The sequence below is a fragment of the Ptychodera flava genome, chromosome 3, assembly GCF_041260155.1.
Source record: "Ptychodera flava strain L36383 chromosome 3, AS_Pfla_20210202, whole genome shotgun sequence".
Classification (NCBI taxonomy): Eukaryota; Metazoa; Hemichordata; class Enteropneusta; family Ptychoderidae; genus Ptychodera; species Ptychodera flava.
In genome coordinates, this window is record NC_091930.1 from 36,022,453 (window position 1) to 36,142,650 (window position 120,198).

The following is a 120,198-nucleotide window of genomic DNA, read 5'->3' on the forward strand; positions in this document are numbered from 1 at the left end:
TCCGAATGCTGCAACAGACAAAATAATAAAACGTGAGATTTGGAGCAAACAAACATACTTTCTTAAGAAAAGAACACCAAAATATACACTTGGTCACATCATCATCGATCGATCACTGCAAATCATAAATCAGTTACTTGCCTATGTACTCACTGAACCTTTCATCACATAAGTTGCTCGCATCCGGCCGGACAAAATCTCGTGTGTTGGGATTATGTCAAGGCCGAAGGGGAGGGCAATGCAGCTGGTTTGACGTGCCCTGACTAAGGTGTCAACAGGTTCGCAATATTTGAATGATGTCATACAGACGAACCTTTCACCGCATGATATTTTTTGTCAGACAAGAAAAAAATCTACCTGCCACTATTCATCACATTTTGCTGCAATTAAATTTCAAAAAAAAAAAAAATGTGTAAATTCAATCGTTTATTATCCAGCTCTTACCTGCTATATTTTCTTGAACCCACTTCAAAGCTTCAATCTGATCTAAGAATCCATAATTACCAGTGGCGTGCTCGTCACCTAGAGTGCAAGTAAATTGCAGTAGTTGTTACGTTAATTTTGAAAACTGGAAAGAAACTTACCTAGTTCGTTCAGAGTCAAATAGTATGGTTTGTTGTTGTTGTTTCTTATTTTTGTCCGTATTAACACACAAAGTCTACTGATTTCATGTTTTTTTTAAATTCTTAGTCGTTACACATCCTCGCAAATCAATTATACGGGGTGAAAGGGATTATAGTATGCGAAAAAAAATAAGGCCCATATGCATTGTGCGGCGAGACGCGCAGTGTTAACTTTCATGTGTTTCCGACTGTGGCTCATCGCATCAGTTATCTGTATTCCGTTTGTGTGTTGAAAGTGCGAATGCCCTATGTAAATAGTGTTAAAAATGCTTCAATAAAAAGCTCGAACACACTAATTTTGTCCTTTGTGCGTCTCATCATAGAAGCACAGTGAGCGGTGATGTAGGTGCAAAGTTCGCGGTTAGGTTAAACACATTAAGCTTCATTTTCTTGATAACCGCCGCTGACTAAACTTAACCTAGCTCAAACATCTACGAGCAAAGAAAGCATTACTCACCGGTGACGAAGAACCCAAATGCGCCTATTCGATAATTGAACGTCACTATGATGACGTCACCGATAGCTGCCAGCGCCGTGCCGTCGTAGAAGTGCTCCGAACCAGCTCCCACGTAGAAAGCGCCACCATAAATCCATACCATAACAGGCAAAAGATCGCCCTGTCACAGAATAGAATCATACGTTTACATAGAGTTGAAGTTCAATGTAGGATGTAGTATTAAACGGCAGGAAAAAACTCATAAAAAATTAGTAATATTTTGTTTTTACGTCTTATAAAATAGAAAACCATCATACGCCAATGACGTGTATCGCTTTTCTGAAAATTATTAACTTTTAGAGCCCAACATGAAAACTATTGGCATTGTACGATTACACATTGTCAAAGGCAGCAGTCGTCAAAACAGCTTTAAATCATCAGCTAGGTTTCAGAAAGAACGCAGCTCAGGTACAAATTTTAGTACCCAAATATAGTCATATTCTTTGACGATGTGAATTAGCCCTGAAAGTAAAATTCACGGAGTCTAGTTGTAGTTGTGTTAGAATAAAATGGTCGATTTAATAGTTGTTTTTACAGAAAATGGCAGCATTTTCGTATTTCTGGTACTGAGATTGAAGGTCAAATATTTTTGTCGCATACCCAAATCAACGGTGGCACTTGACTCCATTGCGATGAGAAGACTCGGCCAATAGTTGAAAGTTTGTTTGATCAAAATTTGAGAAATAGTTTAGAATTTTACATTTTTGACCAGAGCATATCGATGCAAAATTGCAGCTGTGATGGGAACTACAAACTACAAATAATTAAAATAGTCACACCAAAGTGCCTCTTGTTCGCTGTCTTATTGTCATTCCAAATTAAGGAAGATAATGAAGTCTCCCTTAAATGGATTTCAAAAAAGCTGAGAATGTAAACTATTAACGTCTTGCATCATTTCGATCTCATACTTTTTTTCAGAATTACATCTAGTTAACAGTAGAAAGTTGAAAAAGCGTTATCATTGTGGGTTATAGTGATCTAAGGTTGTAAATACGCTGAGTGATCGGTGGCTTCAAAGAACAGTTAGGTTTGATTTGCCTCCGAGTTGAACTTTTGAGGTTGCAGCGTGTCGTCCTGCAGCCATTGGCGTCATATCGTGATTCATAGCCCAAGTCAATGAATGAAGCCTGCACAATAGTAAATGCAGGAATTCGAGAAACTGACAAGTGACTCATAGAAAGGTAAATATATGCCTGTATAACTGTAGACCAGTCGATAATCTCAGATTACACCAGAAAAAAAGGGCGTCCATTCAACCACAGCACATGAAAGGTCTGAGTGCCAATTTGTAATAATTAATTGATTTTCCACAGTGTCAGCAGTCACCGTATTTGGAAACGCTATCACCGTTGTGAATGGAGTGTTTGTTCGCTATGTCGAGTCAGCGACCGGTAAAAACCTGTTTACACCGAAGTGGCAATAGTTGACCAACACACTAATTCCCGAGGCAGTGTGTCGTGGGGATGACGTCATCTTTAACATTGCCTCTCGGTGTAAATGCAATGTAAGGGCGCACGCAAGACCTGTTCGTAGGGCGGCGCGGTAATCCTTCAACTGGACGACGCCCAGGCCTATCTTCATGCAAATAATCGCAATCATACCAATCCATAAACCGATAACACTAGGTCAGAATTCGTAAGACAATAGTTGTAAACATAGACACAAAACAGCACAGAAAATGCTATGACATATGCAAATAAGATGACCCAGGCCAATCCTCAATACAAAAACAGGTACATATCTGCTGCTGCTGAGAATTGAAGATGACCCAGGCCTTTCGTCAATACAAATACAAGTATGCTATTAAATGCGACCCAGGCCTACCGTCTATACAAATACATGTACACAGTATTTACGATGGCTCAGGCCTATCCTCAATACAAGTACATGTACAAACTATTGAAGATGACCAAGGCCTGTCCTCAAATATTTTTCCTCTCATACCCAAACCAATGGTAGCACCACAGGCCACCCAATAAGTATTACCATGGAGGTAGTAGTGAGTTTTCTCTGTCATTTTCTCTTCTTTCTTCATGCTCTGAATGATCGGAATAAATAAAATAAATGGTTTACATAACCTAACCTAGCCTCTGTGACTCTTTATTTATTTTACACTCCATTACAAGGACGTATATCTCTCATACACACATGTGGTAATTAATTAGTCAACACAAATAATTATGCTAATGCATGGACTTATCAGAGGTTGGTCAACATCGGAAAGATAGTGATATTTACATTCCTATCTTTTGCGATGTTGAACAACCCGTAAAATCCCTGTTAAGTCCACGGATTAGCATAATTAGTTGTGTTGACTAATTAATTACAGCATGTGTGTATGAGAGATATACGTCCTTGTAATGGAGTGTAAAATAAATAAAGAGTCACAGAGGCTAGGTTAGGTTATGTAAACCATTTATTTTATTTATTCCGATCATTCAGAGCATGAAGAAAGAAGAGAAAATGACAGAGAAAACTCAGTAATACTTATTGGGTGGCCTGTGGTGCACCTGACTCAATTGCGATGTGGAAAGCCAATTGTTGAATGTTCGTTTGATAAATGTTTGAGAAAAAGTTTAGAATTTTACATTTTTGACCAGAGCATTTTCTTTATCGTAAGACACTGCATCTGTACATGTGATTGAACCATAAATTAAAATAATTTATGTAGTCACATTAAATTGCCGTTTGTTCTCCGTCTTTAATTGTCATTCCAAATTCAAGCAGACGTTGAAGGTCCCCTTCAATGAATTTCAAAAAAAAAAATGCTGAAATTGAAAAATACTATCGTCTTGCATTTTCGATCGCATATTTGTTTTCAAAATTAGATCTAGTTGACAGTGCAAAGTTGAAAAAACCCCTTATCATTGTGGGTTATAGTGACCCAGGGTGGTAAATATGCTTAGTGTTCGGTGGCTTCAAATTATGATTTGCCACTGAGTTGAACTGTTGAGAAGCAGCGTGTCGTCCTGGAGCCAGTGACGTCATATTGTGACTCACAGCTCTAGTCAATGAATGAAGCCTGCACAATAGTAAATGCAGGAATTCGAGAAACTGACAGGTGAGTCATAGAAAGGCAAACATATGCCTGTATAGCTGTCGACCTGCCGATAATCTCAGATTACACGAGAAAAAAGGGCGTCCATTCAACCAAAGCACTTGAAAGGTCTGAGTGCCAATTTGTAATAATTTATTGATTTTCGACAGTGTCAGCAGTCACCATATTTGGCAACGCTATCATCGTTGTGAATGGAGTGTTTGTTCGCAATGTCAAGTCAGCGACCGGTAAAAACTTGTTGACGCCGAAGTGGCAATAGTTGATCAACACACTCATTCCCATGGCAGCGTGTCATGGGGATGACGTCACCTTCAACATTGCCTCTCGCCGTAGGTATAATGTGAGGGCGCACGCAAGACCTGTTGGTGGGGCAGCGCCGTAAATCTTCAACTGGACGATATCCCAGGTCTATCTTCATGCAAATGTTGTGACCCATGCAAATAAGATGACCCAGGCCAATCCTCAATACAAATACAGGTACACATCTGCTGCGCCTGAGTATTGAAGATGACCGTGACCCAGGCCTATCCAGAATACAAATACAAGTACAAACTATTAAAGATAACCAAGGCCTATCATCTATACAAATACATTTACATAATATTGAAAAAGACTGAAGCCTATCCTCAAATATGTTTCCTCTCATATGTTTCCTCTCATACCCGAGCCAAAAGTGGCACCTTACTCAATTGCGATGTGGAAAGCCAGTTGTTGAAAGTTCGTTTCGTCAATTTTTGAGAAATAGTTTAGAATTTTACATTTTCGGCCACGGCATTTTCTTTATCGATGCGACACTGCAGTTGTGATGAGAACTACAAATAGTCACATTAAATTACTACAAGTTCGCCGTCTTATTGTCATTCCAAATCAAAGAAGACAATGAAGGACCCCCTTCGATGAATTTCAAACAAAAAAAGCTGAGAATGTAAAACATTACTGTCTTGCATTTTCGATCGCATAATTTTTCTTCGAAAACAGATATAGTTGACAGTGCAAAGTTGAAAAAACATTATCATTGTAGATTATAGTGATCCAAGGTTGTAAATATGTTTATTGTTCGGTGACTTCAAAATACAGTTAGGTTTGGTTTGCCTCCGAGTTGAACTTTTTGAAGTTGCGGAGAGTCGTCCTCGATCGAGTGACGTCATGTGGTGATTCACAGCCCCGGTCAATGAATGAAATTTAAGATCACTGCACAATAGTTAATGCAGGAATTCGAGAAACTGACAGGTGACTCATAGAAAGGCAAATATATGCCTATATAACTGTCGACCAGTCGATAATATCAGATTACACGAGAAAAAAGGGCGTCCATTCAACCAAAGCACTTGAAAGGTCTGAATGCCAATTTGTAATAATTTATTGATTTTCCACGGTGTCAGTAGTCACAATATTTGGCAACGCTATCACCGTTGTGAATGGAGTGTTTGTTCGCGATATCAAGTCAGCGACCGCTAAAAACTTGCTGACGCCGAAGTGGCAATAGCTGAATAGTTGACCAACACAATCATTCCCGTGGCAGCGTGTCATGACGATGACGTCACCTTCAACATTGTCTCTTCGTGTAGATGTAATGTGAGGGCGCACGCAAGACCCATTTGTGGGGCAGCCCGGCAGACCTTCAACTGGACTACGTCCCGGGCCTATCTTCATGTAAATGTTGTGACCAACGCAAATAAGATGATCCAGGATTATCCCCATACAAATACATGTACAAACTATGGAAGATGGCGAAGGCCTATCCTCAAATATTTTTTCCTCTCATACCCAAAACCAAGGTGGCACCAGACTCAATTGCGATGAGGGGAGCTAAAAATTGAAAGTTCGTTTGATCGATGTTTGAGAAAAAGTTTAGAATTTTACATCTCCGACAAGAGCATTTTTTCGATTCAACATGCTGCTGTAATGAGAAGTATAAACTATAAATGCTTAAACTGTCACATTAAATTGCTGCTAGTTCGCCGTCTTATTGTCATTCCAAATCAAAGAAGACAATGAAGGACCCCCTTCGATGAATTTCAAACAAAAAAAGCTGAGAATGTAAAACATTACTGTCTTGCATTTTCGATCGCATAATTTTTTTTCGAAAACAGATATAGTTGACAGTGCAAAGTTGAAAAAACATTATCATTGTAGATTATAGTGATCCAAGGGAGAGGCTTAGTATTCGGTGGCTTCAAAGTACAGTTAGGTTTGATTTGCCTCCGAGTTGAACTTTTGAGGTTGCAGCGTATCGTCCTGCAGCCACTGACGTCATATCGTGATTCACAGCCCCGGTCAATGAATGAACTTTAAGATCGCTACACAATGGTAAATGCAGGAATTCGAGAAACTGACAAGTGACTCATAGAAAGGTAAATATATGCCTGTATAACTGTCGACCAGTCGATAATCTCAGATTACACGAGAAAAAAAGTTCGTTCATTCAACCAAAAAGACATGAGAGGTCTGAATGCCAATTTGTAATAATTTATTGATTTCCCACAGTGTCAGCAGTCACCATATTTGGCAACACTGTCACCGATGTGAATGGAGTGTTTGTTCGCGATGTCAAGTCAGCGACCGGTAAAAACGTGTTTTACGCCGACGTGGCCATAGTTGACTAACACAGTGTCGTAAGGATGACGTCACCTTTAACATTGCCCCTCGGTGTCGATGTAATGTGACGGCGCAAGCAAGACTGGTTCCTTGGAGTCGATGGCGGACACACGTAAAAAGTTCAAAAGCTTTAACTTTTGATGGTATGATGGTATACCCTATCGCTTTCGAGTTCTTGTTCTACTCTCAAAATCATATTTAAACAGCCACAAATTAGCTTGTTAACTTAGTTCTAATCCCGACCATGCAGTCTACACATGGACAGGCTTGGATGACAATCTGAATTCCGTGTATCTTAGAGTACTTTTGGGGGTTGAACAAAAAACTGGAGTTACTATTGAAACAAAAAATCAAACTGAAAATAACCGTCAAAAGTTACACCTAACGGCCCTTTCAAATTGGCTGTAGTAAGGCAGCAAAGCAGCATTCGGTATAATATAATACCCCTTCCAAATATATCGATATGATGGGATTGTAGATGTTATGTCTCACAATAGGCCTTGCTTTGCACAATATGATGTTGTTAACCGCATCATGAACTTTTCTTGTTCAAGTCTGATCTTACATCCTCCTATGGCTGTGGGGGCGCCATTTTACATGTATGAGTGCAGCATCCGTTTTGTCCAAATCAGAGAGCAGTGATACTTCTATACATGTCCTTCAGTTAGCACATTTACACAAACAAACTTTGGTGAAAATAACATCATAAAAATAATGCATACAATGTGCAGCTTTTCTTCAAGAGTGCCAGAGGAATACCGACTTGAGCTAATTATTTCGTCACATATTACTCAATAGGTTTTAATAAGTCATCGATTTTCATGCTAAGTCCCCTACCTCCTTGATCGATCGCTGTGCACTTCACTTTTGACCAATGGAGGCCGCGGGCACCTCCATGTTTCAACATGCAGTGGAGTTCGCTCAATTGGTACGATCATGCGTGAGGTACGATGGTGTTTCGCATACAGTGGACGGGATATTGTTAATGCGCAGGTCAATACGTCAATTGTAATCTGTGAGTGCAGGCCCACTTTGCGTACCACGACACCTATTAGGGCCGTTCACATCAGCCAAAAAAGACTAGGCCCTTGTCCTAGCCAGGTTCGTGGCCGACCAAAAAAACAGGTGTGAACGGTTCTGGCCGGCCACTGTCCGGACAATTTCTGTCCTAGTCGAGAGGGGTGGTTTGTGGCCGACCCAGGTCTCTGGCCGAGCAGTAAACAGCGTATGTGAACGCGTTTTGTCCGACTCAGGTCCCAGTTGACGCCCTCTGTAGTTGACATGCAGTGTAGTCTTTGACCTATTCGACGATTCAGTATCATTTTAGACATGGCGAGTCGAGGAGTCAACTGGGCTACGGAAGAAATCAAGTGTCTTTTAGGCATTTGGAACGAAGATATGGTGAAAAATCTGATGGACGGCACGTCAAGGGATCGAATCGCCTACAATATCATCTCACAGCGTTTGTAATAAAGGGAAAGCGGCTGCACACATCGCCTACACTATTTTTTCGTTCTCTGTGTTTGTGTTTGATTTTGTGTGTTTGGCTATTGGTGTAGCCATGGCGAGACGTAGCCGTAATCTGGCTGTCGAATGACAGGGTGATCCTTTGACCCCGGCCTTTGACGCTACGTTTCGAAACCAGTGTGTGGTTTCTTCCTCAGTCGCTTTTCTTTGGAGATTGCTCTCCTTAGATTTATGTTTCACTGTTCGTGGTTCGTGGTTCGCGATAATTGTTGGTACACCCAAGCCCCAATATACTTAGGGAAACCGCTGGGAATATACCTACATCGCAAAGAGATTAGCTGGCAGCACTATCGCTATGTGCATGAAGTTTGGCAGATCATCTTTCAGTTAGTTTATCAAAACACCGTTGGGCATCTCATAAAGTAGAGGCCGTTCATTTTGCATGACCGATAAATTACTGAAGTAAAGCATTGACTTTCTATGAAGTTAAATTGCTTTTGCCTACATGTATGTGTATCACCACGTCTGCGGTAAATGTCATTGATTTCCTATTTTCCTGAAGTTTTCTTGACCGTTTTGTACGAATGACAATTAACTCGCACTTTCTCCAACTTGAACAGCCAAGAATCAACTCGCCCGAAACCAATTCGCCCGTTGTTTGAGATTTACACGTTCTACCGCGTACCTATGCACCCTCCGTTGTCGATTTAGTCTAGTAGAGGGTAGAATCGAGACTGATTTTATTGGAACAAAAATATTTCGCTTGATTGACTAACACAGCCAAATTTTAAGCATTTTCTTCAATTTTAGAAAATAAGTCATCGCCTTTCCTTGACATTTCCGTTTCGTTTGAAAATGCTCTGTCCCATAGTCGGTGTGAACCCCGGGTGTGAACGCTAAGGTTTGGCCGTACTGACTGAGATATGGCTCCTTCTTTAGCTATATTTTCAGAGTTTCGAAAAGATGTCGCCAACTATTCCTTTCAGTGCACACTGCAGGTCTGTCTACGTTTGCAGGAAAAGCTATCGTTGCCTTCCCAACAAATTGAATTCGGGCCGGTTGTATCGGGCCAGTTGGAATGAGTTGGTTCTGAGGTACCAGTTTTGCACTGGGTAGATCAGAAGCGAAAGGAAGGTTATCAACAGCATCGATGAAATGCCTTTTTTCTCACCGTGTTTTCTCATTTCTCTGTATTTTTTCAGTGATGACAATTTGAAAATAGTAATTTCGTGTCCGCTGATCGTGACGATTTGATAGCTCTCAGAATTCGAAGTACGAAACGTCAGTGCCTCCGGGCCATGCCAGGCCGCGGGAGACAAGACAACACATTTTCAAACTTTGAGTCATGCCAAGTTTACTTTCTCGATTGGATACGTTGAGGTCAAAAATACGAACTTTGCCATCGATTAACGATTAAAAACTATGGCATTTCAGCATTCTTTGAAATTTATGATATGACTGTCCTTTTCCGTTTTATATTTCTTGAGAAAACTCTACTATGTGCCCACTTTAGTCCGATACCCCCCCTGAATAATGATATTATCCGTATGACGCATCCAAATAAATGTGACTGAACAGTGACGTATGTCTGCTTGTGTCATGTCAAGGCCGAGACTCGCACAGGGTGTACTACGAGACGACATCGACTTTGCCTCTAAGCCGAGGTTGTCAGAAATATATCCGAGAAAAAAAGGTCTTCTTCGAAACCACGAAAGCCGTCGATGAAAACTGGAGAGGTTTATATGGCTGACAGTTGAATAATGTTTGTACGTGACAAATTCCCGCCACGCCGCAGACCAGCAGCAACGACTATCCACACAGTCAATAATTTCAACTTGATAATCAGCTCATACATGGAACCGTCAGAAACCCAAACTTTTGTCTGTATTACTTGTAGTTCTCACAGAATTTCGCTACGACATGTCGGATAACAGAACCTCGAAGCCTGGAAGTTTTACAAGTAGTAACTTTTTAGAAACTACATCGGTGCACGGCCGATAAAATACGGGTTACTTACACAACTGTCTATTCTCACTGTCACTCTAAGAATACGCATCTACTTTAAAGCGGTCGGTCGGCAAATCGGTTTCTTCGAAACGAGATTATAAATTTCACTCAGGGAAGCCGTCCGTTTGATGGAAAATTGTCGAAGTACATGCTTGAGGTAAGATGACATATCGCTCGATGGGTGTTAAACGTGAAAAGGTTCATGTTGTACATCATATAGAAAAACTACGCACATTGTAAACCTCGACGTAAACTGATCACTTTATGAAAATAAAAGTTAAAAATACGGATTTCACCTCAATGCCGGACGCAAATTACAGTTTTTGTGAGACAGTGGTAATGACGGCATTTATGATGACAACGCCTGTACAACGAAACGAAGTCAAAGTCATGACAGTACCTACCGTTTTCTCTCTTGCACTTTTTCTTCAGGGAAAGTCTGTCGAATTTGGTTGCTTCAACATGTTCCCTAGGCAATGGAATTTACCACAGCAATTCAACAAAAACTGGCAAAAGCAATGTAACTTTACTTGTGAACGGCTTCTGCAATAGTGTTTTGTCTAGGGGACACCGCATACGCACCCCGCAGTGTTTTTCGATAAACAAACTGCAAGATGATCTGGTGCACTAGCAATACTGTTGCTAATTAATTTGCGATATAGGGATATTCGCAGCGGTTTCCTTAGTTATTGTCAGTGTTTTGTTCGTCTAGCAAGGAGGCTAGAATACTTATGTTTTGGTCAGTTTGTTGTGTTGCATTTTGTTCGGTCGTTCTCTAAGAGTGTTTACTTGTGCATTTATGAGTGTGTCGCCAATGTTTGGATTTCTTTTGTAAGCGATGATCGGTTTCATCGTGAATAAATTATTTAGTGTTTGGTCTTTTTCTATTTCTTCCCAGTTCTTAAAGAGGGCTTGTTTGATGTCATTTGTTTTGATGTGTGGAGTATATTTGTTAGCAAATATCAATTTATTTGTGTTGTTGTTGTGCGTTTGTTTGTGATTTAAATGTGTTCTTCGTGTAGCGTAATTTGTTTCCGCATTGATGTAAATATTTGATAATTCTTGTTGTGGATATTTTCGCAGTAATAGCTTTTCATTGAATGTTTTGACTTTGTTGTTGAAGTCTTCTTCATTGTTACATGTCCTCATGTACCTTAATGTTTCGCCTTTGATTAGGCCCTTGAAGGTTGATTTTGGATGACATGATTTTCTATGTAGGAACTGGAATGTATCTGATGAATGTATTTTGACCTGTATAAGGTCAACGGTCGGCTAGACGCTACCAAATGATCTAGGCTAGGACAGCGTTGAACGTAATGTGAACGCGGACAAAAGATTAGCTTATCTTCTCACATTCTGCCGGATTAGTTCTGGCCGGCCCTGGGCCTAGATGTGAACCCCATAATTGTCTACTTGTATTACCTCCATAGTACATGTATACTTACAGCCGTCTCGGGTGCATAGATATTCAGAAACAAACAGTCTTCGCTCTGAGCCCCTCCGATGTCCACAAACTGGTCTGGGGGCTGGATGCAATTGCCCCGAATTCCGTGGCATCGTGCACACCCTCCCAGGGGGCTTTAGACTGAGGCGGTCGGAATCGGAGATCGCCGACTGGGGGTTCGGCGTAGGGTATCCCTTTGAAGACGTGGAGGGTCCGCGTAACGTCGACGTCCTTGTGTGAAAAGTCTACCGATTTCCCGACCAGTTTCCCGGACTTGATTTCTACCGTCGGGTCGAGCGCGGTGACGCAGCCAAGTATAGCCATGCACCAGGTGATCTGAGCCGATCGCATGTTTCTGGTTATCGGACTTGGCGCCCCTTCTTTCGTAAAGCTCGAATCAGCCTTCTTCGTCCCTCAGAGTATGAAACAAAGCGTCATGACGTCACGTTCAAGTGATCGATATCCCAATACTCCGTTACGTCACAGTAAACTCGCTTTGATTTGCCCTTTTGCAATGCATGCGATTGGAAGAGACGTGCCGTTGATCATATCTGTCGGGTCAAGGGTCACCTACATCAGTCAAAGTTCATATTTTTTGTCTGGACAGGCGGCCAAATTATGAAAAAGGATGCAGTATGCAGAATGATTTCTTCTCCTTAGGCCTACAGGGCGAATTCAGTGACTGATATTCTGCTCAAAGTGACCACATGACGACGCTGAATCTAGCCACGGTCCCTCCACAAAAGGGACCGTGATCTGGCCATGTCTTCATATGACACTTCTATACATGCTAAACTTGAGCTTGTTGCCTACGTTTAAGCTCTCAATAATCTGTCTTATATAGCAGTCACCGTTCAATACCGACCACCTGTTTTGAGGTGGGTTTACACGTGTATTTTTTTAAACCTGAGGGAATCTGATTAGTCGCTCTGTAAATATTCCTTATCAGCGATCTAAGCGATCTCACGTTTACACGTCATACATAAGGTAAAAATTTAGTTCGGGTCAAGCGAAAGAAATAACGCCACCAACAATACAGTAGTCTTCATAACAACGTATAGCCCGTACATCGAAACGACAAAATCAAGCAAGCCCTGACAGAAAACTGGAGTGAACTTGAAAAAGACGAAACACTAAAAAACTGTTCCAAAACCAACAATAATCGCATATAGAAGGACCAGAAATATAGGCGACACACTTATAAGCGCCAGACTTCACAAAAACTACAATAGCTCAAACCCAGGTTCACACGAACCTACACAAACACAACAAGACCAAACAGTAGACATTCTAGCTTCCCTTTCAAACATAAGTGGAACAACATATTATTAAATAAAAACAATCAACCATTCAACACGTCTCACCAATCAAAAAGAATTTTAAGCGACTGACAAAGAAAACTCTGTTTTCGAAAGGTATGGCCAAGGAACACAGTGCCAGTATATAGTCTCTCCGCGACACGTAGATTACGGGTACGTCTCGCCATGGCCAAGCAACATTTTACATAAAACAGTTAAATATGATATACACTTATATTATACACAATATCATACACAAACGCAAACAACCCACGACACGTAGATTACGGGTACGTCTCGCCATGGCCAAGCAACATTTTACATAAAACAGTTAAACATGATATACACTTATATTATACACAATATCATACACAAAACGCAAACAACCCAAATATGAACGATGTGTGGAGTTGCTTTCCCTTTACTACCAGTTGCTTTCCCTTTACTACCTACAACTCATCGTAAAATGGCATCGTTTTTCTAGCTCTGCCACTACGATGGTTGTTGTCGGACACGGACTTGAACTGAGCTCGCAACCGTTTGATTTTGTTGTGGCATTGTTCCGCTGTCCTCTCAAGTCCCTTCTCCCTGGCCTTGGCAGCGACGACTTCATACACTTGCCGATCCCTCGACGTGCCGTCCATCATACGGATGACATTTTTGTCTCTCCAGATTGACATTAGTAGCCTGATCTCTTCCTGCGGCCAATTGTTGCCGCGATCGCGAGAGCTTACTTGAACACCGTCCATTGTGGTAATGACCGCAAGCCCGAAGACAGGATATAGTTCGGCGTTTAGTTCGGTGTTCTGGTCACACGTGTAAATAGGCCATTGTTTAGTACGGAGCACCGGACCTGGACCAGCCCTCCGACACCGAATTGATTCAGTTCTTTGTTAGTTCGGTGTTGTCTGTTCACACGTCCAACTGACACAGGTTTAAATTTATTCCGGTGTCAACTTCGGACTTAACTCACACGTGTAACCCCCCTTTGTTTTACGGTATAGTATGCGCCTTGAAAGTGAAAGACTTAAACTTTTGCTCAAACCTTCCTAAATGAAACTTTCAGCCATTCTCTTAAAAAAACCAACGATAAAAATCGGGGATCACCGTGCAAAGTTTGGAACAAGCGAAACAAATTACCAAATATGTCGCGATATTTATAATTCAAAATGGCCGCCATCACTGTGTTAACTTTACGGGGGACACAAAATTTAGATTTTCCAAAAACTAAGACGCTGAAAGTTTTCCTTTCATCTCCAAGAGCTTTAAAATGAGGCCCCGGGCCACAACTGGTAGAACAGAAAAGAATTGTAGAAATCTGAGACTCCGAACGTCTGTCCCCGAGGCGCGTTTCTAATGTTGAAATGTGTACTAGTGTCATAATCTTCCAAATTGGCGCACAGAATAGTAATATTTCACGCTCAAAATACATTAGCGTTCTTGGACGCGAGTGATCAAGCTGATGTTTCTTTGTTTGGACTCTAACAATGCTGGCGCCACGAAATACCAGCACAGTATCGACGACATGATCTCACTCATTTACACATTTACAAGAATTACCCAGTAACTTATTTTCTCATGGAGGTATTCTGCGTACTACCCTCATGTTCTATTGTGTTTCAAGCAATCGTAATATTGAGCCGTTGTTATCATTTTAATTTATTCATAGCGTGGGTTTGAAACAAAAGAATTGTAGCAAGCCACGCACGGGCAAGTGATAATTTCTACTTTTGTAATCTTTTCTAATGTCGGTAAATCAAAGCATTTTCTTATTATATTCTTTATGGCGTCGGCATCCGACATAGCCAAGATATTGTATAAATTGACACACTAACTCAGAGAAAAACGGAGGAAAACTGGAGGACCGATAACCACGGTCACTCTCCTGTGGAGTGACCGAGACAGGACATTCACTCAGAAAAGAGGAACTCAAGGACCGATAACCACGGTCACTCTCTTGTGGAGTGACCGAGACAGGACATTCACTCAAAAAGGAGAACTCAAGGACCGATAACCACGGTCACTCTCTTGTGGAGTGACCGAGACAGGACATTCACTCAGAAACTAGTAGAACTTTGGACCACGATCACTCTCTAGTGGAGTGACCGATACGAGGACCGATAACCACGGTCACTCTCTTGTGGAGTGACCGAGACAGGACATTCACAGTTATGGTTCCGTATTCAATAAATAAGTTCCAGTTGTACATCAGCACTCGTCGTCAGATCCAGCTTCTTCCCCTTTACGTTATGACATGGTGGCGAATCAGAGGTAAAACCTTACGGACAAAAACGTAAAGACATTTTCTTTGTGCGCTAAGAACAAACAACCATGAGAATAAAATAACTGACTAAAGAAACTAGGACTCAAAATGAACGAACAAAAAATACAAAAACATACCGTTTTTTTTAAAGAACGTACTTTACAAAACGTTTTTACCTGCATTTTTCTTATAACTGTGACGATAACCACGGTCACTCTCTTGTGGAGTGACCGAGACAGGACATTCACTCAGAAACTAGTAGGACTTGGACCACGGTCACTCTCTAGTGGAGTGACCGACACGAGGACCGATAACCACGGTCACTCTCTTGTGGAGTGACCGAGACAGGACATTCACTCAGAAAAGAGGAACTCAAGGACCGACAACCACGGTCACTCTCTTGTGGAGTGACCGAGACAGGCCCGGACATTCACTCAGAAACTAGAACTTTGACCGAAACGAGGAGAACTCAAGGATCGATAACCCCGGTCACTCTCTTGTGGAGTGACCGAGACAGGACATTCACTCAGAAACTAGTTGGACTTGGACCACGGTTACTCTCTAGTGGAGTGACCGACACGAGGACCGATGACCACGGTCACTCTCTTGTGGAGTGACCGAGACAGGACATTCACAGTTATGGTTCCGTATTCAATAAATAAGTTCCAGTTGTACATCAGCACTCGTCGTCAGATCCAGCTTCTTTTCCTTTATGTTATGACATGGTGGAGATACCAAACCCGGTGCGAAGACTGACTTTGGGTCGTCAGTCACCTCTCGTCGCCAAGCGAGAAGCTCTACGATCAATTCCCGAAGCACGAAAGTCACCATTGCCAGCGCCGAACACTTTGCCGACGAGCGAGTTCCCCGTGTGAGTAAATCCTCTACGATCCGCTCTCAAGAAACTATGAACTTGAAGATTCACATCGAGCAATTCCCCGAAGAAGGACATCTTGAAGACGAAGAATCCACTCTTCCTGTGACGAGGAAACGGGCCACCCATAATCAACGATGAACAATCTCCATGCAGTGATTCTATGATGCGATCAGTAAGTTTGAAATTTAGAATGATAGGTTTGTTTAAATGATTGTATTTTCGATTTATAGGAAAAACAAGGACATGCTCTCTGGTTTCTTTTTTTTATTTTTTAAAAGGCTCGTTAATCGCATATCTACGACAAAGTAACACATAGCAAATCTTCGAGCCTACTACACACGCGGGATGGAATACTTAAATATTATAACGCAATTCAAGCGGGTTGGGAAAGAAGGAAATTTTTGAGTACGATTCTTGGCTTTCAATTTTTCGATTATATTGTCATTTCGAAACTTGCGTTTGTATGTAATCACTGTGAGAAAATTTTCAAACGACGAGATCGCTGACTAGAATTACTGAAAGGAAATTAACCAACCTCGGTAACTCTACAAACCAAACAGTTTTGACAGAACAACGACCAATTGAAACGAACTATACAAGCGCCAGGAAAAGAAACTGAACTCAAGCTACCCAAAGAAGTAAAAGATTACCTTATGGACAAAAACGTAAAGACATTTTCTTGGTGCGCTAAGAAATAATTAACCATGAGAGGAAAGTAACCAACTAAAGAAATATGGACTGAACAAGAAAAAACAAACATTACAAATCCATTTTTACTTGTATTTTTGTTATAACTGTGTTTTTATCAGCTGTTGAGTGACACATTGACATTTGCTATGATTTTATTGTGTGAGATCTCGTAGTGTGCGGGGTAACGGCAGGCTCCGTCATACTGCCTGATGTCACACCCTCAGAAGCAGAATTCTTTGTTTCACGATTCAGTATGCTATTGCAATGTGAATTTTATCTACATCATGTATTGTATATTTTTTCTTTAATTTTTTAGTTACCGTTGTGTATTTTTACGTTGCCTCTCATTGTCAACTCGTGCTCTCAGTTATGCAAATTACCCTTTGTATGAAATTCAATTGTTTTACTTTCGCTGAATGCCCAAATCTGAAAACGTTCTTTTTTGCTTCTCTCAAAACTTTAACAGTGTTTAGTCCAACAAAATATCATTTCATACACTCTAAATCACACGTTTCCGTACGACTGAGGATCTATTTAAAAGCCATTTTTGCAAAGATTTTTGGAACACCAATGCTTGGTCTCTATTTCCGTTTTACGCTACGCCAGCGTGTTTTTCTTGCTAGTAAGATTTACGAACAGGCTTTATTTATTATAATGCTGACGGCAAACCAAGAGATGGTCACAAGAAGACGCACAAAGTCCGCCATCCGAATGCCTACACGCTCTTTACTATTATTCTTCGAGGCCAGACGAGCCCAATTATTACCCGCCAAAGACGCGAGGATTATTTTTAAGGTTAATAGCGATCATGCATTTTATGATTATAAATCACACGTGTTTCAGACTTTCTTTTAAAGAAATGTACTTTGTCATATTCTCAACTCAGAGGGAACGGACGTATTATTTTGAAAATGAGGTCATTTTCTATTTCGAAATTGGCCCATGTCATAATCTTCCAAATTGGCGCACAGAATAGTAATATTTCACGCTCAAATACATTAGCGTTCTTGGACGCGAGTGATCAAGCTGATGTTTCTTTGTTTGGACTCTAACAATGCTGGCGCCACGAAATACCAGCACAGTATCGACGACATGATCTCACTCATTTACACATTTACAAGAATTACCAGTAACTTATTTTCTCATGGAGGTATTCTGCGTATACCCTCATGTTTTATTGTGTTTCAAGCAATCGTAATATTGAGCCGTTGTTATCATTCTAATTTATTCATAGCGTGGGTTTGAAACAAAAGAATTGTAGCAAGCCTCTTTTCCTTTATGTTATGACACTAGTGACGAACTAGTGCATTTTTGGGGAAAAGATATTCATTAACATCAAACAATGAATTTAAACGTTAGACTTTGTCTGGCACTTCATCATAGGTTATATCCCAGCTTGCCGAAGAGACATGTGTTACTCCCGTCCCCTTCATATCTAAAGGAAATTGATCCAAAATAGAATGTATTTCAAAACAATGACGGAATTGATTTTGCAAAGTTTTGGCTGTTTTACGTTACCGGGGGGGGGGGGAATATGACTTTCGTTTGTCTATTTTAAACTCGCAGCAATCTCAATATTCTTGCATTACGGCTTGTTGGGAACAAAGCAATTATGCGAATATTTGTCATGTACAACCAGACAAAGAGCTTCGTATAGTATACCTAGTGGTAGACGTGGTATTTTTGCCAGGCGGACTGTGCATAGATCGTGTTAAATAAGGGACTGGACATAAATTACAGGGGGGGTGGGCCGATGTTTTTCGAAACACCGCTGTGACCCTTCAAAAGTTCATGCACAAAAATTAGTGACCCTCCCCCTTATCCGTGCATGAAAATAAGTGACCCTCCCCTGTTACTCAATACCCCCCCAACAAACCTGCAATGTGTTCAAGACCTCCTTCTGACTTGCTATACTTTTGAAGTCCCCTCCCAAAAGGAAGGCAAAATGCGGCCGATATAACGCTTTGTCCAACAAATATCAAATCATATGTGTGTGATAATTCATGTAAATGTACTTTGCTTGAAGTGGCAGGTAAAAAGTGCATGCATGTACAAAAATGTAATTTTTAGATTTCATCAATAATGTCGATTCACTATGCATGGCAGCCTATGATGAAACTATGAATATTTTTTTCCCAATACAAAACTATAGGTAAATCTGTGCATTTATGTACACCTAATTATTAGTATTAATGTTCATGACTAGACTACAGTGGTTTCAAGTCTATGGTTGTGCAAGAAATTTGATTTTGGAATTTCACCGAATGTTGATTCATTATACATACAAACTACAAATAACTCATAGGTTATCTGATCCTAAATTGTTATTCAAAAGTTGTTCGACCTGAAGCTTCCAGTTGTTATTGATGACATTTTGCACTATTCTGAATAGTTTGTATTCTGTCAATGTCCTCAAAAAATGAAAAATGTACATACAGCTTCATGAACATTTGACACCGACCTATACCCAATGTATTGTCAATGGGAGAATGATATCAAATAAGTGATCTCCCAAATTGTTATTGAAAGCATCATTATAGGGGACAGTTTATATGCACAATAGAGGAGTTGGATAAGTAGAAATCATGACAACTTAAATCAATGTGGCTGCTTGGATCATGAGTACAGAAAATGAAAGTGCCAGGAGGTATTTTTTTCTTTTTTCAGTATTCCATATTCTTCAATACGTGCACATGCAATTTCAGCTTTGATGCATCAAAAAGGTGACCCTCCCCCATAGGCTTGCACAAAATTTTATGACCCTTCAAAAATGCTTGCGCGAAAAATGGCGACCCACCCCAAAAAACACCTGCCACTCCCCCCTGTAAGTTTTGTCCAGTCCCTAAGAGATTGCATAGATAACTCAGATTTTTATGTCTTAATAGAAAACAAATGAGGCGTCTGCTCAAAGTCTGTCGTCATAGAAACGGGAACGGTAAATTAGACGATTTGAATGCGATCAACATAATAGGGGCACCCAACTGGCCGATTTCGGTGCGATTATCTTAATAGGGGTAACCAACTTGCCGATTTCAAGACGTCATAACCAGAGACGATTTCATCAGTACATACTCTATGGTATTTTGGATAAAATTTAACTTCGGGGGGGGGGGGGACCGAGGGGCGTTTCAAAGCTACTTGTAACTCCCCTTCCGCCGGGATTAAAAACACTCCCCTCCACTCCATATTGGGACTTCGTATGTTGGAAGTTTGCAGGTGAAATGGAAAATAAGATGTCAGTAGTTGGAAAGCCACACAGACAGATAGATGGATGGATAGATTCGCATTGATGTAAATTTCTTACAAAGTAAACAAGATATGTTTCACGTTTTATTTTAAAATGAAATTATTGAGTTTTACAGTCATTCAAAGCTTTAAAAACACTGCAAGGAAAACCAACCAAATTCTAAAATGGCCGCTTCTGTCATTATATATCACATTGTTCACCTTTCCGATGATACCAGTTTACTCCGTCAACTGCTCCCTCTATATGTAGCTCCCCGGTATAACCTTCTTGGGGTACTGGTTCCATGATGCCTTTCGCGCCCGGGTGAGTAACTTGTTGCATTTGTAGCCGACCATTCTCCTCTAGACGATACATTTGTCGCACGCCAGATCGATGGTAACGTACGCATCATACTACTTGTAGACATGCAATAGGTACACAACAAAAATGATCCTGCTTTTGTTTCAAGTTCGTATAAACATGTCATATAAAACGCAGCAATGCATTGTAGGATAGCTGGGAAAAGGCCTATTACAGAAGCATACAGTTATCACGGTGTGTTTCTAATTCGATACAAGTGCCGAACTTGAATTATATTAGACTAAATAAAAGAAACGATGTGTTTCCGGTTCATGCCTCCGTAATGTGGGTTTGTAGGCCGGAGAAACTGGGGTTTTTTGTTGATTGAGGCCCATGGCCATAATAAGGATAAATCAAGTGAGTTTACTCATTTTTTTACAAAATGCGAACAAAGTGTCTAGGGTCCGTGCGTTTTTTCTAGGGTAGGGTGGGTTGCTGGAAACAATGTGACGGGTTTGGTATGCGGCCTTATTGACTCGGGTCAACATTTGCTTCCTCTCTGTACTTTTCCACGTGCAAATCATCATCTACAGCAGAACATATTGAATCCGAATCTGCAAGTAATCAAACAAATAGACGTTAGTGTTCTACCTTACACAGCAAACGTTTTCGGGTAATTTTAAGAAATCGTCAATAATTTGAATTAAGGTAGCATGCGCCTCGAAAGTGAAAGATTTGAACTTTTTTCTCGATCTTTCTTAAGCGAATATGTCCACCATTCTCTTTCAAAATCAAGAATAAAATTGGGGATCACCATTCATATTATGGTACTAGAGAAACAAATTATCCAATATTTGAAATAATTCAAAATGGCCGCCATCCCTGTGTTACTCTACAGAGAAAAATAACTTTTTCGATTTTCGAAAAACTAAGTGAAAAGTTCTCTTACTCCGACAGCTGTAAAATGAACCCCCAAAGAAGGCGCATATTCTACCTTAAAGTACAAGTTAGAGAGCGATATTTCATTTGAATCACTACGGTTTCAGTACATTTTTGATTTGGATGTCACATGTAACCATGACAGTGTTCGGTATTTAAGTGAGAGCGGCAGTCTTCATAAAAATCCCTGGTTCTCGCATTAACTCTTATTGACATTGAAATTTAAGTGACGTCAGCCCCTTTGTTTTCCATCGAAAATTTTATCAGGTGGGCCAAGCTGATAACCAATACGCCCCTTTAAACCTAGGAAATGGATGTACCAACAGCATTTGGCATTCTCAAAGAGGATGTTGGGTCCAGGATGCAGTGAGTGGAATGACAGAACGGATATGGAATTATCCATGGAATATAATGCAACTAAAATGTGGTACTTGCATGTCCATTTTGCAACCATTGCGTCTGACTTCAGTAAATGGACGATGTTGTATTAATTAATTTACCTCGTTCAGCCCCGTCGTTCATAAGGTGTATGTTTGGACTATTACCAGTCCAACTTGAACTTTGGGCAATATTTCAGATTTCGTAACTAGCTCGAAATGCCATGTTTGCAAAAGATGAAAAGTAATTTTCTACTGGAAGGCCCAAAAAATCAACACCAATAATTTGACAAAATTACCCAGTGTTCATTCGCTCCAAAAACAAACGCTGAATACTATCCCACGGTCATCAACTCTTGCAAAGTTTGATATACATTTATCGAGTAGTCGGTGCACGTGCGTAAGCCGACAACACATCATCATCTAGATTTCTTCCTCATATACTGTGAAGAGTCCTTAGTTGCAATGCAGAGCGTGAAGATCACTGGTAGCAGTGGAAAAAGTCTTTTTACCTGTATATTTCATCAGATTCGGAATGAAATCATTCCAGAACGCACACTCCTTGGCTTTCAGAGCTCTTTTGGTTTCCATCTTTAGTGACAGGTCTTTGTACTCTAATCCGGGTACTTTGAACTGTGGCCAACTTGTTTTGGAATCATCTTCATTCGAACTAGGTGAGTTTGGATTTCTGGAAATGTGAAAAGAAGATGAAATATTTTGATTTAGCACTAGCGCAGCTGTTTATCAAGTTAATGTTAATGATGAATTGTGACTATCGATTAAAATGTGGACGCTTTTGAGCGAATGGTTGGGAATCTAAAACGCTAAGGTATGTGCTTCGAGGCAGAAAGACTTCAGCGTTTGCTGAAACTTTCTCTAATGAAACTATTCTCATACCAAATCAAGAACAAAAATCAGGGGTCGCTTTACAAAGTCTGGTATCAGAGAAACAAATTATCTAATATTTACCGATATATGAAATTCAAAATGGCCGCCATTCCTGTTTCACACTGTGGGGAAAATAAGATCTTTGATTTTGGAGAAAAAAACTAAGACGGTGAAAGTGTTTCTTACTCCAAGAGCTTAAATGAGTTCATACAAGTATAAGGTCATGAAAGAATCGTGAAAAATTGAAAGACTATCCACGAGCCGTATCATCTACCTTATATAGAATTTATTTACACTTTATTGAGCGGCCGAATTACTGTACAGTAATTTTCATCGGGGCTCTTTCGGAAAAAAAAGAAAAGAAAACTACATATCACAGACATGCGTACATGAGACGGAACTACAGGAAACATTCCTTCTTATGTAGTCTTTCAAGTTACGTTTGAAAGTATAAAGAGTAGTACTCTGTCTAATATCTGTAGGTAAAGCATTCCATACTTTAGATCCTCGGAAATGAAACCTTCGTTGACCAGATTTTGAAATACACCTTGGCACATAACAGTCCTGGTGATATGCGGACCGCGTATTATGGTCATGAACATTGCAGTTGAGAGTAAATAAGCTTGATAATATTGTGGACAGACACCATTCATACATTTAAACATTAAAATTGCAGTAAAGTAAAAAATACGCTGTCTAACTGACATAACATTCAGAGATGAAATAAATCCTGTGATGGGAAGTAAAATTGAACTCGTTTGTTCTGTAATTCGCCAACTTTAACCAGTGAATATCAATGTGTGTGTCGATTCCGCCTTACCCTGTCTTCGCAAAGTTGGTCCAGTACTTCATGATCTCGACAGCCAGGTCAACGTCCTCCTTCGGCATCGTCCATTCCATTTCCTGGACGAAATGCCAACCAAAGACGAAGGGTATTTCCTCCATGTGGGCTGCTTTCAGCCACTTACAAGGCCAGATTGATTTGGCGGGTGGGTGGGACATCTGGTACAGGTACACGTTAGCTCCCGCCAGCGAGTACGCGCGGGCAGACTGATCAGCTCGGCACACAAAGAACTGGTCGCCCTGCATGTAGCTGAAGGCCTCCACGTAGTCGGCGTCTTCCAAATCGGCGTCTTCCCAGTTGACGTATAAGAGTTTGATGGCGTCTAGCACGGCGGGGTTGTTCTTGAACTGCTTCGTGAGGACAGCTGGATACAAAGCTTCGTACGTGTCCCGGTCCATCGTTACCTCGGTTTGGTTGAGCTTGTCGGCCATGAAGAACATGCAGTAGGTCATCCCTTCGTCGGAAAGCGTCCCGATCATGAAATCAATGTCTTTCTTGTCAAAATTTCTCTCACGGATAAGAGTTGCTGGTGCTTCTGTCACAAATATGCCATCAACTACTGGGGGAAACGGCGAAGACTCAATCTCGAAATCAAGGCCGGTTACATTAGCCAGAAGACCCTGGGGAGAGAGGGATAGAGAGAGAGGGGGTGAAAAATTTTCGAGAGAAAGAGGGGAGAGACAGACGGACAGACAGATAGAGAAGGGGACATACAGGGAAAAAAAATGGAAGGATGTATAGAGACAAGCAGGTCGACAAAAATATCTCAGTCTATTATGGTCAGACTGGTGTAATGCCTGTGTAAAAATTAATACATACGTAATTTTCATTTAATAAATAGCTCGTCTGTTGAAGCTAAATTTGTCTTAACATGTTCTTTTTAACTTAGTATATTTTCATGAAGATGTGTTGTAGACGTGTAGACCTAAATGAATCATGCAAGCATCAAGTTCTAAAAGATGACCACATATGGACAAGTGTGCAAAGACGACAGTGCTTACCGATGACATATCACTGGGCTCGATGAAGTCCTCGGCCGGCACGGTACGTAGGCACTTGACGATTCATCAGACGAATCCTCGTCACAGCCGAGCAGTCTGACCGAGACCATGAGCTATCTTCTTTTGTGTAGCTGCGTCAGTGCTGACAAATCCGGGCAGAGACGCGGATCCGCTCTTTCCGTAAAATAAATAAAACATCCAATTTTATTACTCAGTGACAGCAGTTTTCTGGTTTTTGGTCTCAAAATATTGGAGTTTCAACGTACTAAGGAAACACATTTTTCTCGTAATTTCTGTGTACCAGTGTAACACTTTTGTGAGCAGTATCTTTGCGAAATGCGACCGAAACTGATTTAATGGGATCTTTCATAACAGAAATTACCAAACGGCCAGATCAAAAAAGTCCACTTTTCTTATGTCATTACGATTGAATCGTAATTGGACATGAGATTCAAAATGCACTTTAAGGTACAATACGGGATAATAAAGTTTAAACCTATTTGAAGTGAATTATCCTGTTCATTATTGACAATTATATTACCATGCGCTGCCCGTCGCATTTTGATTGGTCGAGCTGAGCCACGTGACTGACCACAAATACACAGTAATGGTTTGTTTACATGCCCGTGAATATGAATAATAAGATTAACAACTCAAAGTATCGTAACTTTACATCTCAAACGTAAATCATAATCAATCACAAAATAAAATGGAGCACTTGTAGGTCAAGTTGAGATACTTTTTTCTGAAAACATCTCCGGATTTGCCAATTTTTTACAGCGCGCGTGACAGTGCGTCGCGTAATGCTCAGTTTCTGGGGCCCAGTTGTCGTTCGCTCCTGAAATTTTCGGAAATTTTGACGGTTTTCTTGGGTTCGCTGATAATATAATGGAAATAACAGACTCCGCTCTGACCATTAACGTTTATTTGTGGGCGCGGGCTCGAGGAAAGCCAAATTAACGGACTCGGCAAGCCTCGCCCGTTAATTTTGGCTTTCCTCTCGCCCTTGCCCATGAGTACACGTTAATGGTCAGCGCGTCGCCCGTTATTTCTATAATAACTTTATGGATATAAGAAAGTATAAAGAGGCACACAGAAATGCAAATATGACTCTTTGCTTTTTTAGTACTGGCTATTGGACAATTGAAAGAATTGATTAAATTTTGAGCGATTCTATACCGTATATTAACCCTGTGTCATTTGTTCACTGAGTTTTATTATGTGCTGTCTTAATTGTCTTTTTGTACATGATATTGTGTATGCAACTGTCGCAACAATAATTGCCAAGTTGGGATAGAAACGATTGATTGGTTGACTGAATGATTAATTGATCGATTGACTGATTGATCGATGGTTAATTGATTGGATGATTGATAGGGGTGACTAGCCATTCTAAAGGGCAATCGAAATGGTCAAATGTTCCCAGAAACCATGAAAGCACATAATGCAGAGAAAAATGATCGAGTCGTGACTTTAAACCGTTACAAATACGGCTTAGAGAAAAATCTGCAATAAATCCATTTGCACGTTTCATGACTCTATGGAAAGTGTCAAGAGAAAGAAAGTATTTGAAAAAAAAATCATTATCGAATTACTTTCGGATAGCTAGCTCCCCTGACCTTGACCGTCAAGTTTTTTTCTTAACTTATACAACAAGTAGCTCCCCAAACAATTTCATTTTTAAATTTGTGTATAATTCGTATATTTGTTTGTGTGGTTTTCAGAAATACAAATCCGCTTTGGCATACATACCTGCAAGATGACTCGACGGAAAAGTCCGTCAGTCAAAGGCGATAAGAACAGATACTCGGAGCTGATTGCGCCAGCACTTTCCCCAAATATCGTCACTTTGGTAGCGTCGCCTCCAAAGGCTGTGAAAACGAAAGTTGGAGTGGTTGAATCACGATTGTGTACATGGGCGAGTTTATTTTTCGAGAATTACGGATTGAAATGTGTTCATTACAAAAAAGCATGATCTGACCTGCAATGTTATCCTGGACCCATCGCAAGGCTGCTATCTGGTCATAGAATCCGTAATTTCCGGCAGTGTGTTCATCACCTGGGCGAAAATAGGAAAATAATAAACAGCCTCTGTTATCAAGTCACGCACAAGCGACTTCACGCGTGTCCCGGAGTCACTCGACAGAGCTTCGCTGTGTTGTGTAGAGAATATATATTCGTAACACATGTGTTGATGAGGGTGAAAATCTTTGATAGCTTATTTCAGGATGAGCTGACCTAAAATGGCAAAAGTAGCTACAACAATACACAAGTGAAGAGTTAATCATAATTCGAACATATCAAATTAAAATCACCCCAATAACATGCCTACCAAATATCAAAGCTATCAGAAGAGTATTTATTGAGAAACAATTTTTGACCAATATGGCTGAAATTATCCCCAAAATACAAAATTGCAGATTTCATCATAATTTGAATATAGCACATGTTGATCATCCGTATGAATAGTGTTATCAAATATCGAAGCTATCAGACAAAGGGTTTTGGTAAAAAGAGTTTGATTGACACCAAAAATTGCTTTAAAAATACAAATTTGCACATTCCTGAACAATTTAAGCAAATCATAATAAGGTCATCCCAAGGGACCCGTATGCTAAATATTAAAGCTGTCAGACTAGCCGTTAAGGAAAAGATTTTTGCATAAAATAGTGCCTCAAAATACAAATTTGCATATTTCATCAAAAATTGTAAAAAAATTTTAAAGCTTATCCCTAGGGAGCTGCACTCAAAATATTGTATTAAAGGAATCAGACTGGCCCTAGAGAAACAAATTAACCAACAATTACAGATGTTTGACATTCAAATACTTTATCGGAGAAAGTTTAATTTTCGACTTTCTCAAAAGCAATTAAGATGGTGAAAATTTTCCTTAATCTCAGAGCTATGAGTCCTCACAAGCGATACACCAGAAACGCCATGATTAAAAAAATTCAGAGTCCGAATATCTATCCCCGAGGCGCATTCTACCCCAAAGACAGAGCCTGCTTTAAGATCTCCAGGTTGAGTGCAAATTTGCTCCAGTCTCCATTATCCCAGTACATCATCTCCGTGTTTGTCATTTATGCGCCAACCGTCGGTACCTTGATGGCATACGTAAGTTCTCCGAGTCTGACACATGATACAAGTCACTCTGAACGAATTGCATTAGGGGAAGGGGTGTGCTGGTCAATACCTTCGCAAACTTTAGACATGGTTAAATAAAGTACAGGCAGCATCGTACTATTTGCAGCGCTTTAGTGATACCACAGAAAATGGTGTTATACATTAACATTTGACAATAATGATTAACATAATATTTTGGGGCAGTTATGGGCGTCTGTGTTACTATCCCTGTTGCCCACTCGTTTAATGAAACCTACTACCTATCTATCGTAACCGTTGACAGTTGTACTGTACTTGCAACGCTGTAATCGATTCGCCTCTGTACAATGAAATTGCTGCAATGTCGTCTTCTTCATTTATTTACACGGGCGATTTTTGTTTCGAGAAACAAAAATTATAGAGAGATTCTAGTTTAGTCTCTAGTTGTTTAAGTAGTGGCCCTTTTGCCGCGAGTAGACAGCAAGTTTCCATTTCGTCGCAGAACCGGACGATTATCGATGATGGGTGACTTGGAACCCAAACATATGATAAGAAAGACTGAGCCTTGAGCTAGTTTGGAATGTAAAAGGAATGCACTGGGCCGAGATAAAAGCCAGTCTGTAGAGATGGGTCGGTCTTTTACGCTGTCGTGTTACTGTCGTTATTTTTTCTGCGGCCTTCCCTTCATCAATGCAGAAAAAGCAATTACGATAGCGTGGAAGGCCGACTCACTACTACACCACATTTTAATGAGAGTTAGTATAAGCGCCATCTTCCAGTATCCATGATATTAGAACTTTAGAACAGTATAGATTTGTACCTCTACAGATGTAGAGATGATGGAACAGAAATAAAGTTCAGTCCTTTCGTGGCGTCATTTTTAACCGTGTACAGTAGCATAATAACTGTAAACGTCGCAACATAAAGTATAAAAAATACTTTCGCATGTCCGCCGACAACAAAGAGATCTCCTAAACAAATGCAAGGTCTTTTCTTAACATTCAGCTTGCACATACGACCAGTGTCTTACTTCAGCAAGGAGTAAGAATTTTTCTGTCTAATATTAACTCACGTAGAAAAATAAACAGACTCACCTGTGGCGAGGAAGCCGAAAGGTCCAAGACGATAGTTGATGGAGACGACGATGACGTCACCAGTCGCTGCTAAAGCTGTACCGTCGTATCTGAATCCGCCGGAGCCGATGATGAAAGCGCCCCCATGAATCCACACCATCACAGGCAAGGAAGCAGACTGATCCAGGCAAACATTAACATAATATTTATTGAATTTAACAATTGATAAAAATTCTATGTCTACCCATGAAAAGTTATCACTTCTTCCCATGTATTTTGTATACGTATAAATAGAACAATTGGGAGTATGTTAGGTGTATCAGACTTTCTAAACATCCACACTATATATATTATATATATATATATATATATATATATATATATATATATATATATATATATATATATATATATATATATATATATATATATATATATATATATATATATATATATATATATATATATTATATATTATCACTTACATAGACCCACTCATTTTCTTTCTGAATAAAAAAAAATTCCGTGCAATGGAATTCGGACCTTTATTGTGTCAGCGTGGTGGATGCGATGTTGTTCGGTTTCAGCTGATTCGGGTCACGGACGCAAGGACCCAGTTATATCGCTCGAATGGTATTTCTGCCGGTCTTTCGCTATCGGATTTCCTCGCATAATTTAAATGGATATGGCCGTCACCGTCGAGGACAGGTGAAAGGTCAGTATCGTCAGATGCAGTATAACTTGCAATAGAGTGATGTGTTTCTTTGCGCTAAATAAACGTTTCATTGTGTTTGAAATTAATACTTTTGTTTGTATATTTTTATTCAGCTATACTTACGTCATCCACCTGAGGTGCGTAAACATTTAAGAAAAGACAGTCCTCGCTCAGAGGTTCCTGAACAGGTACCAAGGGTTCAATACTCTGCATGCAAGCCGAACCGAAATTCGCAGCGTCGTGTACTCCCGCCCATGGCACCTTCGGCTTCGGTGGTTGAAGCGCAGGTCACCGACCGGTGGCTCGGCGTAGGGGATCCCTTTGAAAACGTGGACCGTTCGCTGGATGTCGATATCACTGTGTGAAAATTCCACCGATTTGCCGGCCAGTTTTCCTGTTTTGATCTCCACCACCGGGTCGTCTGCAGATACGGTGGTTGTAAACAGCATTATGGCGAGGGCCAGAACGACAATAACGCGTAATGAAGCCATAGTCGCAAACATTTTCAGAGCCGCGCGAATTCAGACAGGTACCGGGCCAGCTGTGTTGACCCGGTGTAACGGTGTCACTCTATCATCGACGGTGAATGCCAGCTCATTACATAACGTCACCTCTTAATTCAAATGCCGGAGTCCCTTGCCAAGGTAGCAATATCGATCATAGACCACCGCTTTGCTTTCATTATTATGGAAGTAAAAGACGCTGGTGTCGGAAGTGATGTCATCACACGGGGCGTTCAAAGTTTGTGATGGCGTTCATTTGAAGGTGCACCTAATGCTGCTCGTCCAGGGGTCAGATAGGAGTCATATCTGTGGCTGTATTGTCTGTTGAATCTTGGCCAATAGAATAGTTCATAAACATCCGTAGACCCCAAACTCACTCTACTAGGGGTCTATGATACTGTAACAAATGTGACGACCGACTCATCAAGTGACACAGTGACTGCACACTATGTTCACAAACCGTAGCGGGAGGGACAATACCCGGGGGGGGGGGTACTTGCTCTGAGAAGTGGTAGGGGTGTACAGCCGCACGTAAAAAACCCGGGCCCATTTTAGACCTAAAATATCGTTATTTTAGGACCCCATTTTAGACATTTTTGACCCATGACCCAGGTCAAAACTCACAGTGTCAAAATTTGCAAAAACGTAATCGGGTAAAAAGCAAGCATTCGTGATGACCGAGTTACCGGCAGAGCCTACCACTATACCACATGTACGGCTATTGTTGTTGCTGGCCAAGCCATGATTTCCGAAAAACAATTCTTGAAATACTAAAAAAATTTGGGTGAAAGAAACTATCTTTCACCCTCACGAAAGTTTGATCCAGCTTCTGAAATTTCTTGTCGTGAATTCCTTGGCATGAGTATAATGTGATCTTGTCAATGATTGCTGATATTAAAGCTGGGAACGTGTTTCGCCAAGGGGCGGCAACTTAGATTTCATCTTAATTCTGCTACGAATCGGTCCTCCGTCAAATAATGAAGGGGAAAATAGTATAATTACACTGAAACAAATAAAATGAGGTTACTAGACAAATATTCAACATTTACCAACGTTTTTGTATCTATCCCGCATTTAGTTTCGATACCGTACATTACATTACGTCGTGGCTATAGTATGTACCTTCTCCGAGGACCTAGCTGATCTACTCCAATTGGTTGTAAAGCTAGCCGTGGACTTCTTACCTTTGAAATGTTTACACTCCAGCAACACAATGTCATCTCGACGATATGTGCCTTTTCTCACGATCAATAGAAGCAAAAATGTTATCATACAGTTTTCAAAACACCTTTGACGGACATTTAATTTAGGGAATACCAGGTATTCAATGAGCTCGTTGGTAGTTGATTTTATTTAAGAGATCCGTGATAATAGATCTCGGTAAAGCTAAACCCAAGATTAGATTATGCTGACACTGATATCATAAAATAACACTGCAAACAGTATCACGTTTTCGAGTCACTATGTGCCAGTTACTGTCTGTTTATATGATTTGAGGATTATAATAAGGGCATTCTATTCTATACTTGATGGGAAATGAACAATACTCTGTCAAGATTTGTTAGCAACGGAAAGCTTTGTTGTGAAAGACACCGTCTTAGCAACGATTCTATATCAAACAGCCTCGTCTTTTGTTATGGCGCGATATCTGTCAGTACAAACAGAAATGAAGCTTGCTTATTACGAAGAGCCGTCATAAGATGAAACATTTCAGAATCGTCGTCATGGAAATGATATTATGAAATACCGAACTTTGCTGATAACTTTGACATTTCACGGGAGTATCGTGCATGACTTGACCCCCTCCCCCGACTGTTCTTAGCGCCAGTAGATGAGTGAGTGGTGACGTCATACTTGCCCTTAACGCTATCGCAGATAAGTCTTTCCAGGGCAGCCTTTTATTATCTAAGCAATGAACCACGCCTAACAACGGTACACCACCTGATTTGCATACCCGTTGCTGGGTGTGTTCACTACGTGCTATTATATCAGAACAGTATATTGAACATTTGGTATGACACGTCTAAATGGTATATTTCTCTAGCTTGGAATTTGTTCATTTCCGACAACCCTACTACTAGTATATCGCGAATATATTTCCACGTCTCGACCAATCAGATCGTTGTATGAGTGCCATCAACATACTAGTATGATATAATTAACATTTATCCATAGTGGCATACAGTCAAATTTCTTTAAATTAACATTTGATAAATTAAACCCAAAATACGAGATAATCGCTCGTTCTCTGTAAGTTATTTTCGAATTCATCGCTATCTGGCTTTGGTCGCCACCTTAAAGACTCGGATAAATGAAAGTTTCGAGGAGGGATTAAATAGTAACATTCTTGTTTAATTTCAACAGGTATTGCAAACATTCTATAAAAGAATCTCACCAGCCTAGGTCAGGTTAGTTTGATAAGGTCAGATTACGTCATATGACATCAAACCATTCATGGTACCACAGCGAATCACACCACATCACATTACATCGCATTATATCATGACTCGAAAGAATTATGCGCTGCGATAATTTACACCCTGTAAAGAAAGACAGGCTGGCGATCAGTAGATCCACGAAAACGCAACTTTCATCCTTACACTTTATAAATCTTTGACCTGCCCACCTGTATGTACATTTTTATCGTGAAACCCCTTGCTATCTAAAAAAAAACCGACATCGTGTTGTTATCATAAGGTAAACTCAGTGTAGTTATTAATGAGTCACGCTGTCATGGTCACTAGAAGACCACGCGGTGACATCTACAGGACAATTGCGACAATAAACCATCATCAGTTTAAGGTATTACGCTCTTCCAAATCGTTAAACTTTTGTTCAAACAAACTCAAAGAAATGAAACTTTAAAACAAGGCCCTTCAGGGGTCAATGTGCAAATTTTGGTATTGGAGAAACAAATTATATAACATTTACCGATATTTGAAAATAAAAATTGCCACCATCCCTGTGCTACTGACTCTATGGGGAAATGAAATTTCTCACTTTAGAAAAAATCTAGGACGAATAACATTTTTCCTTACTCAAGGAGCTTTAAAGTGAGCCCCAACGCGTGGTAGACCAGAAAAGATTTGTGACAGTTTGAGGGTCGAAATATCTAATCCCGAGGTACATCACACCTTCAATTAGTTTAAGTTTATGGATGATGCACTACAGAAAGTGACAGATATCTTTAACCTTGATATAATGATAGCAATTGATTGAGTACCATGCCAATTAATTTACCAGTACATTACTATTGATGAAACATTGATGCAACAGTAACATAACTTGGCCACGTTTGCAACGCTATATAGACACAGGCTTGAGTTTTGTGTAATTCATTCTTTTTATTTCAACAACAATTCGACATAGTACTACAATTCATTATGGATCTTTGCTTCCTCTTCTTTGTACTTCGCTTTCTCTTCATCATCTGCTGTAGAACACACTTGTGTAGCATCTAAAAGAAAGCACAAATATATGTAGTTATATCGGTTACATTCATAAATACGTCATGGTGACAGACAGAGACAGACAGACAGACAGACAGACAGACAGACAGACAGACGCTGTCAGACAGACAGATAGATAGATAGATAGATAGATAGATAGATAGATAGATAGATAGATAGATAGATAGATAGATAGATAGATAGATAGATAGATAGATAGATAGATAGATAGATAGATAGATAGATAGATAGATAGATAGATAGATAGATAGATAGATAGATAGATAGATAGATAGATAGATAGATAGATAGATAGATAGATAGATAGATAGATAGATAGATAGATAGATAGATAGATAGATAGATAGATAGATAGATAGATAGATAGATAGATAGATAGATAGGTAGATAGATCCTCGTTACGGGCAAGTTCACGATTTCTATGTTACCTGTATGTTTCATCAACTTAGGAATGAAATCATTCCAGAATGCACACTCCTTGGCTTTCAGAGCTCGTTTGGTTTCCATCTTTAGTGACAGGTCTTTGTACGCTAATCCGGGTACTTTGAAGAGTGGCCATTCTGTTTGCTTCTCATCTTCTGTCAATTCTGCGTCACCATCGGATAAGTTGGGGTTTCTGAAAATGAGTCAAAAATTGTCATAGCGTCTACAGGTCTTTCTGTCTGTCTCTGTCTGTATGCATGTACGTACGTAGGTATGTATGTATGTATGTATGCATGCGTTTGTGTGTACGTACACACACACACACACACACACACACACACACACACACACACACACACACACACACACACACACCACCACACACACACATATATATATATATATATATATATATATATATATATATATAATATATATTCTTCTTAGGCAAATTATTTAAAACTAAGATGATGGCCCTCAGGACTGACGTCAAAAGCTTGGTTTTATGCCTAACTCGCCCACTTTAAGGTGTCCATCAGAGAGGGACACAGGCTTTCTGTTATAGTTGGTACACGTGCAAAGTGAAAATGTTCAGATGTTATTCTGCTATTATTTTGATATTTTCACAATGCAACAAATTATGTAAACATTGCTCGCTGATCTGTTGTATTTACTGTTTCCTTATCTTACCCTGTTTTTGCAAAGTTGGTCCAATACTTCATGACCTTTAAGGTCACAGTGACGTCGTCTTCAGGCATTGTCCAGTTCAGTGCACTGTCGAAGTGCCAACCGAAGACGAATGGAAGGTCCTCTGCGTGTGTGGCTTTCAACCATTTCATCCGCAAGATGGAGTGAGCGGGCACGTGAGTCATTTGATAGAGGTACACGTTAGAACCTGCTTGTGAGTGAACTCGTGCCGAGTTATCAGCGGGGCACACAAAGTATATATCGCCCTGCGTCTGGCTCAGGGTCTCCGCGTAGTCAGCGTCCTCCGAATCAGCGTCCGCCCAGTTGACGTACATGAGCTTGACGGCATCGGCCACGGCCTGGTTGGATTTTCTGTCGGCTCCTAACATGGCAGGGTAAATGGCTTCATAAAATGTTTTGTTCATGGAGACTTCTGTGTCGTTTGCCTTCTCGGGCATAAATAAGAGTAAAAATAACCGGCCTTCATCAGACAGCGCCCCGATCATAAAATCGAGGCCCCTTTTAGGAAAGGTGCCGTCGCGAATTAGGTCACCTGGTGCCGCGGACACGACGTTTCCATCGATGACTGGAGGAAAAGGGATAGATTCAAGCTCCGCTCCAAGTCCTGTAACATTTCCCAGTCTTCCCTGTATGATAGACATCAGTTCGAAAATAAAATAAAATCAGTATATCGGACGGTTAATCAAATTAATTCTTAAAACGAAATATTCACACAATTGGCCAAGAGGCAATACGGAGCCTCGCTGTGAGTTCATCGATTAGAATCATTGATAACCGTTATATGCTCACACCAATAAACACACAGACGTGCACACATCACCTCAAGATATGCAGTATTTCATATATGTCACGTAGCGGTAGACTCCTGACTGGATTGGAGCACAGCAGGGCACGAACTTTACAATCAGGAAATGCACAAATTTATAAATTATTGATACAGACGCCGTTGGCCCCTGAAAAGGGAAGACTATATAACAGAACGTCGATTTCAGACAGAGACTTAGTACATTCTGTAAATTAGGGGAAAATAGAGGATGACTACCATTCATATTAGACTGTTCTCTGCAAAATGACGGTCACCTTAGACTGGAATACCTCTCTCAGAATACTGTCAAACAGAAGTGAATACAGCTTCGAAAACAGAACAACCAGGGCTTCTTACAAAACATTTGTAAATTTGTTGTCAAGGCTCCCTCCATTACAGTCAGAGTCTAATGTGTAACATTCTACAAATGAGTGTATGGTTAAACATTCTATGTTTGTGTGGTTTTTCTACGATTCCAGAAGTCTTTTATGTACAATAAATACTACCATGGGAACGAGGGTATATCTACCGTGCAACATGATAAATATCATAGGTGTAACACAAGTGTTGTCAGGGTAAACAAAGCCTTTTTACAGAAAAAAATTGCCTATTCACATTCATTTGACCAAAAGTGAATGAGCCAATCTAGACGAAAGCTGTGTGAAAGAAGGTTACTGGAAAAAAATCCATTCAATACAGGCATTCCTATAGAAAGCTACATAGCAAATTTCAAGGCATTCTGAGCATCTCAGAGATGTGTGCATAAAATATGAAAGGATTCTGAGCAGCGGTTTCTGGGAAAAAGGAGCAAATTCGACGGAGGATGACAGATGGCAAAGGCTACCTTCACGATCGAAGTTCCTCTCAGCATGAAGATAGGAAGAGTTGTCCTACCTCCACGCTCGCACTAATGCTCCGCGTCTCTGAGAGCGGATCTAAAATGAGCGGCGTTGTTCAATAAAAGGCTTTGTTACTTGTGTGTGCGCCTCCGTCTATCAACATTCTTCGAAACATCGCACAATCGTGCACAGATGCAACGTGTGCATCACTTATTCACACGTACGCACTCACATGAAGACAAAGAATGAATGCCAGATCTCACATTATTGGAATTAGATGCGTCACAGAGATCCTCAGCAGGCACGGTACGGAGACAGTCAACCAATTCCTCCGAAGTTTCTTTCTCGCATCCGACGAGTTTGCCTAAGCCGTGAGCCAACATTTTCTGCCATGCCACGTCGTCACTGAAAAACCCGGGCAGACTCGCTGTTCCACTCTGCACGAGAGAGAGAGAGAGAGAGAGAGAGAGAGAGAGAGAGAGAGAGAGAGGAGAGAGAGAGAGAGAGAGAGAGAGAGAGAGAGAGAGAGAGAGAGAGGATGAAGACACATTAGAAATTTGTTCAGCACATATAAAAGGCCATAAATAATATAATCGTTGCATTGTCTTCAACAGCAAAGGGAACAGATCTAGTAAATCCATCATTGTCAGCGTAATCGTCTGTCCTCGCTATGACACTGTACTTAACCTCACATTCTTAAATATTAATCCACTAGACTCGGGGCGATGAATGTTTATGTATCATCATTTTCACATCGAGAAAATTTAATTGAGTAGCTAAATAAAGTACACTGTTTTCCTAGAAGGATTATCATAGTGTGCAGAGGACTTGTTCACCGCACCAAGTACAAATGGTACACTGGCACTTGACAAACACAAAATTGACCAAAATGAAGAGCAACTTTGTCGTTCGGAGACGAATATTACGCTTTCTGAGCTTTTGCTGTACCGCACTTCCGGGGAAATTCAGGGGAAAGTTGCGGAATACAGCTAATGACCCGAGTTCCACTCTAATACGACCATGTTGTCTCAAAAAAGTTCCCTAATGTATGACAGCGTATTTTAGTCTCAGAGACGAGTTGGATTATGCATTTGGTAATTACAGTGTTCAAAACAGCGGTGTTGAATTTCTTCTTCTCGCATTTTTTTCCTGTTGTCTTGACTGTTTAAGTATTGCTACTCCTTTCATCGCCGTTGAAAGTTCAAGAATTTTGCTATATTCCGCCTGGACATTAGTGAACATCTCGTCATGTTTCAGTCTCGCGTTGTCTGATGGTGAGAACTTGATCTTGCAAAGGCTTTCTTACGAGGCGATTATCGAATTACAGTTGCAAGTATTATAAAAATGGAAATTGTACGTGACGAGAGAAAACTCCTTCCTTACATTTTTTCCTTGCCCAAAGATGACACATTGACAGGACAGCTTTTCAACTTCTTTTGATAAAATTTACCTGCAAAATCGCACGATGAAACAGGCCGTCGGTCAAGGGAGATAACGCGAGATATTCGCGAGATATTCGGAACTTATCCCTCCGGCACTCTCGCCGAAAATCGTCACTTTGGTGGCATCGCCGCCGAATGCTGTGGAATGAAAGGAGGGAGGTTGGAAAGAAATAGTTGAGAAAAGTGTGATGAGGAGGATATCAGAGAAGGTTAGAGTAGGGATGGAGACGGTAGTCAATTACGAAAGACGGCTCTTGCATAGGACTGTCCACGGTCCTTTTTGTGGAGAGACGGTGGACTGTCGGCCGCCCCTGTACCCGTTTTGTTTGAACTTGGAATTGCATTGTCATTTTAAGCATAGACCCTCGAGAATGTTAAAAGGTAGCGAGTGTCTCGTAAATGAAAGACGTAAACGTTTGCTTACACATTCTCCAATGAAATTGTCAAACATTCTCTTATCAAGTCAGAAGTAAAAATCAGGAGTCACTCTGCAAATTTTGGTACCAGAGGAAATAATTACCGAACAAACTTTACCGATATTTGCAGTCCAAGCCTCTAAAACAAATGGAAATACCTGGGGTGCTTGCGCTTAAAAAGTGATCCAGGAATGCTTTGTCGACATACATGAGTCAGACAAATAACCAAAATAAACATGAGAATGCACAATGTATCCTTTCAGATGGCAAGAAAAAGTAAACGTAGGGTGGTATTTCAAAAATACTTGTTTAAAGTTCATCTTCATTTTGACTTTTTTAATTATTTTCAACAAGCTCTCTTTACCTGCTATGTTGTCTTGAACCCACTGCAGAGCCAAGACTTGATCCAGGAAACCATAGTTACCGGATGAGTGTTCGTCTCCTGTTGAGATACAACGAAGTTTAAACAATTATCGAATGCTGTGGCCGATTCTTTCTCATCATGGCGTCACGGAAAGAGAGATTGCAAGTGGCAAAAAAGACAAGCATCTTAAGTTTTCCCATTCCATCCGCGAGTTTTGACCCGTTGCTGATACACCCCCCGAGCTTCTCAATTTCCCTTCTAAGATGTTCTCTCTATTTTCCACACGCATGCCAAATGTATCTTCCGGTCCCAGTGCCTCTACAAACGGCTAGTGTTTTGTTTACAATATTTGAACTGAAGACACAAGACACAAGGATTAGATGGCTTACCTGTTGACAAGAAGCCAAAGGGACCTAGTCTATAATTGATTGCCACCAAGATGACGTCACCAAGTGCGGCCAGCGGCGTTCCGTCGTAGTTTTGTCCTCCCGAGCCAAGGATGAGCGCTCCACCATGGATCCACACCATGACCGCTAGTTTATCCGACTATCAAGTGTAGAAAGTGACGACATAATTGGTAAGAAAATTTTAACGCTTTAGTTTTATGAACAAGAAATCACTACTTTCACACGAAGCCCAATAGTTGCGAATGTGTAATAAACCGAGCTCAAAATTTCCTCAGTTTTTCAAAAGTTTCTGTTTAAGACCCTTTAAAGACTGAAAAGTGTATAACACTATCACGAGTGTTGGAAGGACATACAAATTCAAACGTTTTAAACATCATTCTAGATTTCCAGCCATTTAAAAGAAACTAATCATGTGACAGAGAAAATAACGATTACAACAGCAAAATGTTGGCCATTGTGTGTTGTGCATTCAATTGAATGACGCCATTCTTGTTTCTTTTATGATGATGCAGTGTACGTGCAGGAAATACTGCATTTTTTGCACTTTTACGCGAGGGCGCCATTTGCTGAGTGCGGCAGCCGTTTTCACGGTCCAAATCAGCGAGCAGTGATACTTCTATACACGTCGTCCAGTTGGCACATTTGCATGAACCAACTTTGATTTGAAAATAAAATAATGAAACTAATGCATGAAATTCGCAGCTATTGGGGCTTTCAAGAATACTCTGTCGTTTTCATAATGTAACGTAGCCATACATATGCTTAGAATTTAACCTTTTGAATTTGACTGTAATGACCGACAGTAACCCCGCACGGGAGATCGTTGACCTTTTATTGTTTCAACTCCTGAAGTTATCATCAATGCCTGGACGACCTTTACCCCTGTTTGACATTGTACTTAACCAAGAGCGTGACCTTTGCAGATCCTGAGACCCGATTGTTCTTAGTTAATTATAGACCCATGACTTTGCAGTTTCTGAAAGCCAATATAAACTATGCATCTCAGTGTGTTAGGGAGAGAACACCAGACCCCGTTTTAGGAGACCTTTGGGGCACGGTCCCTCCGTGGATGGACCGTGTCTACGGGCACGTATCCGATAACAGCTACATCACAACCACGCTACGTGACAATAACGTATCGCAGTGAATGTGCCGACGACAGTATCCTGAAATCCATGTTTTAGAATTCTTAGGGTCTGAATGCAGCTTTTCTAGTTTTCTAATTTTCCCCAACTTTACTTACAGCATATTGTATGTAATTTACTGTACATATATCCATAGACCTTAAAAACGGACCCCCCCTTTTAAAGTCTATGATATATCTAGTGTCCCTGCGTGGAACGCAATCCTGATATCGGCTGTGTGCGTAGTTCGCGTTTGCATCGCTCTTTACCATGTCTACAATTAAATTACATGTGCCTCCTTTCTTTTTAAAATCTCTCGTAACGTATTTTACATGTGACGTCTTGACGACAGTTCGGTTAAATCAATGATTAACGCACTGTCCCCTGTTTTCCTGCTCGGCAACACACAGCTTAGCCTACGTAGTCACACTTATCGCACGGCAACCAGATTAGCATCCGCTTATGTTGGTTTTTACCCCTGTCACGTCAACGTTCAACGGAAAATTGTATTCAGTATTTCACTTCTACCTTTTTTTCCCTACCGACATGTTCGATGTTAGTTCATATTCTTTCACCTCCGCTGCTGCCATCATATGTGTATGAAACGAAATGGATATTCGCTTCCATCATAGACACTTCTACGTCCGTGCTTCCTCCACAGTCCCTTTCGAATTGACTGTGTAGTACCATTGTACACAAAGCTTGGCCTTGTGTCAACACATTTGGTTGCCAACCTCCTTTGTGGAGTTCTTTTGTTGGGGGACCGTGTTCTGTACTATTTTTATTAGTGAGGCATATTTGTTCTTGAATATCTGTGTAGCGTCACAGCCCGTGAAAAGGGTGCTGCACTATCAACCCCTTTTCGTAGATTTCATGACAGAACTTAGTCTCCTTTTGTCGAAATTTCATTCGTACGGTCCTGTGTGGGACAGTCTGCGTTGAATTGCAAAGCATTTTCGAGTAATCTAAACCCTAGACAGTGAGGGGGAAGACCTCCACTGTCTATGTCTCAACAGCCACACAATCAATAATGCATGAGCAAGTCCACGTGTAAGCAGGAGCCTTGGCGATTGAAGTCTCATCGCAAACAATAGACACGTAACTGGACTTCAGTTCAAAGGTCACGATATTGCCGATGCAGTTCATTGTCCCGTAAGACCTTTCTCGTTGTTGTGGGATAGACTAGCTCCAAGCATACACGGAGTCTTTCCCTCTACTGTCTATGCTAAAAGAAAGATGTATAATATATATATATATATATATATATATATATATTAATATATATATATATATATATATATATTATATATATATATATATATGTATATAAGAGAAGATTGAGTAAATAAACCCCATCAGACTATATTACCCTATGGAGAAAATAAATTTTTGATTTCTGAAAAACTAGGACGATTAAGTTTTTTTCTCACACCAAGACTAGTTTTAAATACAGCGTGTTGGCTCCTTCCATGACTGTATATACTTACCCCAATTTGTGGTACATAGATATTCAGGAATAAACAGTCTTCACTCTGTGGCTCGTCCATGGGGAATAATGGTTCGTAGGGTTGGACGCACGCTTTGCCGAGTTCCTTTGCATCGCGAACTCCTTCCCATGGGGCTTTCGGCTTGGGTGCTCGGAATCTCAAGTCACCGAGCGGCGGCTCGGCGTAGGGTACGCCCTGAAAGACGTGCACCGTGCGTTTGACCTCGACGTCTTTGTGGGCGAACTCCACCACTCTGCCGGCGACTTTACCCGATTTCACCTCTACGATCGGGTCGTCGGCGACAACGCAGCCGAGCAGAGTTGCGACAAACACGACGATTCTAACGGACGCCATGGCGGACACTCACCCCTCTTCGGCGTTACGATCGATCGGTTACATTACGTTACATTACGTAATCAGACAGGTAAATGTTTACCGATTATTGATCAATTTGAGTTCATCGTCAACCAATCATCCGAAGCCAGAGTGATGACGTCATTATTATGCAATGAGAAGCTCGCGTGCCAAATCAAGGACCTTGTATCCGCAGAGATTAAAAATCTGCGCTACGGACTGACTGCAATGCTCGTAAGATCACGCTGATCATTGTTTATCGGGAAAGCGATAGTAGTTTCAATCCAGCGTGTTTATATCCACCTAAACTTGGTTCAAGTCGGTGAATTTTTTAAATCATTTACAACGGTTTCTCTTGTATCTCTTCCATTTCATACAAATCTATTTAAAATTTGGCGGTCCAGGTCAGGTTTTCCTACGATCGAACGCGTTACCTTTGAGTCTGCGCAGTAGTGAGTTAGCTTCTGCCGACTCCCCAGGCCTGTTAACGCGTACACTCCCCTCATCGCTTTCAGTCCACTCACGCGTTTCACACGAAACAGAACACAAATCATCGCGTTCACCCCATTCAAACATTCACAAATCACAGACTTGAACCAAGTCTAGTAAGACCACTCCGCACATTGTTTTGTCGGGAAAGCAATAGTACTTTTAATCCAGCGTTGTTTAAATCTTCCTAAACATCTGTCCCTACACGGAAGAAAAAGCGCTTTCGTGAAAATATAGCGCAACACCACGACAGTTGCGCTCGTGTGTACAAGAACCAAACACACTGAACGTCTGTGTCAGTCCAAACAATATTATTTGTTGCCAGGACCTCCTTAACTCAGAAGAGGAAATACGCATGGTCGAATAATTTAAAACGGCACAGTTACCAAGGGATATTAAAAATATTTCACACATTTTAACTATTGGTCGTTTCAAAAATGATAGTAGAGGGGAGCATAAACGAACAATTAATTGGCGTGACAAACCCGTCACCTTCACACAACTGGCGCGCATTGACGATCGCCTACGAAAGGCTGAAACGTATTCATCAAACGAAATATTACTTGTGGCGAGGAATAAGTGCCGTTACGGTTGCTGCGAACTGTTTTTTTGAGAAATAGTCGTCACGATGTAATATACATTTTTATGATACTAGTAAAAGAAAAACGTTTTTTTTTTTTCTTATTCTTAGCATTAAGGTAGTATACGTTTCGAAAGTGAAAGACTTAAACTTTTGCTTAACTTTCCACAAGAAATATTTCAACCATTTTCTTTCAACCATTTTCTTTCAGAATTCTCAAGATTTACCAATATTTGAAATGAAATGGCCTCCATCCCTGTGTTAACTCTATTAATACAAATGAACTTTTCCATTTTCGAAAAACTAAGATGGCGTTCTACCTTAAGGGAAATTTATATTACTATCCTCTCCTTCAAAGCCACCCCCTCCCCCCAAAAATACGTGAGACGTACGCCAGCCATCTATTATTAGCTTGGAAGAACATGCTATGGATTTACTCGTCCTAACGATGAACATACTGTTGCAAGACTCTGGCACTTCACCGACAGACTTGGTTCAAGTGGATGGTTCTGTAAAATGATGTCATTTCAGCAAGCTTTAACGCAATAATATATGGCCGACTTTGTATTTGAAATGTTTTGACTGAGATTTCGTAATGCGATTCTTCGTGCTTAACGCTGTGAGGTGAACACTCTGGGTAGTGGATTTGCGCATGCGTTGAGTGAAAGCGATCGGCAATAATGCTGGGTCATTTCATAAACATCGCAGTCAGATAAAACAACAGTCGCGCGCGATTACTCTACATGGCATGCACTAAGTAAGTTTTTATTCGCACACTTCACCAAGTCCAACCAAACCGCTTCGCACAACGGTGAACTTGTCGATAATATTCAGGAGATTTCGAATGTGTTGTAGACCGTCCCTACTGTTAACGGTGGTATGATGCGCCTCGAAAGTGAAAGACAAACGTTTACTAAAACTTTCCTAAATGAAACTTGAAACCATACTCTTACCAAATCAAGGATAAAAATCAGGGGTCGCCGTTCAAAGTTTGGTACCAGTTAAAAACAAATGGCCTGACATTTACTGATATTTTAATTTCTAATTGGCCGCCATCCCTGTGTTACCTCTATGGAGGAAAATAAATTTTCGATAACAATTCTAACTCAAAGAACTTTAAAACGAACCCTAACAAGTGGAAGACCAGAAAAACCTTATCAAAATTTGATAGTCAGAATAACTGTCCTCGAGGTATGTTGTACCTCAAACAATGGCCGTTTGTACCTCCGGACACAAATACAGCTACAATCTTTCTGAGATTAAGCATGCATACGTAAGCAGTATCCCGTATCAACGCTTTATTAGTCTGCAAGGCAAAATAAAATACAGAAACAAATCTATGCCCAGCAGCAAACCAATTGTACGGTCAATAAGGTAAGAATGAATTTCGCGAAGTTCGGACGTTCGATAGTCTGTGTCGCCATTCTCGTAAAATGACAACTCGTGACGCCAGGCACTACCAAGGCTAGACCCTGAAGTCATCATCGATATCCTCCTTTTCAAGCTTTCGCCGCTTTTACCAGTCATGTCTTTACAACTAATGACCTTACAACGAAACAATAAGGCATTGAAAAACATTAAATGCAGTACATTTTATTGTTGCCGAAATTTTCTGCTTCAGCCCCGATAATTTCAAATCCGCTAAAGGTAAAGGGATTTAGTAGCTTTTTTTGTGATGGCACTCTTCTAATACAGCATATAAATGAAAAGTTGTCAAACGGTTCCACCATATGGCTGCTTATTTTGCTCTTCTTTGTATTTTGCTTTTTCATCATCATCTGCCTGGCACGCTTGCGCAGCGTCTACAGAGGAAAAAAAATATGGACTCGTATTAGAAATAGGTAGATTGATGGTGTGGACGTGAATCGAGCTACAACTTTCCACCTGTCTCTTACACTCTCCTTTATATGTTTGAGACGTACCATTCTATTTGTAGGTGGTTTTAAATTTTGATAAATAGCATTTGTTTTGGTGGCGACAGTGTGAAATCAACTCAGAGTGTTCAACTGCTTGTTTGTCTGTCGACAGGCTTCAAATTCAATATCACTGGATAACTCAAAACCTCGAGGACAACTTCAGTTCATTTGTCCGTTACTTTTTTTACTTCATTTCTTGGCTTTAAAAATACCTGTATGTTTCATCAGCTTTGAATGAAATCATTCCAGAATGCACACTCCTTGGCTTTCAGAGCTCGTTTGGTTTCCATCTTTAGTGACAGGTCTTTGTACTCTAATCCGGGTACTTTGAAGAGTGGCCAGTCTGTTTGCTTCTCATCTTCTGTCAATTGTGCGTCACCATCTGATAAGTTGGGGTTTCTGAAGTTGAATGAAAATTTTTATATAAAAAATATTTTCAGAATATTTGAGAGGTTAATATAACGAGGCACATATACACGTAGACTGGCCCCAGTCTTGGATTTTGTCGGCAGCAGTTACTGGCTAGCCAACGCCATCACCCCATGATCTATGCAAAAACATACCACTAACGCGACAGTCTGCAGAAGTTCAATCCTTCAACTTATAAGTTGATGTTTATATTTATTTATTTATTTATTTATTTATTTATTTATTTCGAACTCCAATACAGATATGATACAGTTAAAAACCATATACATCCGCACTTACAGGAGGATTTTAGTAAAAAATACAAATATCATAATGTTACAGGACAAGAAAGCAAGTTAGAACAAATGACATGCACAACAAGGATAAAGTAAAAATTTAAAAACAAATGCTTTTAGCTTTTCTTTTAAAACTCGAAACAGAAATGTTAAAAATTGGTAGACATTGATAAAAACTATTATATAGCTTTGGAATGCGATTAAAAAGTGAATTGCTAGTAAATTTAACTCTACCACAAGGTTCATGAAATGTCCGTTTCTGTCTAGTTGATCGTCCAGGAATGTGTAAATTAAAAATTGGTTGGCAATCAAGAAAGGCATTAATTGATTTGTGAAGAAAAACAAGATCAAATAAGTGCGCCTTTTAGACAGCATTGGTAAATTAAACATAACACACAGATCATCATATGAATAATCATCAAACCTTACTTTTACAAGATAACACAAATATTTAACAAAGTTACGCTGTACAGCTTCTAGTTTGTCTTAGTACACTTTGTCAATGCTGTTCCAAACAACTGATGCATACTCGAGTTTAGTTCTAATGAATGTTTTGTAAACCACGAGCAATGCATCCACTGACAACCGTTTTCCAAACCTTTTTAGCATGCAAAGTAGTCTTCGAGCATCAGTGACAATTGAAACAACGTGAGTTGAAAAAGTTAACTTTGTGTCGAGTGTCACGCCTAGGTCACTGTAACTATAAACAGTCTTCAAGTTGTGAGCAACAATATTATAATCCCTCTCAATTGGCAATCTTTTCAATGAAAGACGAAGTACTACACATTTGGCATAATTAAGGTGCATTTTCCATTTCTCAGACCATGTGGACAAGTAATTGATATCTTCTTGTAACATTGAACAGTCATTCACACTACGTATTATCTTAAACAACTTCAGATCGTCTGCATATGTCCAAAGACTCCTGGCAAGTCAAATAGACAGTATACAATACAAACAGAAACAAAAAAATACAGTATTTTCAATCTTACCCTGTTTTTGCAAAATTAGTCCAATACTTTATCACCTGTAGAGATAACTTGGCATCATCTTCAGGCATTGTCCAGTTTACCGCACTGTTGAAATGCCAACCGAAGACAAAGGAAATGTCCTCCCCGTGCGTGGCTTTCAACCATTTCACCCGAAACATGGACTTGGCTGGCGTATGGGTCATGTGATACAGGTACACATTAGAGCCGGCCTCCGAGTGCGCACGCGCCGAGAGATCTGCAGGGCACACAAACGTCATGTCGCCAACGATCTGGCTTAGGGCTTCTAAGTAATCGGTTTGGTCAGAGTCTGCTTCTTCCCAGTCGACGTACATGAACTTGACGGCGTCCACGACAGCTGGGTTAGACTTCTTGTGGCGTCCGATCATGGCAGGGTACAATGCTTCATAAAGGTTTCTGTTTAAGAAGACATGAGTGTCATTTCCCAAGTCGGGCATTGCCATAGATATTAACACCCGTCCCTCATCAGCGAGTGTCCCTACCATCAAATCGATTCCTTTTTCGGGAAAGTACCGTCACGAACGATATCCACTGGGGACGCTGACACGAATTTTCCGTCAATGACTACAGGGAAAGGAATGGAGTCAAGATCCTGACCAAACCCAGTGATACTAGCTAGTTGTCCCTGCGTAACAATATTAGGAATAATAAAACATTAAACATCACAAACAAAAGATAAAAATACATCAAACATCACCAAAGAATTGCAAGAAACTGAGTCGGTTGATATCAGAAGTATATTCAGTATACACCGTTAAAAACACTCTTTATTGGACGCCTCTTGGTAAGAATTGAATCAAAAGAACAAAATTATTTTCTGCAAGAATTTTGGTGTTGGGAGCGATGGAATTTTTGCAAAGACTGTTCCAGCGTGTACACCTGCGTCACAGGCTGTAGTTGTGTGATGCAAGATGTCGACAACTGCATTTTAGGCCAGCCTATAGTACATTCAGTTAAAAATATTTCATATGATGCATTGTGTTGACAATGTCAACACTTTGGATTTCATTGTGCTTTAAGAACTTAGAAAAGTAACTGTACAATTTTGCTTGACTCAACAGGTGCCGCCAACTAAGCTGTTCGGTGCAAAAAGGTGTTCGTGCGAAGTTTTCAGTGGGCGGGCCAATTTCAAAACTAATCAGCGGGCGGGGAGAAATATTGATATTTACTGTGGGCGGGGAAGAAATTTCATTACTTTCAGCGGGCGGGGAGAAAATTTTTGACAGTGGGCACCGGAAAATACGTTGAGGAGGGGAAAGCGGCGTGGTTGACAGAACTTGAGGAGAAATTAACGCGCCTAACTTAGAGGGGAGCAATGTTCCAAGTATACTGCTGACTATTGGCATAGTTTTGTGTTGATCTGGGTTGCCTAGTGGGCATCTAGTTGGCAATGGGGAATTTTAGTAGTGGGGAGAGGGCAGCGGGGAGCTTGAATTGTTGTGGGGAGCGGGGAGCGGGCAGACTATAGATACGGAGGGCAGTGGGCATCAAAATTCAGTGGGAAGGCACATTTTAACTGTATACCAGTGGGAGGGCAGTTACGAACAGCTCTCACTTCCCCTCCAAATTTTAGGTCAAAGTCAAAAATAAGAAAAATCGGTATATCAGCTTTCAAAACATGTTTTCTGATGATTTTGCGAAATTCATGAAATTTACCAGTTGGCGGCACCTGACTCAAACCCTTAAAATACTACCAATAGTTGCGGCCATTGTCTCACTTGCTTGACGATTCCTTGCACATTACAGAAATACTGTGCAGTATATTATCTGGGTGTACCATGTACGTCTGTCTGTCTGTCTGTCTGTCTGTCTGTCTGTCTGTCTGTCTGTCTGTCTGTCTGTCTGTCTGTCTGTCTGTCTGTCTGTCTGTCTGTCTGTCTGTCTGTCTGTGTATGTATGTGTGTGTGCGTGCCTGCGTGCACGTTGACTGCGTATGTATGTATGTGTATGTATGTATGTATGTATGTATGTATGTATGTATGTATGTATGTATGTATGTATGTATGTATGTATGTATGTATGTATGTATGTATGTATGTATGTATGTATGTATGTATGTATGTATGTATGTATGTATGTATGTATGTATGTATGTATGTATGTATGTATGTATGTAGTATGTATGTATGTATGTATGTATGTATGCATGCATGCATGCATGCATGCATGCATGCATGCATGCATGCATGCATGCATCATGCATGCATGTATGTATGTATGTATGTATGTATGTATGCATGCATGCATGCATGCACGCATGTATGTATGTATGTATGTATGTATGTATGTATGTATGTATGTATGTATGTATGTATGTATGTATGTATGTATGTATGTATGTATGTATGTATGTATGTATGTATGTATGTATGTATGTATGTATGTATGTATGTATGTATGTATGTATGTATGTATGTATGTATGTATGTATGTATGTATGTATGTATGTATGTATGTATGTATGTATGTATGTATGTATGTATGTATGTATGTATGTATGTATATATGTGTGTATGTATGTATGTGTATGTATGTATGTATATATGTATGTATCCATCTATCTATCTATCTATCTATCTATCTATCTATCTATCTATCTATCTATCTATCTATCTATCTATCTATCTATCTATCTATCTATCTATCTATCTATCTATCTATCTATCTATCTATCTATTTCCTATTTGTCAATCTATGTATTGTAAGTTTTTCTGTTTGTTTGTCTGTCTATTTCAACTTATCAAGCTATCGTTAAGTTTATTTTCATTTCTCTGTCTGCCTACTACTACTTTGGCTTTCTGATCGACAGTTAGGTCTGTCTCCTTTTTCGCGTGTCTGGAGTTCTGTTTTCCATATCATTGATCTTATTTGAAGATTATCGTCATCATGAAATGCCTAATAATGACAGTGTTCAGGGAATTCGTCCGGGATCTTCATATCCATAATATCTCCACAGATGTTCGAGGTCGCGGGCGTTTAATTATATGTCGATATTAATGGATTGGTCTTGACCGCACTGTAAGCAAATTTATTCTCACCGGTCTCATAAATAGTGTAAACTTGTTAATTGCTACAGGGAATTATCAATGAAGTTTTAGGCCTAGTGTATTTTAAATATTGGGTGACACTTTAGCTTTAAAAATCAACAATGAAAGTGATTCGCACATGGTCGCCGTGACACCTAATCATATAATTTAGCGCCTATTCACAAAGTTACTGTTACTTCTCACTGTGTTTAAATCGCTTGGATCCCTCAGATATTCAGCAGGCACGCTACGAAGACATTCAACCAACTCCTCGGACGTTTCCTTCTCGCATCCGACCAGCTTACCGAAACCGTGAGCTATCTTGTTCTGCCAGGCTACATCTGTGTTGAAATATCCTGGCGTTGACGCTGTTCCACTCTAGGAGAGAGAGAGAGAGAGAGAGAGAGAGAGAGAGAGAGAGAGAGAGAGAGAGAGAGAGAGAGAGAGAGAGAGAGAGAGAGAGAGAGAGACTATTTGTATGTATTTGTATTTGCTTGCGTCATATATTTGACTTGCTCAGAGTCTGTGGACATATACATATCCAACTGATAAGTTGAAGGGATAATCTTCAGCAGACTGTCGCTTTAGTGGTAGTTGCATAGATCGTGGGGATGATGGCGCTGGCTAGCCGGTAACTGCTGCCGACAAACAGACAGACAGACAGACAGACAGACAGACAGACAGACAGACATAGAAGAGAGATACCGAGAGAAGATACAGTTTGAGAGACAGAAGAGGGAAAGAGAGAGACAGGGATATTCAGACACACAGAGAGTGGGGGGAATGAGGACACATTGACAGACCGACATGAAAAGATAACAGAAATTGAAATAGAAATAGAACGAGACATAGTCATCAGAAAGACAGACACAACGATAGACAGAAAGGCAAAGAAAGACAGAAATAGACCGAGATGACAGGAGAGGCCAACGTGAACAGGCAGACATGTGTGGAACTCAAGACGAAAGACAGAGTCTCAGAAAAAAAGCCTTAGGGAATAATGTAATGATCAATGAATGTACAGACAAGTAATGAAACAGGCATATTTTTTCAGTTACAGTTTTGCATTATTACGTGAACGAATTATGCCAATATTATACAGCTACGCATTGTCAACTTGACGTAGATCATTTACAGATCATTATGTGAATATGGAGAATCGTTAATTCTGCCAGTCATATTTATTACCCCTGATAGTTTGACGATGTTTGATAAAAAGACTACTGGGAATAAAACGTTTAATTTTAATTAACAAAACGACTCCACTGACACTCAGTACAGAGATTGTCTCGTACCCAGTAGAGGTTACACTTTTTCTCAAAAAAAACTTCTGACAAATGGTTTCATTAACCCTACCGGGTCAATGTTTTGATACGCCTACCTGTAGAATTGCTCGATGGAATAAGCCGTCTGTCAAAGGAGATAACACTAGGTGTTCGGAGCTCATTGCACCTGCACTTTCGCCAAATATCGTCACTTTGGAGGCGTCTCCACCGAAGGCTGTGGAAGAAACAAGGCAGAAAGAGAACGATCAAGTTGAAGATGATGACAGGTGTGCTCTAGCTACAGAGTATTTGAAAAGACATTTTATTTGAAGGAACATAGTCCATAAACATGGTTATTACGTACGTGCCTGGTATATCGAAGGTCGCGCTCCGCTCCGTAGGATTAAATGGTACCTCGTCGATGACGTAGTGGGTAGCATAGCCATCGTTTGACTCAAAGTGAACCAGAACTATTTTGAAATTGACAACTGTGGGATTCACACAGGAGAACATGAATGTGCATTGAAATATGAGAAAGAATAAAGAATACTGCTTCTAAAGCTTGTTTTGTGTACGAACCATTTTTACCTGTTGTCTCTTTTTCTTGTCCTGTGTTTCCTCGCTATATACCCTCAAGGCAGGAAACCATTTGCCCTCCTGGCGTCGGGCATTTGGTAACTTGCCATCGGGCCCATAGATCCTTGTTTTGGCCGTAATATTCTGAATTCGATTGTTTGAATTTCAGCTGCCGCTCTTTTACCTGCTATGTTGTCTTGAACCCACTGCAAAGCCAAAACTTGATCGAGCAAACCATAATTACCGGTGGCGTGCTGATCACCTGTTGGAGGATAACAGATGGAATGAGGTTTTCCTATCAGCAGTGTTGCGTGAGTGTGGAAAAACTAAGAATCATAAAACCATTATGTCAACAAACAATTCGGACGTTCTTGTAAATATTTTTGCTTTCGTATGGGAAAATATCAACATCTCAATGCAATTATTTCAGATTTTTTAATAAGATCCCGATGATTGTGTTGACCTCAAAACATCTGTGCCTTTTCACCTTCCCTTATGTTATGTTTATTACAGACTTTAAGTGCCTCGTAAGAAAGAAGAAAATAATATGGCATTCAGATCAGTTTTTGTGTCTTTTGTTTCGATTCATGTTGTCTGTTTTTTAACGCATACTGTCACGAGGATAAACCTTTACCGGCAACCTACTATGTGAGTATATTGCACCGACAAGAATTTATCTGCGGTGAGCCGTGACGAAGACAAGAGAGGAACTCATACCAGTGGATAAAAAGCCAAAGGGACCAAGTCGATAATTGATTGCCACCAAGATGACGTCACCAAGAGCAGCCAGAGCTGTTCCGTCGTAGTGTGTTCCCCCGGAGCCCATGAAGAAAGCGCCGCCATGAATCCATACCATCACCGGTAGCTTTCCAGACTGAGTGTAAGACGTTATAAAAATACGCAGAATTGTGATCATTCTTAACGTTTCGTAGAAGACTTCCCTGATCGATTCAAGTTAAAGCAGAGGTACGTTTGCAAGTGACCATTTTCTCTAATTGTGTCACATAAAGCCCTTATTGCATAACTAATTGTATTCAGGGCATTATTTCACCATATTTTATCAACCAAATCCGTCATAAAATGACCCAGAGTCCTTGTAATTAGACGCTGCGACCATAAAGGCTCATCAACAATCACCACGTTCGTCCATACTTTAGAAGCAAAAGCGAAGGCGAGGCCTGGACATTCTGATTGAAGCCCTGGATTCGTGTTAATAGAGGCATTTGTCAACGACTCAACATTCGTACATCGTTATGTGGACATGTGAGTGTCTGGGTGTTTGTTGAGGACCGGAAAATCTACCTTTGAGCACAGTGACTGTGAAATACGTCATGTCTCATTGAAACCATGCATGGACGACGGCGGTGGTGCACTGCACGGCCTGGAACAGACAACTAGATCTGAAGGATAATATGGTCTTCAAAATTGACAAGAAATGAAAATATTTCCACTGGATGTTACCCTATCGGTCATTGCGAATTGGATGATGCACATTACAACACATAACTAATTTAAAAACTCACCTCATCCTGTGGTGCATAGATGTTCAAGTATAGACAGTCTTCACTCTGTGGCTCGTCCAACGGAAAAATTGGTAAAGGGGGTTGTATACACGCCTTGCTAAGTTCCTTTGCATCGCGGAGCCCCTCCCAAGGGCCTTTGGGCTTTGGTGTTCGGAATCTAAGGTCACCAATCGGTGGCTCGGCGTAAGGTATGCCTTGAAAGACGTGCACTGTGCTTTTTACGTCGACGTCTTTGTGCGCGAACTCGACCACCCTACCAGCGACTTTACCTAATTTCAACTCTACGATCGGGTCTTCGGCGGCAATACGGCCGACTAGAGTGGCGACAAAAACAACTATTCGAACGGACGCCGGCGCCATGGCGGAAACTCACTCGACGTCTCGGAAATTAACCTGGGAACTACGAATTACTAGTGCCTGGACGCCAAGTCACCCATAGCCGTACCAATGATGTAAACTACTGCAAGTGAAAGGCTCTCACAAACAAATGACATAAACCTAGTAAAGGAGTCGTTCTTGTGCTGCCATAATTGGTACCACACATGCGCAAAATCGCAAATTTAAGAGCGACTGCATAGAACGTCGAAAACCCGAAGAAAATAGCTGTGTTTCTGTTAATAGTTAAGGATGTTTGAAAATCGCTGTCAAAAAACTGTCATAATTCGATTTTTCATGTGCACATTTTCTCTCAGAAAATGGTCGCGATTTTGCCATAAAACACCATTTAATTCAAATGACCTATTTCTATGACCTATCATTTCTACCCCTGTCAAGTCAACAACGCAACTGTATCACTGTAAACGATTTTTTATGCATGGTGTATTTTCTACTTTCTGACAAGTTGGTTGGCATTTTGTAAACATCAAGAACAAAAGAGATAGCACTGCATTTGAAAAGCGCACATCTATATTAGTACACAAGACCTGAAAATGGATGCAAATATTCATTAGTACATGTAGACCAATAAATGACTGCAGCTCCATAGTATTGAGAGCTTGATCATATACTTCTCGATTGTGGCTGGGCCTTTCAGTAGATGCAAAGGTGCATCGCATATGGAATGGCCTGTGCATATTGCGATGACATCGCAACGCTGGAGACGAGCGGTTAATATAATTATCTCTCAAAATCCTTTCTGATTTCATCCATCTTTCGCGTACGTTTAATAGGCGTATATTTTAATAGTTTATGCTTCCTTTCTAAGTAGTAGGGATTGAAATTGTCTTTTGGTTTGCGCGCTTGCCGTTGCTCACAGATTTGAATTTACAATAGCATGGCTACGAGGAGTCAAATCAACCGTTGTATGATCATAAAATCCGTCATCAGACTCGGGAACGCTCTCTTTGGTTGAAATTCTGAGGAACGACTAAATTTTGCTCTCAAAACTTTGAACAAAACCGTAATGTTGTAATATTAATAGGAAAAAAAAGGATTAAAGTGATGAAAGGTCGTTTTGTCAAGTTGGTCGTGGCTCAGACGACACCAACCAGGTAAACAAGCGTTTGTTCAAGATTGGTAAAATGAATGAAGCATGGTGCTATACTCTCGTCTTTCAAAAGCAACATATCATGCATGGATCAGTATCCATTGAAAGATCAACCTTAATCTTCCGATAATTTTCAGTATATTTAGTTAGTGGTTATTCCGTATTACTTACGTAATGCATTTTGTAGCATGTCAGTATGTGACTTTCAACGCAGAACTGTATGGACACAAGCTTCGCTATTTTTGTGTGATATGATATGAAATATTCAATAACTTTGAATATACCTGATTCAACCTGCATATAACGTATAACAGTGCAGATTACACAGGCTTTGCTGATAAGCGAAGTCATGTGTATCGTAAGAGTAAAATAGAAATCTGTGACGAAAACATCATAAGACTGTATGAAATGTTGCAGATGCTACCCGATCAATATTGCTGTTTTGCACAACTCTCGTAATGACTGTAACACGGCATTGTTATCGCTCCGTTTGCCAAAGTCCATTTGTTTTCCGAGAGATAACCATGGTTTCTAATCCTTTTCTTCAGAAAGAGTGCGGTTAACAAAAGTCTCAATTGAAGCTCCGGGAAGTATACGAAAATTTGCAACATTGTAACCGTAAATCTAACTTCGAAAACTGACCCCAACAAGGGGAGGGTCAGAAAAGAATTGTCAAAATTTGAGAGTCCGAATATCTGTCTCCAAGAGGGGTTCTACCTTAAAACATGGCCATTCGTCCCCTAAAACAACACAGCTACAATACTCTCAACTGGTTCTGCTTTCTGAGAATAACCACGCGTAAGCATTATGCAACACTTTATTAGATCGCAAAGCAAAAGAACATACAGACAAAAATCTATGGTCAGCAGCGAAATCAATTGCACGGTCAATAAACAAAGACTGAATCGCGTCACTTTCGTAAAATGATAACTCGTGACGCCCGGCACTACTAAGGTTTGACCCTGAAGTCATCGACATCCCCCTTTTCAAGATTTCACCGCTCTTACCAGTCAAAGGAAAATATTGACCTTACAACTAAAAAAAAGGCGTTTAAAAACATGAAGTACATTTAATTATTGCCGAAATTCTCAGCTTCAGCCGCGATAATTTGACAAGATTCGCTAAGGGTAAAGGACATTTTAGTAGCTTTTGCTGTGATGGCATTCTAATTCAACATGTAAAAATACATCTGTCAATCAGTTCCGCCATGTGGCTGCTGATTTTCCTCTTCTTTGTATTTTGACTTTCCATCATCATCTGCCTGGCACACTTGCCCAGCGTCTACAAAAGGGGAAAAATATGGAATCATAGTACAAATAGATAGATTAATGGCGTTATATACGAGCTAAAACTTTTCAACTTTCTGTTGTTAAGCATTTAAGTTTTTATTATATATATATATATATATATATATATATATATATATATATATATATATATATATATATCAGCTTGACTCTCTGAGTTACAACAATTACAAGTGTCCATAAATGTATCTGTACATGTTCAGTAGTGTATATGTTGCATAAAAGTAAAATAAATAACAAACAAGGTAGAGACAACTTGCGGGCACTTGTTCGTTAGTCTATTCTTTATCAGGTCCACTGCAAATCGTGGCTTTAAAGTTACCTGTGTGTTTCATCAGCTTTGGAATGAAATCATTCCAGAATGCACACTCCTTGGCTTTCAGAGCTCGTTTGGTTTCCATCTTTAGTGACAGGTCTTTGTACAATAATCCGGGTACTTTGTAAAGTGGCCATTCTGTTTGTTTCTCATCTTCTTCCAATTCTACGTCACCATCGGATAAGTTTGGGTTTCTGAAGTTGAATAAAAATTCATTGTGTAAAGCATTTTACAATATCTGAGAGAGCAATAAAACGAGGTACATATACACATAGACCAGCCCCAGTCTTGGCTTTGTATGCAGCAATTATTGTTGGCCAACGCGTTCTACCCCTAATGCGACATGCTGAAGGTTATTCTTTCAACTTATTTTGTTTTAATATTTATATGCCCAGAGACTTTTGGGCAAATCAAATATACATACAGACAAAGAGTTTATCTCTGCCTGTCTGTCTGTCTGTCTATCCACCTCTGCCTCTGTCTCTCTCTCCTCGCCAGGTATACATATATAGGGAACGAACGATATTTCATCGACTTTTTTTCTCGCGCCCCCCTCACGGCGTTATCCAAAATATTCCCCCTCTCATTTTTGTGCCCCTCCTGCCAATATAAAAATGTAGAGCCGACCAGCACCAACTTATCCCATAAGCTCCTACTGTCATATCTTATTTATCTACTTACAAGTCTTAAGCGTAAGAAATTTGATCACCCATTCAAAGTTTCACTCTGTGTGTGTGTGGTAGTCTACGATGCAAACTATAAACAGTCTTGTCCCCAAACAAAACCAGATATGTATATATGTAAATTTATGTTTGACAATTCGTATAAAATGTAATTCAGTAGGATATGGTGATTAGAAGTACATATTTGAAAAGGAAATTTGATTTGAAATTTTACCCCAAAGTGTCATGATCATTTTCCGATACATGGTTGTCTATTGCGGAAACTCTGAACAGTTTGTTTACAATACAAAACTGGCGATGTCTGCGCGTTTATGTATCTTAGAAAACTGATATCAATGTACTCCACTAGAATGTGATTAAGAGGGCGATTGTGTACAAAATAAAATTGAATTTAATTTCTCATAACCACACTTTGACAGTGACAGCATTACAGTGATCTCAAGCATAAATTGTAAATGATCATCAGTTATTGAAATACAGCTGTTTCTTTGGATAACCTCAGAAAAGTGGCTTATGGAAGAATTGTTTTCTGCACTGTTCAGAGTCTCGGATTTAATGGTAGGATTTGCATTGAATGAAAAGTTGGAGAACCCCTTACTGTGGAATTTTCAAGAGCCCTGTGAATATCCTGGTCTTTTTATTGGCTTCCCGTTTCTCTTCCGCCCCTCACTGTCGTTAGTTATACTCGTTCCCGATGTATATCAATGGAAATTTGTATAAAAAACTACACCTAATGCATTTATAAGGTCAAGGTTATGATAAGAGTAACAAAATATTGTTAAACACTTTCAATCTTACCCTGTTTTTGCAAAATTAGTCCAATACTTTATCACCTTTAGAGATAACTTGACCTCATCTTCAGGCATTGTCCAGTTCACCGCACTGTTGAAATGCCAACCGTAAACAAAGGGAATGTCCTCCCCGTGCGTGGCTTTCATCTTCCATTTCACCCGCAGCAAGGGCGTAGCTGGCGTATGCGTCATGTGATACAGGTACACATTAGAGCCGGCCTCCGAGTGCGCACGCGCCGAGAGGTCTGCAGGGCACACAAAGGTCAGGTCACCAACCGTCTGGCTCAGGGCTTCAACGTAATCGACATGGTCAGAGTCTGCATCTTCCCAGTTGACGTACATAAACTTGACGGCGTCCACGACAGCTGGGTTAGACTTCATGGGGCGTCCGATCATGGCAGGATACATTGCTTCATAAAGAGCTCTGTTTAAGAAGACGTCAGTGTCACCTGCCTTGTCTGGCATAGCCATCGCGATTAACACCCGGCCCTCATCTGGAAGTGTTCCAATCATCAAATCGATTCCTCTTTTCGGGAAAGTGCCCTCACGAACGACATCCACTGGGGACGCTGACAGGACTTTTCCGTCGATGACTACAGGAAAAGGGATGGGGTTTACATCCTGGCCTAGCCCAGTGATACTAGCTATTTGTCCCTGCGTAATAATAATGAAAAAAAACAAAACATTGAACATCACCTAAGAATTGAAAAAAAAAACAAGGAGACTCGAACGGTATCAGAAGCATATTGAGAATTTCGGTGTTGGAAGCTATGGACATTTTGCAAAAAGTGTTCCAGCATGTGCAACTGCGTCGTAGATGTGCAATGCAAGATGTCGACAACTGAATTGTAGGCCAGCCTACAATTCTTATTCATGCTGTAAAATATTTCCCATGATGCATTGTGTTTACAATTTGTACTTTAAGAATTAAAAAAAAAACTGTACTAGGTTTCTTGAACCCAAAACCCTGAAAATAATATCCATAGTTATGACCATTGTCTCACTGCTTACAATTCTTTGCATGTTGCAGATATACTGTGAAGTCTATTATTTGAATGCACCACCTTGACAGCCCCCTATTTTAAATGATTCCAAATAAATACTCGATTTACAGCTAACCGAATCACAAATAGCCGGACAGACCATCGTAAACTGCTAGTCTTTAGAAAAGCAAGGCGTCAACAAGTAACATAAACAAGAACCTTTATCATTGTTCTACTTGCATTAATTTATACTTCATATATGTATGTATGTATGTATGTATGTATGTATGTATGTATGTATGTATGTATGTATGTATGTATGTATGTATGTATGTATGTATGTATGTATGTATGTATGTATGTATGTATGTATGTATGTATGTATGTATGTATGTATGTATGTATGTATGTATGTATGTATGTATGTATGTATGTATGTATGTATGTATGTATGTATGTATGTATGTATGTATGTATGTATGTATGTATGTATGTATGTATGTATGTATGTATGTATGTATGTATGTATGTATGTATGTATGTATGTATGTATCTTTTGTATGTATGTATGTATGTATGTATGTATGTATGTATGTATGTATGTATGTATGTATGTATGTATGTATGTATGTATGTATGTATGTATGTATGTATGTATGTATGTATGTATGTATGTATGTATGTATGTATGTATGTATGTATGTATGTATGTATGTATGTATGTATGTATGTATGTATGTATGTATGTATGTATGTATGTATGTATGTATGTATGTATGTATGTATGTTTAGTTTCGTTTCTCTGTCTGCCTTTTACTACTTCGGCTTTCTGTTCGACAGTGAGGTCTGTCTACTTTTTCGCGTGTACGGAGTTCTATCTTCCACATCATTGATCTTATTTGAAGATTATCCGCACTATGAAATTCCTAATAATTCACAACCTTCATTGAATTTTTCTGGGATTGTAAATAGCCAAAATATCTCCACAGATGTTCGACGTCGCAGGCGTTTAATTATGTATGGTAATAGTCTTGCCGCAAATTTATTCTCACCGGTGTCATAAAAAGGTTAAATTTGTTAATATTGTCACAGGGAATTATCAATGAAGATAAAGGCCCATCGTATATTATACATTTTAGCTTTTAACAACTCAATAAATGAAAATGTTTGAGCACGAGTTACTCATGCATAAACGACTCGCACGTGGCGACACCTAGTCATATATATAAATTCGCGCTCGTTCACAAAGAATTACTGCTACTTCTCACTGTTTGTATATCGCTTGGATCTTTCAGGTCTTCAGCAGGCACGCTACGAAGACATTCAACCAACTCTTCAGACGTTTCCTTCTCGCATCCGACCAGCTTACCGAAACCGTGAGCTATCTTGTTCTGCCAGGCTACATCTGTGTTGAAATATCCTGGCAGTGACGCTGTTCCACTCTGAGAGAGAGAGAGAGAGAGAGAGAGAGAGAGAGAGAGAGAGAGAGAGAGAGAGAGAGAGAGAGAGAGAGAGAGAGAGAGAGAGAGAGAGAGAGAGAGAGAGAGAGGGGGGACAAACAAACAGAACAAACAGACCGACATGAAAGGATAACAGAGACATTCAAATAGAAATAGAACGAGGCATCGTCGTCAGAAAGACAGACAAAAGACAGACAGAGAGACAAAGCAAGACAGAAATAGATAGAGACGAAAGGAGAGATAAGTGAGCAGGCAGACATGTAGAGAGCTCGAGACGAAAGGCAGAGTCTCAGAGAAAAGAAGCCTTTGGAATTATCATGGTAAAGATTAATGAACGTACGGACATATAATGAAACAGGCATATTTTTTCAGTCACAGTTCTCCATTATTACATAAACGAATGATGCCACTATCATAGAGCTACTCATTGTCAACTTGACACATACAGATCATTAAGGTAAAGGGCGACGAATTCGGACGCGCACACGCTTTAGAACGTTTCTGCGCAGATTTAACTCCAGCCTGCCGCAAATGGGTTACTTTGTAGCGCATGTATTTAACATCACCTGTCATTGTTGAAATTGCGCTTTTACCTAACTTTTTGACCCAGTCTCTTAGAAATACATGTGACCTTTAACCTTGTCATATTTTGACCCCCTAGGAAGCTGGTTTTTATTCAATATGAGCGCAAAATTAACATTTCTCTCCCATTTACATGGCGCATATTACCCATTCACCTGGAGATATTGTAAAAAGTAGCGTGGTGACACCCTTTTATTAAAAGTGTAAACTAAATGGTATAATGTCAGGATTTTATTCGCCAAGTTTGGTCAAAATGACACCATTCAAAGCGACAGGAAGAAAGTTCGAAAATTATGTAGTGATATAATTTCGATATCGTCATTTTGTAATCGATACTTATGTTAAAATTTCTTTACAAACATCATGAAAACTATACATTCGATAGATATGGATCTTAATCCTTGGTATTTATTAAAATTAACTCATTTGCTCAGCGTTTTATAATTGCTTTCTTTAGTTTAAGTGAATTATATCATTTTTATTTATTTCTAACGACGCCATTTTAACGTCCGTTTCCATGGAAACGAGCGTGGTGACCCCCATTTTTTATTTCATTTTTGCACTTGCACAACTTCAAAGAATATTTGTGCAAAGTTTCAAGAAAATGACACCACAACCTAATTTTGACGTAATTCGTAGTGCTTCACCTTAAGTGAATATGGAAAGTCGTTAATTCTGTCTGACATATTTCTAACCACTTACAGTTCGACGATGTTTGATGAAAGACTATAGAGTACTACGGAACAAAAACTTTTAACTTCAATCAACAAAGCGACTCCACAGATACTCGGTACAGATATTGTCTCGTTTAGAGTAGAGGTTACCTTCTTAATAACGAAAACTTCTGAAAAATTCTTGGTGGTTTCGTTAATCTTATCGGGTCAGTCTATGTTATGATACACTTACCAGTAGAATTGCTCGATGGAATAAGCCGTCTGTCAAGGGAGATAACACTAGGTGTTCGGTGCTCATTGCACCTGCACTTTCGCCAAATAACGTCACTTTGGAGGCATCTCCACCGAATGCTGTGGAAGAAACAACAGGGATAAACAACGAGCAAGGTGAAAATGATGAGAGGTGGTGCTCTAGCTGCACTGCATTGGAAGAGCCATTGCATTTGAAAGAGCAGGCCAACAAACAAGGTTATTACATGTCTGATATATCGAACGCGGACGTCGCGGACGTCGATGACGTAGTGGGTAGCACAGTCATCGTCAAAAATGATCAAATTACATCTTTTACATAGGAAATCCGATTTTCAGATATTTATTCATAAAAATCGATAGACTGCATAACAGTGCTTTCAATATATAAATGCGCTATTTGATTATCAAAATAGAAATAAAGCATATTATTATCATTTTCAAATAACCCGACAATTCTCAGAGATGACTAATAAAAAGAAAGGCATGTGATAAAAACATTATAGCCCAGACAAGGGACTACATACCATCGAGGCAGATTACCATTTGCCCTCCCGAAGTCAGGCAAATGGTAACCTCCCATCGGGCACATAGTAGTCGCTTCTTTGAGCTTGTAATATTCCAGATTTGATGGTTTGAATTTCAGATAACGCTGCCGCTCTCTTACCTGCTATGTTTTCTTGAACCCACTGCAAAGCCAAAATTTGATCGAGCAAACCATAATTACCGGTGGCGTGCTCATCACCTGTTGGAGGACAAACGATGGAATGATGTCTTCCTTTCAGCATTGGTTGCATGTGTTTGGAAAAAACTCAGCATCAGAAAACCATAATGTCAACAAACAATTCAGACCTTCTTGTTAACGGTGTTGCTCTGCTATGGGACAATATCAACACCTCATATTGTGAGGTTTTGAATAAGACCCCGGTGTGTTAACCTCAACATCTTTGTCTTTTCACCTTCACCGATGTTATGTTAATTTCATACTTGAAGTGCATTGTGATAAAGAGGAAAATAATATGGCATTTAGATCACATTTTTCTGTTATTTCGATTCATGTTGTCTATTTCATGTTTCACGCATATAGTCTGTCACTGGGATAAAACTTTCTCAGTACCGTAATAGAGAGTATTTGGTACCGACATGAATTTATCTGCAGTGATCCGTACGAGTACAAGAGAACTCCTACCAGTGGATAAAAAGCCGAAGGGACCAAGTCGATAATTGATTGCCACCACGATGACGTCACCAAGAGCAGCCAGAGCCGTGCCGTCGTAGTGTGTTCCCCCGGAGCCCATGAAGAAAGCGCCGCCATGAATCCATACCATCACCGGTAGCTTTCCGGACTGAGAGAATGAAGTTATAAAAAACACAAAATAAAATGGTCATTTTTCACATATCCTAGGAGAATTTCCTGATCGATTCAAGTTGAAACAAATGTACGTTTGCAAGTGACCCTTTTCTCTAATTATGTCATGGAAAGTACTTAAGTTTTACTGCATATCTGATTGTATTCAGGGCTTTATTTCACCATATTTTATCAACCACATTCGTTACAAAATGACCTAGTGTCCTTGTAAGATACACACTGCGACCATAACGGCGCGTCGGCAATCACCACTTTCGTTTATAGATTGCTTTTGGCACCTCAAACTTAAAGAACTGCTGTTCTCCAATCACTAGACGGGAAATCATTCACATTGCGCAGTCAGTGTAAATGCGGTTGCTTTCTTTTTAATTTAGGAGTGTTCACCGACTATAATGGCAGAAGTCGGCTAGCAAAATCGGGTTGGAGTCCTCCCGAAATTGTCGGGGGAGGGTCCTGAAATGCAATATATGATAAGATAAGATAAGATAAGATAAGATAAGATAAAACTTTATTAAATCCCTAAAAGGGCAATTTGAATGCCTGCTTGACGAACGATACAAAAAAAATTCAAAAGTCAAAATGCACAAAAAACACAAGGCCATGAAAGCGAAAATAGAGACAAAATGAACATGGCTGTTAATTTCCACGATTAAAGACTGATAGCTTGTGGAATAAAAGAGTTTGCGTAGCGCTGGGTACGGGCTCAGTGGCCTAAGTCTGCCACTTCTAACAATGCGTTTGTCGACCAAGTCGTGATGTAGTGTATATATGCAATATATGTAATCTTTGTACATGGGGATCGAGTTGAACGATAAAAATAAAGGCCTGAAACGATCTGAGATGGCCTGAGCGCAACCTTATGTTCGTCCAAACGTCTGGTCAATATATTTGCGCGTTTTCCTCTTTGGTACGGGCCACCGTCCAATACTGTGATACATGGTACTGAGGTGATTTGGCGTTAGGATGCTCGTATCACATACTGTGGTAGCAGCGTTGTACATTTGTGTTACCCTGAGGATAAAAATGTTATACAAGGAATGTGCTATTGAGTAACTAGTGAAATGCTATACGTAAATGTAGAAACAAATTAAAGCAAACACTAGACGTACGCATTTATCAACGACTTTATCCTGTGCACGTCTGAGTGTTTGCTGAGGAGCGGAAACCCGACCTGTGATTGGGGTCACCAGTGAAATGGGTCATGTGTCACTGAAACCATGGACGACGGCGGTGTGCTTCACGGTCAGCAATAGACCACCAGATTAAGGTGATAGGTATGGTGGTCAAAATGGACAAAGAATAAAAATACCACAACGGGACGTAACCCTATCGGTCATTGCGAATTGGATGATGCACATTACAACACATAGAAACTCACCTCATCCTGTGGTGCATAGATGTTCAAGTATAGACAGTCTTCACTCTGGGGCTCGTCCAACGGAAAAATTGGTAAATAGGGTTGTATGCACGCCTTGCTAAGTTCCTTGGCATCGCGGAGCCCCTCCCAAGGGCCTTTGGGCTTTGGTGTTCGGAATCTAAGGTCACCAATCGGCGGCTCGGCGTAAGGTATGCCTTGAAAAACGTGCACTGTGCATTTGACATCGACATCTTTGTGCGCGAACTCCACCACCCTGCCGGCGACTTTACCCGATTTCAACTCTACGATCGGGTCTTCAGCGGCAATGCAGCCAACCAGAGTGACGACAAACACGATGAGTCGTACGGACGCCATGGCGGACACTCACCTATCCTCGGAGTCTCTTAAATCTTCTTTAGAATGTTAAATTTTAACCACGGATTACAAGTGCCTGGACGCCAATTAAAGTTCTGGTGAAATCATCCCGTTCTTGTGACTGAATATCATCCAGGGGGCAATATTATTACACTCGCAACAGAATTGCAACATTAAAGTAGGCGCGAGTGTCAATTTTTCTGAAATTTCTATGCGCAGGTTTTATCGGGTCATTTTGCGACACACAGGTCCCGCCCTCAGCGGGGGTCATGATTGGCCAACTTTGACGTCAAAACAGAGTTCATTTACATCGAATAGCAGTCCCACGCCGCCTTATCTCTGCCCGGTATCCGCTAACAAAACAAAACAAAGTCAGTTTAAGTCTCTTGTGCGCGATGACTCTTGAGCCAGGCGCGATCGAGGCGCCTCAGCACCGCTGCGTATTCACAGCTAGCATATTCATACCAATGATTTAAACTTCTGTAAGTGAAAACTCTCACAAACAAATGTCATAAAACTAGTAAAGGAGTCGATTTTGTACTGCCCGAATTGGTTCTACACATGCGCGAATCGCAAATGTAGGAGCGACTGCATCGAACGTCGAAAACCCGAAGGAAATAAGCCGTTTCTTTGAAAAGTTAAGAATTTTTGAAAATCGCAGTCAAAAAACTGTCATAATCCGACTTTTCTGGAGTATATTTTCTTTTAGAAAGTTTCGAGAAGATGGTTAGAATTTTTGCCATGAAACAATATATATTTATTCAAATGACCCGATTCCCTTGACCGATCAGTTCTACCCAATGTCAAGTCAATAACGCTACACAACAATATTACTGTAGACAGGTTTTTTATGCACGGTGTATTTTGCACATTTTGACAAGTTGGTTGGCATTTTGGATAAAATATTAAAACATCAGGTAAGAAAGAGATATCAGTGCATTTGGAAAGCAGATATGTATACTGGGACTTCCCGAGATCGTGTGACTGTGTATAAACTATTACACAAGACCTGAAAATGGCAATAAATAGTAATGAGAGTTGATCATATACTTCTCGATTGCGGCCGGGCAAAGTTGCATCGCCTGTGCATATTGCGATCGCAACGCTAGAGTTGAGCGATTAAATATAATTCCTCAGGCCCAAAATCGTTTCTGTCATTTTATAATCTGGTGACCAACTGCTAGAAAATTGTGATCCATCTTTCGCATACGTTTAGTAGGCGCATTTTTAAAATTGTCTGCTGCTTTTCTTAGTAGTAGGGATTGGCATTGTTTTTCGGTCGCACTCGCGCATACGGAACCATGGCTAGGCCTCGCGGCCCAGCCGCTGATACATGAGTCTGTGAATCTGCCCGTGCCTGAGTTGATCCTAGTTAGTTTTTTCCTGTTTCGGTCACTCCAAAAAAGTGACCGTAGTCCCTTCTCCTCCTCTTCGTCCCAGTTAATGTCCATTTACAAAGTAGCACGCTTACATCTTGATACAGAGTTCGTGAAGTACAATCTGGTATTTCGTGACTATAAAAGCCTCACAACGATTCAGATACAATGGTTGATTAACTTAGGCACGTTGTCAAGCGAAACTCATCTTTTTAAGGTAGTACACACATACATACATACATACATACATACATACATACATACATACATATATACATACATACATACATACATACATACATACATACATACATACATACATACATACATACATACATACATACATACATACATACATACATACATACATACATACATACATACATACACACACACACACACATACATACAACATACATACATACATACATACATACATACATACATACATACATACATACATACATACATACATACATACATACATACATACATACATACATACATACATACATACATACATACATACATACATACATACATACATACATACATACATACATACATACATACATACATACATACATACATACATACATACATACATACATACATACATACATACATACATACATACATACATACATACATACATACTAGAGTCAGAACAGCGATGAAATCGATTTCAGTCAACTTAATTTATTACGCTCTGTAATCATCATTAAGACTGCATGAGGTTACCAGTTTTAAATGATCTCAATGGCAATATCGATTCACTGTGCATGAAAATGTATATTGCCTGATTAGCCCCGGGAAAACTCGAAGTGTGACCGATTTTATAAACTGATTTTATTATACCTTTTACATGAGAATGTTAATCAATGGCGATTTCAGTGGTGTTCGATCTGATCAGCGCTTTCGAGCAATTTAAGTGAAAAGGGCTCCAATAGCGTGTTCGGCTAGCAAACGCATCGAAAGAAACGGGGATGGGTAAAGACGATGTAGCTTGTGCCATACTGTGTATTTAATTCTTCAAGCAGTACAATATCTGGTTTAAAACGAATCATTCGTGTATTTTTGGCCATTATCTCAGTTTTTCCTGTAGGGAAAGACCGTTAGATTGTTGGAGGAAGTTGCTACAATAGGGGGAAATCTGCAAAGGCAAATTGCCAACGAAATATTTCAGTGCATATGCTGATTTTTGAACAAATATATTTACACAAAGGTCGCCTCATAACGTTAAGGAAAAACCAAAGGTAGTGTGCACGACGCACTAAAAAAACTAATGTGGCAAATGTCGGAGCGGGAAAAATCATCTTGCATATCATTGTATCCACGATTGAATGGTATATCTCACTGGCTTATGGCCATTTCTCTGTTAATCACAATTTGATCACGTTCGTTCCGGGTACTAACACTTGGTGCTATTGCACTCTTATATTTCAACGACTGCGTCTGACAACTCCGCTACGGCTGTTTGTTTTCGTCTTCTTTGTACTTTGCTTTTTCCTCATCCTCCGCTGCTGAACATGATTGTGTCGCGTCTGTCAAGAAATCGAGAACATAAGATGACCAAATGTATGGAAAATTGAAATGGACACGATACTAATTTCACTACATTTATAGCCTTGGAATGAAAAAATCCTGTACTATTATCATCATCATCATCTAATTTTTTGAACTGTGCGTGAATTTCAAAAAAATGACAATGTCTGTTACCTGTATGTTTCATCAACTTAGGAATGAAATCATTCCAGAATGCACACTCCTTGGCTTTCAGAGCTCGTTTGGTTTCCATCTTTAGTGACAGATCTTTGTACTCTAATCCGGGTACTTTGAAGAGAGGCCATTCTGTTTGCTTCTCATCTTCCGACAATTCTCCGTCAATATCGGATAAGTTGGGGTTTCTGAAAAATGGGTTGGGAATTGTCATAGCGTCTACATTTTTGTCTGTCTATCTGTATGTATGTATGTATGTATGTATGTATGTATGTATGTATGTATGTATGTATGTATGTATGTATGTATGTATGTATGTATGTATGTATGTATGTATGTATGTATGTATGTATGTATGTATGTATGTATGTATGTATGTATGTATGTATGTATGTATGTATGTATGTATGTCTGTATGTATGTATGTATGTATGTATGTATGTATGTATGTATGTATGTATGTATGTATGTATGTATGTATGTATGTATGTATGTATGTATGTATGTATGTATGTATGTATGTATGTATGTATGTATGTATGTATGTATGTATGTATGTATGTATGTATGTATGTATGTATGTATGTATGTATGTATGTATTCTAGGGACGGATGGATGGATGGATGGATGGATGTACGTACATATTGATAGATGTATGTCTTCGATTATCGTTGGTGATTTACAGAGAGATGAATAAAAGTCAGAGGAATAGTTTTTTAATCAGAGAGACAAGATCGAAATGGCTGGTTTTCGCTCGTTAAAGAAAATATACGAGAAGAATATATGTATCAAAACGCCGATTTAAGGACGGATTTGAGACGTAATTAGATTAATTAGCAATATCATCCGATCATTCTATTATACGTACTGACATTTGCATTCCCACTCTGATTTTCAAGCCTCAACCAGCAAATACATAATGCCAATTAATGGTAATCTTACCCTGTCTTAGCGAAGTTTGTCCAATACTTCATGATCTTTAAAGTCAGCGTGACCTCATCATCAGGCATTGTCCAGTTCATCGCACTGTCGAAATGATAACCGAACACGAAGGGAACGTCCTCCGCGTGCGTAGCTTTCAACCATTTCATCTTAAAGAGCGACTGGGCGGGTGTGTGGGTCATTAGATATTTGTACACTTTGGAGCCAGCCTGGAAGTGTGCACGTGCTGACAAATCGGCGGGGCACACGAAGTACAAGTCTCCGTTCGTCTGACTTAATGCTTCGACGTAATCGGCGTCTTCCGAATCTGCGTCCTCCCAGTTGACGTACATGAGCTTAATGGCGTCGACCACGGCTGGGTTGGTGTTTTTATCACTTCCCAAAAAGAGAGACGACACCGCTTCATAAGTGGTTTTGTTCATGAAGACCTCCGTGTCATTGGCGTTATCAAGAAAAAACATAATTAAGAATGCCATTCCTTCATCAGCCAGTGATCCGATCATAATGTCGGTGCCCCTCTTTGGAAAGCTGCGGTCTCGAATGAGATCCTCGGGTGACGCGGTGAGGAAGTTTCCGTCAACGACTGGAGAAAATGGAATCAGAAGGTCTGCTATTCCAGTAACATTGGCCAGTTTTCCCTATGGAGAGAATCCAATATAAAGAAAGGTATGCTATTATTCATAATAACTTCTTGTCGCGTCTTGAAACTACTTGTGAAATAAGTATTTCTGAATTATTTGATAATCAGCGGAAATTTGAGTTTCGCTCGTTTATATATTATATGGACCCTATTGGTTTTTGTGTTTGGCCAATACATGGGTAACTTCACATAACACATCGGGCTGGCTTGCCGTCATACCATGTCTATAATTACATAGTTCATTAACAGATCAGGTCAAACGGTGTAGGATGTTAGAGTGTAAGTTTTAGTAAAATGAGCAAAAACAGAAAGGGTAAAGTGTACATTATATTAAGTTTAATCTTGAAACTATTTGAATTTTGTTCGAAGGATTATTAACTTCGCAAAGTCTTTGAGTCAAAACAAAATTATTCTGCCATCTCTTTATAACACGTCAGGGTTTACAAAGACTTGGTTTTATGAAACCGAGACAAGCTGCTATCTCGGCTATAAGAAAATGGAGATCTGAAACAAAGATCAGCGCAGCGTATTTGTGATTCGCCACGAAAGAGCAGTAGTATCGTACATTCAGAGATACACACTCAAACGCAGAGAGAGAAACACACATACAGAGACCGTTAATTCTTACATTTTCCACATTTCCTGTTTCTGTAAGATCTTCAGCAGACGCGCCACGTAAACACTGAATCAGTTCCTCCGATGTGTCTTTCTCGCAATCGACCAGTTTACCAACGCCGTGTGCTATCTTGTTTTGCTTGTTTTATCACCAATGAAGAACCCTGGCATAGTCGATGTTCCACTCTAAGAGAGAGAGAGAGAGAGAGAGAGAGAGGAGAGAGAGAGAGAGAGAGAGAGAGAGAGAGAGAGAGAGAGAGAGAGAGAGAGAGAGAGAGAGAGAGAGAGAGAGAGAGAGAGAGGGGGGGAGGGAGGGAGGGTAAGAGGTGAAGAGACAGACAGACAGACAGACAGACAGACAGATAGGCGGACATGCAGGTAGAGAAAGCCGGAGAGAGAAACAGACATGCAGGCAGAAAAAGCCATAGAGAGAAACAGACACGCAGGCAGAAAAAGCCAGAAAGGGAAACAAAGGTGTTCAAGAAGTGAATTGAGATACAGAAGAATATGGAAAATAAGACGAACACTGTTAACTGTTTATTGTTCGGGAAGCCACCACAAACTGCAAACCTCTAGCATTTGGGATAAAGCTTAAAACAACCAAGAACTACGTAAACTATAAAAATTACGTTCAGTTAGCACTTTGGTCGTCGGTCGTAACAGTTGGTACGCTATCCTTCAGGGAAATTGTACAATTATAAGGCAAACATATTGCGTTGAATCTCAGACGTTATTATGTGTACCATTAATCATGGAACTCTGCGAAAAAGGCTATTTAGAAGAAAGATAAAATTGTCATCATTCTCCAAAACATTCTGATAATGCAACCCATAATGGTTTTAGATAGAAATTTCCCTCGAAAACAGTTGTAGTCTTCTTAAAGCGTGGTTTGGTGATACATCCCTATCAGCTATCGTCTGCAAGTTTAGAGTGTCTCTGACAAATAGTGTTTCTTGGAGACAACATTAATTGCAGATGTTTGAGAAATAAGGACTACCGCTTTCACTTACGTAAAATAATGAGAGGACATGCTCAGAGACGTCTAGAAGTTAAAGTCACGGACTGGCCAATAATGCACTGTACTGACCAGCTAAATAACAGGTTAAAATTGATCCCTACATCACAAGTTTTGCAGAGTACATGCTTTTATAATGGTAATATATTTATAAATCCAGTGTGCCTAGGAACAACAATACCTTATACGTGACAGTGTGATTCCAGACCAATTTAACCCTTTGAGTGCCAAAGTCAATTTTTGTCACCTTAAAAAATATATCCCAGTCAGTTTTTTTTCAGATTTTTGCCTAAATATTGATAAAAAACTGTAGCCAATGCAATGTGGTTTCCATTTGGTTCAAAATTATGAAAAAATTACAGAAAAATTCATATAAATGTGTAAATGTTGCACTAAAATTTTGATGGAAAAAAATTACAGCATTCAAAGGGTAAATACACCGGCATATATCAATTTCATCTCTAGCTCAATATTATATTACCTCCATTATTGCACGCTGAAACAGACCGTCGGTCAAAGGAGATAACATAAGATATTCGGCACTTATTCCTCCGGCACTTTCGCCGAATATCGTCACTTTGTTGGCATCTCCGCTGAATGCTTTAGAACGAGAGCGAATAAAAATAGAGTCAGTGCAATGCATAATGTGAAACATTCTTGACAATGGATCTAGAAACACAATTTTTTAATCCGTTAAAAATTTGAATTCCAACACGAGATCAATACCTGCTATGTTGTCTTGAACCCACTGCAAAGCCAACACTTGATCGAGGAAACCATAATTACCGGTGACGTGTCCATCACCTGTTGGGGAAAACAGATTAAACTTATTGGATTCTGAGTCAATTTTCGTTGGTCATATGATGTAAAACTTAACAACCAAAACTGCCTCTCACAATTGTCAATCTCATGACGTTACAAACCACAAGCAGAGTCATGTTAGTATCTGCTTAAGATTGTATACGCCTCTATTGCTCAAACTTTCCTCAATGAAATATTCAACCGTTCCCTTACCAAATCAAGAATACAATTCAGAGGTCACCGTGCAGAATTTATTACTAGAAAGGAAAAACTACCTACAATGTACCGATATTTTAAATTAAAAATAGCCGCCATTCCCGTGTTAACTTAATGGAGAAAAAAAAATTTTCGAGTTCGTGTTACTCAAAGAGTTTTAAAATGAGCCCCCCGCAAGTGGTAGACTAGGACAGTGTTGAACTAGTTTGAGAGTCCAAATATGTCCACCAGATGCATTCTACCTTACACCAACCATTTTTGATATTATATTGGTTTCTGGGATGGAACTTGCCGGTTGACAAATAGCCGAAGGGTCCGAGTCGATAATTAATTGTCACCACGATGACGTCACCAATGGCAGCCAGAGCCGTGCCGTTGTAGCCGAATCCACCAGAGCCGATGATGAGCCCGCCACCATGGATCCATACCATGACAGGGAGTTTATCTGCCTGCGGAGTGAAAAAATATATAAAAAATTTAATGCCATAAGGTGAACTTTGATGTTTTAACACAGTTTTGGTTCCTTATTTTGAAATATAATTCATTCTGACGTACTGGCAAAGTGTTTGAGTCTCCAATGCCTTGAGTTGAAATTACTATCAATAAAGCCTCGATTCGTCAATGTTGTACGATGATACTGTATAGATAGGTGAGCTAAGGTCTGGCTAAGATTGATTTTCCAACAACACCATCGCAAATTTTACTTGATTTTACTTGCGCTATTCCTGCGAGGCTAACACCATGGAGTTAGCACACGGCCTAAACGCTAATACTTAGTATTTCGTCACACTTTAGGGAGAAATAGGAGACAGTTGAAATGTTAATCTTTGTTTACTGTAGCTAACCATTGAGTTCATTGATTAGCAATGCTAGCAATAATGGCCAATATTATTTTGCACTCCCATGCTTTGTAAACAACGCGGCTGACACGCCCTCTTTAAATTCAGACACAGCTATTTAGTAAATCTGTAAAACAAGCAAATATCATGCACTAGATTGCGTCAATTTGTGAGTTTGAGCCTGCTCATTTTCGATGAGGATATTGTATAAATCGTGTAAATATAATTTTCTTATTACATTCAATCACAAATGTTGTTGGCCACATGCCGGCAAAATGATTTTGTTCTCTGACTTGTTTCTGTTCAAAATGTCGTGATGCCTGTACGGACTTGCGGCAACGCCTCGCTCAGTGCTCTGTTTGAAGTGTGAGCACTTTCCAGCCGAGAAATCGTGAGATTTAAGTGATGGGAAATGCCATATATTTGGCCAAAAAGGAAAACCTATAACACATCTCATCTTTTCCTCTAAATAATCGAACTTGATGAAACCAAAATATATCAGCGGGGGTCAAATATTCAATCGATATTTATCTTTCTTTTCGAGAAATATGGCTACTTTTTTTCAGACAAAATTATTTGTACTTTTGTTTACTAAATATATTCACTGTTTCGTAAAGTTATCTTGATTTGCTATAATATAATGTTGGAATAAACTTATCTTTTTAAACAATGCTGTGTCAGATCTAAATGGCGCACAGCATTTGGCCGATGAATATCTTCCATTGATATTGACTCATTATTCGTTGATCTGCATTCTGAAATTATGTCTATTATTACAATTTTCATAAAGGAATAACATTCCTTAGAAAATTGACCAATAGATAGAGTCGAAGTCCAAAAGCCGTTCGGAAACTTTGGCTATTTTTTCTCGTTCACTCAAAACACAAAAAGAATAAACCGGGTGCTCAAAGGTCACGAAACTATCTGTACAAGAGAGTGTCTGCAAGAACCAGCGCCCTCGGTACAAACAATATCACATGTACAAGAGTGGCGTACTTCAAGCACTATGCACGCTTTGTAGTGTCTGCATGGTACCTATTGAGTGTTGACACGGTCGCTTTTGTCCCGAGTTCTATATAAAGGTCGAACACCCTCCTTGGACTTTGGCCGTCTTTATAATGCCCTAGCCGGTCTCACATCGGACGGCGTACTCCTAACGTCATTGAAATTGAGTGCACTGTGAGTTGGTAGTCTTATTATACATTTTTTTCAAGGCAATGAGTTACAAAGCAGAGGGCTCAAAGAAACATTTCTATAGGGACGAAGAGCATTATACTATATGCTAACAGTGTATCATCCCTGTCACCCTGACTGTAAATATGAAACATATCTGCCAAAAAATGCCTCGTAATCTCAAAATCTGAAATATGTAAAGTAGGGCAGTTATTTTATGTTTTTATCTCCTTGTATGGTAATCCATATCGTCGTCATGTGGACGAAATAGGGCAAGGCTCAATGGCAGTTATTTAAAGCAGCTGTCCTCGCTCCCTGATTCTCGCATCAGTGGTTTTGACATTGACTGTTTATATGATTAAAGTCCTTTGTTCTCCTATGAAATTTGGGTACAGTTAGTAAATTTGCTTAGAGATAAAAGTTGATAAAAACCAGCCCCCTTAACGATTCGTAGCCAAGGAGTAGGTAGCTTATTTAACACATACAGAACGGTAGATCGAGAAGAGTTCAGGTTGTCAAATTTCAATGTACATGTTAAAGAACTTTATTTCCTCCGACTTCTATACCCTGGTGGTGGCCAGTATCATGTTAGGAACTTACCCCTGTCTGTGGTGCAAATATGTTCAAGTACAAGCAGTCCTCGCTCTTTGGTTCTTCCACCGGGAATATTGGATTTGCCGGTTGCATACAAGCGTTACCAACTTCCTTAGCATCGCGAACTCCCTCCCAAGGGCTTTTCGCCTCGGGCGCTCGGAATCTCAGGCCACCGACCGGTGGTTCGGCAAAGGGTATACCTTGAAAGACGTGCACTGTGCGCTTGATCTCAACGTCTTTGTGCGCAAACTCCACCACTCTGCCGGCGACTTTTCCCGCTTTCAGCTCTACGATCGGATCATCGGCGGCAACGGAGACAAGCAGCGTAGCCACAAACACGGCGATTCGTACGGCGGCCATAGTAGTACACATGTCACCTTTTTTCGACGCTGTCGATTGGGAAATACTGTGACGTCACACTTTAGGTCAACATTAACTGAGCTCTTTATCTGTGACCTCAGAGCGGTGAGTCATTCATAGTGTCCAATCAGAAACTCAGTGATTCAGAAACAAGCTACAAATAATGGTACCGCAGGATTGCTTATTCAAGTATTTATGTAGATGGAGCAATTGTATCTTGAAATGTTTCGACACAGAAAAAAAAATTAGAAACGAAGCATTGTTCAAGCAAACTATAAAGCACCCACATTGTATTGACAAATGTATATATTAAAAACATACATTATTTTTCAATAAGTATCATCCCAATTCGCGGTGACCATCGCCACTTAAACGCTAACGTGTCTTTCAGTCCTGTACTGTCATCCAACAATGGAATTTTAAACTTAGATTTAACAATCGGTGTCTTCCAGCGTGTACTGTCAGCATTGGGACTTTTAAACTTGTCATCAACACCTAGGAAAGACGACTACTTTTAACTCACCCCAAATTAAATTTGTCGAGAAGTATTTCCAGATATGGACGACCCTTGGTATACCTGGACCATTGTCGTCGAGAAGTGGACCCCCGGTTCGACTTTGCGGGGTCGTGGCTCTTTGACTGAAATAAAACACGACTACTAGTAGAAATCTCAACCCGGTCCAAACAAACGGCGAGCAGGCGAAAGAAATTTCGGCTTAATTTCCAGCCCGGCAAAAAATAATATCGGGCCAACATACTACTGGTAAATAAAATACGACGAATGCATTTATGTATTTTTTTTGGTAGTTAATTGATATGAAAGGTACATGTACAAAATAATAAAATGCAATGTGACGCTTACCATTGAGTGGTATGAATTAGTTAGAACAGACACAGATTAGCCAGTTTTCTCTACTTACTACTTCTTGAGCGTTACATGTGACATACATACATACATACATACATACATACATACATACATACATACATACATACATACATACATACATACATACATACATACATACATACATACATACATACATACATACATACATACATACATACATACATACATACATACATACATACATACATACATACATACATACATACATACATACATACATACATACATACATTGTCACTCAGAACAGCGATGAAATTGACGCCAGTCAACATTAATTGATAAAAAACTGTAATCACCATTAAGACTGCATCAGGTTACCGTTTTACATGATCTCAATGGTAGTGTCGATTCACTGTACATGAAATTGTGTCTCGAAGTGTGACCTATTTATAAACTTATTTGATAATACCTTGTACTTGACAATGTTAATCAATGGCGATTTTAGTGGCGTCTGATCAGTGCTTTCGCGCAATTTAAGGGTGATCGAGCCACTAAATTTTTTACCAACAATTTTCGTTATTTTCTCTAACAGTGAGACTTATATGTGTTATATGTGAGGATGAGATTACGACCAAAAAAAAATCAATATGTCACCAGATTAATTTGGCAGCTAGAAGGATTTGAAATACACCCACTTTATCCCATTCGAATGACAGAGATTATGGATCTCCCGTAAGCGTTGCCCAACCCGATATATTTACTTCCAGTCCCTTTCTTGAAATGCTGCACTTGTTTTATTTACATGTGAACCACATTGAATAATAAATGAAACTTTTAGCTATTGTTCTGCTGAAATGTGCATATGAATTTAAATTATCACTTCTCAGGCCTTCCAAAACAACAGTTAAAGGTGTTGCAAACTTAAAAGTAATGACCACGCGTTATCCATACTTTATACAATTTTTTAGATTATATTTGCAATCCATCACTTTTGTTTATTTTCACATAAATTATTGCTCAGATATTGCACATTGTATGCATCAACTAAAAATACGGGGTCACAAGCCTATTTACGATGCTTCATCGCTGAACACCACCCTCTCCCTATATGTGAAATGGGAAAAATCACAATGAGAAATATGTCTTTTCAAATTATTTTGTTGGGATTTTTAATTACTTTGTAAATATATCGACATTCATACATTTAAACATACGACTCGAAGATAATTTAATGATATCGATCATTCAATCATCACTTACAACGTCCGCTTTCATGCTAAAAGCTCTGAGAAAAAGCTGTATGAAGATAGGTTTTCCATCAAAACCACTGTGTAATTTTTACAGTGAGCACGGTCTCGTACAGTGGACGCGCGCGTCATATAGTGCGCGTTCGATTGTTTGCAGCTATGATGACGTAGCAAGTGACTCGATACCTTTAAAAGTATACAGTCACCTGTAATCTAAATACGCCAATAGATGGTCAAAGGGGCGCTCCTTGGTATTCAAAATGCCCATGTGAGGGCGCTGTTTTTAAAAAGCGGCCACCCGCTTAAAATCTGAGATTAGATTTCTTTCTGTCCATGATAACTGGCGAAATGGGAACAGGTGACAGTATCCCTTTAATGTAGCTCACGCCTCGAAAGTGAAAGACTTAAACTTTTCCTCAAATTTACCTAGAGGAATCTTTCAACCATTCTCTTTCAAAATCAAGAATAAAAACCGCGTGGTCATCGTGTAAATTTTATTACTAGAGAAACAAATAACCCAAGATTTACAGATATTTGAAACTCAAAATGGCCGCTATCCCTGTGTTAACTCTATGGAGAAAAAAATATTTTTTCGAATTTCAAAAAACTAAGATGGTGAAAAGATTTCTTACATCAAAAGCTTTGAAATGAACCCCCATAAGCAGGTCAGAAAAGAATTGAAAAAGTCAGAGAGTCCGAATATCTGTCCCCGAGGCGCGTTATACCTTAAGTGAAAGGGTTTTCAATTTACGACTTGCAAACACATCGAAAGAAAGGAGAGACATGAAGATGACGTAGTGCGTGCCCGGCTGTGCATTTCATTCTTCAAACAGTACAATATCTGGTTAAAAACGAATTAATTCGTGTATTTTGGTCATTATCTCTGTTTTCTGTAGGGAAAAACCATAAGATTGTGGAAGGAAGTGGTAAAAAATAAGGCAAAATCTACGAGGAAAAACATGCCAAAGAAATATGTCAGTAGCTATGCTGATTTTGAAAAAAATATTCACACGAAGGTCTTCTAATAATACTAAGAAAAAAAACTAGTATGAGTGACGCACAAAAACAGGAAAAAAACTAGTATTGCAAATGTCGGATCGGGTTAACCCTCCTGCATCTCAGCATTTACCCACGACATAATGGTATATCTCACGGGCTTATGGGCATTACCCGAATAATCTGATCACATTCGTCCCGGGTACTAGTACTTGGTGCTGTTGCACAATTATATTTCAACGACTGCGCATGCGTCTGACAGCTCCGCTACGGCTCTTTGTTTTCTTCTTCCTTGTACTTTGCTTTTGCCTCATCCTCCGCTGCTAAACACGACTGTGTCGCATCTGTAAAGAAATCGAAAATAGGTCGATCAAACCTATATGAGTCTTCCACAGTAAAGCGCAACATTTGACATTCCCAATTTTGGAGTCTAGCTTTTCAATGATAACAGCATTTACACAGAATGATATTATTTTTCGTAAGTACTACATATGAACATATATAAAAAATAATATTAAAGCTGTATGTCCAGCTCAACAAAAATTATAGATTTTTATCTTTGTAAATATGGCCTCTATTTGCTCACCATTTTGTGACATTTTGTACCCCTGTAACATTAGGAAGGGATATTTACAATATTTATACCATTTGAATTGATTTCAAATGCAAAGTAGTAATGTATTATAAGCAATTACGAACTAAATTTATTCTTAGAAAAAAAGCACTAGGGAAAGGGCCAAATATTATGCCCAAAAATATTGCTAACGCGTGTAACAATGTCTGTCCAACTCTATGCGAATTGATAATATGAGAACAATAAATATAGTGAAGGCTGTAAGCTGCAACAAACCACTCATACATTTGACTAACAATGAAATCTTCCACTATGTAACATTCTTTATTCTGTCTTTATTGAAGCTTGGGTTCTCTTGCAGTTAAAAATATTTCTGGAAGGAGTGTGTCCACATGTTACACGTGTTAACTCATTTCCAAAATCAAGATTTAAAAAAAATTCTTTTGGTATTCATTGCTGAAATTTTGTCATTTGAGGGTGCCCTAAAGTTCATGTTTTATGGCGCAATTGAATATAAACCGATGGCCACCATTACAGAGAGCACCTGAATGGCAGGATGTGTGTCCTCTTTGTTACACGCGTTACCGTTGTTACACGCGTGGAAGTAATTGTAGTTTAATTAAATACTGGATAGAATAATGTTAATTTGTTTTTTAGTGTGACAATTCTATCTGTATCAGAAAGTTACTGAAAGCTTTCTTTACAACTATTGATGCACCTTAGATGCCCATATCGTTTATGAACGAATTGGACAGAACTGATGATGTGTGTCCAATGTTACATACGTTATCCCATAGACAATACAGGGGTCTTCCCTCTGTTGTCTATATGGTTATCCACAGAGCCAATTTATAACAATTCACATCATAATTCTGAGGTATTTAACTTCGTCATGACATATACATATATAAATCAATCAAGTACATTTATTCAGAATGGAACACACACAATTTGTGTATAAAGCCAATCCAGTGTCTGTATATGTTACATACGTTGCCAGTTGCCATAACGTTGCATCAGATATCCTCCTCTTCTGATAATATTAAGATTAAAACATCTTCTGAAGTGTGTTTCTAGTTCTTATAGACTAATGGGTTTCTTTCAAACTTGGCACAGGGATGATAATGGGATACATGTGATCAAATACAATACAATGTCATGTCTGTCCATGTTACACGCGTTACTGTTGCCGCGACAATTTGCCCTCCTTCTTAAACAAGAAATTATTTATCTTAAAAAAAATATTTTAGATGACACACCTGTAGTACTGTCCACCCACTCAACTTTTAGATTCAGATTAATAAATTTAATTTTTGACCTTATTGTCACAAAGTGGTTGCACTTTCCTGTGGAATGACTCATATAGGAAATGGCAATAGACACGATACTTCACGACATTTTATAGCCTTGAAATGAAAATATCCTGTAATAATATTATCATCTAATTTGTGTACTGTTCGTGGGTTTCAAAAATATGGCAATGTCTGTTACCTGTATGTTTCATCAGCTTTGGAATAAAATCATTCCAGAATGCACACTCCTTGGCTTTCAGAGCTCGTTTGGTTTCCATCTTTAGTGACAGATCTTTGTACTCTAATCCGGGTACTTTGAAGAGAGGCCATTCTGTTTGTTTCTCATCTTCCGACAATTCTCCGTCAATATGGGATAAGTTGGGGTTTCTGAAAATGGGTTGGAAATTGTCATAGCGTCTACATTTTTGTCTGTCTGTCTGTCTGTCTGTCTGTCTGTCAGTCTGTCTGTCTGTCTGTCTGTCTGTCTGTCTGTCTGTGTGTATAGGGATGGGTGGATGGATGGATGTAGGTGGATTGATGTACGTACATATGGATGGATGGATTGACGTCTTCGATAATCGTTTTCTGATTTACATGAGATGAAATTCAAAGTCAGAGGTATAGGTTTGTCAGTTAGAAGGACACGATCATGATGGCTGATTTTCCCTCGATGACGGAAACTCATGGGGAGAAATTGAGTTTGAAAACGCCGATTTAAAAGACCGATTTGAGACGAATTATATGGATCAGCAATGTTATCCTGTCATCCTATTAAACGTTCTGACATTTGCATTTCCACTCTCTGATATTCAAACCTCAACCAGCAAATACATAATGCCAATGGTCATCTTACCCCGTCTTGGCGAAGTTTGTCCAATACTTCATAATCTTTAAAGTCAGCGTGACCTCATCATCTGACATTGTCCAGTTCATCGCACTGTCGAAATGATAACCGAACACGAAGGGAATATCCTCCGCGTGCGTAGCTTTCAACCATTTCATCTTAAAGAGCGACTTGGCGGGTATGTGAGTCATTTGATACTGGTACACGTTGGAGCCAGCCTCGAAGTGCGCACGTGCAGACAAATCGGCAGGGCACACGAAGTACATGTCTCCGTTCGTCTGACTTAACGCTTCGACGTAATCGGCGTCTTCCGAATCTGCGTCCTCCCAGTTGACGTACATGAGCTTAATGGCGTCGACCACGGCTGGGTTGGAGCTTTTGTCGCTTCCCAAAAAGAGAGACGACACCGATTCGTAAGTGGTTTTGTTCATGAAGACCTCCGTGTCATTGGCGTTATCGAGAAAAAACATAATTAAGAATGTCCTTCCTTCATCAGCCATCGTTCCAATTAGAATATCAGTGCCTCTCTTTGGAAAACTACGGTCTCGAATGAGATCCTCGGGTGACGTCTTGAGGAAGTTGCCGTCAACGACTGGAGGAAATGGAATCAGGTCTGAAATTCCAGTAAGATTGGCCAGTTTTCCCTATGGAAAAAATCCAACATAAAGGAAAGGTATACTTTTATTGATGATGATTTCTTGATATTGCTTGTAACCACTTGTTGTTTTAAGACAATCATTTCTGAATGTTTAGATAAATCAGAGGAAATCTGATTTTCTCCCATTTACATTGGCCTATATGGATGTTATTTGTTACGTGCATGACCAATATACGGGTAATTTTACGTTAAAAATATGTAATATATGATATTTATTGATCATGTCCATAACTTCTAGATGGATAATTCCTGCAGTTCCCAGTTATATCACAGAGAGAGACGCAGAGATTCACACACTCAAACACAGATAGACTCATAATTCTTAAAAAAAATTCTTACATTTTCCAAATTTCCTATTTCCGTAAGATCTTCAGCAGACGCGCCACGTAAACACTGAATCAATTCCTCCGATGTGTCTTTCTCGCAATCGACCAGTTTACCCACGCCGTGTGCTATCTTGCTTAGCTTTGTTTTATCCTTACGGAAAAACCCTGGCATGGTCGATGTACCACTCTGAGAGAGAGAGAGAGAGAGAGAGAGAGAGAGAGAGAGAGAGAGAGAGAGAGAGAGAGAGAGAGAGAGAGAGAGAGAGAGAGAGAGAGAGAGAGAGAGAGGACAGACATAGCAGCAAGAGATATGTTCAAGGAGTGAATAGAGATACAGATTAAAACAGAAAATATGACCAAGACTGTTATCTACTATATACTAGGAGGACACTACAGACTGCAGACCTCAACGTTATTATGGATTAAGCTTACTAAGACAACGAAGAGCTACTCTTCGTAAAAACTGTGAAAATTACGGTCAGTTAGAGCTTTCGTATATGCTGTTCTTTAAAGAAATTACTCAGTAGGCCTTTATAAAACAAACTCATAATGGAATTCAGACTTTATTATGTGTGCATTTAACAATGGAACTATGCGGGAAAGGCTATAGCTGAACTAACTTAAAATTGTCATTTCAAAATATTGCGTAATGCAACCAAAGTTCCCTAGAAAATAGTTGTAGCCTTCTGAAAGCGTTGTCCCCTATTGTCGTCTTTAAATTGAGAGTGTTTTTGAACAATTGTGTTTCTTGCAGACAAAATGAATACCGGTTGCAGGAGATGGTTGAAATAAAGGAATACCTCTTTTATTTACACGAAATGATGAGACGGCATGTTACAATGCTGAGAGACGTCTAGAGGAGTTACAAGCACGGAAGGATCGATGCAGTGTACTGACCAGGTAGATAACAGATTAAAATTGACCTATACGTCACAAGTTCTGAAGAATATAGGTACTATTATTGCAATTTGTAAACTATTCAACAACTACTTTAAATGTAACAGTACGGTCCGAGAGCAATTTAATACAACGGCGTATATAAACATAATCTCGGTCAAAATCTTACCTCCATTATTACACGATGAAACAGACCGTCGGTCAAAGGTGATAGCATCAGGTATTCGATACTTATCGCCCCGGCACTTTCACCGAATAATGTCACTTTCTTGGCATCTCCGCCGAATGCTGTAGAAAACGGAACAATACACGGAATCAGACCAATGATGGCGCATTGTATACTGTGAAACATTCTTGACAGTAGATCTATACGATGGCCGAGAGAGTTCTTCCGATGCAAAATGCAAAATTCAAAATGCAAAATTCAAAATGCAAAATGCAAAATGCAAAATGCAAATTCAAAATGCAAAATGCAAATTCAAAATGCAAAATGCAAAATGCAAAATGCAAAATTCAATACTTGGAAACGAGGCTTGACAGACGCCATCTTGGTCGGATATTTATGATGGCTAGATTTTCATAACTATTTTGAGTTCTTCATCAAAGATTGCTTTCTCATTTCATAGTTTCGATCTAAAGCATTTGTTTGTGATCTGGGCCGTGAAAAGTATCAATCTGGCGACCACATAATTACAGCGGCATGGTTGATTTTCTGATGATATGACAACAAACGGACAGTTTTTTATGGGTTGCCTATACAGGGTAAAATACTTCCTTTTAGTCAATATTACGGTCTTTTCGGAATACAAGTGATAGGGATACGACAAGCCATCGTAAGCATAACAGAAAAATAGTGGTATTTTTACATTTGACCATGTTGACCTAATATTGAATATGTAAACCTAATATTCAGGGAACTAAGGTTTCATAGAGCTCGTTATTAAAGGGACATAAGCTGTAACTTGTGGCACTTTTTTCAGTACTCTGCTTCTGTATATCAACTACCGTATCTGACCCCAATCCTTTATCATGCTGAAATTTTGAGTATCCTTTTTGTCAATACAGCTTGTATGTGTGTAGTGATCATTGTTTATTGTTTACAAATGAATTCTAATCCGGACTTGAATAAAATTTTCAACAATAACAATGGAGATTATACTCATATAGGTTATGTTGATATGCTAAATACTTGGCATTAAATGGCAGTTTAGGGATTCAATGCAGAAAGTGAAGTGGAAACCACAAAACAAAATTTCTGAAAAAAACAGCCAAAAGATTCTGCTTAGGGAGCTTTAAACAAGTAATGTTATATAGCAAGTAATTTACACTGCCTGCATTCTTCTAATTTCTGCTAAATCGTGAGTGGTCGACAATTGAACGTCAACTCTAATGATGAATGCAGCAAATTCATGAAAAATAATAATGCCTAGAGTTCGAAAATAAATTTAACAGCACATTCAATTTGCATCTCTTTTCCAAACACCAAAGAATACGAAATAGTGCAGCTCGATATCTTTTTTATTTGTTTATAACATGTAATGAAGAGGATGTTTACACGCCATGCCTAGTCGAATATCGTATTTCTTGTGTTTTTGGTCTCAGTATAGACCACAAAAGTTAAATAGACTATGTTTATACCCTATTACAGCACAAAGCGCCTTTGCACAATACACTTAATGCTGGACATGTGTTCATACTATAGGGTCAGAATGTGAATGTGTTGTTGATACACAGAACAAAACTACTAAAAGCAGTCGGAGTTACTGGGCCTTTAATTCAATTGTATTACATATAAGCCTAAGGTATGTATTAAGTATATAAGTCATCGTTTCCAAGTAATGAATTTTGAATTTTGCACTGCAAAATGCAAAATGCAAAATGCAAAATTCAAAATGCAAAATGCAAAATGCAAAATTCAAAATGCAAAATTCAAAATGCAAAATGCAAAATTCAAAATGCAAAATGCAAAATGCAAAATGCAAAATTCAAAATGCAAAATGCAAAATGCAAAATTCAAAATGCAAAATTCAAAATTCAAAATGCAAAATGCAAAATTCAAAATGCAAAATGCAAAATGCAAAATGCAAAATGCAAAATGCAAAATTCAATACTTGGAAACGAGACGTTACATACTTAATATACATTCCTTAGGCTTATAGGTAATACTATTGAATTAAAGGCACAGTAACTAATCCATGGCATTTTTAGGCCAACCATATTTTGATGTGGAAATCACAGAAATACATGAAAATTTAAATCTAAATTGCATTTTGTTACGGATTTTAGACCTAAGGAAATGACGTTTACAAGCTAATTTTATATAAACCGCTGCGATTTTGTGAACGAATTCGAAGATTTAAATTGCGCAAGGTGCGCGATACATTTTGCGGCTAGGCATTTTTTTAGTTTGGAAAGAGATTAACAATTGTGTGGAATCGGCTTTAAATTGATATTTACGAGTGTTGACTAGCAATATTGCGCATGAAGTAGTTGCTCTTGTGCGACGTGTTCTGTCTTATGCGTGAAACAAAATCGAATATTGCAATTTGATACACTGCCCTTATTTCAGATAATGCGATTTTCGATATTTGTTTGGACCCGACAATGTTACATTTTTAGTGATAATCCCGTCTCACTGAGACTGATACATTTTAGGCAAAAGATCCATCCGCGCCTATACTGTCGACGGTTTCCTCAACAGCTTGTGTCTACATGTAAAAAGTGCGCTCCTTCCTGCCCTTGTGATACTTTCTGATAAAACTGCAAAGTTAGTGTCTATGCTGAGCCGCTGTTAATTCAGCCTGAGGCTGATCTGAAAGTCTGGCACAAGGATAGCTATGGATCTAGAACGGCTGTCAGTCGATGATAGTTACATAAAGGCACTTTTTCAAGTTGATCCGGGAAAAGTGAAAAAAGAAAGTATGAAAAGATATCGAGCTGTAGAGAACTGCAAATTAATTACGTGTTTATTAAACCCCCATCAATTATTTTATTCTGAATAAGGAACGCATCTAGCCGAAAAGTAGTTACCCTGAAACTTTGTCCACTCTGGCAAACGCAAACTCAATAACAGCTCTTTTGGGATTGGAGGCGGGGGGGGGGAGCATAGTGACCATGTGTCGTCCTTTCGGAAACAAAGCAGAGTAACTCGTTTCTAATTAAATATGCCTGACTGAAACTTTCACTTAATGTGAAACTTATTATGTTTGGCATAGCCGTCCGACTAGCGACGCCAGGTCAAGGTCAACATTAAAGCCGCAATTTTCAATCCCAGGTTCTCGCATTAGTGGAGTTCTCCTCCCAGTCAAACACTTGGCCAGTATGATGTTTGATTTCTATACCATTAATTACACAAACTGATCTCAACCTTATGGCTTCTTTTGCTTCTCCTGCAAACAGAGTTTATACAAGGTTAGCGTTTGATTGACAGTCCGCTCAAATCGCCAATGGTCATTGATTCCCAACACCAACGCTCGAATTTCCTAAAAAATCGTCTTCCAGTCGCGTTAGAATTTAAATATAACCACAGAGTTCGATCGGCAGCAGCTTCGCGCTGACTGCTTGGCAGTTTTCTGCCCTGTTGCGGCCGGAAAAAACTAAAAAGTGGCAGTTTCTGGAGCGTGTGCCCGCGTGTTGCCTATTTGGTGTCCACTTACACAGTGAACACAACCACGGCTTAGCGCCCTTTTAAAAGGAGGCTCCGCCTTTACAAATGAAACATTGACAAACGAATTAACTTCCTGTTCTACACCAAATTTCGATATTCGATTTATTCCTAGCATATTGCAAGGCGATGGTCTTTACATCTTCTCACTTCTTTCGTGCCAACATTGCATATGTGCTGGATTTCGAGCTAATACGCGTTTATTTCTCTAATATCATCATCAAATATAAGCTGGCTGCGTAATGCACGGCGTTACATGTAAAATCCGATGTTGGATATGGCAACTCTAAAACGACAATCACGGAAAGAAATATGACGATATTTCAGAATTCCTCCTTCGATTTCGACATTAAAATTCGGTTGGCCTAAAAATGCCACGGATTGTAACTCCGACTGTTTCAGTCCTTTTGTTCTGAGTATCAACACAACATTCCCATTCTAACCCTAGAGTATGAACACATGCCCAGCATTAAGAATTTCAACAAAGCCTGTTATGACTAATGGCCATTGCTATGCTGAAAAAATTAATTAAAGTGAGGACTATAATCTATGCCCAACAATAATATTGCTGATAGTACACATGGCAGCTGTGTTGAGAAGCCAATTTCATTTTGATTTCAGGCCAACCGAATTTTAATGTCGAAATCGAAGAAGCAATAATATCGTCATATTTCTTTCTGTGATTGTCGTTTTAGAGTTGGCATATAAACATCGCATTTTACATGTAACGCCGTGCATTACGCTGCCAGCTTATATTTGATGATGATATTGGAGAACTAAACGCATATTGGTTTGAAATCCAGCACCTATGCATTGTTCGCATGAAATAAGTGAGAAGATACAAAGACAATCGCTTTACAATATGCTTGGAATAAATCGAATATCGACATTTGGTGTAGAACCGGGAGTTTCATTTGTCAATTTTTCATTTCTAATGCTGACGTCACAAATCGGACGGTTATGCCAAAAATAATAAGCTGTACATTAAATAAACTTTTCAGTCAGGCGTATTTAATTACAAACGAGTTACTCTGCTTTGTTTCCGAAATAGAGACGATACATGGTCACCATGCCCCATCCCATCCCGATAGAGCTGCTATGGAGTTGCGTGTGACAGAATGGACAAAGTTTCAGGGTACCTACTTTTCGGCTAGATGCCTTCCTTATTCAGAATAAAATAATTAATTGATTGGGGTTGATAAACACGTAATTGATTTGCTGTTCTCTAAGGCTTAATGTCTTTTCTTCTTTCTTTTTCACTTTTCCCGGGATCAAGAAGTGCCTTTATGTAACTATCATCGACTGACAGCTGTTCTAGATCCATAGCTGTTCTTGTGCCAGACTTTCAGATCAGCCTCAGGCCGAGTAAACAGCGTCTCAGCATAGACACTACCGTTTTATCAGAAAGTATCACCATGGCAGGAAGAAGTGCCTTTTTTAGGCGTCAGCTATTAAAGAAACCGTCAACAGTATAGGCGCGGGCGGATGTTTTATCTAAAATGTATTATAGTCTGAGTGAGACGGGATCATCGCTAAAAATATAAACATGGTCGGGTCAAAACCAATATCGAAAATCGCATATCCGAAATAAGGGGCTGTGTATCAAATAGCAATATTCGATTTTGTTGCTCGCATAAGACAGAACACGTCGCACAAGAGCAACTACTTCATGCGCAATATTGGTAGTCAACACTAGTAAACATCAATTTAAAGCCGATTCCTCACAAATGTTTTTCTCTTTTAAAACTAGAAAAATGCCTGGCCGTATCGCGCACCTAGCGCAATTTAATTTTCGAATTCATTCACAAATTTGCACCGATTTATGTAAAATTGCTTAAAAACGTCATTTCCTTAGGTCTGAAATCTGTAACAAAATAATTTATCGGGTCTTTCTGTGATTTCCACATTGAAATATGGTTGGCATAAAAATGCCATGGATTATGTGGTCGCCAGATTAATACCTTTCACGAGTCACGGCCCCGATCACAAACAAAGTGAGAAAGCAATCTTTGATGAAGAACTCGAAATAGTTATGAAAATCTAGCCATCATAAATATTCGACCACGATGGCGCCTGTCAAGCCTCGTTTTCAAGTATTGAATTTTGAATTTGAATTTTGAATTTTGAATTTTGCATTTTGCATTTTGAATTTTGCATTTTGAATTTTGCATTTTGCATTTTGCATTTTGAATTTTGCATTTTGCATTTTGAATTTTGCATTTTGCATTTTGCATTTTGAATTTTGCATTTTGAATGTTGCATTGGCAGAACTCTCTCGGCCATCGTAGATCTAGAAACACTATTTCTTATCCTTTAAAATTTTGATTTTAATGACAGATCAATACCTGCTATGTTGTCGTGAACCCACTGCAAAGCCAACACTTGATCGAGGAAACCATGATTACCGGTGGCGTGCTCATCACCTGTAAGGGGAAAACAGATAGAACTTACTGGATACCGAATCACTCTTCGATGACTGTATGCCGCGAAACGTTAACAACCAAGACTCCCTGTCAAAGTGTCATCATGTTGAAAACCACATCAAGAGTCCTATTAGTATATGATTAAGGTAGTACGCTCCTGGAAAGAGAAAGACTTGACCTTTTGCTCAACTTTTCCCCATGAATCTTTCAACCATTCTTAATCAAGAATGAAATTTAGGGGGTCACCGTGCAAAATTTAGTACTAGAAAGAAAGAAATTCCCTACGATATACCGATATTTGAAATTAAAAACGGGCCGCAACTCCTAAGGTAACTTTATGGGGAAAAATAAAATTTCCGATTTTTCCGAAAAACTAAGACGGTGAAAAGTTGTCTTACTTCAAGAGCTTTAAAATGAGACCCCACAAGGGGTAGATCAGAAAAGTGTTGAATAAGTTTGAGAGCTCGAATATCTGTCCCCGAGACTCATTCTACCTTAAGCCAACCGTTTCGATATTATGTTATCTTGGTTTCTGAGATGGAACTTACCGGTCGACAAAAAGCCGAAAGGACCCAGCCGGTAATTAATTGTCACCACGATGACGTCACCAATGGCAGACAGAGCTGTGAGGTTGCAGCCGGTTCCCCCCGAGCCCATGAAGAGGCCGCCACCGTGGATGAATACCATGACAGGAAGTTCATCGGCCTGAGTGTGAGAAATACAAAAACGTAAATGCCCCTAGCTGAAATTTGATGTATTTGTCGCCGTTTTTATTCAACCCCCCCTCATGTATTTGGGTTTCGCTGATTTTGTTTTTGCTGAGTCATTTATCGTTAAAGTTTAATTTAAAAAAGAATAATAAAGAAAAAATAATGCTTCAATGGAATATTTTCTTGACTAACAGGTTGGTGTACCGAGCTGTAATATATTTTTATTATTTTCCTCTAAATAATCGAATTTTGACTAGGATGACTCAGCAAAAACCAAATGACCAAACCCAAAATACATGAGCGAATGTTTATGATATTATTCAATATTTTTCTATTCTTTGGGGCAAAATGACTTCTTTTTTCAGACAAATACCTGTTACTTTTCGTTTACTTGATATTTCACAGTTTTGTAGATTTGACTTGGTTTGAATCCGTGGCATTATTAGGCCAACCATATTTCGATGTGGAAATCAGAGAAAGACATGATAAATTATGTCTAAATTGCATGTTGTCACAGATTTCAGACCCAAGGAAACGACGTTTACAAGCTAATTTTACATAAACCGCTGCGATTTTGTGAACGAATTCGAAAATTTAAATTGCGCGAGGTGCGCGATACATTTGGCGGCCAGGCATCTTTCTAGTTTTGAAAGAGAAAAACATTTGTGTGGAATCGGCTTTAAATTGATATTTACGAGTGTTGACTAGCAATATTGCGCATGAAGTAGTTGCTCTTGTGCGACGTGTTCTGTCTTATGCGTGAAACAAAATCGAATATTGCAATTTGATACACTGCCCCTTATTTCGGATATGCGATTTTCGATATTGGTTTGGACCCGACAATGTTACATTTTTAGTGATAATCCCGTCTCACTGAGACTGATACATTTTAGACAAAACATCCATCCGCGCCTATATGTCAACGGTTTCCTCAATAGCTGGCGTCTACATGTAAAATCCTGCCCTTGTGATACTTTCTGATAAAACCGCAAAGTTAGTGTCTATGCTGAGCCGCTGTTAATTCAGCCTGAGGCTGATCTGAAAGTCTGGCACAAGGATAGCTGTGATATCGCAGCGGTACTCGTGGCGTATCGGACGCGCTCGGGTCATTGGGGTCATCGCCACTGTGGCGATGACCCCAAACGAATGACCCGAGCGCGTTCGACACACGCCACAAGTACCGTAGACTCTCCACAGTCGCTGTGCCTAGTTTTGTGCGCGCCGCGATGGGCCTGCATTCGAAGGCTGTGCAGCTGTGAGCACGCGCTGCCAGACACAGCGACTGTCCGTTCTTGCAAGTATATGAATATTCATAAGGGTAGTGATGTCAAAAGAAACACCTATCTAACTGGGCGGAGAGAATATATACTAGTAGCTGGTACACTTATATAGGCGGTATGTTTTTATTTTTCATTTTTAATTTATTTGGCTATGCTACCTGTCATTTTTGTTTTGATTAACGGATGTGTGGAGTTCTATAAAGTACCCGGATCAGGCAGAAATCCGACCGGTCGCTTGCAAGAACGTCCAGACCCTGGGATTCGCGTCGCGTCTCTGAAGGGCGCGCGCGTGTTCCAACAGGGAAGAACGCGAATCGCAGGGTCTCTGCCAGACTACAAGTACCGCTGCGATATATCACAGCTAGCACAAGGACAGCTATGGATCTAGAACGGCTGTCAGTCGATGATAGTTACATAAAGGCACTTCTTCAAGTTGATCCCGGGAAAAGAGAAAAAAGAAAGTAAGAAAAGATATCGAGCTGTAGAGAACTGCAAATTAATTACGTGTTCATAAACCCCCATCAATTATTTTATTCTGAATAAGGAACGCATCTAGCCGAAAAGTAGGTACCCTGAAACTTTGTCCACTCTGGCAAACGCAACTCAATAACAGCTCTATTGGGATGGGAGGGGGGGAGAGCATGGTGACCATGTGCCGTCTGTTTCGGAAACAAAGCAGAGTAACTGGTTTGTAATTAAATATGCCTGACTGAAACTTTCATTTAATGTGAAACTTATTATGTTTGGCATAGCCGTTCGACTTGCGACGCCAGCCTTGCGACTTAAAGCCGCAATTTTCAATCCCAGGTTCTCGCATTAGTGGAGTTCTCCTCCCAGTCTAACACTTGGCCAGTATGATATTTAATTTCTATACCATTAATTACACAAACTGATCTCAACCTTTTGGCTTCTTTTGCTAATCCTGCAAACAGAGTTTATACAAGGTCAGCGTTTGATTGACAGTCCGTTCAAATCGCCATTGGTCATTGATTCCCCAACACCAACGCTCGAATTTCCTAAAAATCATCTTCCAGTCGCGTTAGAATTTGAATATAACCACAGAGTTCGATCAGCAGCAGCTTCGCGCTGACTGCTTGGCAGTTTTCTGCCCCGCGTTGCGACCGGAAAAAAAAACTATAGCTAAAAAGTGGCAGTTTCTGGAGCGTGTGCCCGCGTGTTGCCTATTTGGTGTCCACTTACACAGTGAACGCAACCACGGCTTCGCGCCCAAAGGAGGCTCCGCCTTTACAAATGAAACATTGACTAACGCATTAACTTCCTGTTCTAAACCAAATTTCGATCTTCGATTTATTTCTAGCATATTGCAAAGCGATGGTCTTTACATCTTCTCACTCGTTTCGTGCGAACATTGCATATGTGCTGGATTTCGAGCTAATACGCGTTTCGTTCTCTAATATCATCATCATATATAAGCTGGCCGCGTAATGCACGGCGTTACATGTAAAATCCGATGTTGGAAATGCCAACTCTAAAACGACAATCACAGAAAGAAAAATGACGATATTTCAGAATTCCTTCTTCGATTTCGACATTCAAATTCGGTTGGCCTAATAATGCCACGGATTGGCTTGCCATTAATTTTGGAGTAAACATATATATTAGAAATATGCAGTAAGATCTGCAGAGTACACAACATTTAATCTTCAATCGATGTTGACTCACTATCCGTCGATGTTCGATCTGTTGTCATGCTTTGCATAAATGAATAGAATTTCTGAGAAATTGACCAATAGATGGAGCCGAAGTCAACAAGCCCGTTCGATAACTTCGGCCAATTTCTCGTACATTCAAGACACTCCCAGAGTATACCGGGTGTTAAAAGGTCAAGAAACTATCCTCCGAGTTTCAGTACACGAGACGCCTTCCAGAACCTGCGCCTTTGTATAGTGGTACAAACGTAATACAAGCACCGTGCCACGTTTTGTAGTTCTATGTGTTGACACAATAGCTTTTGTTCAAAGGTCAAACACCCTCGATGGACTTTGAGACCCAAACCGGTCTCACATCGGACGGCTTTCTCAAAATGTCATGCTTGAAATAATTTTTCAAGTGAACAGTCTATTGATTGACTTGTAGAATTTTCAGCCTTAGCTGTAGCCTTAAAAGTCTTTTGAAATAATTTTTCAAGTTAAAGGAAAACAAAGCAGACTGAAAGACACACAGTTCAATACTGTCGAAGACATTTTACTATATTCTGTGTATTATTCCTGCCCCCCCCCTCAGGCTCCCCCTCTTTACTGTCTGTACTGTAAAACATAAAAAAGAAACATATCTGCCAATTAATATCTCGTAATCTCAAAATTAGAGAGGTGTATAGTAGGGCAGGTGGTTTATGATATTTTTGTGTAGTAATCTACGCCGTCGTCATGTAGACGAAAGAGGAGCAGGTTCACTGGTTCATTGGTTCAAGTCGTTCATATTGACTATATTGATGTTAATCCTTTATGCGCCACTTTAAGTTTAGCACAGTCAATGTGCTTAGAGATAAAACTGATCAACAACCTGCCTCTTTAATTATCCATAGCCAAGGAGTGGGAAGGTTATTTGGCATTGACATTATAGTTGATCGAGAAGAGGTCGGGTTTGCAAGACTTTAAAAATAAAAAGAACTTTGTTTTCGTGGTGGTGGCCAGTATCATGTTGGGAACTTACCCCTGTCTGTGGTGCAAATATGTTCAAGTACAAGCAGTCCTCGCTCTTTGGTTCTTCAATTGGGATTATTGGACTTGCTGGTTGCATGCAAGCGTTACCAAGTTCCTTAGCATCGCGAACTCCTTCCCAAGAGCTTTTCGGCAAGGGTGCTCGGAATCTCAAATCACCGACCGGTGGTTCGGCGTACGGTATACCTCGAAAGACATGCACTGTACGTTTGACCTCGACGTCCTTGTGCGCGAACTCCACCACTCTGCCGGCGACTTTTCCCGATTTCACCTCGACGATTGGATCGTCGGCGGCAACGCAGACAAGAAGCATAGCCACATACACGGCGATTCGTACGGCGGCCATCGTACACATGTCACCTCTCTTTGACGCTGTCGATTACGAAGTACTGTGACGTCATAGGACTGACCTCTACTCCTGCGACCTCAGCGGTGAGTCATTCATTCAGTCCGAACGGACACCCTGTGATTCGCAAGCAAACAGTAACTACCAACAATAGTAACACGTGATTTATACAGTACTTGTGTTCGTTGAGATAAAACAATTGTATCTTGAAATATTTTGACACAGAAAAAACAAAATTTTGTGAAACGAAGCATTGTGAAAGCGAATGCAAAACGTCCTATTGTAATGATAAAAGTAGCCTTAAAGTATACATACTTTGTACTGACCATTGCATTGTTTAAAGCAAGGAACATCTCAAGTTTGCGGTGACCGCCACTTTGCCCTACGAGATTTAACGAACAGTATCTTTCAGTTATGAACCGTCACCATTGGGACTTTCAAACTTATCATAGAGGTCTTGGAAACTACGACTACTTTTAATTCACCCGAGGTTAGATTTGTCGAAAAGTATTCCACCACAACTGATGGCATAGTTGGAACATTGTCGTCGAGAAGCGGACCCCAGCTCGTACTTGTCGCGACTCATTGACTGAAATCAAAAAACACGACTGCAAATTCTAGCCCGGTCCAAACCAACGGCGAAAGAGCAAAAGGAGTTTCGGCTCTAGTTAATTTCCAGCTCTGCGGAAAAAAAAACATTTCAGAGCCAATATCAATGACATATGACGACTACATTATATTGTTGTAGTACCGATGTGGAACATACGTGTGAAAAATAATAAAACGCAATTATGACGCTTACCACGGAGTGGTATAAGTTGCTTTGAACAGGCACAAATTAACCAGTTTTCTCTGTTTAAAGGACCAGTAATGATAACTTTTGATACTTTTTCATTATGTTCACTTTTTACGTCAATTGCAAGTTCGTATTCTACTCCCAAAATAATTGTAAATCACCCACTATTTAACTAGTCAACATAGCGTCTACATGAGTAATATGCACTTCTTGTGTTCACATTTGAATTCTAGTCCGGACAGAATTAACTTATGAACAATAATAACACAGTTTACACATATACGGGCTGAGCCTCGTTGACGAGCTGAACACTGTGTATATCAACATGTTCGGGGGATTAGGGCAATAAACTATGGTTGACTTAAACACAAAAATAGTGTGAAAAAAACATTAAAAGTCAGCATTACTGTCCCTTTTACGTGAAATCACCTCACAGGAATCAAAAAGTATCTTGCTTGATGTTGACAATGCCCGACATAGCCACAGCTTGTGAACCCATAGTCATCGTAAAATGCGAAGGGAAACTAGTCAGGCTTAGATGCTGCTGCTTATTAGTCAAATGGAGAAGATAGATAGAGTCGCAACGGGTATTGTTCAAGGCGTGAAGTGGTTACGTAACCCATCCATGTTCGCCTCGCCTCAGGTTGCTCTCGCCTCTCTTTTCCGAAGAGTGCCGACCATGAATCCTTCGGTAATTTTCGGATTTTCGCCAATTGTTAAGCGAAAGTATGTTCGGCAAAGTTTGTGTTGTTGTTTTCGTGTGGTGCTGCGCAGAATTGACGTGCTGGCGAAAACGGGAGTGTTTTGAGGCTTCAGGAAAGTGAGTTTTACCGTTTTAAAAATTCTCCTCATATTTTTATGAATATATAATGAGTGTGTTTGAACCAAATTTGAAAGTCTTTTATCGATACTGTCTGGTTTTACTAATGGTTTACGGTCAGTCATACCGTCTTTGACACGTGCGTCAAGGAAGGACATGTTTATGAAACTGCTGGCGTGTTATGTTTTGATTGGCGTGAAGCAGTGTTTCTGGCCTGAGAGCTCACAAAGTATCTATGGTTGCTACGCGACTGGCAGTACGATGTCGTCGTATATTTCGCAAAATCTCGTGTAATTATCAACCACAAACAAAGCCTCCAAAAAGTTTAACACCTTTGAAGCTCATTTTAATATGAAAAGCCAATAGTCTACCGAGACGACCATGGAACAAAAGGCATGCAGGCGTTACCAATCTTACTCTGTGGTCAAATGGAGAAGTTTTCTTGACTGGCTAAATAAACGTCGCAATTTATAGAGTTACTGTGTTTTCGGCGCAAATCAAACATCAATGCCACCTTGTTTTTAGGAATTGTGGAAGGTTTCGCTGTGATCATGGATGTAAAAAATATTTTTACATCCATGCTGTGATGCAGGCGGGACCTCTGCAACCGATCAAATATTTATTCTGTCTGAGTTGTCAGAGATTGGATATAAGGAGCCGATAAGTGATCTTTGCAGACTTATACAGACATTTTGAATCTTTTTTAAGGTTCTGGATAACTATTATTGCACGTGGGAATTTATCACACTCTCTTCCGTGGACCTTTTTAGGAATTTGCTGCTTCAACATATATGCAGTCTGCAACTGGCATAGTGCGCCCCTAAAGTGCGCCGGCTATATTCAGTGTTCGCCTTCTTTATACAAGATTAAATAAAGGGTAACTGTGGAAAGTTTGATAGATAAAACAAGTTACCTATTACAATATTTAACGATTTTTGACATTCAAAATGGCCGCCATGCCCTGTATTAATTCGATGGGTTGAATATAATAATCGTTTTTCGTACGATTAAGACGGTGAATACCTTTCATACTCAAAGAGGTCTAAACTGAGTCGTGCGTGCCATAGACGAGGATTATTTCAAAAAATTGAAAAGTCCAAATAACTGTCCCGAAGGCGCCCTTTACCTTGGGATGGAAAGATTGGCAACGGTGGAAAATCAGGAATATAATATCACCATAAAGGAATGACACATACACAACGAATTGTGGGACAGAATTTTATTTTTGTTCAAAATTACAACGTCTTCATATGGAAACTTAGTTGTTTATTATCTGCCATTATTAAGGAATGGTTCATTTGGTTTTGAAAAGTGCCTGCCAAAATGCCAAAAAAGCTGAGAAGCAAAACCTGTATTTTAGCAGCCATGCCCATTGATGATAAAAGAAAAACATTAACATCAGGGTCAACTGATAAAGAATTGCAACCGCGAAAACTGTACAGTGTGCACGATGTAAAAAAGCAGAATTAAAGCTTTAGTAATTTAGAAAATTTTGGAAGGATAAAAACAATCAGTCTTGTGTCCCTTGGGCTAATTGCCCAAACCCCGGACATGTTCATTCCGGGTACTACTGGTGCTTGCACCAATATATTTCCACGACTGCTCTGACAACACCCCTATGGCTGCCTGTTTTCTTCTTCTTTGTACTTTAACTGTCCATCCTCCGTCTCCTTTGAGCATGTTTGTGCAGCGTCTGCAAGGAAGTGCATGGGATGATCGGAATTTGGGGAAGCCGAAAGAAATACAATACTAGTATACATCTGATGAAGTACATCTGATAGCAATGGGCGCAATATTTCCTGTATATAATTTTTTTCTGGTTCACGAACTGATTGAAGTTAAAAATGTGTCATTAGCACCATTGTCAGTATTCCATTGTATCAGCAAAACGAGTGTCATTTGTCATCAGAAACAACGATACAAGAATATAATGACCACTACAAGAGATCGTTACTAACGTGTACACGCTTGTGAGTTTCAGAAATATGTCTGTTATTACCTGTATGTTTCATCAGCTTTGGAATGAAATCATTCCAGAATGCACACTCCTTGGCTTTCAGAGCTCGTTTGGTTTCCATCTTTAGTGACAGGTCTTTGTACTCTAATCCGGGTACTTTGAAGAGAGGCCATTCTGTTTGCTTCTCATCTTCCGTCAATTCCACGTCATTATCGGATAAATTGGGGTTTCTGAAAACGGATCAAAATGTCATGTCTAAGTGTTATAGTACACGGTATGTATGTATGTATGTATGTATGTATGTATGTATGTATGTATGTATGTATGTATGTATGTATGTATGTATGTATGTATGTATGTATGTATGTATGTATGTATGTATGTATGTATGTATGTATGTATGTATGTATGTATGTATGTATGTATGTATGTATGTATGTATGTATGTATGTATGTATGTATGTATGTATGTATGTATGTATGTATGTATGTATGTATGTATGTATGTATGTATGTATGTATGTATGTATGTATGTATGTATGTATGTATGTATGTATGTATGTATGTATGTATGTATGTATGTATGCATGTATGCATGCATGCATGCATACATGTATGTATGTATGTATGTATGTATGTATGTGTGTGTGTGTGTAAGTATGTATGTATGTATGTATGTATGTATGTATGTATGTATGTATGTATGTATGTATGTATGTATGTATGTATGTATGTATGTATGTATGTATGTATGTATGTATGTATGTATGTATGTATGTATGTATGTATGTATGTATGTATGTATGTATGTATGTATGTATGTATGTATGTATGTATGTATGTATGTATGTATGTATGTATGTATGCATGCATGCATGCATGCATGCATGCATGCAGGCAGGCAGGCAGGTAGGTAGGTAGGTAGGTAGGTAGGTAGGTAGGTAGGTATGTAGGTAGGTATGTGGGTATGTATGTAGGAAGGTAGGTAGGTAGGTATATCATCTACCATATTGATATCAATACGAGGTCAAATCACACGTTGGAATAAATTTTGTGACTGTAAGGGAAATGATCTTCATTGATAACATTTGCTTGTTTTTCGAATACAGGGAAAGAATTCATTCCTCAAATTGCCACTTTGAGAGGGGGAGTTTAGTCATGAGCTTAAGTACCATTATCTAATGGTTTAATATTGCAACTGATTTTAGAATTTTTCTCACTGAACTCGAAGCCTTCGCTATTACAGTCATGATTATAATCATCATGATATTGGGGTTTTTACAAATGAATTGTTGTTTTATTATTTTACCCTGTCTTAGCGAAGTTTGTCCAATACTTCATGATCTTCAAGGTCATCATGACGTCATCATCTGACATTGTCCAGTTCATCGCACTGTCGAAATGATAACCGAACACGAAGGGAATATCCTCCGCGTGCGTAGCTTTCAACCATTTCATCTTAAAGAGCGACTTGGCGGGTATGTGAGTCATTTGATACTGGTACACGTTGGAGCCAGCCTGGAAGTGCGCACGTGCAGACAAATCGGCAGGGCACACGAAGTACATGTCTCCGTTCGTCTGACTTAACGCTTCGACGTAATCGGCGTCTTCCGAATCTGCGTCCTCCCAGTTGACGTACATGAGCTTAACGGCGTCGACCACGGCTGGGTTGGAGCTTTTGTCGCTGCCCAAAAAGAGAGACGACACCGCTTCATAAGTGGTTTTGTTCATGAAGACCTCCGTGTCATTGGCCTTATAGGGAAAGAGCATAATTAAGAATCCCCTTCCTTCATCAGCCAGTGATCCGATCATATATCGGTGCCCCTCTTTGGAAAGCTGCGGTCTCGAATGAGATCCTCGGGTGACGCGGTGAGGAAGTTTCCGTCAACGACTGGAGGAAATGGAATAAACAGGTCTGCTATTCCAGTAACATTGCCAGTTTTCTCTATGGAAAGAATCAAAAATATAAAGGAAAGGTAACACATAATAAAGTCTTGAAACAACTTGAAATAAAGTGGACAGGTTTTTAAGGTTACCGTAAATCAGCGGAAATTTGATTTTCCCTCGTTTAAGGGAAGTGGTCGTCGGAACTGCGCATGTGTAACTATATATAGAAGCAACATGTCAAAATAGCTGCAACATTTACTTTTTACGATGTACATTAAGACAAACACGTTTTAACTTTTATCAATCGCCAACGTAGCTTGGATACAGTGTTTATATTGGTCGTAGGGGTCCCCTGCGACCTTTGAGCGCCGTTCCGACGACCACCGCCCTTCAAATATATGGACCGTGTTTGGTTGCGTGTTTGGTCAATATAAGGGTAACTTCACACTATACTATGGCCTGTCTTACTGGCATAGCATATTAACTCATTAACAGATCAGACCAATTCAAAATTACTCAGCCATCCCTTTAAAGCACTCAAGGTTTATCAAGGCAAGGTTTTATGAAACCAAGAGAAGCTGCCATCTCGGCTGTAAGAAAATAGAGATCTGAAAAAAGATCAGTACAGTGCATCTGAATCTGGCCACGAAATAGCAATTGTGTCGCAAAGTATATTACACACGAACACACAGAGATACACGCAGATAGAGAGAGAGACACACACAGACAATTAATTCTTACATTTTCCAAATTTCCTGCTTCCTTAAGATCTTCAGCAGTCGCACCACGTAGACACTGAAGCAATTCCCCCGATGTGTCTTTCTCACAATCGACCAGTTTACCAAGGCCGTGTGCTATCTTGCTTTGCTTAGCTTCATCACTGATGAAGAACCCTGGCATGGTTGATGTACCACTCTGTGTGTGGGGGAAGAGAGAGAGAGAGAGAGAGAGAGAGAGAGAGAGAGAGAGAGAGAGAGAGAGAGAGAGAGAGAGAGAGAGAGAGAAAGACAGACAGACAGACAGACAGACAGAGAGACAGACAGAGACAGACAGACAGAGACAGACAGAGACAGAGACGGTAGACAGACAGACAGATAGGCAGAGAAAGCCAGAGAGAGAAACAGAGGTATTCAAATTGTGAATTTATATACAGACGAAAATAGAAAATAAGACCTACACAGTTAACCGTTTATTGTTGGGGGGGGGGGCTACCACAAACTGCAAACCAAAACTTTTGGTATTGTGATTAAGCTTAAAACAACGAAGCATTAACTGCGGAAAAATATAAAAACTACAGACATTAGCACTTTAGTCGTCGGTCGTAACAGTTGGCTCTATATGTAATTATAAAACAAACATATCGCGTTGAAATTCAAAGGTATTATAAATGCAATTAATAATGGAACTATGCGGGCAAGAAATGCAAAATTGCAATTATTCTCCAAAATATTCTGGTAATGCAACCAATAACAGTTTCCTTCGGCGATATATCCCTATCACTTGTCGTCTTCAAGTTTAGAGTGTTTCTGAAATATCGTGTTTACATGAATTGCAGGAGATGTTAAAGAAAATAAAGGAATGCCGCTTTCATTGACGCAAAATGATGAGACACAATACTGAGAGACGTCTAGAAGTTAAAGTCACGGACGGTGATACAGTGCAATGACCAGCTAGGTAACACTGTCAGATTGAAATTAATCTCTACGTCACAAGTATTGATCATGAAGAATGGGTGCTTTTTGGCACTGTGTAAACTGTGTCTAACAACTACAATACCTTAAATACAACAGTAATATCCGACACCAATTTAATACACCGGCGTATATCAACTTGATTTCGAGCTCAATCTTACCTCCATTATTGCGCGATGAAACAGACCGTCGGTTTAAGGAGATAGCATCAGGTATTCGATACTTATGCCTCCGGCACTCTCGCCGAATAACGTCACCTTGTTGGCGTCTCCGCCGAATGCTGTAGAACGATAACGGAAAAAATAGAGTCAGTACATTGTACAGTGTGAAACATTCTTGACAGTAAATCTAGAAACAGCATTTTTATCCTTTTAATTCCAACACGAGATCAATACCTGCTATGTTGTCTTGAACCCACTGCAAAGCCAACACTTGATCGAGGAAACCATAATTACCGGTGACGCGTTCATCACCTGTAAGGGAAAAACACATAGAACTTACTGGGTGCTGAATCACTGTTCCTGGGTTGTATGCCGTGAAACTTAAGCCACCAAAACTTCCTCTCACAATTGTCAATAAAACGATGTTACAAACCTCAAGGAGATTTCTGTCAGTATCGTCTTAAGGTAGTATGTGCCTCGATTTGCTTAAACTTTCAACAATGAAACTTTCCCTTACAAAATCAAGCAGCCTGCAAAATTGAGTACTAGAAAGAGAAAAACTTATCTAAGATTTACCGATATTCTAAATTTAAAATGGCCGCCATCTCTGTGTCAACTCTACGCAGGAAAATACAGCTTTCGATTTTCGAAATATTAAGACGGCGTAAAGTTTTATAACTCAAAAGAGTTGTAAGATGAGTCAACACAAATTGTAGACTACAACAGAGTAGAAGTAGTTTGAGAATCGAAAATCTGTCCACCTGGTGCATTCTACGTATACCTTACACCACCCATTTTTGATAGTCTATGGTTTCTGAGATGGAACTTACCGGTTGACAAATAGCCGAAGGGTCCGAGTCGATAATTAATTGTCACCACGATGACGTCACCAATGGCAGCCAGAGCCGTGCCGTCGTAGCCGGTTCCCCCCGAGCCGTGGACGAAGCCGCCTCCATGGATCCATACCATGACAGGGAGTTTATCTGCCTGTCGAGTGAATATATATAAAAAATTGAATGCCCTGAACTGAACTTTGATGTAATTTTTCACCGTTTTTTTCCTGCTTTTGACATATAATTTATTATCATACTAGCAAAGTGACTGAGTCTCGAATGCCGTGAGTTCACCTTATCAACAGAGGCTCGTTCCGTCAGTGTACAAAGTTACTGTCGACACGTGATCAGCTAAGGTGTGGCTAGAATTCATTTTCCAACAACACAGTCGCGAATTTTACTTCATGCGCTGTTACTTCGACGCTAGCACCATGGAGTAATATTTACTTCGTTGGTTAGCAATGCAAAAATAGTCAGTGGCAAATGCTATTTTGAACTTACAGGTTTGGAAAAAAACGTGGCTGACATGCCCTCTTTAAATAAGACACACAAATATTCAGTAAACCCGTAAAAAAGAAGATGCACTAGCTTGCTTCAACTTGTGACTTTGAGCCTTCGCATTTTCGACCAGGATCTGTTTATGAGTAATGTAAATCTAATTTCCTTACATTTAATCATAAACGCTACTGGCCTTAAGCTGGAAAAATCGCTTTTGTTCATAGTTGTCTCAGAGCAAATACCCTCTATATACGATGGACTTTGACCGTTTTCGTAAAGCGCTAACCGATCAAACAACTGACGGCGTACTCCAAATGCCATTGAAATTGCATGAACTATGAGCTGCAGAATGTTCAGCATTAGCAGGAGTCTAATAATTTAATTTTTTAAAGTCGAAGAATAACAAAGCAGAGAACTGCAAGGGACACTTCGATAATTTTGAAGGACATTTTACTGTATGTTTACAGTGCGTTATTCGTGTTCCCCTTATTTGCTGTCAATACTGTAAAATAAATGACAAATCTGCTAAAATATCTGGTAATCTCAAAATAAGAGAAGAGGCAGGTGCTTTATATTTTTGTCTTATTGCATGGTAATCCACACACCCTCGTCATGTAGGCGAAAACGGGACAGGCTTAATGGTGGTTATCCAAAGGGGCAGCCCGTAATCCCTTGTTATCGCATTAGTGGTTGTTGACATTTACTGTTTATGTGATTTTAGTCCTTTCTTCTTCCCTGTAAGATGCATGTGCACGGTCAATTTGCTAAGAGACAAAGCTGTTAAACAACTTGCCCCTTTAACTGTTCATAGCTATGGAGTGGAAAGATTCTTTAGCGTCGACTTAAAAGTTGATTGAGAAGAGATCGGGTTGTCAAATTACATAATAAAAATAACTCTATTCAGTTTGTCTGTGTCCTTAAACTTCTATACCCTGGTGAAGGCCAGTATGTGTTAGGAACTTACCCCTGTCTGTGGTGCAAATATGTTCAAGTACAAGCAGTCCTCGCTTTTTGGTTCTTCAACCGGGAGTAATGGAATTGCTGGTTGCATGCAGGCGTTGCCAAGCTCCTTAGCATCGCGAACTCCCTGCCAAGGGCTTTTCGGCTCGGGTGCTCGGAATCTCAGGCCGCCGACCGGTGGTTCGGCAAAGGGTATACCTTGAAAGACGTGCACTTTACATTGCACTTTAACGTCTTTGTGCGCAAACTCCATCACTCTACCGGCTACTTTTCCCGATTTCACCTCTACGATAGGATCGTCGGCGGCATCGCAGACAAGCAGCGTAGCCACAAACACGACAAAGCGTACGGCGGCCATCGTTAACATTTCACCTCTCTTCGACGACGTCGATTAAGAACTACCAAGATGACATAATGCTGTGAATATTAACTACTTAGTTGACAGTTCGCGTGACCTCTATATGCTCTACCTCAGAGCGGTGAGTATTCGATTGTGTCAAAAATAAATCAGAGACTCATTGATTCGGAGAGAAATTTTAAACCGTTGTAACCACGTGATTGGCTATGCTAGTAATTATGGGGATAAAACGATTGCACCTTTAAACATTTTGACACAGAAAAGAAATCGCCAAAATTTGAGAAACGAAGCGTTTCTAAGGTAAATTTAAATGCACAACTGCCTATGGTAGTAATACAAGTAGCATGAAAGAATACTTCCTTTGTATTGACCATTTTATATATCAGACACATATTTATATGTATCATCGGAAGTTTGAGCTGAGGTGACCGCGCACTTTAACAATGAAGTGATCATGAGATTTAACAATTGGTGTCTTGCAGTCATGTACTGTCAGCATTCAGACTATTGAACTTGTTTTCAACACTTAGGCACTACGACTACTTTTAACTCACCCCGGGGTTCAATTAGTCGAGATATATTCACAGACAATGACAGCCATCCGTATATACCTGGACTACTCTTCAAGGCTATGGAGCTGCGATCTTCACTTATCACGTTTGAAAATCGGGTGCTGAGCTACGTAATTTAAACCAGTGCAACATCTTCAATTTATTAATTTGCTTTGTTCTCTTTTTTTGCATATGGGCCGGAGGCCTTGAAAAGCAACAAATTATTATTATTACCTGGACTTTTTTCGTCGAGAAGTAGACCACAGTTCGTACTTTGTGGGATCGCAACTTTTTATTGAAATCAAATACGAATAGAAATTAAAACCTGGTCCAAACCAACGGTGAGCGGGCGAAGCAAGGTTTTGTTTCCTAAAACCCTTGTCGGGCCAATATAAATGACATGTGACATATGCATTGTTTTTGTGGTCATACAAATATGAAAGGTACATGTAGAAAATGTTAAGATACAATTTGACTCTTACCACGGAGTGGTATAGTTTAGTTAGATCAGACACAAATTAACCAGTTATCTATTTTTTAAGGTCCAGTAATGCAATCTTGTTTATTTTGTATGCCAATTGCAAGTTTTTATTCTATTGCCAAGAGAATGTTGAAATACCCATTATTTAGCTTGTGAACATACTGTCTGTATGCGTAAATGCACTATTATTGTTTACATTTGAATTGTAGTCCGGACGAGAATTCACTTATCAACATAACAACACAGTTTACTCATGTTTAGGTCGACCCGGAGTTGAAAAGGTGAATACTGTGTATATCAACATTTTAGGGACAAAAGTAAGAAATTATTGTAGACATTGAAAACAAAAATAGCGAGAAAAATCAGCAAAAGTTAGCATTACTGGACCTTTAACGTTAAAATCATATAGCTTGAATCCGAAATTATTATGCTTGATGTTGAAGATGCCCGACGTAACTACAGCTTGTGAACGCACAGTCATAGTAAAATGCTAAGGGAACTAGTCTGGCCTATATGGTGCTGCTCATTAGTCAAAAGGAGCAGATTTCCTGACTGGCTGAATAAACGCCGCCATACACAGAGTTACTGTATTTTTGGCGCAAATCGAATATCGATGCCACCGTGTTTTTAGGGAATATGGAAGGTTTCGCTGTGATTCATGCGGGACCTCTGCAACCGACCAAAGATTTGACAATTCTGTCTGAGTTGTCAGAGATCGGATATAAGGAGACGACAAGTGATCTTTGCAGACTTATACAGACATTTTAAATCTTTTTTACGATTTTGGGTAAATATTATTGTACATTGGAATTTATCACACTCTCTTCCGTGGACGTTTTAAGGAGTTTGCATGCTGCAACTACAATATATGCAGTCTGCAACTGGCATAGTGAGCCCCTTAAGTGCGTCGGCTATATTCAATGTGCGCCTTCTTATGAATAGCCATCGTGTTATGGTGTCCAATCCATGCCAAAATTACTACTTTGATTTTACAACACAACATGCCATTCCGAATTCTATTTTACAATTCAACATGCTATTTCACAACACAACATGCCATTCCAAATCCTATTTTACAACTCAACATGCTCTTGCCAATTTCATTTGACAACACATCATGCACTTCACAAATCCTATTTTACAACTCAACATGCTCTTGCCAATTTCATTTGACAACACATCATGCACTTCCAAATCCTATTTTACAACTCAACATGCTCTTGCCAATTTCATTTGACAACACATCATGCACTTACAAATCCTATTTTACAACTCAACATGCTCTTGCCAATTTCATTTGACAACACATCATGCACTTACAAATCCTATTTTACAACTCAACATGCTCTTGCCAATTTCATTTGACAACACATCATGCACTTACAAATCCTATTTTACAACTCAACATGCTCTTGCCAATTTCATTTGACAACACATCATGCACTTACAAATCCTATTTTACAACTCAACATGCTCTTGCCAATTTCATTTGACAACACATCATGCACTTACAAATCCTATTTTACAACTCAACATGCTCTTGCCAATTTCATTTGACAACACATCATGCACTTACAAATCCTATTTTACAACTCAACATGCTCTTGCCAATTTCATTTGACAACACATCATGCACTTACAAATCCTATTTCACAATTCAACATCCCATTCTAAAGCTAGCTCTGCGGAGCAGGGCAGTGTTACTGGCTATCGAACAAGATTCAAAATGGCGGACGCGAAATGGTCCCCTCGCACAAAGAGAGAAATGCGAACTTTGCACAAGTCTAAAAACGCAGCTTAGCACATTGTGTATCTAAACAAGATGAGCGTGCTCGAAAACTAGGATCGATCACGATTTAAATTAAAAATTGGCTGTTTTTGGAAAAGAAACTGCGCGTTAAAAATCAGCAGTTTTGTCTATTGTGCACCGTGGGAGGCTTTTCGTGTGCGCGGCTCATGTGAAAGACCGGGCAAGATTCACCCTCAATCATTAAAGTATCCGCTGACCTCCCTTCGAGCTCAGACATTATCTCCGTTCTGTGACGGAGCAGGTCGTACAATTTTCATAGTTCATTGCGCATGCTAAGTAGACATTGCCAATATAATCTACAAGATTTTTTCGCTTTACCTTGTAAAAGAACCTTGTTTTACGGGTACCAGTCAACTCGCACTTTTTCCAACCCGCCCAGAACCAATTCGCCCGATTCCAACTCGCCCGATACCAACTCGCCCGATTCCAACTCGCCCGATACCAACTCGCCCGATATTATTTTGCAATTTTATGAGTACCTGGTACGCTAGGTCTGCATGGCAGGGCTACTGGTACGCTTGCTGCGAATCGGTAGCCTTTGCCACTCGGGTAGCTTGGTCATTGGAGTGGAAGAACATATCAAAGAGTGGCAGCAACTGGTACGCATAAAACGTTTTATTTCTAACAACAAATATTTCTAACATAGAGAACCACAGGTGCGGCTTGAAATATGTGCCAACACGGAAAACTTTTTATTTGCGAATTTCACGTTTTGCAAATCTCTTGAAAGAATAAATTTCGTTCGGCTTCTTTACGTATAGGGATAGTTACTGCGAACTGGCTCACTTCTTTAGGAACAGCAGGACCGTCTTTCACGAGTTACTGGCCTGGCATGACATGAAAATAGCTGGCCTCGGGCCATCGGGTTAGCGTACATGGAATCTACAAAACCCTATCTCAAACAACGGGCGAGTTGGTATCGGGCGAGTTTGAATCGGCGAGTTGGTTCTGGGCGGGTTGGAAAAAGTGCGAGTTGACTGTAATTCTGTTTTACTTTACCAACCCTTGGAAGCTGAGGAAAAACCCTGTCGCCAAATAGAAAACTTTCCCCTGAAAGGAATTTATTTAATTTCCTACCTTAACCAAATACCTAATCAGTGATATTTTAAAAGTTGTACGTTACGGTCAAAAAGCAGAGAGGAAATTCTTCCGTACTGATTTCCTGCATTATTATTATTATTATTATTTTGTGGTTTCCAAAGCTTACATAAAACGAAAAAGACTAACATTTTGACAGGACGGAAACGCCAGCTGAAAGCCATATAAAAGGTGTTGCTAAACACATATTTTCCGCTGCAAAAAGTTTTAATATTTTATTAAAGCTCGGCAGACAGACACTTTATGAAGTTCACAAGCTTAATTTTCAATTTTGATAAGGGGGTCAAAATTATCTCAATGGCAATTAAGCAAATATTTACAACGAAAACATCACGAGATTTCTAAAAGTTAACAGTATTTGCCAATAGAGGTCAATTTCGCAATTTCCAAAGTTATTTTGTGAACACTTGTCAAGGAAGTGTTCGAAGATTAAAGAAAACTCCTCCACGGCTTTCATTTCATTCTCTCCATTGTACAACATACATTGTGATGCAAATAGATACCAACTTTTCGATGCTGCTCGTCGAATTATGACATAAAAAAGTTGACACAAGAATACCTTGAAAAGATTACAGTAGCGTGTAGTTGTGACACGAAATTAGTTTGCAGCAATCTGTACTATCTGACCGCACCAGCTATGCGTGTAACAAAATTATTTAATTATCTCAGAACTGAGTAACCTGCACTATAGCGTTAAACTCCTATTTTGTTAAGAAACGACGAAATCATCTCAATTCCAAGCATTCTTCAATATGCTCACGGCTATCTATTGTCTTCAGTTTCACTTTGCTGCAATCTGCATAGCTGTGATATCGCAGCGGTACTTGTGGAGTGTATCGAACGCGCTCGGGTCATTGAGGTCATCGCAACTGTGGCGATGACCTCAATGACCCGAGCGCGTTCGATACACGCCATACCGCTGCGATATCACAGCTATACAATCTGCAATATCCGACAATCTATGACTCGGCTCCGAGTAAGCTTAACCTTCACTAACGTTAAAACTCCGTCTAGGCTAAAAAAATTACCAATCCGTCTCAGTCTGCAGCATCCTCCAATACACTCAGGACTCTATGAAAGTCCACACATAAGAAAAGTCAATCACTTTGCAGCTATCTGCAAAGGTACAAAAATTATTAGTCTCAGCTCGGAGCAAACTGCACTGACGTTAAACTCCGTCAAGGATGAGAAATTACTGATCTATCTCAGGCCGTAGCATTCTCCAATACACTTAGGACTCTGGGATCAAAGTCCACAGATATGAAAAGTCAATCACTTTGCAGCCATCTGCAATATCTGACAAGCTTTGTATAGTACAAAATAAAATAATGTCTCAGCTCAGAGCAAACTGCACCAAGGTTAAAACTCCGACAATGAAAACAAATTTCAAATCGCAGTCTGTTGCATCTACGATACTCTCAAAACTGTATCTACAGTCCATACATACGAAAATTCAATAGTTTGAAGCCATCTGCAATATCTGACACGCTATGTATAGTACAGAAATTATAAAATGTCTCAGCTCGGAGCAAACCGCACCAAGGTAACAATCCCGACCATGTAAAGAAATTTCAAATCTATGTCAGTCCGTTGCATCAACAATAAACTCAGAACTCTATCAGTGACGTCTGGCGGTTCGCCTGCAATGAGTCGAGAGCCTGTGGGCAAAACCACTGGTTGCAACGCGGTTACTCCACCGAAAACAATCGTTTTTTTTCACCCAAAATTGTGATCGATCTCCTATTTTGAGCACGCTCAACTTGTCTAGATGCACGATGAGCTAAGCTGTGCTTTTGAACTTACACAAAGCCCACTTTCATCTCTCTATGCGATGGGACCATATCCGTATGCGCCATATAGTAAATCTCGGTCTTTCACGATAAGGGGTGGACCATTTGATATCCTGGGGGGGCTTGGAAGATTGGTGGAGAGCCATTATTTTTTTTCCCACGTGCTTCACCATGAATTATTTTTTTTTACAGGGCATATGCTGGGAACTTTTTTTTTCACTTTCCTTTTTCGAGATATATTTTTTTTTTACCAAATTTCGGTGCAATGTTTGTTTGCTTGGTTTTTCACACCCAGTAACAAGATGCTGTTCTATCGCACATAGACTATATTCAAGAAACTAAATAAAGATATGTAAATACATGTACATTTTTGATTCACTTTACAAAAACGTATATTGTAAAATCATGTACATTTATGGTATTTACTTGTCAGTGTTGTCCTTACATTGAAAGTAGCTGGGTAATTTAAGAAAGTAGACGGGTGGACTGCGAGGGAGCGAAGCGACTGAGTGGCGAGTGAGCGTAGCGAACGAGGGGGGGAGAGTGCGAGAGGGGGGTGTCCCCCCTCTCGCAAGGCGAAAAATGAAATTTTGGAGTGGAAATGGTTTTCTCTGGTGGCATCTGAGGTGACAATTACGGACTGAAACAGTACTTTTGTTGTGTGTCTTAGACGTGGCTCACATACAACAAAACAAACAAACATGATTTTGTTTTGTTTGTATTATTTATGACACACTTATGGTTTTATTTGCAGTGAAGATGTAACATTTAATCTTAAATCACCTGCTGTCTGCTCATTTCATTGCCCATTTCCCATTCTTCATTACACATAGTAGTAGTTTCCCCAAAACCATCAAACTCATTCAATTCTAATCAAAACACATTCGCTTTTGTTAAGAAAAACATTGGTAAGATAATTCACTATAACAGTGTTCGCATTTACGAATAAAACATGCGTATATAGAAAACTCATAACAATGAAAAAATGTGTAGAGAGTCGATCCAATGCGTAGTAATATTACGCATTGGATTGAGTCTCTACGCATTTTTTCATTGTTATGAGTTTTCTATACGCAAACGATAATAGTAAAATGTTTGCAGGCTGTCTCTCTTCTTGTGGTATTTTGACAAAATCCATACATTCAGATTTACACATTTCTGGAAAACACTGGTGAGCAATTTCAATTTCAGCATACTTCCTCTAATCAGAAGGTCATGTATACTGTACAATTGTTCATATTCAGTTATTGTTCCTCAAGCTTGAAATGGTTTATGCTTTATAAAACTCCAGAGCTACTGCTTGATTTTTATTGATGCTGCAGTGTGCATCGAACAATTGCCAAGATTTTTTTTTCCGAGTCGCAACGGTCCATAATTGTTTTTCCATCAGCCACCTAAAGCCAGATTTTTTTTTTCGAGCAACTCCACCTGGCATCTTTTTTTTTCCCCAAATCTTCCAAGCCCCCCAGGATATCAAATGGTCCACCCCTAAGCCTCCCACGGAGCACAATAGACAAAACTGCTGATTTTAACGCGCAGTTTCTTTTCCAAAAACAGCCAATTTTTAATTTAAAATTAAAATAAGTAATTTTGGCATGGATTGGACACCATAATCGTGTGCTTATGTGTGGGAAAACTCGAAGTTTAAGAATATACTTCTATAATGCACTGTTACCTAAACATGTTGATGGTGTCGATTTAAAGTAATTTGGTATGCGTCTCAAAAGCGAGAGAATTAATTTCCACTCAAATGGCACTTTAAACCATTCTCTCACCATGACAGAATTAAAAAATAAGGGATTACTGTCATTGTAAAGTTTGATAGATATAAAACAAATTACCTAACAACATTTACCGAGGATGTTTTGACATTCAAAATGGCCGCCGTGCCCTGTATTGACTCGATGGGTGAAATATGATGATTGTTTTTCGTACGACTAAGACGGTGAATACCTTTCTTACTCAAAGAGGTCTGAACTGAGTCATGCACGCCATAGACAAGGATTATTTCAAATATTTGAAAGTCCAAACTGCCCCGAAGGCGCACTCTACCTTGGGATGGAAAGGTTTGCAATTTCGTTAAAATCAGAAATAACATCACCAGAAAGGACAGACACATGTACAACGTATAGTGGGACAGAATTTATATTTGCTCAAAAAATACAACGCCTTTATATCAAAACTTATCTGCAATTATTAAGGGATGTTCAGTTGATTTTGAAAAGTGACTGTCCAAAATGGACAAAAAGCTGAAAAGCAAATACCTGTATTTTAGCAGACATGCCCATTGATGATAAAGGAAACACATTGACATCAGGGTCAACCGATAAAGAATTGCAACTGCGGAAACTGTAAAAACGCAGAAGTAAAGATTTAGTAATCAAGAAAATTTTGGAAAGAGAAAAATAATCAGCCACGTGTCCCTTGGGCTAATTGCCCCAACCCCGGATTTGTTCATTCCGGGTACTACTAGTACATGCACCAATATATATATTTCAGCGAATGCTCTGACAACACCCTTATGGCTGCCGGTCTTGCACCAATATATTTCAGCGACTGCTTTGACAACAGCCCTATGGCTGCCTGTTTTCTTCTTCTTTGTACTTTAACTTTCCATCCTCCGTCTCCTTTGAGCATGTTTGTGCAACGTCTGCAAGGAAGTGCATGGGATGGTGGGAATTTGGGGAAACCGAAAGAAATACAATACTAGTATACATCTGATGAAGTACATTTCATAGCAATGGGCGCAAGATTTCCTGTATATATTTTTTTCTTATTCATGAACTGATTGAGGTTTAAAATATAACATGTCATTAAAATTATTGTCAGTATTCCATTCCATCAGCTCAGGAGTGTCATTTGACATCAGAAACAACGATAATGGAAATATAACTACCAGTACAACAGATCATTACAAACATGTGCACTGATCGTGGGTTTCAGAAATATGTCTGTTATTACCTGTATGTTTCATCAGCTTTGGAATGAAATCATTCCAGAACGCACACTCCTTGGCTTTCAGAGCTCGTTTGGTTTCCATCTTGGGTGACAGGTCTTTGTACTCTAATCCGGGTACTTTAAAGAGAGGCCATTCTGTTTGCTTCTCATCTTCCGTCAATTCCAAGTCATTATCGGATAAATTGGGGTTTCTGAAAACGGGTCAAAATGTCATGTCTACGTGTTATTGTACACGGTATGTATGTATGTATGTATGTATGTATGTATGTATGTATGTATGTATGTATGTAGTATGTATGTATTGTATGTATGTATGTATGTATGTATGTATGTATGTATGTATGTATGTATGTATGTATGTATGTATGTATGTATGTAGTATGTATGTATGTATGTATGTATGTATGTATGTATGTATGTATGTATGTATGTATGTATGTATGTATGTATGTATGTATGTATGTATGTATGTATGTATGTATGTATGTATGTATGTATGTATGTATGTATGTATGTATGTATGTATGTATGTATGTATGTATGTATGTATGTATTATGTTATGTATGTATGTATGTATGTATGTATGTATGTATGTATGTATGTATGTATGTATGTATGTATGTATGTATGTATGTATGTATGTATGTATGTATGTATGTATGTATGTATGTATGTATGTATGTATGTATGTATGTATGTATGTATGTATGTATGTATGTATGTATGTATGTATGTATGTATGTATGTATGTATGTATGCATGCATGCATGCATGCATGCATGCATGCATGCATGCATGCATGTATGTATGTATGTATGTATGTATGTATGTATGTATGTATGTATGTATGTATGTATGTATCTATGTATCTATGTATCAATGTATTTATCTATGTATGTATCTATGTATTTATCTATGTATGTATCTATGTATCTATGTATCTATGCAGTAGGTAGGTATATGTGTGTGTGTGCATGTATGTGTGTATGTCTTTGATAATCGTCTATCATATTGATATTAATACAATGTCAAATCGAATGGGCTAAATTTTATTAGTCTACGGAATCATTGTTGACATATGCTCGTATACCAAATACAGGGAAAGAATTCATTCCTCACATTGCCACTTTGAAAGGCGTATGTCAGTCATGAGCTTAAGTACCTTTATCTAATGGTGTAATATTACGATTGATATTTTAAATATCTGTGGCTGAACTCGAAGCCTTCGCTATATTAGAGTCATCATGATTATAATTATCATGATACTGGGTTTTAAAAATGAATTGTTGTTTCATTATTTTACCCTGTCTTAGCGAAGTTTGTCCAGTACTTTATGATCTTCAAGGTCATCATGACGTCATCTTCAGGCATTGTCCAGTTCAACGCACTGTTGAAATGCCAACCGAAAACGAAGGCAATATCCTCTCCGTGTATAGCTTTCAACCATTTCATCTTGAATAGCGACTTGGCAGGTATGTGGGTCATTTGATACTGGTACACGTTGGAGCCAGCCTCGAAGTGCGCACGTGCAGACAAATCGGCGGGGCACACGAAGTACAAGTCTCCGTTCGTCTGACTTAACGCTTCGACGTAATCGGCGTCGTCCGAATCTGCGTCCTCCCAGTTGACGTACATGAGCTTAATGGCGTCGACCACGGCTTGATTGGAGTTTTTGTCGCTTCCCAAAAAGAGAGGCGACATCGCTTCATAAGTGGTTTTGTTCATGAAGACCTCCGTGTCATTGGCGTTATCGAGGAAAAGCATAATTAAGAATGCCCTTCCTTCATCAGCCAGTGATCCGATCATAATATCGGTGCCTCTCTTTGGAAAGCTACGATCTCGAATGAGATCCTCGGGTGACGCGGTGAGGAAGTTGCCGTCAACTACTGGAGGAAATGGAATCAGGTCTGAAATTCCAGTAAGATTGGCCAGTTTTCCCTATGGAAAGAATCAAAAATAAAAAGGAAAGGTAATTGATAATAACGACTTTTTGCGTCTTAAAACAACTTGCAATAAAGGGGACAAGTCTTTGAGCTTAGCGATAATCAACGGAAATTTGATTTTTGCTCGTTTAAATATATTGACCGTATTTGGTTGCGTGTTTGGCCAATATATGTAAGTTGTTGTAAATGAGCAAAAGACAGGAGGTGCAATAGGCCAAACCCGGAATTCGAATCGACCACGGTACAAACAAAGCCATGTGCGCAAACGCGCATAGACGTACGTGTATTTCCATACGAGCTAGTACACATGTGGGTTTGTTTGTACCGGCATCACGTGATTATTTGGACGTACTGAGTCTGTAGAACGCATCGCGTCCTTTTTATTCCGGAGTAGAACCACTCATTGAATACATGACATTTAATCTTCGAAACCACTAGATTTTTGTTTCTTTCGACAAATTAATTTCACAAAGTCTTTGACTCAAAACAATTCAAAATTACTCAGCCATCCCTTTAAAGCACTCCAGGTTTATCAAGGCAAGGTTTTATGAAGCCAAGAGAAGCTGCCATCTCGGCTGTAAGAAAATAGAGATCTGAAAAAAGATCAGTAGAGTGCATCTGAATCTGGCCACGAAATAGCAATTGTGTCGCAAAGTATAGTACACACGAACACACAGAGATACACGCAGATAGAGAGAGAGACACACACAGACAATTAATTCTTACATTTTCCAAATTTCCTGCTTCCTTAAGATCTTCAGCAGTCGCACCACGTAGACACTGAAGCAATTCCCCCGATGTGTCTTTCTCACAATCGACCAGTTTACCAAGGCCGTGTGCTATCTTGCTTTGCTTAGCTTCATCACTGATGAAGAACCCTGGCATGGTTGATGTACCACTCTGTGTGTGGGGCGGAAGGAGAGCGAGAGAGAGAGAGAGAGAGAGAGAGAGAGAGAGAGAGAGAGAGAGAGAGAGAGAGAGAGAGAGAGGGAGAGAGAGACAGACAGAGACAGAGAGACAGACAGAGACAGAGACAGTAAGACAGAGAGACAGATAGGCAGAGAAAGCCCAGAGAGAGAGAAACAGAGGTATTCAAATAGTGAAGAGATATACAGACGAAAATAGATAGTAAGACCCACACAGTTAACTGTTTATTGTTGGGGGCTACCACAAACTGCAAACCAAAACTTTTGGTATTGTGATTAAGCTTAAAACAACGAAGCATTAACTGCGGAAAAAATATAAAAACTACGGACATTAGCACTTTAGTCGTCGGTCGTAACAGTTGGCTCTATATGTAATTATAAAACAAACATATCGCGTTGAAATTAACGTTATTATAAGTGCAATTAATAATGGAACTATGCGGGCAAGGCAATTTAGAAGAAACGCAAATTGCAATCATTCTCCAAAATATTCTGGTAATGCAACCAATAACAGTTTCCTTCGGCGATATATCCCTATCACTTGTCGTCTTCAAGTTTAGAGTGTTTCTGAAATTTTACATGAATTGCAGGATATGTTAAAGAAAATAAAGGAATGCCGCTTTCATTGACGCAAAATGATGAGACACAATGCTGAGAGACGTCTAGAAGTTAAAGTCACGGACGGGTCGATACAGTGTACTGACCAGCTATATAACACTGTCAGATTGAAATTAATCTCTACGTCACAAGTATTGATCATGAAGAATGGGTGCTTTTTGGCACTGTGTAAACTGTGTCTAACAACTACAATACCTTCAATACAACAGTAATATCCGACACCAATTTAATACACCGGCGTATATCAACTTGATTTCGAGCTCAATCTTACCTCCATTATTGCGCGATGAAACAGACCGTCGGTTAAAGGAGATAGCATCAGGTATTCGATACTTATGCCTCCGGCACTCTCGCCGAATAACGTCACCTTGTTGGCGTCTCCGCCGAATGCTGTAGAACGATAACGGAAAAAATAGAGTCAGTGCATTGTACAGTGTGAAACATTCTTCAGAGTGGATCTAGAAACACCATTTTTATCCTTTAAAATTTGAATTCCAACACGAGATCAATACCTGCTATGTTGTCTTGGACCCACTGCAAAGCCAACACTTGATCGAGGAAACCATAATTACCGGTGGCGTGTTCATCACCTGTTGAGGAAAAACATATATAACTTACTTGGTGCCTTTCCCTTACCAAACCAAGCACTATGCAAAATTGAGTCCTGGAAAGATAAAAACGTATCTAATATTTACCGACATTCTAAATTTAAAATGGCCGCCATCACTATGTCAACTCTATGGAGGAAAATACAATTTTCGATTTTCGAAAAATTAAGACGGTGTAAAGCTTTATTACTCAAAGAGTTGTAAGATGAGTCAACACAAGTTGTAGACTACAACAGAGTAGAAGTAGTTTGAGAATCGAAAGTCTGTCCAACAGGTGCACTGTACCTATACCTTACACCAACCATTTTGATAGCCTATCGTTTCTGAGATGGAACTTGCCGGATGACAAATAGCCGAAGGGTCCAAGTCGATAATTAATTGTCACCACGATGACGTCACCAATGGCAGCCAGAGCCGTGCCGTCGTAGCCGGTTCCCCCCGAGCCGATGACGAGGCCGCCACCATGGATCCACACCATGACAGGGAGTTTATTTGCCTGTCGAGTGAATATATAAAAAAAATTAAATGCCCAAAACTGAACTTTTTTGTATTTTTTCACCGGATTTGTTCCTGTTTTGACATATAATTCATTCTTGTACTAGCAAAGTGTCCAAGTCTCGAATGCCGTGAGTTCAGCTTATCAACAGAGGCTCATTTCGTCAGTGTACAATGTTACTGTCGACACGTGAGCAAAGGTGAGGCTAGAATTCATTTTCCGACAACACCATGCGCTGTTCCTGAGACGCTAACACCATGGAATAACACTGACCTCGTTGGTTAGAATGCAAAAATAGTGAGAAAGGTATTTTGAACTTAAAACCTTGTAAAACGTGTTTTGCTAACATGCCATCTTTAAAGTAAGACACAAAATATTCTTTAAATCTGTAAAAAAGAAGATGCAGTAGCTTGCTTCAATTTGTGACCTTGAGCCTGCTCATTCTCGACGAGGATCTGTTCATGAATAGTGTAAATTTGATTTTCTTACATTCAATCATAAACGTTACTGGCCTTACGCTGGCAAAAATGATGGATTGTGTTCTGCAGTTTGCGTTCACAATGTCTTGTTGCCTGAATGGACTTGCGGCCACGCTTCGCTTAGTCCTCTCGTTGAGGGCGTGACGGTGCACTTTCAAGGTTAGAAATCTGAGATTTAAGCGATGGTAAACGATGTAAACAATAAAGGAACAGATAGTTTCTACAGTGTCAGGTCTTATGTGAATAAACCATACAGTTTGTAAAATAAGAAATTCAGTTACTCTTTATGGAATCAAGTTACCCTCTAATTCTATAATGTGCTAATCACATGCATTTGTCTTCATGAATAAATACATTGTATTTCATTTTGAAATGAGCAATGTCGATGATTTTTATCACTACGTTTTCAAGCCTTGTTAGACTTGACGGTAAATGATGAATCTTGAAAGCATTCCTATAATGAACACTCACTCTTGTATTTTGTGTTTCTCTGAGAAGATTGTCTACTAGATAAAGCCGAAGACCGTCGTGACAAGCAGTTTGGATACTATGGCCATTTTCCCGTTCGGTGAAGACTCTCCAAGAATAAACCGGGTGCACAAAGGTTAGGAAACTATTCTTTGAGTTTCAGTTCACGAGACGCCATCAGAACCAGCGCCCTTGGCATAAAGCAGAAAAAACCACAGATAGCTTCAAGCACTCTGCATACTTTGTAGCGTCTACGTGTTGACACAATCGCTTTTGTTCATAGTTGTCTCCGAACAAATACCCTCTATATGCGATGACTTTGACCGTTTTCTTAAAGCGCTAACCGATCAAACAACAGACGGCGTACTCCAAATGCCATTGAAATTGCGTGAACAATGAGTTGCAGAATGTTCAGCATTAGCAGGAGTCTAATAATTTAATTTTTTAAAGTCGAAGAATGACAAAGCAGAGAACTGCAAGGGACAGTTCGATACTTTTGAAGGAAATTTTACTGTATGTTAACAGTGTATTATTCGTGTTCCCCTTATTTGCTGTCAATACTGTAAAACAAAAGACAAATCTGTCAGAAAGATCTGGTAATCTTACAATTACAGAAGAGTCAGGTGTTATATATTTTTGTCTCATTGCATGATAATCCACACACCCTCGTCATGTAGGGCAGGCTTAATGGTAGTTTCCTGAAGGGGCAGTCCATAATCCCTTGTTCTCGGATTAGTGGCTGTTGAAATTTACTGTGTATGTGATTTTAGTCCTTGCTTCTTCCCTGTAAGATGTATGGCACAGTCAATTTGCTAAGAGACAAAGCTGATAAACGACCTGCCCTTTTAACTATTCAAAGCTATGGAGTGGGAAGATTCTTAAGCGTTGACATGATAGTTGATTGAGAAGAGGTCGGGTTGTCAAATTTCAAAGTAAAAATAACTCTATTCAGTTTGTCTGTGTCCTTAAACTTCTATACCCTGGTGGTGGCCAGTATCTTGTTGGGAACTTACCCCTGTCTGTGGCACAAATATGTTCAAGTACAAGCAGTCCTCGCTCTTTGGTTCTTCAACCGGGAGTAATGGACTTGCCGGTTGCATGCAGGCGTTGCCAAGCTCCTTAGCATCGCGAACTCCCTGCCAAGGGCTTTTCGGCTCGGGTGCTCGGAATCTTAGGCCGCCGACCGGTGGTTCGGCAAAGGGTATACCTTGAAAGACGTGCACTTTACGTTTGACTTCAACGTCTTTGTGCGCAAACTCTACCACTCTGCCGGCGACTTTTCCCGATTTCAGCTCTACGATAGGATCGTCGGCGGCAACGCAGACAAGCAGCGTGGTCACAAACACGACAAAGCGTACGGCGGCCATCGTTAACATTTCACCTCTCTTCGACGACGTCGCACGTCGATTAAGAACTACCGTGATGATATAATACTGGTGAATATTAACTACTTGACAGTTTGCGTGACCTCTACCTGCTCTACCTCAGAGCGGTGAGTATTCGATTGTGTCCAATAAGAGACTCATTGATTCGGAGAGAAACAGTTGTTACCGCGTGATTGCCTATGCTAGTAATTATGGGGATAAAACGATTGCACCTTTAAACATTTTGACACAGAAAAGAAATCGCCAAAATTTGAGAAACGAAGCGTTTCTAAGGTAAATTTAAATGCACAACTGCCTATGGTAGTAATACAAGTAGCATGAAAGAATACTTCCTTTGTATTGACCATTTTATAAGTCAGACACATACATTTTTTAAATTATAGGTATTATTGGAAGTTTGAGGTGACCGCCACTTTAACACTGAAGAGATAATGAGATTTAACAAGTGGTGTCTTACAGTCACGTACTGTCAGCAATAGGACTTTTGAACTTGTTTTCAACACTAGGCACTACGACTACTTTTAACTCACCCCGGGGTTCAATTAGTCGAGATATATTCACAGACAATAACAGCCATCGGTATATACCAGGACTATTCTTCAAGGCTATGGAGCTGCGATCTTCACTTATCAAGTTTAAATATTAGGTGATGTGCTATGTAATTTAAACCAGTGCAACATATTCAATTTATTTGCTTTGTTCCCTTTTTTTGCATATGGCCCGGAAGCCTTGAAAAGTAACAATATTTTTCGTCGAGAAGTAGACCACAGTTCGTACTTTGTGGGATCGCAACTTTTTATTGAAATCAAATACGAATAGAAATTAAAACCTGGTCCAAACCAACGGTGAGCGGGCGAAGCAAGGCTTTGCTTAACTTGTTTCCAAAAACCATGTTGGGCCAATATAAATGGCATGTGAAATATGTATTGTTTTTGTGGTCATACAAATATGAAAGGTACATTTAAAAATAATAACATACAATTTGACGCTTACCACGGAGTGGTAAAAATTAGTTAGATTAGACACAAATTAACCAGTTATCTCTTTTTTAAGGTCCAGTAATGCAATCTTGTTTATTTTGTATGCCAATTGCAAGTTTTTATTCTATTGCCAAGAGAATGTTGAAATACTCGTTATTTAGCTTGTGAATATACTGTCTGTGTGCGTAAATGCACTATTATTGTTTACATTTGAAT

At 39.6% G+C, this 120,198-nt stretch overlaps 8 protein-coding genes and 2 pseudogenes across 9 annotated transcripts in view; all 10 read right to left on the reverse strand.

Annotated features, from left to right (window-relative positions):
* LOC139129250 (acetylcholinesterase-like) overlaps positions 1 to 12,191 on the reverse strand; it is a 15,533-nt gene extending 3,342 nt beyond the window's left edge. The window contains exons 1-5 of the mRNA XM_070694894.1: positions 11,726 to 12,191; positions 1,544 to 1,581; positions 1,081 to 1,240; positions 445 to 522; positions 1 to 8 (exon numbers count right to left, since the gene is read on the reverse strand). The exon at positions 1 to 8 is cut by the window's left edge and continues 111 nt beyond it. Of these exons, the coding sequence (XP_070550995.1) occupies positions 1 to 8; positions 445 to 522; positions 1,081 to 1,240; positions 1,544 to 1,581; positions 11,726 to 12,044 (603 nt within the window). The 5' untranslated portion in view covers positions 12,045 to 12,191. The remainder of the gene's footprint in view (positions 9 to 444; positions 523 to 1,080; positions 1,241 to 1,543; positions 1,582 to 11,725) is intronic.
* An 8,633-nt stretch (positions 12,192 to 20,824) lies between these two features.
* LOC139129251 (fatty acyl-CoA hydrolase precursor, medium chain-like) lies at positions 20,825 to 30,180 on the reverse strand (annotated as a pseudogene).
* A 2,928-nt stretch (positions 30,181 to 33,108) lies between these two features.
* Positions 33,109 to 41,674, reverse strand: LOC139129904 (acetylcholinesterase-like; annotated as a pseudogene).
* Positions 41,675 to 44,831: 3,157 nt separating this feature from the next.
* LOC139129252 (acetylcholinesterase-like) lies at positions 44,832 to 53,328 on the reverse strand. The gene is made up of 8 exons (XM_070694895.1): positions 52,718 to 53,328; positions 51,912 to 52,068; positions 51,379 to 51,456; positions 50,735 to 50,853; positions 49,558 to 49,731; positions 46,851 to 46,952; positions 46,310 to 46,815; positions 44,832 to 45,012 (listed from the first exon to the last, which is right to left on the reverse strand). The coding sequence occupies exons 1-8, from the start codon at positions 53,075 to 53,077 to the stop codon at positions 44,838 to 44,840; spliced, it is 1,671 nt and encodes a 556-aa protein (XP_070550996.1). The 5' UTR covers positions 53,078 to 53,328; the 3' UTR covers positions 44,832 to 44,837.
* A 1,678-nt stretch (positions 53,329 to 55,006) lies between these two features.
* Positions 55,007 to 64,594, reverse strand: LOC139129905 (fatty acyl-CoA hydrolase precursor, medium chain-like). Its single transcript, XM_070695595.1, has 8 exons — positions 63,996 to 64,594; positions 62,438 to 62,594; positions 61,916 to 61,993; positions 61,232 to 61,350; positions 59,552 to 59,725; positions 57,308 to 57,954; positions 55,833 to 56,020; positions 55,007 to 55,484 (listed from the first exon to the last, which is right to left on the reverse strand). The coding sequence occupies exons 1-8, from the start codon at positions 64,347 to 64,349 to the stop codon at positions 55,396 to 55,398; spliced, it is 1,806 nt and encodes a 601-aa protein (XP_070551696.1). The 5' UTR covers positions 64,350 to 64,594; the 3' UTR covers positions 55,007 to 55,395.
* A 1,814-nt stretch (positions 64,595 to 66,408) lies between these two features.
* LOC139129253 (acetylcholinesterase-like) lies at positions 66,409 to 70,221 on the reverse strand. Its single transcript, XM_070694896.1, has 4 exons — positions 70,213 to 70,221; positions 68,388 to 69,025; positions 67,445 to 67,632; positions 66,409 to 67,269 (listed from the first exon to the last, which is right to left on the reverse strand). Exons 1-4 carry the CDS (start codon positions 70,219 to 70,221, stop codon positions 67,193 to 67,195), a joined length of 912 nt encoding a protein of 303 aa, XP_070550997.1. The 3' UTR covers positions 66,409 to 67,192.
* A 1,638-nt stretch (positions 70,222 to 71,859) lies between these two features.
* Positions 71,860 to 74,688, reverse strand: LOC139129254 (carboxylesterase 3A-like). The gene is made up of 2 exons (XM_070694897.1): positions 74,287 to 74,688; positions 71,860 to 72,123 (listed from the first exon to the last, which is right to left on the reverse strand). The coding sequence occupies exons 1-2, from the start codon at positions 74,650 to 74,652 to the stop codon at positions 71,860 to 71,862; spliced, it is 630 nt and encodes a 209-aa protein (XP_070550998.1). The 5' UTR covers positions 74,653 to 74,688.
* Positions 74,689 to 76,634: 1,946 nt separating this feature from the next.
* Positions 76,635 to 118,992, reverse strand: LOC139129907 (cocaine esterase-like). 2 transcript variants are annotated; one of them, XM_070695598.1, is made up of 8 exons: positions 118,631 to 118,992; positions 116,514 to 116,670; positions 116,079 to 116,156; positions 115,838 to 115,956; positions 114,749 to 114,922; positions 113,383 to 114,017; positions 112,082 to 112,269; positions 76,635 to 78,077 (listed from the first exon to the last, which is right to left on the reverse strand). In XM_070695598.1, exons 1-8 carry the CDS (start codon positions 118,982 to 118,984, stop codon positions 78,001 to 78,003), a joined length of 1,782 nt encoding a protein of 593 aa, XP_070551699.1. In that variant the 5' UTR covers positions 118,985 to 118,992; the 3' UTR covers positions 76,635 to 78,000. The 2 variants fall into 2 exon arrangements, with proteins under 2 accessions (XP_070551699.1, XP_070551698.1); XM_070695597.1 differs by lacking the exon at positions 76,635 to 78,077 and adding an exon at positions 111,256 to 111,770.
* On the reverse strand, positions 80,449 to 103,423 carry LOC139129910 (fatty acyl-CoA hydrolase precursor, medium chain-like). The gene is made up of 6 exons (XM_070695601.1): positions 103,037 to 103,423; positions 101,572 to 101,728; positions 100,976 to 101,053; positions 82,494 to 82,612; positions 81,441 to 81,614; positions 80,449 to 81,087 (listed from the first exon to the last, which is right to left on the reverse strand). Exons 1-6 carry the CDS (start codon positions 103,397 to 103,399, stop codon positions 80,449 to 80,451), a joined length of 1,530 nt encoding a protein of 509 aa, XP_070551702.1. The 5' UTR covers positions 103,400 to 103,423.
* On the reverse strand, positions 96,251 to 98,931 carry LOC139129911 (acetylcholinesterase-like). The gene is made up of 3 exons (XM_070695602.1): positions 98,312 to 98,931; positions 97,044 to 97,231; positions 96,251 to 96,737 (listed from the first exon to the last, which is right to left on the reverse strand). Exons 1-3 carry the CDS (start codon positions 98,812 to 98,814, stop codon positions 96,661 to 96,663), a joined length of 768 nt encoding a protein of 255 aa, XP_070551703.1. The 5' UTR covers positions 98,815 to 98,931; the 3' UTR covers positions 96,251 to 96,660.
* Positions 118,993 to 120,198: the final 1,206 nt, after the last annotated feature.

Coding starts and splice junctions, on each gene's coding strand:
- LOC139129252 (XM_070694895.1), bottom strand. CDS start 53,077: ATGGCGCCGGCGTCCGTTCGAATAGTTGTTTTTGTCGCCACTCTAGTC. Junction 51,457..51,911: donor CTTTGGCTTTTTATCCACTG/GTATGAGTTCCT, acceptor ATCCTCCAACAG/GTGATCAGCACGCCACCGGT. Junction 45,013..46,309: donor ACTAATTTTGCAAAAACAGG/GTAAGATTGAAA, acceptor ATTCAACTTCAG/AAACCCCAACTTATCAGATG.
- LOC139129905 (XM_070695595.1), bottom strand. CDS start 64,349: ATGGCGTCCGTACGACTCATCGTGTTTGTCGTCACTCTGGTTGGCTGC. Junction 62,595..63,995: donor TCTATGCACCACAGGATGAG/GTGAGTTTCTAT, acceptor TCATTCTCTCAG/TCCGGAAAGCTACCGGTGAT. Junction 55,485..55,832: donor AAAGCTGATGAAACACACAG/GTAACTTTAAAG, acceptor CCCCTTTTGTAG/ACGCTGGGCAAGTGTGCCAG.
- LOC139129253 (XM_070694896.1), bottom strand. Junction 67,633..68,387: donor ACAAACTTCGCTAAGACAGG/GTAAGATTACCA, acceptor CCCATTTTTCAG/AAACCCCAACTTATCCGATA. Junction 67,270..67,444: donor TAAGTTGATGAAACATACAG/GTAACAGACATT, acceptor ATTTCTTGACAG/ACGCGACACAATCATGTTCA.
- LOC139129254 (XM_070694897.1), bottom strand. CDS start 74,652: ATGTGTACTACTATGGCCGCCGTACGAATCGCCGTGTTTGTGGCTACG. Junction 72,124..74,286: donor TATTTGCACCACAGACAGGG/GTAAGTTCCTAA, acceptor TTCACTCCGCAG/GCAGATAAACTCCCTGTCAT.
- LOC139129911 (XM_070695602.1), bottom strand. CDS start 98,814: ATGATCGGATCACTGGCTGATGAAGGAAGGGGATTCTTAATTATGCTC. Junction 97,232..98,311: donor ACAAACTTCGCTAAGACAGG/GTAAAATAATAA, acceptor ATCCGTTTTCAG/AAACCCCAATTTATCCGATA. Junction 96,738..97,043: donor AAAGCTGATGAAACATACAG/GTAATAACAGAC, acceptor ACTTCCTTGCAG/ACGCTGCACAAACATGCTCA.
- LOC139129910 (XM_070695601.1), bottom strand. CDS start 103,399: ATGTTAACGATGGCCGCCGTACGCTTTGTCGTGTTTGTGGCTACGCTG. Junction 82,613..100,975: donor GGTTCAAGACAACATAGCAG/GTATTGATCTCG, acceptor CGTTTTCTACAG/CATTCGGCGGAGATGCCAAG. Junction 81,615..82,493: donor TTCATCGTGTAATAATGGAG/GTAAGATTTTGA, acceptor TCTCTCTCTCAG/AGTGGTACATCGACCATGCC.
- LOC139129907 (XM_070695598.1), bottom strand. CDS start 118,984: ATGGCCGCCGTACGCTTTGTCGTGTTTGTGACCACGCTGCTTGTCTGC. Junction 116,671..118,630: donor TATTTGTGCCACAGACAGGG/GTAAGTTCCCAA, acceptor TTCACTCGACAG/GCAAATAAACTCCCTGTCAT. Junction 116,157..116,513: donor CTTCGGCTATTTGTCATCCG/GCAAGTTCCATC, acceptor TTTCCTCAACAG/GTGATGAACACGCCACCGGT.